This window comes from Emys orbicularis, chromosome 6, assembly GCF_028017835.1.
Source record: "Emys orbicularis isolate rEmyOrb1 chromosome 6, rEmyOrb1.hap1, whole genome shotgun sequence".
In the NCBI taxonomy this organism is placed as follows: domain Eukaryota; kingdom Metazoa; phylum Chordata; order Testudines; family Emydidae; genus Emys; species Emys orbicularis.
In genome coordinates, this window is record NC_088688.1 from 115,397,620 (window position 1) to 115,514,217 (window position 116,598).

The 116,598-nt window shown below is 42.1% G+C and overlaps 3 protein-coding genes across 4 annotated transcripts; 1 reads left to right on the top strand and 2 right to left on the bottom strand.

The window, feature by feature from the left end:
• Window positions 1-8,315: 8,315 nt before the first annotated feature.
• PLAA (phospholipase A2 activating protein) lies at window positions 8,316-37,025 on the bottom strand. Its single transcript, XM_065406215.1, has 14 exons — window positions 36,679-37,025; window positions 30,775-30,968; window positions 27,562-27,662; window positions 27,342-27,462; window positions 26,835-27,002; window positions 25,458-25,593; window positions 24,786-24,955; window positions 23,872-24,029; window positions 22,692-22,911; window positions 20,998-21,066; window positions 20,139-20,213; window positions 18,986-19,087; window positions 15,232-15,396; window positions 8,316-9,042 (listed from the first exon to the last, which is right to left on the bottom strand). The coding sequence occupies exons 1-14, from the start codon at window positions 37,023-37,025 to the stop codon at window positions 8,477-8,479; spliced, it is 2,592 nt and encodes an 863-aa protein (XP_065262287.1). The 3' UTR covers window positions 8,316-8,476.
• Window positions 37,026-40,642: 3,617 nt separating this feature from the next.
• On the top strand, window positions 40,643-101,485 carry IFT74 (intraflagellar transport 74). 2 transcript variants are annotated; one of them, XM_065406480.1, is made up of 20 exons: window positions 40,643-40,762; window positions 42,094-42,229; window positions 45,542-45,590; window positions 46,392-46,490; window positions 46,683-46,743; window positions 51,303-51,362; window positions 52,800-52,861; window positions 63,490-63,628; window positions 64,541-64,603; window positions 66,391-66,534; window positions 67,278-67,318; window positions 73,117-73,196; window positions 74,664-74,666; window positions 78,314-78,367; window positions 81,114-81,211; window positions 88,730-88,856; window positions 92,851-93,014; window positions 94,067-94,192; window positions 98,245-98,305; window positions 101,370-101,485. In XM_065406480.1, exons 1-20 carry the CDS (start codon window positions 40,643-40,645, stop codon window positions 101,483-101,485), a joined length of 1,803 nt encoding a protein of 600 aa, XP_065262552.1. The 2 variants fall into 2 exon arrangements, with proteins under 2 accessions (XP_065262552.1, XP_065262551.1); XM_065406479.1 differs by lacking the exon at window positions 74,664-74,666.
• On the bottom strand, window positions 54,671-61,649 carry LRRC19 (leucine rich repeat containing 19). The gene is made up of 5 exons (XM_065406997.1): window positions 61,629-61,649; window positions 59,233-59,325; window positions 56,924-57,428; window positions 56,443-56,658; window positions 54,671-54,999 (listed from the first exon to the last, which is right to left on the bottom strand). Exons 1-5 carry the CDS (start codon window positions 61,647-61,649, stop codon window positions 54,671-54,673), a joined length of 1,164 nt encoding a protein of 387 aa, XP_065263069.1.
• Window positions 101,486-116,598: the final 15,113 nt, after the last annotated feature.

Genomic DNA, 116,598 nt, shown 5'->3' on the forward strand with positions numbered 1-116,598 from the left:
ATGGGGGGAACTGACAGGCAAAGCCATGGTGCAGGGGCACACAGCCCTGGCTCCACCGGCCACAGCAGGGGAGGGATGCGCAGCTGCAGGGCAGGAGCACACAGTCCCGGCTCCAATCCCAGCCACAGGCGCACAGTCCTGAGCACAGGCAAAGGAGATGTATGGCCCTGGGAAGCTGCAAGGGGAGTGCACAGCCCCGGGGAACTACAGACCGGTCAGCCTCACCTCAGTCCCCAGAAAAATCAGGGAGCAGGTCCTCAAGGAATCCATTTTGAAGCACTTGGAAGAGAGGAAGGTGATCAGAAACAGTCAACATAGATTCACCAAGGGCAGCCACAGGGCAGGGGCATGCAGCCCCAGCTGCAGGGCAGAGCGCATGGTCCCAGCCATGACGCAGGGGCACGCAGCCCTGGCTCCAGGCCCAGCTGCAGGGCAGAGCGCATGGCCACAGCACACGGGCCCGCAGCCCCGGCTCCAGGCCCAGCTGCGGGGCAGGGGAGCACATGGTCCCGGCCACAACGCAGGGGCACACAGCCCCGGCTGGGCAGTGGCACAAAGTCCTGCCTCCAGCCCTGGCATCAGCCGCTGACAGCTGAAGCCAAAGAAATCATGGAGGTCGGATAAAGTCACGGAATCTGTGACTAAATCTTATCCTTACTCATAGTATGCAGCAATATATAGGATGAAGCTGTATTGACTGAATCGATGAGATGACACTAACAAAGAGAGAGAGGCCTGGTGACATTTAGTGAGGCTCAATGCAGTTGGAGCCAATATGCAGTAGCTTGCTCAAAATGTTTACAGCAGAGATCCTTACAGATTACCTTATCAAATTATTATGGTTTAGAGAAGAGATAGCACCTGTACAATTATTCTGTTATGAAAAGGGATTCTATAGAATAACACTGCAAAGTTCCCATCAAGGTTTGTCTCTAAGTTTAGATTTCCCTCTCTTTCAACCTAAACAGCATGACTGACTGGTTTATCCAGCATCTGGTTGAGATTGGCATGGATGAGAGTCAGCGGTCTCATAACAGGTTTCAGAGGGTTAGCCGTGTTAGTCTGTATCAGCAAAAACGAGGACTCCTTAGGGCACCTTAGAAACTAACATTTATTTGGGCACAAGCTTTCGTGGGCTATAACCCACTTCATCAGATGCATGGAGTGAAAGAAAATACAGTAGGCAGGTATAAATATACAGCACCATGAAAAGATGGGAGTTGCCTTACCACGTGGGGGGGTCAGTGCTAACTAGGCCAATTCAATCAGGGTGGATGTGGCCCATTCCCAACAGTTGACAAGAAGGGGTAAATATCAACAGAGGGGAAATTACTTTTTGTGGTGCTAACGAGGCCAATTCAATGAGGGTGGTTGTGGCCCATTCCCAACAGGCTTTTCCAACACCACCTTGTCAAGTGTTGGGAATAGGCCACATCCACCTTGACTGAATTGGCCTTGTTAGCACTGACCCCCCAGTTGGTAAGGCAACGCCCATCTTTTCATGTGCTGTATATTTATATCTGCCTACTGTATTTTCCACTCCATGCACCTGATGAAGTGGGTTATGCCCAAATAAATTTGTTAGGCTCTAAGGTGCCACAAGGACTCCTTGTTGTCTCATAATACTTAGCTCTACATAACCCCTTTTCGTTTTAAGATCTCAGAGGATACCATTATCCCTATTTTACATACAGAGAAAGTGAGAGAGGGGTTAGGGCCCAGATCGTCAGAGGTATTTAGGCACCCAGCTCCTACTGAAATCAATGGGCGCTAGGCACCTACATACCTGAGGATCTGGGCATAAGTGACTTTCTTAAGGTCTCACATCAAGTCAGCTAGCAACTCAGTGCTGCTTGACCCAAACCACCTGGTAGCACAGCTGCTGGATAGGAAGAGAGTCCAGTGGTTAGGGCACTAGCCTAGGAGTTAGGAGACCCATGTTCACTTTCGTGCTCTACCACAGACTTCCTGAGAGCTTGGACAAGTCATGTATCTTCTCTGTACCCGAGTTTCCCATCTGTAAAATAGGGATAACAACAGTGCCCTAATACTGAGTGGTGGTGTGAGGATAACTACATTAAAGACTGTGTGGCAATCAGAAAATGCTCTGATGGGGACCATATAAAATACCTAAAACAGATACCAGGCCTGTTTCTATAATCCTTATCCCTCTCCGTCTACCCAATTCTGCAAATGTTGTGCTCAAACACAGCAAGAGAGTCTGTCCTGAAGAGCTTAAAGTTTAAGGCTAGGATTTTCAAAAAGAGGTGGTAGGAGGCAACCAAATCCTATGGAAATTCAATGGTATCTGGGCACTTAACCTCTGAAGCTCTTTGAAAACCCCAGTTTAAGGCCTTGGCTACACTTGCGCATTATAGCGCAATAAAGCTGCCAAGAGCACTCTACCTCACTCCCCATCCATACTGGCAAGGAACGTAGAGCGCTCTGACTCCGCAGCTGGAGCGCTCCTGGTACTCCACCTCCCCGAGAGGAATAACGTTTGTTGCGCTCTCGCTGGAGCGCCGCAGCGCCAGTGTGGACACCTAATGCGCTCTGATTGGCCTCTGGAAGTGTCCCACAATGCCTGTGTTCTAGCCACTCTGGTCATCACTTTTGAACTCTGCTGCCCTGTCCTCAGGTGACCAAGCATCAGACCCGCCCTTTAAATTCTCTGGGAATTTTGAAAATCCCCTTCCTGTTTGCTCAGCCAGGCATGGAGTGCTCTCAGCACATCTTTCCAGGTGGCCATGCCTCCACGCGCCAGGCAATCCCCAGTATGGAGCAATGGCGAGGTGCTGGACCTCATCAGCGTTTGGGGGGAGAAAGCAATGCAGTCCCAGCTGCGCTCCAGCCGTAGGAATTACGATATCTTCGGGAACATATCAAGGGCCATGCCTGGGATGCGGTGCAGTGTCGGGTTAAAGCGAAGGAACTGCGGAATGCCTACCGCAAAGCCCGCGAGGCAAATGGCCGCTCCGGTGCTGCCCCCACGACCTGCAAATTCTACAAAGAGCTGGACGCGATACTTGGGGGCGATCCCACCTCCACTGCAACAACCACCATGGACACTTCTGAACCCAGCACAGCAAGGGGAGAGGGAGGAGGAGGAGGAGGAAAGCGCGAGTGATGGTGCTGAGGCAGGAGGAGACACCCCGGAATCCCTAGATGCATGCAGCCAGGAGCTCTTCTCGAGCCAGGAGGAAGGCAGCCAGTTGCAGCATCCGGTGCTTGGGGAAGGACAAACAACAGAGGAGGTTCCTGGTAAGCGGCTTTCTTTTCGGGAAGGAAGTTTTTAGGTACGGGCTCTTTGGGCGAGGAGGGTAAGGACTGCATGCATGCCTAGATGCGGAATAGCTCATTGATGTGGTCTATCACATCGCGGTAATCGGCATCGGTGATCTCTTCAAAAGTCTCAGCCAGAATGTGGGCAATGCGCCTGCCCAGGTTTATTGGGAGAGCCAGCGTGGTTCTTGTCCCAGTCAGGCTACCGTGTCCGCACCACGGTGCTGTGAGGGATGGGGGGGACCATTGCTGCACACAGGCAAGCTGCGTATGGGCCAGGGCGGAAGCCGCATTGTAGGAGAAGACCCTCCCTTGCTTCCCTGATCACCCTCAGCAGCGAGATATCTTCCAGGACAAACTCCTGTGGAGAATGTTAGGACAGTGTTCAGTGTAGGTGCCCCCTGCAGCTATTGGCTCTCCCCAAGGCACAGAAACGCAGAGGGCAGTACAGCCATGAAACAATCAGTCCCCATGGACCCTGTGCTTACTCACCATTTCTGATGATCCCGTGGGTTATGTGCGCTCGCTTTGGGACAGGCAAAGTATGGTTTTTGTGATTGCCCTCCTTAAGTGTGGGGGAAATCATTGCTCTGTCTGGTGTGTACAATGCTGCCTCTGTTAAGTGTTGCATTTTGCCAGTCTAGGTGCAAGCTTGAGATCTCAGCCGTCATTCTTATCACTGGCCGACAGACTGAGAAGACTCCGGAAGAGGCTGCATAAAAGCAAAGACGACATGCTGCATGAAGTCATGCAGAAGTCTGTAAACGAGAATCGAAAGGCACAGAAGTGGAGGGAGAGCGAAAGGAGGATCCGCCAGGAAAATGTGACGCACTGGCAGCAAAGCACGGAACAGCTGATTAGCATAACGAAGCACCAAGCGGACTCTATCCAGGCGCTCGTCGCCATTCAGGCGGAGCACTACCGCGCTCGCCCCCCCGCAGCCCTTGTCCCAAAACTCTTCCCCTTGTGCCCCCATATCCCCTCCAACCCACTTTCCCCAACATCTGGGTTCTTACCGCCCCCAGCTGCCTCCTACACCCATAGCTTCACCACCCACCCACAAAAACTCCAACCCTTATCCACTGCACTCAACCCCCCTCAACGTGCCTTATAGCCATCCTGAAGTGCAGCACTTAATGCACAGCACTCCAGCCAGGATTCGAGAGTATGAAATCAGGACATACTCAAGCCTATGAGTGAACCGCTCCCCACCCCACCCTTTTGGTATTTGTGTTCCTTTTTTTTTCCCCCCCCAATAAATGAATTTTCTTTTCAATAAATGGAGTTTTTTACTTTGAAAACGTACTTTATTAGTGCATAAAGCAACATAGACCTTAGCCCAGGAAAGCAACAAGCACTGCAAGTCAGTGTACCAAACGCAGCCACTGCACTTAACTCCCGTGCAGAGCACCAGACATTACTGGTGGCTTTCAGCCTCAGATTGCTCCCTCAAGGCATCCCTCATCCTTGCAGCCCCACGCTGGGCCCCTCTAATAGCCCTGCTCTCTGGCTGTGCAAATTCAGCCTCCAGGTGTTGAACCTCCGAGGCCCATGCCTGAGTGAAGCTTTCACCCTTCACTTCACAAATATTATGGAGGGCACAGCACGCGGATATAACCGCGGGGATGCTGTCTTCGGCCAAGTCCAGCTTCCCATACAGAGATTGCCAGCGGCCCTTCAAACGGCCAAAAGCACACTCCACAGTCATTCGGCACTGGCTCAGCCTGTAGTTGAACTGTTCCTGGCTGCTGTCCAGGCTCCCTGTGTAGGGTTTCATGAGCCACGGCATTAAAGGATAAGCCCGGTCTCCAAGGATCACAATGGGAATTTCGACTTCCCCTACGGTAATCCTCTGGTCTGGGAAAAAAGTCCCGGCTTGCAGCTTCTTAAACAGGCCAGTGTTCCGAAAGATGCGTGCGTCATGCACCCTTCCAGGCCAGCCTGCGTTAATGTCAATGAAACGACCACGGTGATCCACAAGCGCCTGGAGAACCATGAATACCCCTTCCGATTAACGTATTCGGAGGCTAGGTGGGCTGGTGCCAGAATAGGAATATGCGTCCCATCTACTGCCCCTCCGCAGTTAGGGAAAACCATTTGTTCAAAGCCAGCCACAATGTCATGCACATTACCTGGAGTCACGGTTCTTCTGAGCAGGATGCGATTAATGGCCCTGCAAACTTGCATCAACACAATTCCAACCGTCGACTTTCCCACTCCAAACTGGTTAGCGACCGAAAGTTGCCAGCTTCCAGATTGCAGATGCCCTTCTCCATCGGCAGGGCAGCTCTCAATCTCGTGTCCTTGCGCCGCAGGGTGGAGGCGAGCTCAGCACACAGGCCCATGGAAGTGGCTTTTCTCATTCGAAAGTTCTGCAGCCACTGCTCGTCATCCCAGACTTGCAGGACGATGTGATCCCACCACTCATTGCTTGTTTCCCGAGCCCAAAAGCGGCGTTCCACGGTGGAGAGCATGTCCGTGAATAAGACAAGCAAATTTCGTGTCGTATGCGTTACGCGACTCGATATCATCGTCGGACTCCTCACTGTCAATTTGGATCTTAAGCAGTAACTTGACTGCCAAACGAGACGGGCTGGCGAGACTTGTCAGCATGTTCCGCAGCAGTTCGGGCTCCATTCCCGCAGACCGAAAGGGAAGACAAAGCGCGCTCTACACAGAAACCATTGAAAGATGGCGCCAAATGTGGACGGAAACATAGGGATTGCTGGGATGCGAAGTGATGCGTCACGGGGCGTTGGGACAGGATCCAGAATGCCCCACGCCCCCTTCCCACAACCCACAGCGCCAGAATGGGAAGAGGTGCTCTGTGGGATAGCTGCCCATAATGCACCGCTCCAAATGCCGCTTCAAGTGCCGCGAATGTGGCCACACCAGTGCGCTTGCAGCTGTCAGTGTGGACAGACTGGAGCGTTTTCCCTGGTGCGCTCTCTGAAGGCTGGTATAACCCAAAGCACTCTATATCTGCAAGTGTAGCCATGGCCTAAGAAAGCTGTTCTTGCTCCCAGTGTGCCTTGAGGGCAATTTTTCAAGACAATTTCCTTTAGCCTTTCACTGTTCCATTGTGTAATCTGTTGTGCAGAACCGTGTTCTGATGCCTAGAAAACCCCTCCCACTGTGACAGCCTCACACTGATTTTGACCCAGGACAGATGAAACACAAAGGGAAGAGCCTAGGGCAAAGATTTTCAGTAAAAGATTTTGAGCCAGGCTCCTACACTTGCAGCTGTAAAGCGCTGTGAGTTAAACCTGTCTTCGTACAGCTGAGTAGGGAAAGCGCTGCAGTCTGTCCACACTGACAGCTGACAGCACACTGTCGTGGCCACATTTGCAGCGGCATTGGGAGCAGTGCATTATGGGCAGCTATCCCAGCGTTCAAGTGGCTGCAATGTGCTTTTCAAAAGGGGTGGGGTGGAGTGTGACAGGGAGTGTGGGAGGAGAGAGAGTGGGTTTTTGGAGTGCCCACACTGTCAGCACTCTGCCTTGCAAGTTCCGATCCCCCTCCCTCCTCCACCCCCCTCTCACTCACTGAAAGCAAACAGCAGCTGTGTTTTTTTCTCACAGACCAGATAAGCAGCCGCTTGCCGAAACAGACTCCCTCCCCCCCTCCTTCAAGCAAACATCAGCTGTGGGCGTTCCAAAGGGAGCCCCCCTGCCTGCCTCTACTCATTCAAAGCTGTGTTTGTTTTTTTGATAAGCAGCTCCTGGAGCATCTGGAGTTCACAACAAAACAAAGAGAGGAATCACAACAAAACAAGGAGAGGAACAAGAGAGGAAGCTTCAGTTAAAAGGATTATGGGGAGTTTCCAGAGGTCAATCACTGCGTAATAAGGTTACTCCCCGTTTACACTGGAGCACCAGCATCTCAGCCACTCCGCAGCAGCTGTTAATCCTCTCGGAGAGGCGGAGTACCTGCAGCACTGTAGCCACGGAGATACAGCGCTGTACGTGCCTTGCCAATGTGGACGGGGAGTGAGTTACAGCGCTGTAACTCTCAAGTGTAGCCAAGGCCCTAAACTCATTTAGGAATCTGAAAAATTCAGCAGAATGTTGAGGACCCAACATCTTCGGCTCAGTACCAGGACAAGGAAACAGCATTTGAAGTGGCCAAGGAGCCTGCTTTGCAGACCTTATGAGTAGTGCTTCCCAGTCCTTGGAACAGTGAACTATGCAGGCAGGACAAGAAGCAGAGCCCAGTTCCCCAGCCGTTTTTATTTTTAATTGCATCACTCCACCTTAAAGTCTGGGTATATCATTTGCTATTTTATATTGCACTCTTATAATGAATATAGCGTCTTTCATTCTGAAGGATTCCACAGAGCTTCACAAACTTAGACCCTGATCCTAGAAAAAGACACTGCTGAACTTAATGCACAAGTAGTCAGTGGAGCTATTCCTGAGCACAGAATTAAGCACATGTAAGCCTTCGTAGCATCAGGGATTTAAACTGTTATACAAACATAACATGAAGGTGGTCTCTTGTATCACCAAATCACTCACAGTGAGTAAGCTCAAATGGCATTTAAAGACGTTTCCTGCCCCAAAAGAGCTTCCTCCTCACCTCACCGGGGTTAATGTGCTGCAGCTTTTAACCATGTACAGCAACACCACATTCAACAGTTTAAGGAAATGAAGAAAACTACAAGGGAAATTTAAGTAGGCAGAATGCAATTATTAAAGTTAATCTCAGGATTCTGGCCAAGTTCAGACCTCAACTCTGACGAGTACCATCGAATCTTTAACAGTCACATTTGATCAAAATCTTAGTTTTCTGTCTGTTTTGCCAATGCTTCCCAGCATCATGCTGAAGTACTATTTTCAGTGCTGATTCTAAAGAGACTGACATACTGAATCAACAACATTTCCTTGTTTTTTTCCTTCCTACGTTTTCCTTCCAAGTACTGACCTGGTTTGACCCTGTTTAGCTTGACAGATTTAATGAGCTCATCACTCAAGACAGTATAGTTCATACCAGCGTCTCATGTATCCCAGACAGTAAAACATAATTTACAATCAGTGCAAAAGTTTTTATTAGGTTGTTCCACTCATGACAAGTTAGATCTTCATCAAATTTGTAATTCTCCCACAGTATTTTTTCAGTTATATTCAGTCATGTAAAATATGAAAAAAAAAATTATTTCGCTACATATTCCTAGTTGCCCAAGTGCTAAAAAAAGTTACAGCAGATTAAGGACAAACCTACAGCATTCACTTACTTTAGCTGGTTCTGATACAGAGGCATATTTTTTAATTTGAGAGTCAACTCCTAGAGACTTGGCTAATTGCACAGCATTTGTATCGTCACTGATTAGCGTCCCAAGAGCCACAAGCAGTCTAAAAATGGCTTCAAGGTCTTGAACAACTTCTATGACTGTGCTGATTACTGACAGACACTGAGCTTTTCCCTCAATGTTATTAACTTTATGTAACCAAACAGCATAGTTCAATGTCAATGTGGCCAGTGCGATGTGAATGTTCTTATTGCCGCCCAATTTCAGTTCTATTGCATGGGACATTATTGTGTCCCTCTGTGACATCATGAGCCTCTGGCCTCCCTGGCTGACAAAACAATTGCAAAGAGTTCTAAGTGCCAGTAACTGGTTTGCCTGCTTTCCGTTACGACTCAGAAATTTTAGGAGATGGCTGCTGAATCGTATGATATCCTTTTCACTGCAGAAATTCTCATTCACGCTGGGATGCCTGATAGACAATCGAAGAATGTCTAATGCTGGAAAGACAATATCTAAGAGACAAGAAAAATATTTTAATGCATTACACAGATATTGCATTGTTTGTAAGAACTGGAGAGCTTTCCTTATATGTGCAGATCTGTACTCCTGCTTTTGAAATGAATACTATAAAAGGAACATACAGAGAACAATTAAGATTCAGAGACCCCAAGTGCCTAAACAACAAGTACTCAAATATTCAGAAATTCATATCAAAACCAAAATTGTGTACAGAGCCTCAATTGTACAAAAAGTTTCAGATGTCTACCAGAGAAACTTTGCTGCCATGGGTATTAACTTCAGATACAGCCATAGTGCTTCCAAGACACTTGTAAACTATCATGTCCAAAGAATTCAGTCTGACAACATTGAGAAGACAAGATACTTCACATGCAGCACAGTTGTTTCACAGGTGTTAACTTTTTTCAATGTAGCCCACATCTAAATAGCAAGCATATCATGGGCAACCTCCCATTCCAGATCTCATAATGTCTTTGTGACCACTACAGCAACTGTTTACATGGAAAAGGAAAATATTTAGTGTATTTTCAGCTGCCCACACTACGATATGTTTTTTATCCAATTTGAAAAAAAATGGAAAGGATGCCATGAACTTAAAACCTAGTCTGTATTTCTAAAGTAAGCTTAAAATATGAATAGTTTCAGGTACTACTCCTGCCTCCTAGCTCACATACAAATATTTGTGGCTATAGAACCACTTAAACAAAAAACAAAAACAGCAAACATTGAACAAGGGAAACGGACACTACCGAAACAGGCTATATACAAATGGCAGGCAAATATACAACTTTAAAAGGAGATTCCCCTCCCCCCCCTTGTAGGCTGTTAGGATAATTTTGGGTGTTATTTGTAACAGTTGGTGAAAGGTTTCAGGCAGAAATGTGATTTTTAAGTTAGCACAGTCCCTTTAATTGCACTGAGCTACTGATCTCCATTTTAATTTCCCCAAACCATCTATTCTGTTCCTTTTTCTCTCCTATACATGCTTTCTTGCCCCCAAATCTCCTCCTCTTCCCCAGACACTTCCCTGCACCCACACTCCCCTGAACAAGATATCTAAGGTGCTAAGAAGTCCAGGCAGTTAATTTTCTGGATATGCTGCCCAGTTCCATCTTCCCCTGGACATTCTTCCCTCTCTGGTGGCTGACAGCTCCTGTCCCACTGATGGATCCTGTTCTTTTCCTTTTTAGCAGCAGGGCTTTTTTACCATCAGCTGCACCTGATCCTCCTCCTCACATGCAGCTGTTTTTACAGGCATCCAGGCTCTTTGAAATGAAGAGACTGTACACCCGTAAAAGCACTAAAAACATGTAGGTGTCAGCCTATGTTATGTTTTACCTAACATAAAAAAATTCATATTAAATCTCTTAAATGTGATTTGTTTAAAAAAGTTAGTTTTCTACTTAAAATGTCACGTTAGCATTAGCTTGACATAAGGGTTAATTTTAAATTCAGTTTCCTGAGTTCAGAATACACAGTGCACCCAACTGATTTACACAGGCTATAGATTTCAACCTGACGCCACCATCCGCTACGGTGAGTGCTGCATTAGAGGGGTTGTGTTGCGAGCTGGTGCAGTGAATATCCGAGTGTCTGTCTGCTGTGACCATTTGTTTGACTTGTGCTAGTTGCAGGCACTGTTTGACCATGTGGTGATTTGTTTGAAAACTGTGAATTGGGAGTGATTTGTTGCAGGTGGGCCTTGAGTGGTTGATTGGAGGGAAGGCTTTGAGCCGGGGCAATTGCTTCGAGCCAGCAGCCTTATAGAAAAGCAGCCAATTGGGAACCGAATGAGCTGTGAATAGAGGAGAAGCAAACCGAGGCAGTTTGCTTGGGGAGATTTCCCACAGAGTTTTTGCCTTTCAGGCTTCTGTAAGCAGTAAATACAACATGTGAAGAGGCTCTTAGAAGGAAGACAATATGGATAGTGAGCGATCAGCTGTTGTGACCTGCAGAGGATGTGCCATGTTTGTCTTTCTCCCAGAGGATAGAAACGACTTTGTCTGTACAAGTACAAGCTGGTCTCCATATTGGAAGAGAAGGTTAAATGTCTAGAGACCCAAGTATCAACCCTGCGTTGCATCAGAGAAAATGAAGATTTTTCTGTATAGAAGTCAGTGTTTGGTACTGCAGGCACAGCATGCTGAGGAATCTGAGAGGGCAGTGCAGAACGGGGAAGAAAATTGGCAGCATGTGACCTCCAGAAGAAGAAAGAGGAGAACCCATGTACCCCCAATGCAGATAGAAGAAAGAAACCGTTTTCAGGCTCTCTGCACAGGTACTATGGCAAAGAATGGTTTGGAAGAGTCATCTGAGGGAAGGGATCAGAAGGAGACCCCATCGACCAGAAAGCATGGGTTGCATTGTCCTAGGGATGGGGGGGTTCCATGACCACCATTCCCAAGAGGAAGAAACAGGTGGTGGTGGTGGTCGGGGACTCCCTCATAAGGGGGATGGAGTTATCCATCTTCCGTCCAGACCGGGAAACTCTAAGTGTGCTGCTTGCCCGGAGCTAGAATTCAGGATGTGACCGAGTGTCTGCCAAGACTGATCAAGTCCTCGAACCGCTACCCCTTCCCACTTCTCCACACGGGTGCCAATGATACTGCCAAGAATGACCTTGAGCAGGTCACTGCAGACTATGTAGCTCTGGGAAGAAGGATAAAGGAGTTTGAGGCACAAGTCGTGTTCTCGTTCATCCTCCCTGTTGAAGGAAAAGGCCCAGGTAGGGACCATCGTATTGTGGAAGTAAATGCATGGTTAGGCAGGTGGTGTCGGAGAGAGGGCTTTGGATTCTTTGACCATGGGATGTTGTTCCAGGAAGAAGGATTGCTAGGAAGAGATGGGATCCACCTAACAAAGAGAGGGAAGAGCATCTTCGCAGGCAGACTTGCTAATCTAGTGAGGAGGGCTTTAAACTAGGTTTGCCAGGGGATGGAGACCTAAGCCCTGAGGTAAGTGGGAAAGTGGGATACTGGGAGGAAACACAAGGAGGAGGGTGCAACAGGGGAGGCCCCCTGATTCACACAGAGAAAGTAGGGCAATCGGCTAGTTATCTTAGGTGCCTGTACACGAATGCAAGAAGCCTGGGAAACAAGCAGGAAGAATTGGAAGTTCTGGCACAGTCAAGGAACTATGATGTGATTGGAATAACAGAGACTTGGTGGGGTAACTCACATGACTAGAGTACTGTCATGGATGGGTATAAACTGTTCAGGAAAGACAGGCGAGGGAGAAAAGCTGGAGGAGTTGCACTGTATGTAAAAGAGCAGTATGATTGCTCAGAGCTCCAGTATGAATCTGGAGAAAAATCTGTTGAGAGTCTTTGGGTTAAGTTTAGAGGCGAGAGCAACAAGAGTGATGTCATGGTGGGTGTCTGTTATAGACCACCAGACAAGGAGGTGGAGGTAGACAAGGCTTTCTTCGGACAACTAACAGAAGTTTCCAGATCACAGGCCCTGGTTCTCATGGGGGACTTCAATCACCCTGACATCTGCTGGGAAAGCAATACAGCAGTGCACAGACAATCCAGGAAGTTTTCGGAGAGTGTTGGGGACAACTTCCTGGGGCAAGTGCTGGAGGCACCAACTAGGGGCCGTGCTACTCTTGACCTGCTGCTCACAAACAGGGAAGAATTGGTAAAGAAAGTAGAAGTGGGTGGCAACCTGGGCAGCAGTGACCATGAGATGGTCGACTTCATAATCCTGACAAAAGGAAGAAAGGAGAGCAGCAGAATATGGACCCTGGACTTCAGAAAAGCAGACTTGGACTCCCTCAGGGAACTGATGGGCAGGATTCCCTGGGAGGCTAATATGAGGGGGAAAGGAGTCCAGGAGAGCTGGCTGTATTTTAAAGAGGCCTTATTAAGGGCACAGGAACAAACCATCCCGATGTGCAGAAAGAATAGCAAATATGGCGGGTGACCAGCTTGGCTTAACAGAAAAATCTTCGGTGAGCTTAAACACAAAAAGAAAGCTTATAAGAAGTGGAAACTTGGGACAGATGATTAAGGGGGAGTATCAAAATATTGCTCGAGCATGCAGGTGTGTAATCAGGAAGGCCAAAGCACAATTGGAGTTGCAGCTAGCAAGGGATGTGAAGGGTAACAAGAAGGGTTTCTACAGGTATGTTAGCAACAAGAAGGTGGGTCAGGGAAAGTGTGGGACCTTTACTGAATGGGGGAGGCAACCTAGCGACAGATGATGTGGAAAAAGCTGAAGTACTCAATGCTTTTTCTGCCTTGGTCTTCACAGACAAGGTCAGCTCCCAGACTGCTGCACTGGGAAGCACAGTATGGGGAGGAGGTGAGCTGCCCTCAGTGGTGAAAGAACAGGTTAAGGACTATTTAGAAAAGCTGGACATGCACAAGTCCATGGGGCCGGATGCAATGCATCCGAGGGTGCTGAGGGAGTTGGCCGATGTGATTGCAGAGCCATTGGCCTTTATCTTTGAAAACTCGTGGCGATCAGGGGAGGTCCCGGATGATTGGAAAAAGGCAAATATAGTGCCCATCTTTTAAAAAGGGAAGAAGGAGAATCCGGGGAACTACAGACCAGACAGCCTCACCTCAGTCCCCAGAAAAATCATGGAGCAGGTCCTCAAGGAATCCATTTTGAAGCACTTGGAAGAGAGGAAGGTGATCAGAAAGAGTCAACATGGATTCACTAAGGGCAAGTCATGCCTGACCAACCTGATTGCCTTCTATGATGAGATAACTGGCTCTGTGGATATGGGGAAAACAGTGGACGTGATATACCTTGATTTTATCAAAGCTTTTGATATGGTCTCCCACAGTATTCTTGCCAGCAAGTTAAAGTAGTATGGATTGGATGAATGGACTATAAGGTGGACAGAAAGCTGGCCAGATCGTTGGGCTCAACGGTAGTGATCAACGGCTCGATGTCTAGTTGGCAGCCAGTATCAAACGGAGTGCCCCAGGGGTCGGTCCTGGCTCCGGTTTTGTTCAACATCGTCATTAATGATCTGGATGATGGGATGGATTGCACCCTCAGCAAGTTCGTGGATGACACTAAGCTGGAGGGAGAGGTAGATACGCTGGAGGGTAGGGATAGGGTCCAGAGTGACCTAGACAAATTGGAGGATTGGCCAAAAGAAATCTAATGAGGTTCAACACGGACAAGTGCAGAGTCCTGCACTTAGGTCGGAAGAATCCCATGCACCGCTACAGGCTGGGGACCGACTGCATTAGTAGTGCTGCATTAGTAGGAGCATTGCCAGCAGATCAAGGGAAGTGATTATTCCCCTCTATTTGGCACTGGTGAGGCCACATCTGGAGTATTGCGTCCAGTTTTGGGCCCCCCATTAAAGAAAGGTTGTGGACAAATTGAAGAGAGTCCAGCGGCGGGCAACGAAAATTATTAGGGGGCTGGGGCACATGACTTATGGAGGAGAGGCTGAGGGAACTGGGCTTATTTAGTCTGCAGAAGAGAAGAGCGAGGGGGGATTAGATAGCAGCCTTCAACTACCTGAAGGGGGGTTCCAAAGAGGATGAAGCTCGGCTGTTCTCAGTGGTGGCAGATGACAGAACAAGGAGCAATGGTCTCAAGTTGCAGTGGGGGAGGTCTAGGTTGGATATTAGGAAAAACTATTTCACTAGGTGGGTGGTGGAGCACTGGAATGGGTTACTTAGGGAGGTGGTGGAATCTCCATCCTTAGAGGTTTTTAAGGCCCGTCTTGAAAAAGCCCTGGCTGGGATGATTTAGTTGGGGATTGGTCCTGCTTTGAGCAGGGGGTTGGACTAGATGACCTCCTGAGGTCTCTTCCAATCCTAATCTTCTATGATTTCCCAGCTGTAGGCAGAATACAACTGCAATACTTGAAAACTCAAATACTGGTACACTTAATCACTTCCAGTTGGCCAGTTTCAGCTTAGTCCAATGAGCTCCTGAGAAGATGCATTCAGTGCAGTTTTGGAGGTTTACAGAGTAGCTTTTGAACATCTGGGTTTAAACAATGCAGAACGACATACTTTTAAGTGAAGCAATCATGAAAAATCTAAGGCACCATAATGCAAAGTTAATTACTTCCCTTCCTCAAATAACTATGGATGAATATTTGGAGGGAACAGATACACTGTGGAGGAACAACTCGAAGGAAGGGATAGATGAAGAGGAGCTTCCCAATTATCTCCTGCCCATCCATATAATGTGTTTATTTCATACCTTCTGGCCAGTTAATTGCTTTCCACAAAGTTTGAAGTTGTTGTGCTGTTGGTGTTTCTAAAGAGGTATTACATGTTACAAAGAGTAACTTTTCTAGGAGTATCAAATCATCTTCAGTTAGCTTTTGTTCTTCAGGTGCGCTTCCATTAAGTTCCTTTAGTTTACCTGTGCAACCAAAAAACCCCAAAAGGTTAGTCTGTGCCATGAGATTTCACCACCTGAAAAATACTTACAAAGCACTTTCCAGAGAATCTCAAAGCATTTTAGAAACATCGAGCCCCCACTATTTTCACAACTTTTGTTCTGTAGATTTTTGCACAGAAATTGTTATTTTGCTTGACTTCACAACCTTTCAAATTCAGTTTTTCACAAGTGGCTATTTTTCACGATCGTCATTTCCAAGATCACCCAGCAAGTCAGCAGCAAAGCTGAGGTACAATCCCAAAATCTGGATCCTTGATTCCCTGCTCTAGCCACAACATTCCATGATCCACAGTATCTCTGGAAAACTCTTGACCCAGAGAAGCCTGGACTTCCTAAGCTTAAGTTATAAAAATACATCAATAATATTAGTTCATATTTTATCATTTTGCATTTCTCATTAAGAGACTTGGCATTACAGACTCAAGAATGTTCAAGAAAGAGCTGGTTACAGAAATAAGTAACACTGTTGCAAATTTTCAAAAGTAAATAAAGTGTTTTAAAATAGGGGAGGGGGAAAAGATTTTGAATTCACATCTTTATGATACTGAAACATGTCAGCTGAAGGTGGTAAAGGATCATATCACCACAAATTAGTTTTGAGTGTTTATAGCTGTTCTCCTCCCCCCCCTTACCTTTTGATTATCAGGGTAGCTAAGGTATGGGAAGGCTGGGTAATTCAAAGTTTAACTGAGTCAAGACGTGCTCGGAAATGATTGAAATTATCTTAATAGGCATACTTGCTTGTTAAGTGCCATGGAACATGTAATCACCTTATGATTCAAAAAGCCTTTGAAACTAAAATTAGTTTCAACTATGCTAATTTAAGGACAAAATATTTATTATATATAATATATTCCAAAATTTTAAAGTTTGCCACAAAGTTGATCCACTGATGCACATACGCCTACCAAAGGTCACAAATTCCAGTTCTATAGAAAAGTACAAGCAGGAGTACCACTTCAATTACTGCTACCCTTTCTTGTCAAATTTGTAGCGGATAATCAATGGGAAGTCCTGGAAGGACGGGTTGACGTTCTATCTTGAAAAAAAACCCTACATTAAATTTGTAGTTGGGGACTCTAGCCCCCGAGTTCCATAATCTTTATCATTTGAACAATTCACTCACACAGGGCCAGTAGGAAAAACTTTCCTGGGTGAGTGACATCAATGTTTGCAGAATCTAAGCATTCATTAAAAAAAAAAAAAAAAAAAATTCTAGCCCTTGTGGTTGCAAATTTCAGTACTCACAGCTATTACTGGAAACCCTATGGGCAGCAATTAAACCAGTAAAAATTAGTCAATTTCATTCTCCATCACAGGGAAAATCTAGGAGTAATAGCAGAGGTAGGACTAGAGCTATTTACTAGAGAGAACTCCCCACAAATGAAGGCATGGGATCAGCAGAGACCACCACTATACTCAAGCAACCAGCAGCTTATAGAGTTAGAGGAAGAATGTTCTCTCTCTACCATAGGCGCGTGAAGTAGCGGTGTGGGGGGTACTGCAGCACCCCCAGGTTTTATGCAGGGCAGCTGGCCCCGCACCCCGCTCCCCAGCCACTGATTCCGTGCATAAAACTGGGGTTGTTTCCCACGCCTATGCCCTGCTCCTGGCCTTCTGCCTGCACTCTGTTCCCCAACCCCTCATCTCACCTGAGGCTCGGGTCCTGGCTGCCAGCCCCAACCCTGCTCCCAGGCCTCCATGCCCGGGGCCCCACACCCAGTCAGGGCTCTGCTCTTGGCCCCGCACATGGGGTCCCAGCTGCCAGCCCCTGCCCAGGGCTCCGCTTCTGGCCCCACACCTCAGCCCCCTTATCCCATCCGGGTCCCCCGCTCCCAGAGAGACAGCCCTGCTCCCAGCCTCGGGGTGGGACGGGAGGGCAGACAGGGTTAAGGGGGCTGGCTTTCAGCACCCTCACTACTAAAAACGTTCCAGCGCCACTGCTCTCTACCCTCTAGCAGTCTGGGTTTGGAGTTCACATTGATCAGATATTTTCTAGTACTGAGTATAAAATATGGAACCCCAGGAGGTGGTCAAAGGAAAGCACCCTGGTAGTAATCCCAGCACTCTTCATTTTCCAAGCAGCTGGGGTAAGGTTGTGGGCATATTAGGACCCTTCATTTTAGTTCAGTCCTCTGGCTATTGGATATTTGGTACATTTTCAAGCCCCATAAGGTGGGAAGATGGGGAGAGGGTGATAGTGAAATGATGAATAAATGTGGGTGGGAAGGAGATTTTACGTTCATAAGCTCTTTAGGGTAGCACTATGTCATCCCGTAAATGTGTATAGCACCTATCTCATTTTGAATTACTATCATATCAAGTATAGTTTTATAGAACTCCCTAGGTACAGAAAATACAGACAAAAAAAGAAGGGTAAGAGATTTTGGGGACAGATGAGACACAGAAAACATAGGGGAGGAAACAGAACTAAATAGCAAATGATAAGGGGGGAGGGTCAAGGGAGAGTAAGAAAAGTAAAGTGACAGTGAAAACAAGCACTATGATCTACTACAGCAAAGAGAGAGTGGAGTCAAGGCAGAAACGGAAAAGTCTAACAAAAGCAAGGTACATTTACATGAATTCAATGGAAAGTTTGTTCACTGTAAATTACAATTAAATACTGTACACCAGTTGTTCTCAACCAGGGGCCCGAGGCCCACTGCGGGGCCATGTGCACGTTTCAGGAGGTCCTCCCAAGCAGGGCCAGTGTTAGACTCACTGGGGCTCCAGGCAGAAAGCAGAAGCCCTGCCACCTGGGGCTGAAGCCAAAGCCTGAGCAACTTAGCTTTGCGGGGGCCCCTGTGGCATTGGGCCCCATGCAACTGCCCTGCTTGCTACTCCCTAATGCTGGCCCTGGCTTTTATATGCAGAAAACCAGCTGTTGTGGCACAGGTGAGCCGTGGAGTTTTTATAGCATGTTGGGGGGGGCCTCAGAAAGAAAAAGGCTGAGAATCCCTGGTGTACACAACTGTTTTACTTCGTGTGTTACGCAGGATGTCAGGCTAGATGAGTATAATGTCCCTTTTGGACTTGGTCTAGGAAAGGGCAGGGGACATGACTGTGTAACACAGCACGGAGGACAAGACTACCCAGGATATTGGGTACATTTTTCAAGCCCTGGCTATACATTCCAAATCAAAGGATGTCCTCCTGAAGCCAGCAAGGGCTGGGAGCACCGTGGAGTTTTATCGCAACAGGGGGAGCAAGACTTGTATCACTCGGAATCACAAATTCAGTGAGCAAAATCCCCAAAAAGAGCACGAATAGACATGCAAGACTTGTATTACAGGGAGAACCAAGTAGATATTTTATATAAAAGAAAAATTAGTCCCTTGTGAAATTTAGTCTGGACTCCCAATCCCCCATGGTCTGGATTTTCAAATATCCTTCCATATTGTAGGTCTGGCTGGAGCTGTGACTGAAAGATATTAATTGTGCAGGACTAGAAGGCTGGAGATGTGGTAAAAATAATGTAGCTTCTTGGAGGGGTTGAGAAAGAATGGAGAATTAGTTTAACCAAAATTAGATATAGGAATAAAAAACTCACCCAATATTTGTGTGGGGTTGGCCTGGTCAAAAGTGACAGCTTCCTTCTTTGGAAAATAAATATTTTCAGCTTTAGCATCAGTTGCTTGATAAGCACCTCTTCCTACACAAGGTAAAGATATTAGAAATTCAACAGAATAGTGTTTGATAACAAGTAGTAACTTCCTTTCAGAAAGTTAAACTCGATGGCTATATATTTCTATATGTGTTGCTCCTGAAATTTGTAACTAGTTATGCCATTAGTACTTACAATAGTTACAAAACCAAAAGGCCATAATTATAAACAGAATTAATTCATAATTGGATTTTTTCCAAATGCTTTCCTACACAATAGCAAGTGCATAACTAGGATTTCATTGTAATCCAAACAAATATCTTTCAGTTTACAATCTTTTCATTGATTCAAATATTCCAAGATCAGAAGGGACAATTGTGAACATCTAGTCTGACTTCCTATGTAACACTAGCCACATATCTCCCCCAAAATAATACTTAGAATTGGAGAGTAGATATCATATTTGACACACAAGTATGGACAGTCCAAATTTTAATCCACAAAAAAACCCTTTATCTTCACTGTGTCATTTTCACAATAAAGAGGCAAATGATTTAGGTGGTCTGCATGGGCTACACCTACATTATTTGGAATTGAAGTTTGAGAGATTTCTTTGGAAAGGCAATTTCCCCTATCTTAGCAATGAATTATCAGATTTGACCTATTACCTGTGATCGATTTGCTAGAATTACATCTGAAAAGAATAAACTCAATTAGTAGAATTCACTTAGCTATTTAAAACTGAATATGCCAATTTCTCTGGCTGGTACTACTGACACCATCTGTATGAGCAGAAACCTATTTAACATACTAATAGAGTCACCCTTATATTCCTTTAAGGGCAGATTAAACACCACATACTTTGATGTTTCACTGTACAATTCCCACTGGAGCACAGAATAGAGATATACAAAAGATGAAAAATTTCTTCCATTTTTCCAATCATTTCAGAGGGTGAACAGGCTTCCTTTTACTACAGCTTTGAAAACAATTGAATTTAATATAAAAATCTCATCTCAAGCAGAATCTTATAGTGTTAAAAGAGAAACTGAAGTGAAAGATTAGTAATGCTTATTTATTTGCAAGATGAAGCCCTTACCAGTAAATGGATCAACTACTCCACTTAAAGGAGCTACCACATTAGATGCCGAACCAGGGACATAGCGACCAGCACCTAAAAGATGGCAATTGAGGGATTACATTATGTATACCACAGCAAGGAAAGTAAAAAGATAACTAGGTTTTTCTGCTATTGATGAAATTATATCACACAGTCACAATATCCGTATACCCCTTAAAGTAAAAATGTTATTTTTAATGAAATAAAAGTTATCCTCAGCATTTCACACAGTTTGAGGATTGTGCTACACGGTGGTATGTTTTCTATGCCCTGTTTCTTCTAGCACAAAACTAGAAATTAAAAAATACAAGCCAAACTGATCTTTCTCGAGTGCCAAGTGATTGTCTTATCCCCACACCAACAGTTGTGGTCACGATCCTGCTAATTTGAAAGTGTTCTATACTATTACATTAAGACAGTTTTCACTCAGATAAAACCAGAGTAGTAAGAAGATACTAACGTGTAAAATGCTACAGAAAAAACCCAACCCCTAGTTGGCCAAGTGACTTAACAAAAGTTTAGCAAATATGAGGGTTAAGCACCTTGTTTCCTCTGCAGCTGGAGTGGTGGTACACTGTAGAGGACAAACTGAACTGTGTGAGGTAGAAGAGGGAGCCTCATATCACTTCTCCTCACAGTGGATTATCACAGCAGAGGAGTCAGTCTGGTCAATCTGAGTCAAGAGGAGTCAATCTGATCAAGATTGTGGCCCCCAAAATGAAGGGATGGGTGGAAACTTAGTGCTCTTTGTTGGCCATTGATTGGGCCTGAACATGATAAAAACCCACCTTTTGATGCCTGCCAGAGGCATCAGAACAAAAATCAAGTTATGCAATACCTGTAAATGGATCTGGTGCAGGTACAGCATTGGACCCAGATGAAGAGCCCGGAACATAGCGACCACTGCCTGTGAAGTAGTAAGAAAAGGAAAGCCAGTTTATTTTCTTATGTTGATGATAATTTCTACTGAAACCCATTAGTCTCTGCACTGGTCACTCCTCAGATAGCAAAGTGGCTCAAAATGAGGCTGAATGCAGTTTGTGCCTGGGGTGATAAAAATGTTTTGCAGGGTTTTTTTTGTTTTGTTTCTAAAGAAAGTTATACATACACACATACCATACATATACCCACACTTTCTAGTCATCTAGCCAAGCCAACTGAGCACTTTTTTTTTTCATTTAAAAAAGGTATACATTCCTACACATTTGTTGTGACTGTCAGCCTCCTAGCAAGTTGCCAAATCAACCATCTATGTTGCAAAATTAAGGCACTCTTGGGTTAAAATCATTCCGTTTAGATTGAGACTTACCAGATTTGCAATGTATCTCCAAAAGGAAGATACTATTAAAAGTCTTGCATACAAAATTATGTCTGTTCACTGAGCTTGACTACTCTCAAGAAGTCAGCTCCACGTATTTAAAAAAAAAGGACAATGTTAAAAATGTACTTTATTTTTAAAATAAAATTTAAGAAAGTTTCCTTGCTACTACCACGTTATCAATAAAGGAGGAGTTCACTTTCCACCAGGTATGTAGTTTACTTTTTGTTCTTCAATGGGATTGGAAAATGCACATACTAGTCTATCCTATTTAGGTTCTTGCACCTTGTTCATTACCATTTGAGCACTTTCTAGACTTTCAAAAGACAAATTGGGTGAGGTAATGTCTTTTATTAGACTAACTTCTTTTGGTGAGAGACAAGCTTTAGTGCTTACAAAGAGCTTTTCTTCAGGTCTAAGTAAGCAGAAACACTATCTATCAAGTGGGGTTCCTCTCCATTCTTCCCCAAGGAATTAATTGCATGTGTATGTTCTTATTAGTCATTTCAACAGTTCATAATCAGTTGCATTTGATTTTCATAAACTAGCAAAATGCTGAAGTAACACATTGCAGGGTAATGTTTCAATCTCAACAGAACTTGTAACTGAAATATAAAAAAGTCTTAAAGTATTTCTATTCAGACTTTTTTTTTAAAAGCACTAAGCAACAACAACAACAACAACAAAATAATTGTACTAAGATTCCTGAGAGCTTTTTAATTTAAGGTTAAAAAAAAAAAAAAAGAAGTTATGCTGCTTTGAAAAGCTTTGTTCTTATTACTGATTATAAAAAGAAAATTGAAGAGTAAGTGACTAATTTTTTGTTGACAGTTCAGTTTAACAAAAAATGCAAACCCAACACAGCAGTTAAATTAGTAACAATTAAACAAAACACAGTGGAAGTCAATTTAAGTCAATCAGAAGCTAGATCAGGCAAAGCCCCACAGTAAATCAGTGTCTTGCTATACAAGTATTGGAAATGGAATTTGGAAGCTTAGTGGGCTCATATTTGCATGGTAATATACAGAATGCTTTCCCAGCATTCTGCTAAACTGATGTCCCAAATTTGTGAACATGCCAACTATATAAAAATATGTTGTACGCTGCAGACAGAAAAGAACACGCACCTTATAGTTTGCAGTTTTAATTCAGAAAGATATTAACATTTGAGATCTTAAAGAATGCATCAGTGATAATTAATTTTTTTCCTTTACCTGTAAAAGGATCTGAAAATCCAGTGTCTGTATTCCCCAGCGTTTGCCCTTTGGTGTTGTCTAGAATAAACTTAACCACCTGATCCAGAAACATGGCATTTAGATCATTCTTCTGCAGGAAATTGTATGCAGTCAGCCAGGGATCATCACTGATGTTATATGGCAATTTGTAGGAAGGCCCATTTTCATTCACATCAATCGTGAAAACATAATCATATTCCTTTAAGTGGAAATAAAAATGGAAATAAGTCAAAGAGGTGTCATCACATATTTATCTACAGATACATCAAATATGGACTGTAAGAACAGTACAGGCAAATGATGCTGGACTAAGATTTCTGGTTTTGAGAACATGAATATCCTTGTTATTAGATTTCATTAAACTGTAAAATATAGTACTCTCCTATGCTGACTGTTGTCTAAATATTTTATTTTAGAAAATACTGGACACAGTTAAAAAACAAGTGTGGGCTAGATTAGCAAGTTTTACCATGAATAGAAGTGATGGTTTCCCTTAGAGTGCAGAGATGTTCCTTTTTAAAGGGGCAAAGAATAGGAAAACTGAAATCACACTTCCGTGTGTGTGGCTTTTAGAGACAAACTAACACTAAAAATAATTAAGCAGATATATCACATCAATTCTCATGAACAAGTCTGGCCATCTACAGAGGCTGCAGAGGTTAGAATAGATCAGACACACTATAAAATGCAGTCTTGAATGTATGTATACATATGTAGCATGACAAACTAGTGACCTTTTCAGACATACAACTACAACTCCCATTGAAGTCAACAGAAATTGCAGGTACTGAAAAGCAGGCCACAGGATAATCAAAATATAATGAGGCATTAGCAATAAGCAATAAACGCGTAAGAACTCAATCCCGAATAGTAAATTAAACACTGTTTAGAGTTTATACAGTTTTCCACATCAGCTAGTTGACTCCAGCAAATGTATTTCAGAAATATTAAGGTATACACTGTAGACAAGTACAGTATCTAACATTTCTGCTTCTAAATAAGAGATGTTTGTTAGACCTAGGATCTATAATGAAGTAATGACAAGTACATAACTTGTTTAAAAGTTTATTCCAAACAATGACTGGAGTAATGTGGGGTTTTTTGTATGAAGAGTTACTAGAACATCAATACGATGATCTAAGAAAAAAACTTTACATACCTTTCCTTCAAATAAAACCCTTCCAGATGTTTGCTGTGTGGCTCCAGATGAGCCAACCACTTCACCAATCTTGATCCACCTCCCTTCACTAACACTCCACTGATAGGCTTCAACTTTCCCATTATCTCTAATTAGTCGTGTCTGCCCCTCTCTTGTTCCTTGAAATAAAAATAAATAAATAAATAAATAAATAAAAAAGACATTGCATAGCTAGAGAGAACTAAGTCAGTGAAGCAGCTTCCAATGAGAAATAAGACTGTTTCCAAGTTAAAAAAAAACCTTCAAATTTGGCTCAGGTTTTTACCTCCTGACTGGGGTGGGGGTGGGGTGTGTGTGTGTTGTGTGTACGCGCGTGTGCATACATCTTTCTGCTTAAGAGCTATCCAAATTATCATTGCTTCCTTTCATTTCACTTGGCTCCATTCTTTTCTTATAGGGAGCTTCATTCTGAAGTAAATTTAAGACTAAATTTTGATGCAATTAAGACAACATCAGTTCTATTTCAACATTCATAGTTTGAAAGTGTTAAGTTTGTTTTGTAACTATTTTTTTCTTTTTTAGGAAAACAATGCCATATCAAGTTGTCCCTTACTGAGTCACATTGCTAAACAAAAACTGCTGCACTGTTGCATAATAAAGCCATTAAAGGCGCATCATAAATGTAACCTGTTCTATTTCTACAAAGTGATATTCTTCTATCAGTTAAATCCTCAGAAACAAAATATTTTATTAGCGGCGTAACAGAGCCTCCATAACACCAGTGAACACAGAAGAATGAAATTTTTATTGTTAAAGAACACAATAAGTGATCAACAAAGCCTGCTCCATCCCCAGGAGAGATGAAGCTCCTGATGCTACAAAACCAAGGTTTATTATTGTTTGTTTTTTAATGCAATAGAAACTGAAGAATTTACCAGGTTCTTTCAGATGTTCTCTTCCAGGAAGATCATCAGCATTAATGTCTCCCAAATCACTAGTTTTGGGGTCAATAGTTGCCTGGGAAAGTTCATTTTCAAAAGCTTGAATCTCCTCAGCACTTGCTGTGCGCTCCAAAGACTCTGTAAATACTCTGATAATCCCATCACTGAATGCAGAGAAATACAACACATTTAAAAATGTAATCTCCATCATCTGATATGTCAAATTGGTTATGTTCCTGGTATGGAATAAAGTTATTTCTAATATGAATTTAACTTTAATAGGCTAAAAACCAGTATCTGCTATACAAAAGATTCGGTTCTCATGTTGTCATTTTATCACAAAAAAATAAGCAGACAGAGTAGAGGTGCCTTGAGGCAGAATACGCCTATCAAATGACTTTGGTACAGAGTAACTGCTAGCCTATCCACGGTACTGAACTTTAAAAACCAGCCACATTTCCAAGGTACTATTTCTTCTGACGCCCTCAGAATAGTAAAAATGTTCTACTGAAACTAAGAAAATATAAAACCTCCTCCAAAATAAGAAATTTTATCCTGGAGCAAGGCACTTCTCCCACACACAATGATGCATATAATCAGTTTGACAAAGTGTTTTGCAAATTTAGCTCACTACATATTTATACAGACAGAGTGAGGTCTGGATACCTTGCACCAACCACGATGTCACCATTGTCTAACACACAGCAGCTCCAAACAGACTGAGCTGGAAGTCTGATTATCTGAGCACATTCCCCTCGTTTCCAGATTCTAAGTGATCTGTCCTCTCCAGTGGTCACAAAATCTGAAAAGAGAGAACATATAGAAGTTTAATATAAAAACAAAGATAAAAAGGTACAAAGTAGCTTCCTGCAGGTAAATACTTTACAATTAAATGCTTCTTGTTTCTCCTTAAATAGGTCTACAGGGAAAGAAAGGGTAAAATAGTCATTACTCATCCTTCTTTCTGAAAAAAGTGCTCAACTGTGTAAACTGGTGGGCTGATCCACTAGCAGGGAAGGTGAAATTATACTCCAAACAACAGCACAGTTCCAGTTCCCTTCTCAGGGCTTTATTAACAAAGCTTAAAAAAACCAAAACAGTCTCACCATCATCAAGGCATTGTCTTCCCCGGGGTCTGCAAGGACTTCAGTCTTCACAACTCTCCCTAGTGGAGGCTTTCTGCCAGCTGGCTCCTGCAGGTGTCCCCTTTGAAGGCCTTACAGGTGCAAGAAAGACACCTCCTAGGTCCTTCCCGAACCCTCGGCCTCTCCCATCTGCCCCTCTGTCTAAGAGGCAGCAAACCTCATATGCTATTTACTGTTGAGTGCACAAACTAGGAGAAACATGTGACCTGCTACTACAGCTGCCAGTTTTAAAGGGTACAAGAACTGTAACAAGTGCACTGAGACATGTGCATGCACCCCCCGAGGCCCCGTGCTGTTACAGTGGTTTTGGAGCTTTAGTTTTCATCAAGTGTGCAAACATTCTATAAATCATATAAAGGTCTTATGATTAACACACAAACCTGAGAATCAACTTCTTCTGTAACCTTGGGCAAATCACAGTCCTGAGCCTCTGTTGTCACATCTAACTCTCAGATAGGTAGTGAAGATTACATAATTAACATTTGCAGCGTGCTCTGAGATCCTTCTGCAGAAGTTGCTATAGGAATATTAAGTATTGTCTCTACGACTATTGCTATGTATAAGTATCATTTTTGCACTATGCTATGGTACTGATAGGCAGATGGCAACCCGGGCTGAAATCCTGGCCCTGTTGAAGTCAATGGGAGTTCTGCCATTGACTTCAGCGGGGCAGGATTTCACCCGATTCCCAGGACCTTTTGGCTCATATCTATTTTCTGAGCAGTTTTGAACCCAGATGTTCAAGAACATTTCTCCTGCAGTGACATTTTCATTGTCCAAACAGAAAAATACAGAAAATAGAATGCCGATGAAAGAACTCAGATTATATAATGGTACCAGAACTGCCATTCATTTTGAAAAGCTATTTTGCTATTTTACTTTGGAAGTAAAGTCTTACCTTTACAATGAGGGAAGACAGATATGCTGTATATATAATTTGTATGTCCGTAATAAATTTGTAGACACTCGCCCGAGATCTGCCACCTTCGAATACTGGCATCATTAGCACAGGAAAGAAATTCTGTGTCACTTAAAATCGCTAAACCTCTCACACAATCTTCGTGTCCTTTATAAAGGAAAGGAAAAGGTTTTATGAACAACCAAATATTGCTTTCAGCAGCAGCAGCTTAACATATTAATATCTTATTTTGCAATCTCATTTCTTTATCCTAGAAACTGATGTTTAATAAAGACCCAGCTTTAAAAAAATTCCTTTGCTTAGCACTTTCTGAAAATCAGGCCTCTTTAACGTGTCTCAAGTTGGGTATCCAAAAATCACTAGCCACTTTTGAAAATCTTGGTCTAAATATTAAGTTACTTGAATCCATTAAATTTTCACAAACAGGAAGTTGATTTATAAAGATGTCAGATTAGAAAATACTCTCAATTTTACCCAAATACTTACCAGTGAATGTTCTCTCGCATCTGCCTGCTTTCCATAGTTTAATAGTTTTGTCAGCTGAACCAGTCAACATTAATCCCTGCTCAGGCAGTATCTTCACTGCCCATACTGCAGCTGTGTGACCCTGTGAACAAGAACAGTGTTAGAATAGCTAGAGAACAACTGAATTTACAAAGCTGTTCAATTATTCATTATTGGATATACTCATGAAGAACTACTATACCTGTAATGTCATCATGCATTTGTCATTCAACCAGACTTTAGCTGTGGTATCCCATGAGCCACTAAGCAATGTGCCAAATTTCCCAGATGAAAGGCTGCAAACTGGAACAAACATTCAAATCAGCATTGACACATTCCTATCCTCTGCCCCTTTCTTATTCCAGTAACATATGGAAGGAGATTTTTCTTATGCTAGCGGCATATATTCATGGAATGTAATTTTTTTAAAACTTATTTCCAGGGCAAGCTTTTGGTGCTTTCCTCTTCTATTTTGGAAAGGAAATTTAGCATAACTTCAGTCACAGTACTAATTAGAACTAAATTCTTCAGAGGACATCTCTGTGACCCAGAGGTCCATTGGAGCCAGCTGGCAAATGGTACACTGTTCTGTAGCAGCAACTCCTAGCAGGCCTGACTAACTCACTACACCTAGCACACAGCTTTCAGGGTATTTATCCATAAATGATGTAATGTAAGAGCTTAAATGAAAGTAAGCATCTCGCTGATCATTAATGTCATTGTGAAATATATGTATAATGAAAATATGTTCCTAAAGTCTGAATCTAGACAGGACTCACAAACAGGTTTCTGCCAGACAAAGGTTGTATATTCACCTGTCTCAGTTCACACATAAGTTAAGCATAGTAAGCCAATACAATGGAAACCCAATTTACATATGAAGTCAACAGGGAGGCAATACACTACAGACTGAACCACAGCAGGAAGTAAACGAACAACACATTTACATTCATGAAAACGGGATCCCAACCAAACTTGGTAGGAGACGCTGCAAAAGGACATGGGGGGGAGGGGAGGAGAGAGACAAAAAGGCTCTAGACAGGAGGTTAGTCTCTAAGTTTAGCATGTATTGATTTGATTTTATATGTAACCCTTCTGGTTTCATTATCCTTACTCACTAAAGTAGAACTGCAGCATTACGAATACCTCAAGAATGGAGGTTGTTCATAATTATGGTTGTTCTTTCAAAAGTTTACAACTGAAGATTGACTTAATACAGCTTTGAAACTTTACTATGCAGAAGAAAAATGGTGCTTCCCCCCCACCCCCTTTTTTTTTTTTTAGTAGTTTACATTTAAAACAGTACTGTATTTGGGGGGGGGGAAGTGGGGTTGGCACGGGGAGGGAAGGTCTCTGCTGCTGCCTGATTGTGTACTTCCGGTTCCAAATGAGGTGTGTGATTAACTGGTCAGTTTGTAACTCAGAGTTTCTACTGTATGTCTTAAATCTTGATTTTTTTATGATAAATTTATGATTGTTTTCACTATAAGTAGATCTCAGTGCTATGGTATTGTACAAGGAACTGATCCCAAGTCGAATCATTCAAGCTGATGTGTCTACTGTACCAGGTATGCTGTCCCCAAGGGTATTACCATGAGTGGATAAGGGGCTGAACACAACAGGGGAACGCTTCAAAGTCTTGGGTCTGGGGCAGGGGTGGGCAAACTTTTTGGCCCGAGGGCCACATCGGGGTTGTGCAACTGTATGGGGGGCCGGGTAAGGAAGGCTGTGCCTCCCCAAACAGCCTGGCCCCCGCCCCCTATCCGCCCCCTCCCACTTCCTGCCCCCCTCAGAACTCCCAACCCATCCAACCCCCCCTGCTCCTTGTCCCCTGACCGCCCCCCCCATCCAACCACCCTCTGCTCCTCGTCCCCTGACCACCTCCTCCCGGGACCCCCTGCCCCTAACTGTCCCCTGGAATCCCACCCCCTTATCCAACCTCCCCTGCTCCCTGTCCCGACTGCCCTTCCAACCCCTATCCACAGGCCCCCCGGGACTCCCACTCCCAACCCTCCCTGTTCCCCATCCCTGTCCGCCCCCCCAGAACCTCCGCCCCAGCCATCCGCCCCCTCAGGGCCGTAGCAACAAAGAACGTGGCCCCCTCCGAACGGTGGCCCCCTCCGAACATATGTCCGGGCGGGGCCCCTTACAATGCAGAAACTGGAATGCGGTATTTATTTTGCCACTTTTAGGGGCGCCCTTCCTTGCAGGGCCCCCTCCGGTCAGAGGGCGCTCGCTACGCCTCTGCGCCCCCTCCTCCCTGACTGCCCCCCAGGAGCCCCTGCTCCCTTACCCAACCTCCCCCTACCCCCCGCACCCTTACCAGCAGCAGGAGCTCACAGCTGCGACACCCGGCCAGAGCCAGCTGCGCTCCCCACGCTGCCCAGCGGGAGCGGCAGGCAAGAGTGTGGCCTGCGTGGCTGCGGGGGAGGGGGACAGCGGAGAAGGGGCCAGGCAGGACGGTCCCGCGGGCCGGATGTGGCCCGCGGGGCTGTAGTTTGCCCACATCTGGTGTGGGGTACACCTACTGTTATCCTCCAAGGCAACATAAGGGTTTGTATAGCCCAGAGATTGATTGGGTAGCTAACAGACTGGAGGTGTCAGGAAGCTGACTCCCAATTAAGCACAAACAAGTCTCTCTCACACTGGAGTCAGGGAGGATAACAAGGTGTCTCTCGGTGTATGTCTACACTGCAGCAAAACATGCCTGGCTGGCACTGCGAGGGGGTGGGTCCCCAAGCATCTACACTGAAATTTTATAGCCCTACAGCCCGAACCCTTCAAGCCCAAATCAGCTGACACAGGTCAGCCACGGGCATGAGGATATATCTACACTGCAATGTAAGCCCAGGGTTTGAACTTAGGCTCAAGCCCAACCCCCTTCCATCTACACACAAATCGCTCTAAGCCAGGGCTTGGACCCAGGAATCAAGCCCTAATGCTTTGCAGTGTAGACGCAGCCCCATTTGGCTCGTGCTCTGAGAGTCTCAAAAGTATTCCACAATCCAAGGGCCAACTTTCTTTGTCCCCGGGACAGTCAAGTTTGGAGGAGGGCTCGTGGTTTTTTAACAGCTCATAAAGTCCCAAGTGGGGCCCTACTTCAGCACTGAGGGTCCTAGGTGATACCACAACACAAATATTATTAATCCAAATAAATAATTATACATTATGATAGCTATGCCTTGCTCTGTTGAAAACATGAGAGTTACTGTGACTAGTTTACAGAGAATCTGGATTATACAAAACCTGCTGATAGCCATATTTGGAAGTAATTCATCATGGAAAAATACTAAAGAATTCTAAGTCTTAGAAAAGCCACATTTTATGAGCCATATTTTATTTTAACCAAGTTAAAGACAATTTGCATTAGTTCCAGTTTTCGCAAGGGGAATTACAAAACAAGACCTATACTTACCAGTGTTTTTGTGACCCTTAAGGACATAGAGTGGAGCTGTGTCGTCCAGTGTGAAGATGCAAATATTATGGTCATTTCCACCTGTTGCAATTAGCCCACGAGGATAGATGTCATTTGAAGGTATGATGCATACACAAGATACAAAATTGGAGTGGCCACTCATACAATGCATTTCAGTAAACCCCCTGTTAGGACTAAACAGATATACAGATCAATAAATTTACATTTACAGAATCATAAAAGAAAACATACATTAATTTAAGCTACAGCATGCAATTTATATTCAAAAACTCTTGGACTGATTTTATATATATATATATATATATATATATATATATATATATATATATATATATATATATATATATATATATATATATATATATTTTTTTTTAATTAAATATTGCTTACTATATATCTATATAGTAAACAATATTTAAGCCTGGGCATTTATTTACAAATAACCTAAAGGAGTCAAGAAGTAAAGCCACTACTTCTATTATATTACACGTAGAATAGAAGGATTTTTCTTGATAAAGATTTTTGAATGTCAAGTATTTTACTGAATCCCATTTATATTTTTGAAAAGTACTGAGAAGTGTTTGCACAAGCAGAAGATAAAATACTAAATGATTTAAATAGCTACAGAAATTGAGATTAATAAATTCAGAAATAAAGTTAACTTGATAATCATATTTCTTAAAATCTTACTGATTGCCACTTAAGACTGACAAATGTTTACAAGTTCCCTCCAAAATCAGCAGATTTTTTCTTCCATTCTATTTAATACTTATTAAGGCCCATGCTGCAAATGGGAATTTTACTACTTTCCAATAATTTGCGTTTCCCTTCCTACACATGCAGTTAGCTTTTCAATATTCATTTTGTAATATCCCCTTAATTTTTTTTACATCAGTTTCCTTTATTATAGTCAGAGTGTGGGTTGAAATTGTTTCCATAACCCATCTGGTTATGTTTAACAATAATATAGGCTTCCTGAAACAAGCCTAAGAACAGCAAATCTTTGATGTAATAATATAATCTATTAAATAATACAATATAATATTTTAATCTAGTAGCTAAGATACCTTGTGATCACAAGTCAAGATTTCTGTAATGCATCATACAACTTTTATGTTGTATTAATAGTTCTCTGTTTTGAATTTTCAAGTCTTATTTTTTTAAGAAAAGATCATTCTCTATAACTAAGAAGACACCAATCGGCAAATTATTTATGCTTGTGTCATTAGAAGACTTGTGCCAGCTGGCGAAAGGCTGTCTGTTACTACTGCAGACTAAGGCCCCAATCCTGTAATTGACTGTGCATGGGCAACAAACCTCCTCCTCTTTCTTGTTCCTTCCCCCCTCCCCAATGTGAAGTACAAGTGGCTTTAATGGGGGACTGCCTGCACAAAGTCTTTTGCTGGATCAAGGCCTAAGTATGCACTTTTATACTCATGCTTAAGCATGATTAGGTATATACCTTTATAAGCAGTGTGTATGAGCAAAGGTGAGGGCTTGAGGACTGCAAGAATTTTTAATGCATCTGTAAACTTAGGGGTTGTACCGTATGATTGGAGAATTGCTAACATAGTTCCTATTTTTAAGAAAGGGAAAAAAAGTGATCCAGGTAACTACTGGCCTGTTAGTTTGACATCTGTTGTATGCAAGGTCTTAGAAAAAAAATTTGAAGGAGAAAGTAGTTAAGGACATTGAGGTCAGTGGTAATTGGAAGAAAATACAACATGGTTTTACAAAAGGTAGATCGTGCCAAACCAACCTGATCTCCTTCTTTGAGAAGGTAACAGTTTTTTTAGACAAAGGAAACGCAGTGGATCTAATTTACCTCGATTTCAGTAAGGCATTTGATATGGTTCCACATGGGGAATTATTAGCTAAATTGGAAAATATGGGGATCAATATGAAAATTGAAAGGTGGATAAGGAACTGGCTAAAGGGTAGACTACAACGGGTCGTACTAAAGGGTGAACTGTCAGGCTGGAGGGAGGTTACTAGTGGAGTTCCTCAGGGATCAGTTTTGGGACCAATCTTATTTAATCTTTTTATTACTGACCTTGGCACAAAAAATGGGAAGTGCTAATAAAGTTTGTGGATGACACAAAGCTGGAAGATATTGCCAATACAGAGAAGATCTGTATGACCTTGTAAACTGGAGTAAAATAGTAATAGGATGAAATTTAATAGTGAAAAGTGCAAGGTCATGCATTTAGGGATTAATTACAAGAATGTTTGTTATAAGCTGGGGACGCATCAGTTGGAATTAATGGATTCCTACTAGGAGAAGGACCTCGGAGTATTGGTTGATCACAGGATGACTATGAGCCGCCAATGTTATATGGCCGTGAAAAAAGCTAATGTGGTCTTGGGATGCATCAGGCGAGGTATTTCCAGTAGAGATAAGGAGGTGTTAGTACCGTTATACAAGGCACTGGTGAGACCTCATCTGGAATACTGTGTGCAGTTCTGGTCTCCCATGTATAAGAAGGATGAATTCAAACTGGAACAGGTACAGAGAAAGGCTACTAGGATGATCCGAGGAATGGAAAACCTGTCTTATGAAAGACAGAAGGAAGGCTGAGGGGAGATATGATTGCTCTCTATAAATATATCAGAGGAATGAATACCAGGGAGGGAGAGGAATTATTTAAGCTCAGTACCAATGTGGACAGAAGAACAAATGGATATAAACTGGCCATCAGGAAGTTCAGACTTTCTCAGAAATTAGACAAAGGTTTCTAACCATCAGAGGAGTGAAGTTAGGGAACAGCCTTCCAAGGAGAGCAGTGGGGGCAAAAGACATATCTGGCTTCAAGACTAAGCTTGATAAGTTTATGGAGGGGATGGTATGATGGGATAGCCTGATTTTGGCAATTAATTGATCTTTGACTATTAGCAGTAAATATGCCCAATGGCCTGTGATGGGATGTTAGATGGGGTGGGATCTGAGGGCAGGTCCACACTGGGGCGGGGGATCGATCTAGGAAACGCAACTTCAGCTACGAGAATAGCGTAGCTGAAGTCAACGTTTCCTAGATCGAACTAAATTTACTTACTTCAGGGCCACGCGGCGCAGGCAGGCTCCCCCGTCGACAGCGCTTCCTCCTCTCGGCGAGCAGGAGTTCCGCAGTCGACGGGGGAGCGCTTCTGGGATCGATCTATCGCGTCCAGATGAGACGCGATAAATCGATCCCAGAAGATCGATCTCTACCCGCCGAATCAGGCGGGTAGTGTGGACCAGCCCTAAGTTACTACAGAGAATTCTTTCCTGGGTGTCTGGCTGGTGAATCTTGCCCGCATGGTCAGAGTTTAGCTGATCAGCATATTTGGGGTCAGGACAGATTGGCAGAGGGCCTGGGTTTTTTTTGGCCTTCCTCTGCAGCGTGGGGAACGGGTCACTTGCTGGAGGATTCTCTGCACCTTGAAGTCTTTAAACCACGATTTGAGGACTTCATTAGCTCAGACATAGGTTAGGGGTTTAATACAGGAGTGGGTGGGTGAGATTCTGTGGCCTGCGCTGTGCAGGAGGTGAGACTAGACAATCATAATGGTCCCTTCTGGCCTTAAAGTCTATGATTCTATAACCTGAAGAGCTAAAGAACAGATTTTTGAAGTTTTGAACAATTACAGGGTGGCAACTGTAAGCGTCTCAACCTACAAAGTGCCTGCTGTAATACTGTTTTTTTCCACATTCTGATTTGAGGTTTTTCACAGCTACATCATAATTGGACAAAAAACATTTACTTTGAAATATTCATATTTTAAAAGGAATGTCAACTAAAAATTCACACTTCTATCTAAAGGTTTTTTGTTTTTCTTTTTTAACCTATAAGACACACCTAATATTAAAATAAATTAGAGATTAGAGGAGAATAATATTTCTATTTTAGGTTTGTTTACACAATACTTGACCACTCTCTGTACACAGTTTCAAGGCTTCCTCTGAACAGTCAGTCTAGTTGAGAAAAACAGTAATTAAAAATATAAAAATCTGGCAAACTACAAAAGTTGGCAGGTACTGAACCTGAAACAACTTTAAACTCAACTTTCCAGGTATTGTATGCAGCTGTGTCTCTACTTCCTTGAATGTCTCAGATGCACAGGAATCAGTGAAAATGTTATTTAACCCCACACTCCAAAGGCTTTCTTGTAAAAATCATGATCTTCCCCCCACCCTTCCTTCAGCTTCTCAAATGCTACATGTAGGTGGAAGTCACAATAGTCAGCTAAAACCTCTCCTCCAGCAAAAAATAGAAGAACAAAGGGCTGTAGCAACCCCAGGTGCAGCCAAACATTTGTATAGGATAGCTTACGCATTGATCCCTTTCCGCTGTATCCCTATAATTTCCTAAAGTGGACATATAGCTATTACTCACATTGTGATCCCTAACATAGTGGTGGAGAACTAGAAAGAGCTGTTACATTCATTTGGAAGAGAGGACAAATCCCTCCTTTGTGATAAAGTTGTTAGGAAATTTTAAGAGTCTATCCCTCCAGTGACACAGGCTCTCTATACTTTCCCTCACCCAAATCACAGTTTTATATGACAGCCTCCTGGCAAAATATTCAGACAAACTTGTCAATTGCTTCTCTTTCCACTCTCTGTTAGAAAAAGTGCATACCCACTAAATCAAGGATATGGTTCATAATTTTAAACTATACACACAGCAGGAATTATGTTTTGCTGCTGCCCCAAGTATACACTACAATACTACATAGCAGTACATCTACTGATTATAACAAAAGACTGGGAATCAGCTCTCAGTTTCAATTCTTGACTTGCTCTCTTAGTTTCAATTCAATAACTCACAGTGTGACCCTGGCAAATCTACTTAGAAACAAAATTGTACAGTTGTTTGTAACACCTAAGATTTTTATAACTGAAAGCAGTCAACAAAAAGGTTTATCTTTATTTTTCAGTTTGTTTTGCGCATTGGACTGTACTTTGTGTACAAGTAGTGTCAGCGCATACAATATCTGTATATTCAGTTTCTAACTTGCTGAAGCGACCATTGTGAACATTAAACACAAATACCCTTTTAAAAGATCTGTGAAAATAATTTAAAAATTTTAGAACACTCTTTGACCTGTCAAAAACTTGAATGACTATTTTTAAAAACTAAGTTTACAGTATCACTTTTATCTCTTATTGCTTCAGTAATCCCATCTATAAACAGGATTCACACATTTATGGGAGCGATGGAAAAATGTAGCATCTGTAAAGCACTCTGAGCTATTGAGATAAAATGACCTATAAGAGCATCATTCCCTGAATTCCCCAGAAAGTAGACACAAGGACTACACTTTATGATCACTCACAGAGCAGCCAGCTCTGGAACAGACCCGAAAAAAAAACCCTGATAAAAAGCAACCACAAGTCTGCTCACTCCACAGTGTCGTTATTCAATCGAGAGAGTCACAAGTTGGTTAGAAAAAGCACAGTGCAAGCCATTAAGGCTGTAATCTATTTTTAAACAGACACAGACGTGTAAATAGCACCTAAGGCCAGCCATAGAAAGAACAGCGAGATTCTACTCCTTTGCACTAAGAGTCTGAACGCTTATGGCCAAATTCAGCTGCGAGACACGTCCCCCCAACTCCCAAAGTGAGGCGCCAGGGAAGAGTGTGGCTCTTAGAGCCAAGAAGGAAATATCAGAGCGATATCAGTGGGGCTGGCCTGGCGGAGGCACAAGTGCCCCATTACAGGGGAAGGCGGGGTCCCGCAGGCCTGCTGTCGGCGCAGCACAGGACTGGGGGGCGCGGGCCACAGGGAGCCCAAGCGGCTGCTTCTTCTGCTTCTAGGGGAAAGCGGAGCGCGGAGCACAACAGTGTGGGGCCCGGTCACCCCACATGCCCCCGAAGAGCCCGGTCCCCCCCAGCACTCACCCGTCGGGGGCCCACAGCCGGGTGGTTCGGTCCCGGGACACAGACACGAAGCCTCCCGGCGGGAACAGGCCCTGACTCAAGCCCCGCACGTCCAGCTCGTGTCCCACCACGGAGCAACGGAGCCGGTAAGTGCCGCCCGCGCTCGCCATGGCCGCGGCTCTCCCTGCAGCTGGAAACCTCGCCTCAGCCCGGGAAAGCCGGCGGGCAGCGGAGGTACCGTAAAGAGAGACCCTGACACAGCAACAACACCCCTCCCCTCCGCCGGAAACCGTCATCAACAAGTGCCGGGCCTCCGCCCCCAGAGGCATTGGGAACATTGAAGGAGTGGAGACTGCATATCCCAGCATGCGGAGCGCCAGATAGAGAGGAAAGACCAGGTCGGAGATGGCGCGATGTGTGCTGGGAGTTGTAGTCTCAGTAGACCACGGAAGTTAGAGCTGGCGCATAGCACGCTGGGATTGGTAGGCCCTTATACAGCCAGCGCGGAAAGCTTTGCAAGTTGGGACTTGCAAATTGCAATGTCCGAATGTCCTTTCCCAGCGCCTATCTGTGCTGAGGTTCCTGCGGGCCTTTCCCCCTCTCCCTTTAGTGGGGTAAACTGTGTATTCTCAGCGGGGGGGCGCTCGTTCTCCCTCCTGGCTGTTGGAGGCGGCGGGAGTTCAGAATCTCGCGAGAGCGGAAGGAGCGCGGTCGATGATTGGCTGCTGGGGCCGGTGGGGCGGGATTGGTCGGTTGCTGTGATACTGGCGTCGCGTGGGGACGGGGGACGGATCGGCTAGGAAGTAAATCGGCTCCAACTGGCCCTGGAGAGCGGCCGGCTCGGGTGAGACCGCGGGGCCGGGATTCCAACCGCTGCCCGCGCTGGGGGCCCTCCTCCCGATAGGGCGAGACCCCGCGCTCCTGCCTGGCGCTCAATCGCTCTGGGGAGAATCGGGGGCCGGATCCGACTCTTCCCGTGACCGTCCCGGGAGGAAGCCACCCCCCAGCGCCGCCCCTAGTGTCCGGCGCGCCGCCCCTAGTGCCCGCACCCACCAGCGCCGCCCCTAGTGCCCGCACCCACCAGCGCCGCCTCTAGTGCCCGGCGCGCAGCCTCTAGTGCCCGGCGCGCCGCCCCTAGTGCCCGCACCCACCAGCGCCGCCCCTAGTGCCCGCACCCACCAGCGCCGCCCCTAGTGCCCGGCGCGCCGCCCCTAGTGCCCCTGCGCCGCCATCCCTTGTGTCCCCCAGCGCTGCCCTAGTGCCCCCTCATCCACCAGCTCCATCCCTAGTGCCCCCTGCATCGCCCCTAGTGCCCCACCCACCAGCGCCACCCCTAGTGCCCGGTGCACAACCTCTAGTGCCCGGTGCGCAACCCCTAGTGCTCGCACCCCCCAGCGCCATCTCTAGTGCCTGGCGCGCAGCCTCTAGTGCCCGGTGCGCCGCCCCTAGTGCCCCACCCACCAGCGCCACCCCTAGTGCCCGGCGCGCAGCCTCTAGTGCCCGGTGCGCCGCCCCTAGTGCCCGCACCCACCAGCTGCCATCCCTAGTGCCCAGCGCTGCCATCCCTAGTGCCCCCAGCGCTGCCCCTAGTGCCCCTGCACCGCCCCTAGTGCTCGCACCCACCAGCGCTGCCCCTAGTGTCCCCCAGTGCCGCCCTAGTGCCCGCACCCACCAGCGCCATCCCTAGTGCCCCCCAGCACTACCTGTAGAAGCCCCTGTCCCTAGCCCCACTCTAGTACCTCCCAGTGCCACCCCTGGTGCTCCCTAACATTCTCCATAGCCCAACCACCTCTTGAACCCCTCCAGTGCCACCCCTAGTACTCCCCACAACTAGGGTTGCCAATTTTGGTCGGATAAGAACATAAGAACGGCCACACTGGGTCAGACCAAAGATCCATCAAGCCCAGTATCCTGTCCTCTGAGAGTGGCCAATGGCAAGTGCCCGAAAGGGAATGAACAGACAGGTTATCACCCAATCCTAGCTTCTGGCAAACAGAGGCTGGGGCACCATTCCTGCCCATCCTGGCTAATAGCCATTGATGGACCTATCTTCCATGAATCTATCTAGCTCCCCTTTGAACCCCGTTATAGTATTGGCCTTCACAACACCCTCTGGGCAAGGAGTTCTAGAGGTTGACAATGCGTTGCGTGAAAAAATACTTTCTTGTGTTTGTTTTAAACCTGCTACCTATTAATTTCATTTGGTGGCCCCTTGTTCTTGTATTATGAGAAGGGGTAAATAACACTTCCTTATTTACTTTCTCTATACAACTCATGATTGTATAGACCTCTATCATATTCCCCCTTAGTCACCTCTTTTCCAGGCTGAAAAGTCCCAGTCTTATTAATCTCTCCTCATACGGAAGCCGTTCTATACTCCTAATCATTTTTGTTGCCCTTTTCTGAACCTTTTCCAATTCTAATATGTCTTTTTTGAGATGGGCGACCACATCTGCACACAGTATTCAAGGTGTGGGCGTACCATAGATTTATATAGAGGGAATATGATATTTTCTGTCTTATTATCCATCCCTTTCTTGATGATTCCCAACATTCTGTTAGCTTTTTTGACTGCCGCTGCACATTGAGTGGATGATTTCAGAGAACTATCCACAATGACTTCAAGATCTCTTTCTTGACTGGTAACAGCTAATTTAGACCCCATCATTCCTAGATGTATTCCTGGAGATTTCGTCACATGATATAATCTTTAATTAAAGATTAATCTTTAATTCCTGGAGACTCCAGGCCAATCCTGGAGGGTGGGCCACCCTACCCACAGCCCCTGTGGCACTCCTAGTACTCCTTAACAATCCCCACTGACCCTAGTGCCACCCCAGTACCCCCAAAGCTCCCAGCACTACCCCAGTACCCCCTTGAATTCTCCCCACACTCCCAGTACCAGCCCATATTCTCCCCACAGCCTCAGTACCCCATCTTTCCCAGTGCCACCCCTAGTACCCCCCACAGCCCCTGTGTCACTCCTAGTACTTCTTAACAGTTCCTAATGCCACCCTAATGCCCCCAATACCACCTCAGTATCCCCAGTGCCACCTTATATTCCCCTCACACCTCCAGTGCCACCCCATATGCCTCCCAGAGCCCTAGTACCCCCATCTTCCCCAGTGCCACCCTAGTATCCCCTAACAGTTCCCATAGCCCAGGGATCGGCAACCTTTGGCACGCGGCCCACCAGGGTAAGCACCCTGGTGGGCTGGGCTGGTTTGTTCACCTGCCACGTCCGCAGGTTTGGCCGATCGCGGCTCCCCCTGGCCGCAGTTCGCCTCTTCAGGCCAATGTGGGTGGCAGGAGGCGGCGGCGGCCAGCACATCCCTCGGCCCTCACCGCTTCTCGCAGCCCGCGGCCAGTGGGAGCTGCGATCGGCCGAACCTGCGGACACGGCAGGTAAACAAACCCTGGCGGGCCCTGTGCCAAAGGTTGCTCATCCCTGCCATAGCCCATCCACACTTGTATTCCTCACAGCCCCCAGTGCCACCCTGTATTCCCCCACATACCGCAGTGCCACCTGTAAATCCCCCCACAACACTAGCACCCAATACCCCCATCCTCCCTGTGCCACCCTGGCTACCTACCCAGCCTCCTAATAGCCCCACTGTAATCCGCACAACCTACAGTGCCACCCCTTATACTTCCTTCTGCTCCCTGTATTCCCCCCACATTCCCTGTGCTGCACCTTATACTCCCCACCCACTCTAGTATTCCCACAGTACTCCCTATATACCCAGTACTCCCCCCAGCATCACCCATTATTTATACTCCCTATATACCCTAGTACCCTATATACCTTACATCCGCTACACGTTCCTCACACCCCTCAACTGTCCAACACCCTCCATTCCTCTCCCAACACACAACAGGCTCCCTTAGTAATGTAAAGGATCCGTACTAATAAAGGATCAGTTCTAATTAAAGGACATGAGCATCATTTGTTTCTTTCCAGAGAGAAGTTTAAAATAAATAGAAAATGGCAAGCAATCACAAGCCACCTACAGCTCGTCCTGCTTCAAGAGGAGGAGTTGGGCTCACAGCCAGGCCTTCTTCATCCTTGTTACGGACTCCATCAGCAGCCAGAATGGGAACAGGGGTGTGTTAAAGTGATTTAATATGTTTGTTTTGAATGTTTAGATTTTATCCTGATTTTTCTCTCCTGAAGAATTGGGTGCCAGCAGCAATTGTAATTGAAGGTAGCAGTTTGTATTCTTTTTTTGGTATTTCATATTTCTTTCTTTGTTCCTAGAAGATTTGTCTATTGTATGTTAAAAGGAGGTAGGTTGGAAACTGTTATTGCCATATACTGGATGAAATATATCTTTTAGAGTCACAAGTAGAAAAAGCAAAAAGATCTGGTTTGTTAGAGAGGTGTCAAGTCACCCTTCGTCGGTTGCCTTCCCCTATGATTTTGTTCATGTCATGGAAGTAATTTACACTGGGTCTTCAGATTGCCTCTGGTCCTTTTATTCTGGTATGGCATGCAAAGGCCAAGTAAAGGTCAAACCCACAGTACTTAAAAGATTACTGGATCTACAAGCTTAGTGCATCCCACACCTGATATCCTCAAAGGAGCAAAATGCATTTTGCAGAAGTCCTAAGGCATCTGCTGATGCACTTTGGGACTAGAATAAACGGGGTTGGACTTTCGCTTTCACAGTGCAATCCATGGTTAGAAAGACTTGGTTCTTCCCTAACAGTCTGTCCTCTCCAACCAAACTAGAGACATTTGTTTGGAAGAGCAACAAATTGTTCTTCCTTAATTTATGCACTTTTCGGTAGTCAGGAGGCTAGTTTTAGCCTACACCTCTGTTGAAGTAGGAGATTTTAATAAAGAGTAGGCGATTTCAATAAAGAGAAGCATTATATGTGAGGCCTGAGAATGAGACTTGTATGTTTTTCTCCACACATAAGTAGAAATCTGAGCTTTATGGAGATTTTGGACAGGAAAATCAATCGTGCTGTGCCTGACTATTAAAATAATAGTCTCACTGAATGGATTTTTTAAATCTAATGGGGGGGGGGGGGAAGGGTGTTATTGGAACTAACTGCTAAAAGATAACCACACAACATGATAAACAGAACAGTGGGAATTCAGTTTACACTACCATTTGGGTAGAGGTCAAACCTTAGGGAGAAAAAGAACATCAAGAATGCAAATAAAATAGCCTTGAGTCTCAAAAACAAATATAAAAAGATGTCTGTACTAGAGGTTTTGATTTGATAGTATAGTATTTAGATTTACTTCTAAAATTTTTGGTATAAATTATCACCTGCAAGAAAAATACTTCTAAAGATCTAATGTACTAAGTAAAATACATATGTTAGTTTCTAATTTTTAGAACAGTCCAGACAAGCTTTTAAATGTTCCTCTTAACAACTACATAAATATAACAACTGGTTTATTATTCTGATATCTTTGTCTAGATGCCCCCTGGTACATCAAGGCCTGGTACTCGTGGTGGTCTCCTAGGTACTGGAGGGGTGTTGTCATCTCAAATTAAAGTCGCAGACCGTCCAGTGACACAACAAGGGTTAAGTGGAATGAAAACTGGAGTGAAAGGTATTTTAATGTATGAAGAATTCTCATCTTAATACAGGAAAGTGTTTTTAACACTGTCAGTGAATCAATACAATTTGGGGAAACTGGATGGCAGAGGATCTTTTATGGCTCTAGTGCCTCTAGTTTGGGACAGAAACTTGAAATTTGGCACTGAGATAGTCACTAGGTCAGACATGTGCCTTTTATAGGTCCTTGGGCAGATTTGGCAGAATGTATAGGGATTTAAAAATATGGCTTGCACATATTTGAATAACAGCCTTACTATATTCTGTTCATATCATGCAAACATAAGTGAATTAGCTGAATATAATTTTCTGTCAGGGTGGATGTGTACGGAATCTTAGCCTTGTCTCATTCCATAAAAAGTTTGATGTTCGTGTGGAATTTAGAGCTTTGCCTTATCTATATGATCTACTAATGCACGTATTGAATGAGGCAAGGGGGCAAATGAACCAGCCTCCTGAATACACATCCTGTGCAAGACAGAGGGTCTTACAAATGTCTAGAAAATAGTTCCATGTTATTGAATGTCTATGCTTTATCGGTTTTTCTCTTAGCATAGTTTCTGTGTGGAATATCTGTAGGTTTTTAGAAAGAAAATTAAGGTTGCAAAGTGAAGCACTCAAAAGTCTGCTTCTTGTGCTAGTGCTTTATGATATGCTCTAATTATGCAAACGTGTATTTTGTGTATTGAATGAGGCAGGGTTACATAGTGAATGAATGGGTCATCATGTGATTCCATCTCTCTTTTTAGGAGAAATTCTTTTTTCAGTTACCACAGTGAAAATTCAGAGTGACTCATTAAGTGGACATACTCTAAATTTACATTGCTGTAATTGAGAACAAATTTTGGCCCTCAGGGTACAGGATGAATGGCATATAGTGATTATGGCCCTGGTCTGAGGACTTAGAAAATATATTGTATCTTGAGTTTGATTATACTTCCTTATTTACAACCGGAGAAAGATTTAGTTGATAAAGAACCTAACGCCTTTAACTCCAAAGAAAAAATTCTGATTGCAAAGTCAAAAGTTTCTTATCTGTGTATAAGTAGATTTTACAAGTTCAGAGAAAATACGTATCTTTAAAACAATCTTTAAGATCTCTTTTATAACTTCAGGTTATTTTTATGACTCTTTATGAATCATAACAATAAGAGTTCCCCAAATTTGTGAAGCGTCAGAATAAGGGACACAAGGTAACAATTTAAATGGGAATCCTAAAACATTTCAAAACATACAGAAGTGAGTCAAATGTCTAACCCAAATATTTGTGTAAGACTAACGCAAATTCATTAAATGATTTGGCGTCTTCAATGTTTTCTGTTAGTTTTAACATTCTAAAATTTCAGGATTTCATATTATTCTCTATAGTTTCCATTTTATGATTCCGTAGACTGTTATGTATACAAAGGAACTCCAGTAAGAGACTTTATACTTTCACCCTGATCTTGCAAAACGTTAATTTTATTATCCAGTTATTTTGTAGACTGTTCTACATTATCTACCCTCTTTTCTAATACCCCAATTTTAGAATGCACTAAATCACCACTAGCCTCAAATAAGTCACATTTTGACTCGAGGACATGGATCACAGGAAGTGTGGAAGTTAGTGAGGTATCTGAAATCTTTTTCAAGGAAGAGTAATAGGGAGATTTTTTTCCTCTCAGCTGAACAAATTGTGATGTAAGGGCCTACAGCTAATAGGGATTAGGGAGGGGAGTGGCAGACTAATGAGTCCGTCCTTCTACTATCTTTGCTTTTAGAAATCTCAGAGGTAGCAGACTTCTCTATGCCTGAACACTACTTACAGTATTCACATCTCTAGGGCGACATTTGAAAAAATTAATATTAAAGAAGAAGGCATAGATTGAGTCTCCTTCCAGCACTGCAGAACAATATTTAAATACTTTATATACAACAAATGTGTATACAGTTGTAATCACATTGATCTCACCCACAATTGGACTATGGTTTGATGTCAGAAATACAGCTCCAGGGCGAGGGGACTTCAGATGTCCTTCTTTGAGGTAGTGGGTTACAACTAGAACTGTTGCTTTTAATTCCAGGGTGTTCAGTTTAGGTCCCAAAATTCTTATCACGACTGTCCTCTCAAAGACTCCGATTTAGCTATGCCCACTAAGCGTTGGGAACAGCTGAGGGACAAGATGGGGGTGAATAGCAACTATTTGCAACTCATCATACCTAACGCTGGTTCTATACCAGCCCAGACCCCAGCATTGTTTAGAGGTCCTTTATACTATGTCATGTGGCTATGGCTCCCAGGAGGTTGGCACATCAACCAATGATTTCTTTGGCACAGCAGTGCTCTGACCATGTTACCAAAATATCCCCTATGTTGGAGGTGGCTTAGAGTTGGTGAAAGCCCCATTGGCTGGATCAGCTGTCTTTACACTCCATTTGCTGTTGGAATGGCACAAAGGGGCCACATTGTAGAAGAGAATCTGTCCTAGAATCACCACTGAGCAGGTGAAAAAGAAAGGGCAGATAAATAGCAGCTAGACTTACAGTAGATTGTCACCCAGAGAGAGCCCGCTGATTCATGTGTCACCTCTTTATGCTGTGCGGATAATCTGTTTCTTTATGTGCTGTGATGTTTAGCCTGTAGAACTGGGAGAGAGCATGTGATGCACCTCAAGGTGATTTCAGCTTTATACAAAGAGTGAAAAGAGATACAGCTCAGGGCAGGGAGAACCTGTGTTTTTAAAGGACTCATTCAGCCTGATAGTATGGCTGGGCCGGTACAAACTACAAGAAAAGTCAGTCAGAGCTTGGGAGGCTGGAGCAGCACAGAGGAACCAAATCTAAAGGATAGAGGAGACTATAACAGCATTGGAGCTGAACATGAAATTCTAAGCTTAGCTGAGGTGGAGAATGTAAGAAATCAAAGTGGGGTTGAAACTCTATCCCTGAATTAAGTGTTCCTATGATGCTTTTTAACTTGTATGTCTTTATTTTTAATATGTGCTTGGTTTTTGTAGAGAACACACATATTAGGGCAAGTTATAGCAAGTTTTCCTTAAATCCTCCTTATCTTTTTAGGATGAAGTCACCCTCGTGCAAGGTTCATCTCAGAAATTTTCAGTTGCTTAAGTAATCTAAATCCTCACCAAAGCCTAACATGCATCTCTGATTTCATCTGTATTGATTGAATAAAGGCTGTATGAGGACATTCTGAAGGTGCTGGTTCTCTGTTTGGAGTATAATTTCAGCTCGTCCTTTGTGAATTTAATTTGTGTCTCATTAAAATTCATTCTTTTCTAAGAAAATGTTTCTTGTTCTCCTTTGTTAGGTCCGCAGAGACAGATTATGGATAAATCCTATTATCTTGGACTACTTAGGTATGTTAGTGACAACACTTTCAAGCTGTAGCATAGTTAATGTCTTCTCCCTCCCCCCACCCATATCAAGGAATAAAATACAGCAGCATAAATGGATTAGGTTGGCTGTTCACTTATGATGAAATTATCCCCGTTATAAGGCTTTCCGGGATGAGGAGGGCCTTTGTAGATCCTCTAACCTGGGGTACTTTTCACCCTTAATTCCAAGAATAAATTTGCTAAATTAACATAATTTTTCATTATTGCCCTAAGTATCTTATAAAACACTTTGTCATGTTCAGTCAAATTTCTGTGTTGGATGGGCACTCCTAAATCATATCCTCTTACATAGAGAGGGTACCCATGTTGTGAAACTGTTGTGGGATAGGGTGACCAGATGTCCCGATTTTATAGGGACAGTCCCGATTTTGGGGTATTTTTCTTATATAGGCTCCTATTACCCCCTACCCCCTGTCCCAGTTTTTCACATTTGCTGTCTGGTCACCCTATATGGGATTGTTCTACTGGAACAACTGAACAATTCTACTTTACAGTTACGCCAAAGGGGAGAAAATACTCTTAATTTAAATAAAATGAACTTTTTATGCTATCCTCTTGTTTTATAACTGTTTAAGAGTTTATCCAAGATAGAACCCCCTTTTTTTATTTCTTTAGCTGATCCTAGAGCTGTTTGAGACAACCTGCAATATAAGAGAGATGCCTTGAATACATACGTTGATAATATAGTATTAGTTTTATCCTACAGTATTTTAATTGTACATTTTAAACATACAAGTAACTTTTTGTATTTCTTTTCTATAGAAGCAAAATAAGTGAACTCACAACAGAAATAAATAAGCTTCAGAAAGAAATAGAAATGTATAACCAGGAGAATTCTGTCTATCTGTCATATGAAAAGAGGTGAGTCATGTTGCAGTTAATGCAACGTTAGCATAGCCAAATGCCTTGTCAGGACCTTGTCTTTTGTTATATCAGACTTGAATATCTATACTGTGCAACCTACAGAACTATAAAAATGGATACTTGTTCTGATTTTGTTTTGTTGTATAAAACACTTAATCTCATAAACTTGAATTTTTGTTCTTTATCTAGGGCAGAGACTTTAGCTGGGGAAATCAAAGAATTTCAAGGTCAACTAGCGGACTACAATATGGTATGCTGTGGTTAGCTGTTTCACACTGGATTTCCCCCCCCCCATTGCTTTTGCATGGTGAACATACTGGTTTTAACCTTCAGTATTTTTTTTTTTATGACATTTCTCCATTAGAAAGATTTACTGTTTAAAACTGCTTTAATTCACTTACTAAAAAGGAAACAAATGCTTGCCTAGTTGTCCCATAAGAATATTTACGCCCACACCTACATTTTAGTGTTTTTATGGTTAGACGCAACTTCCTCTTACAATATCAGGATTTGATGGTTATTACAGTATGTCACTGGAAAAAATAATTTCCCTTCTCTTTTCAAGGAAGTCTCTGATTACTTGATCAATGACCTCAATGATAATTTGGGAGTTGTTAATATATCATCATAAGTACAGCCATACTGAATCAGACCAATTATCCATCTAGCCCAGTATCCTGTCTTCAGACAGTGGCCAGTGCCAGATGCTTCAGAAGGAATGAGCAGAACAGGGCAATTTCGAGTGATCCGTTCCCTGTCATCTAGTCCCAGCTTCTGGCATTTGGAGATTTATGGACACCTGGAACATGGGGTTCTGTCCATCACTATCTTGGCTAATAGCCATTGATGGACCTATCCTCCATTATCTATTCTTTTCGAACCCAGAAGTCTTCACAATATCTCCTGGCAACAAGTTTCACAGGTTGACTGTGTTGTTTGAAGAAATACTTCCTTTTGTTTGTTTTAAACCTGCTGCCTATTAATTTTATTGGGTGACCCCTAGTTCTTGTGTAATGTGAAGGGGTAAATAACACTTCCCTATTCACTTTCTCCACACTATTCATGATTTTATAGATCTCTCTCATATCTCCCCCTTAGTCATCTCTTTTCTAAGTTTAATAGTCCCAGTCTTTTTAATCTCTCCTCATATGGAAGCTGTTCTATACCTCTCATCATTTTTGTTGACCTTCTGTGTCCTTTTCAAATTCTAATATCTCTTTTATGAGATGGAGTGACCAGAACTACACACAATATTTAATGTGCAGGAGTACCATGGATTTATATAGTGTCATTATGATATTTTCTGTCTTATTATCTATCCCTTTCCTAATGGTTCCTAACATTCTGTTAGCTTTTTTTGACTGCTGCTTCACATTAAGCACATGTTTTCAGAGAACTGTTCATGATGACCCAAGATCTCTTTCTTGAGCGGTAACAGCTACTTTAGATCCCCTAATTTTGTATGTATAGTTGGGATTATGTTTTCCAATGTTCATTACTTTGCATTTATCAACATTGAATTTGATCTGCCATTTTGTTGCCCAGTCATTCAGTTTTGTAAGATCCCTTTGTAACTCTTCACAGTCTGATTTGGATTTAACTATCTTGAGTAATTTTGTATCATCTGTATATTATGCCATCTCATTGTTCACCCCCTTTTCCAGATTATTTATGAATATGTTGAACAGCACTGGTCCTGATACAGATCATTAGGGGACCCCGCTGTTTACCTCTTTCCATTGTGATAACTAACCATTTATTTGACCCTTTGTTTCCTGACTTTTAATTAGTTACTGATCCACAAGAAGACCTTTCTTATCCTATGCTTGCTTATTTTGCTTAAGAGCCTTTGGTGAGGAACCTTGTTAAAGACTTTCAGAAAGTTCTATTACACCCTTGTCCACATTCTTGTTGACACCCTTAAGAGTTCTATTAGATTTGTGGGACATGATTTCCCTTTCCAAAAGCCATGTTGGTTCTTCCCCAACATATCATGCTTCTTTTTCATCTGATAATTCTGAACTTTCATGTAGTTTCAACCAATTTGCCTGGTGCTGCAGTTAGGTTTACTGGCCTGTAATTGTCAGGATCACCTCTGGAGCCTTTTTTAAAAATTGGCATTACGTTAGCTATTCTCCAGTCATCTGATTCAGAGACTGATTTAAGTGATAGGTTACATACCACAGTTAGTAGTTCTACAGTTATATATTTGAGTTCCTTAGGAATTCTTGGGTGAATTCCATCTGAGTCTGGTGACTTATTACTGTTTAATTTATCAGTTTGTTCCAAAACTTTCTCTGTTGACACCTCAGTCTCGGACAGTTCCTCATATTTGTCAGTTGAAAGGAATAGCTCAGTTGTGGGACTCTCCCTCACATCCTCTGCAGTGAAGACTGATGCAAAGGATTCATTTACCTTCTCTTCAATGGCTGTGTTTTCCTTGAGTGCTCCTTCAGCACTTCAGTCGTCCAGTGGCCCCACTGGTTGTTTGAAGCTTCCTGCTTCTGATGTTTTGTTTTGTTTTTTTAATTGCTGGGTTTTTTTTTGTTTTTAGCTAGTGTCTCTTCAAATTCTTTCTTGGCCTGGCTTATACTTTTACACTTGACTTGCCAGAATTTATGCTCCTTTCTATTTTCCTCACTAGGATTTGACTTCCAATTTTTAAATGATGCCTTTTTGCCTCTAAATTCCCCTTTTATTCTGCTGTTTAACCATGGTGGCATTTTTTTGGTCCTCTGACAGTTTTTTTTATTTGGAGTATATATTTAGTTTAAGCCTTTATTATGGTGTTTTTAAATAGTCTCTGCAGTTTGCAGGCATTTCACTCTTGTGACTGTTCCTTTTAATTTTCCTCATTTTTGTTTAGTTCCCTTTTTTTAAGTTACATGCTACTGTCGTGCGTTTCTTTGTCTTTTTTGCCCAACAAGGATGTTAAATTTCATTACATTATGGTCATATTACCAAGCAGTTCAGCTATATTCCCCTGTTGCACCAGATCCTGTGCACTGCTTAAGACTAAATCACGAATTGCCTCTCCCCTTGTGGGATCCAGGACAAGTTGCTCCAAGAAACAGTAAGTTATGGTGTCTAGAAATTTTCTCTCTGCATCCCTTCCTGAGATGACATGTACCCAGTGAATATGGAGCTAGTTCCCCCACTACCTGTTTTGTCATTCCTATACATTTTGTACCCTGATTTTTAGGGTCCCATAGATTTTCTTCATTCCACCAAGTTCTTGTGATGCCTATTATATTAATAGCCTCATTTAATGCCAGGCACTCTAATTCACCCATCTTAGTATTTAGACTTCTCACATTTGTATATAAGCACTTGTACATTTTGTCAATATTCAGTTGCTTGCTTTTATCAGTTTGTCAATGTGTTATATTTAAATGGGGTCTCTTATGCTTTACTGTTCCTGACTAGCTTCTACCTGTACTTTACCAACTTCTTTTCTATCCTCTTTACTTGGATGGGGAGTTCCCCCTTTAATAAATTCATCCCTAAGGGATGTCTCTACCCAAACTATGTTCCTCTGCACCTGTCAGCTTTCCTCCAGCCCTTATTTAAAAACAAAATGTTAAATCTGTCGAATTTTACATGTCAACGGTCTGGTTCCTTACATCTGATCACCTCTACACTGATACCTCCACTACTAAATGTTACAGTGTTATCTCTTTCAGTACCTTTATATATCTACAAAAAAAACAGGAGTACTAACAAATTTATTTGAGCATAAGCGTTCATGGGCTACAGCCTACTTCATCGGCTGCATCTTATGCTCAAATAAATTTGTTAGTCTCTAAGGTGCCACAAGTACTCCTGTTCTTTTTGCGGATACAGACTAACACAGCTGCTACTCTGAAACCTTTATATATCTAGACATTTTTAGCGATACTCTACAACTTTATTGTACATGTGCATCACAATATTGTGACTTTAAAAGGATTCTGTCAAGTTGCCTAGACCTGAAATGTTAGTTACTTTAAAATCATTCCAATATGATGTAGAATGCCTTCTATATTCTAAGACTGCAGTCCTTAAAGCTGATCTGTGTGGGCAAAGAGGATGTGTTTTGAGGAATTGTATACTGTTTAATGCTCTAGTTTACTGTTTTAAAAAATCCCAAAGAATAACCTATGGTTGCATAGAATCATAAAAACAGTGTTTTCTATTGGTTGTGCAGTAGTAGTTGTCTAACTAACAAGCACTATTTTGAAGTGTGTTCATAGCCATAGTTAAGTTTAGTTAAGAGATTTAAGCTAATTTAAGTTTAGTTAAGAGATTTAAGCTAATTTAAGCTAACTGGACAGATACATTTTGTTAAGTTTAGTTAAGAGATTTAAGCTAATTGGACAGATACATTTTGTTTCAAATTTGAAGTGGAGTTGAAAATTAGCCTTTCTTTCTCTATGTCCATAGGAAAGGACAAAATCAGTAGAGAGAAAAAATATTTTGAGGCTTGTAAGAAGGAGAGGGAAACCAAGGAGAGTATTTAAAAAAAAAAGAAAATGTACTGATATTATAAGTAATCAACTTTGCTTTGGATGTGAGAAATCAATACCGCTTCTGTAATATTAATGTTATTTTGTACAGTTATACAGAACTTGTAAGAATTATGAAATATGAAGCTTACATGTAGTATATTAAAATTACTAATTTCAGATTTTTGTTTGCAATACCATATCAGTCATCTCTTTTGTAACATTTTCAAAGAGTGATTTAAGAGTTTTCTAACTTCTTGTATGTTTCTTTAATGTGATTAAAAAGAACAGAGCATTAACTGTTTGAACTTCTTTCTTGTTTCAGTTAGTGGATAAACTTAACACCAATACAGATATGGAAGAAGTGATGAGCGATTATAATATGGTAAGAGTTTGAGGATTTGCCTTGTTAATATAGCATTTACAATAAATATATTTATATACATTACAACTTCAGTACTTCAAATGTTTGTGCATATGCATGGTTTTGTTGACCTAAACAGTCTAATGACTGTAATGGGATTATTCAGGTGAGTAATACTAGGCAAGTATGTAAGAGTTTGCAGGGTTGAGACCCACATCCACTTCAGTGGAGCTGCCTGTGTGTGTTGTGTTAAGCACACGTGTAAGTGTTTGGAGGACTGAGGCCTTAGTTATAGGATTGTGACAGCATAAAACTCTCTTTTGTCTCAAAGTTTAGCAAACACTTTATAATTGTTTTCCAGAAACAGGATTGATAGTTTTAAAAAAATTAAATAGATGAAAAGTTTCTGTTATAAAAAACTCATTGAGATATTTCTTATATGTTTTCAGTGAATCCAGTTCTTTTTCTTGCTTCCCAAGGAAGTGCGTGTCTAAAATTTAGATCTTGAATATACCCTGAAAACACTGCATGGGATGTTAAATGTAGTATCCTGGCATCCCAGATTCATTGTGTTAAAATACTGTGGTTGACATCCTAAATCAACATCTGTAGAGCTACAGTTATTGAAAGACTGACTAAACCTTTTCATCCAGCTATTTTGACCCAAATGCTGAGGTATCTGTGTTGGTCAGTGACACAGTTACTCTTAAAATCATCCTCAAAGCCCATGATATTTCTCTATTTAAGATAAGAGTGGTATGTCTCCCAACCCAATGTACCAATATTCACATATATTACACATTATTTGGGTGGAAGGCGCAGAAAACTAATCAGCTGAGAGGCTGACCACATTCACCAGTCTTCCTTGTAAAATTCCCCAGGCTCTTGAGTTTTTCTTCATTCTCCTCCACGCTCTGCCCTTCAAGTGACTCCAAAGCAATAGTGCATTAGTGGGCCTATGGTGTGTTCAAAGCAAATACATATCAGCTGTGCTTTCCCTTGAAGTTCTTTCTTAATTTCATAAGTTTGCTGGAGGGTGCCTCCAGGCACCAAGACTGCGCCAGTGCTCACTGTGTTCATAGTCAGAAGGAACTTTTCTTTGAAAAGAGGCTTCCAGCAGCCTGAGAAGCCAGTGAAGCTATTTTTACCCTAAGTGATCCAACCTGATTATTAATAAAAACACTGATAGGCAGTTTCTGTGATTACAGCTCCCATTCAAATGCAGGCTTCCAATGGGAATTACAGTTACAGAATCCATCTCTGCAGCATCAGATAGGTCTTTGGGTAGGAAGCCTCTGCTATTCCTTCCCGTCTCCATTCTGGTCTTCCATTCCTCTCGTTCATTCAAATGTGTGTATAACCTTGGATGAATGGATAGTGTTTATATTTTCATTAGTGGCAAGTATCTTTTCATGCAAAAAACTGTTACTCACTGATTATTGATTTTTTTTTTTACAGCTAAAAACTCAAAATGACCGGGAAGCTCAGAGTATTGATATAATTTTTACAGAGAGACAAGCGTAAGTACCACAAATATCAGAAAATTGAATTTTAGCATAAAGTAGCTTATTAAAATGGGTAAGACTGAAGAAGTGATCTGATTGATCAGGGGATTTTTAACTCAGAAAAATATTGCCTAAGAGTTGAATGTATGCTCTACAAGCGTTACTGAATAAAGTTTGTAAGAAATAAAACTTCAGTCACTCAGTCAACTTTTTAAAGTACAGCATAGTCCTAAAGTACATTTAAAATATTGTTTCAATGCATTTTAATAAAGAAGTTGATTTCTAATTAGATGAAACACATAATGGGTTTGTTCTCTAAGTCAATCAGAAATTATCAGGTCAATAATCGTACAGGCTATACTGTCACTACTGCATCTGTGTTCATTAAATATTGCAATTAAATATGTCATTCAGTACAACAAAAGTGAAGCTATTTAAAAGAACATTATGTAAGAATCAATGTCTCCTTTAAAAACAAACACTTCGTTCTTTGACTGCTTTTTGTTTCTTCAAGATTGCTTTATAGTTAGTCTGACTTCCTGACTGAAACAAACAAATGTTATCATAGCTATCATGACACAATTAAAATGAGTTATTTAGTGATTTCTAAATACACTAAAAATGACCACATATCTGCTAACTGTTTTATAAATACACCACAAGTTTTTGTAGTATGTTTGTTTTTACAGTTGGTGCCAATTCTGTCCTCATACATGCCTAAATCAATAGCATTTATTCCAGTGGGTCTATTTGAGGATAGATTTGGGCCATTAATGTTTCAAATCTTGTTTTTTATACAATGTAAAGATCTTGTGACTTTAAAAGTTTAATAAAAATGATGAAAAATGTGGAGCATTTTGCTATCCACTGTATTTTATAAACACTTTTGTGAAATAATGCGAAATACATTTTTCTTCTAATATTAAAACAAATGTCTATTTTCTCATTTACCATAAATTATTCCTTAAATAAAATGATATTTTCCTATATCTCAACAACATATTTGAAAATCTTGAAGAGATTCATCTACCTGCAATTTAAAAACAGAAATGTCTCAGTGTTTTCTTTAAGTTGTTAAAAATATGTACTGCATTGGCAGTTTTCAGATATTCATAACATGTTAACAAAAAAGACATCAGGCAACAGTGGCAGAACATAAAAAGGTGGTTGGTATATAATAATGATAATTTGTCCTTGGATGCATTTAAGTGGTGGAGGTGAGACAGCATTTTTGTTTTACTTACTCAAACAAATACTTTTTGTTTAGGAATAAAGAAAACTGAGTTTGGCTTAGCTGGAAAATCCCAAGTGCTCTAATCAATGTTTTTAGTTTTGCCTAGTGGATAGAGCATTGAATTGAGACTCAGGAGAGCTGGGTTCAATTCCCACTTCTGCCAGTGGCCTCCTGGGTGACATGGGCATGTCACTTCCCCACTCTGTTCCTCGGTTCCTGGCTGTAAAACAGGGGTAATGATGCTACCTTTGTAAAGTGTTTTGAGATCTACTGATGAAAATACTATATAAGAAGTAGGTATTATTTTCCCCCATTATAATCAAACAGTGAGATTTTAGTGTCAGACATATGGAGTATATGCTTATGTACTTTGAAATATTTGTTACTGTGGTAATACATGCACATCACCAGATTTCTTACCTCTACAGTTAATACCACATGTGCCACACATTTGTCCAAAAGAGAGAGTTTGAGAGCTTTGAGTTCTATCTGTGATATATACTAGAAATATTTATATACAAGATTTTGAACGGATTGATCCTATATAATCAGCTATTGAAAAGCCAAATTATCATCCATTATATAAGAATTTAGACCTCTTCAGTTAATCCAGGGTCGTCTATATATTTGTCCTCAATAAATCCATCCTCGTCAAGTACAAATGTATGAGTTTGTTCAAATACTACAATGGAATCTTGCTCATTGGTATTTGATATTGATGAAGAAGTGCTCAGATCAGTTGTGAACTCCTTATCAAACATTTCTGGTTCATATTCTTTGAGACGACGGTGATTGTAGCTGATCAAGTAGCGGTACCACAGTGGGAATTTTATGGCAATAAAAATCAGTAGTGAAGAGCTTAGGACAAACACCAGAACACCGAGCAGAAAGACCCAAGTTTTGCCAAGAGGTGGAGAACCTTAAAGAATACAAAAGAAAGTAAAATCACATTAAATTAAATATCTTAAACCAAAATAACCAGCTCCTTGCATAATAACCAAAAGAACTATGATATTAATTGCTTCATGGCCCAATAAGGGACTCATGGAAACAAAGTGATAGAGAGAAGAATTCTTGAGACTCTTTGTACAGCATTAATAGAATACTAATGTTTGGGCAACCAAAATCTCTGCACTGAGAACAAACTTTTTACGTGCGTGTACCTAAGTCCATATTTTCACCCTCTAGATACTCAGAATGTGCTGTGTGGCCAAGTTTAAATAGGTAACTTCTTTTCAGGACTGAAGGTCTGTTGAAATGTTCTGGGTACATTCCTCGAATCATTATTTAGCTTTTAAGTGAACTTTAGATTCATCCCTGGAATAGGACAATAGAACGTGTAATTGACTTTCATTTTCAAGCTTCAAGCTGACATGATTGCCCTCTAGAACATCTACATCCAGATAGTCACTTTTTAATTTTCTTTCATTTTGCACATCTCTCCAGATATATTTCCTTTATTATGAAAATCCCAACAGATCATAGCTGCCAAGAATCTTTATTTGGAAATCTACCCTGTGTGTTCACAGTGCTGGCTAGTGTCCAGGGAATTATGGCAGCTGCTGCATCCTAAGGGATTTTGTGGCTGTGCTGGCCTCCTAGGTATAAAACGATCCAGAGATTGCCATCCCTTTCTCCCACTTCAGTCACTCATCGGTCCTATTGGTCTCTTTGTGCAGAGGAGAGAGAGTCTCAGGAGCAGGAAGCGGAGCTGCTACTCTGAGTGGGAAAAGGCAGGGGAGCAGAATCATTTGGCTGGAGGATGAAGTAGAGAATAAATTGTGGGTCAAAAGGGAGAGGAAGGGTATCAAGTGGGGGGTGGAGGTGGTTCAAAATGGGACACCGATGGTGGAGAAAGTGGTGTAAGTGCTCCTTCATGTTTCCAATAGGGGTAGCGTGGGAACAGTTATGGTGCCCTCCCACTGAACACACCAGAGGTTAGGGATAAGGGTATGGGTAAGTAAATCAGTAGACCTTGTTTACATACCAAGAAGAAAACTAAAAATAGGAAGGAGCCTATTTCAGGCATAGAAGATTGTGGGCGGTTTAACTGGGTGGCTTGATTGTAGTTCATTTAAAATACAAACACTTGGATGGTTATTTGAACCTCAAATCTTCTTCTCACATCATTAGTTTATAGATATTATTTTACAATATTCCATAATGGAGTTCTAATTCAGGTCAGTTTTGAGCTCCTGATAAAGTTAAACATAACATAAATTCCACATAATGTGAACACAATATTTCTGTGCCTAGGAGCACAGCAATCCCCATATCCCTAACTTATTTGGAGAAATGTCCCATAGCACTAGTATTGGACAGTGCTATTATAAAGTATTAAAATGAAACATCAATACATCACCTGGATGTGATGCATTGCTCCTAATATTGTTGTTTGAAGAGTTGAGAGAGGATGTTAAAATGGAAATGATTTTAGGACTGATGGCAGATGTGAAAGGTGTAGTGATTGCTATAGAACCTCTTCTTGAGTCACAATCAGATTTTTGGATAGGTGCTGTCTTGACAGAAGATTTGTTCCAGACATCTGGATATGCACACAGAGTGTCATTTTCATGTTCTGAAAGTATGAATAATAAAAAGGTAATGAAAGATTATATTTATAGGGTCTGTGCTGCAGTGTAAGTGAGATATTGTGATATATAAGTGAGGTTCATTATTAATTAACAGTATTAAATCATATTTTATACATGAGGGCAAGCTGGATGAGGCGCAACCAGGTAAGACCAAGATAATGCTGGTTGATTGGAGAGAAACAAACATTGCAGAGGGATTACTTTTGTAAATATTGTAATGTCCTGAATGCTGCTGTTGTCAAAACTTACCCATGGTCACATTTGAGGTATTCAACCATTTCTGTAAACTGAGCAGGCCACAGGAACAATTCCATGGATTTCCATTTAAGGTAATCAGTTTAAATGATGCTTTTACATCAAAGTAGTTCAACAAATTGTCCTGTAGACTCAAAATCATCAGGTTTTTTAGCGATGCAATTGTGTCAGAATCCAACTGGGATATTTTGTTATGATTTAGATACAATATGGATAGTTGATTTAGGCCTTTAAATGCAGCCTGTTCAATTGTACTGATATAATTACTACTAATATCTAGAATTGTGAGTTTTGACAGATTGCAGAAGGTATTATTATGTAGCACAGTAATGGCATTTTCATTCAGATAGAGTTCAGTCAAGTTAATAAATAGCTGCAGAACCTTTTTGTCAGTATCATTTAAAGTAATGTTGTTATTGCTAAGATACAGTTTAGTAACATTTTTACTTAGGGAGATAGGGATAGAAGAGTAATTCTTTGCAGATTCCTCACAAGTGACCTGTTGAAGGGAGAGAGAAAAACAATATAAACATAGAAAATTACAAATTATTTTCTAGTAGGGAGGGTTGATGGTGAAGGAGAGAGAAACAGTGACAAGCACCTGCAGTGCAAAAAACCCTTGTAACCAAGTGTACCAACTCTTTGAGGTCCAAAAGGAAAGCCGTCCTGGGCCTGTACTATCCTATTCCTGATTTTCTTAAAAATATACTTGTGGGATATACTGAGGTGGTGGAAATCATCTCAGGCCTTGTCTACACTACAGGGAAAAGTCAATCTAAGCTATGCAATTTGAGTTACGTGAATAGCATAACTCAAGTCGAAGTAGCTTAGATCTACTTACCGTGGGGTCCACACTACGTGATGTCGACGGGAGACGCTGTCCCGTCAGCTCCCCTTACTCTTCTTGATCCGATGGAGTACAGGAGTCGACAGGAGAGCAATCTGCGGTTGATTTAGCGGATCTTTACTAGACCCGCTAAATCGACCGATGATGCATCGATCACCACACATCAATTCCCCTGTAAGTGTAGACAAGCCCTTAGTGAAGCAATTTTGCAGTGTGGAATTCCAAGACAGGGAGATGAAACTCCCCTCTATGGTGAGGGGGTAGAGCTGGGAATTAATGACCAAGAGCAGTTAGGAATGTAATGTGAAGTTTTGGCCAGGCCTGATGGGAAGGGGGCTGAGTATAAAAAGAACTGCCTTCCTACATAACCAGAAGATCCCTGAAGAAAGGTGTAGTGACTGAATGAAAGGAAGAGGGCAAGAGTTTGAGAATTAACTCATTTTTGTTTTCTCTTTATTTTTTGTTCCCTATGTAAAGATATTTATTTTAATAAGATTTTCAGGCAGACCTTTTGGAGAAGGATTGAGTTCGCTAAAGGTTAAATCTTTATTGCAACCAAGACACTAATTTGTTTTTCTGGGTTGAAACTAACCTACCTGCAGTCATCTCAGCTCTGAGAGCCTACTGTACTGATTTTATTCTGCCTACCAATGAGTACACTGAGACCTGTTTTATTTTTACAAGATGGTGGATTTCTCGTGTGTGTGTATGTGTAATTTCCTCTCCCACAGCTTAGTGCAAAAGATAAATAGCAAAGTTAGTTCTAGACATGTAGGCAGTGAGTCACTTCCTTAATGTAAGCAGAGTAATCAATATAACAGCAGTTTAATCACCTGACTATCCATCATGACACCCAAAATATAAGTACAAGAAGGAGGAAGCGATTCAATTAAAATTCTCTTTGGAAAGAGTGAGGTGAAAAATTAAATTCCATTCTCTTATTACTAGTATTGTTTTCAAAAGCTGTGGGGCTGACTTTGTGAAGTGCTGAACTCCATCAGCACTCTTGGCTGAGGGTGTCCAGCAGCCTGCAGTTTTTTGAGCTTGCTCCAAAACTGAATGAAGTCAGGGAAAAGACCGTTGACGTCAGTGGGTTTTGGATCAAGATCTAAACATATCAAACATGTTTGCGATTCAATAAATTACAAAGTGCAGCCTTGACATAATGATTTGCATTGGTTTATTGTGCAATTAAAAGAAAGCCATGTTGTTTATTCCATTTCTACATGCTTCCACCATCAGGTTGTTGAATCTCTCTCTCTTTCTCTCTCTCCAGCTATAGCTATATATAGGCTTTGTATATATACACCATAAGGTATTGAGGTGGTTGAAGATGGGACTATTGTTAAAATACCTAATGTCTTTGATCTACAAGGCATCTCCTGTAATTTCGAAGGATCTTCTACAAAAATGAGCAAAAATTAAACAGATTAGTTTATATGGTTATAAAACTTACAGAAAGAGAAGTAATATTGCAGTCAGTCGTAACTGGATTGGAAAATAGTGCTCCAATCCAGATCATTAGCCAAGGGATTTTCATGTTCAAAATCTAGAAGAGAGAATATTTTTGCATGTTAGGGCCAAAATTTAAGTTGCTGTATTAGTAGTTTAAAGGCATGCTCCTGGTGAAGATGGTTTTAGTAATGTAAACAAAAGTGTTGATTTATAGTTGAAACAAATGATTCATCATAACTTACTGTGTTTTTGTCTTACGTAAATATTGCCAAGAGCCTAAATAAGACTCTAATTGGAGAGAAAGATGTGTTTTAGCCAAAATAGCTGCAGCTTTTATTGAACTGAGCCAAACCTGAAACCAACCAGGCAGCTTTTGTGCAATCGATCAGTATATGTGGTGACCAGCACAGTCAATGGAACTCATAAGCTGTCTATTATTCGTGTCATAGGATAGCCCCCTATGCACCGACCTATTCATCTATGCTTTGGAGCTAGGTAACCCTGGTGCTCAAAATGCTGTGTTGGGGTCTTTGAACAGGGATACACCCTATCTATTGGAAATCATTAGTGCTTTCCTTACAGAGGATATTAATTTTAAGATTAACCTACCTCAGAAATTGTGCAAATGACACCTGGTCCATCTGCTCCTTTGAATCAGGGTTTATTGGCAAGATAAACCCATCAAGTAATAAAGTAAAAGTGAATGCAAACCATGTAAGCTGTATTAAAGGATACATGCATGCAGCATCTTTGGATTTTCAAGAAAGGCAAAAATCCTGTGAGGCAAAATCACCAGAGATGGAGAAATAGAATTCGGCAGGAAAACCAGAGTTTGGAAAAATTTACTTTATCACCCCTTAAGGAAGTTGAATCTAGGCTCCTTCAGACATGTGCAGTGCAAATTTAGGGACTGTATTCTAAATAGGCACTAGGAGTGATCAGGTTAATTACAGACCAGTAAACCTTACATCTCTACCTGGCAAACTGGTTGAAACAATAATTAAAAATAGAATAATAAAACATCTGGAAGATCATGATATAATGGGGTGTAACCAGCATGGTTTCTGCAAAAGGAAAATGTGTCTCACTAACTATTCACAGTCTTCAAACTTGTTAGTAAAGTTGTGGATAAAGGAGAATGATATGAGATAATTTATTTAGACTTTCAAAAGGTCTTTGACATGGTCCCACACAAGAGGCTGATAAAAAAACCCTAAGTAGTCATGGGTCAAAAGCTAGCTAGGAGACAGAAAACAAAGAGCAGGATTAAATGGCCAATATCCATCATGGTTAAAGATTCACAGCAGGTCCTCTGTTTAATATATTTATAAATGGGCTGGAAAAGGGGAGTGAGTGGCAAGGTAGCAAAGTCTGCAGATGACATAAAGTTATTTAGGTTAATCAAGACCAAAGATGACTGTATGAGTACCTTCAGAGAGACTTAACCAAGCTAGGTGAATGGGCAACACAATTGCACCTGAATTTTAATGTTGGTAAGTGTAAGGTAATGCACAGTGGAGGAGAAAAAGTTAAAAACTCAGACACCTTACAGGGTTCTTCCATGTTAACTGTATAAACCCTGAAAAAAGACCTAGACTCAACTGTGGATGGCTCAGTGAAGACATCTGGTCAATGTGCAGCTGCGATCAAAAAAGCAAACAAAATGTTAGGATGAATAAAGAGACTTTCCAGCATCAAAATTATTTCTTAAAGCTAGGTCTCAATTCTTCTCAAAGCTAGTTAAAGGAAGCCTTAGCCAATCTCGTACCATGATAGCAGGCCTAGCCATTGGCAAACTTGTTTGCTGGGCACATTGGCTTATAGCTCTTTATCTCAAATAGTACTTATGATCTCTTTTACAGGTGTGGGCTGCTGACCCAACCTAGCTAGTTGCTTGTCTGCCCCCTTAGGAAGATGGGGATTGCTCTAGCCAGTTGTGTATCTCCACTGTTGTTGGAAATGTACATCTGCTAGATTCACTCCACATGCTCTATAGCAAGGGTTCTCAACCATTTTCTTTCTGAGGCCGCCCCAACATGCTATAAAAACTCCACGTCCCAACTATGCCACAACTGTTTTTCTGCATATAAAAGCCAGGGCCGGCGTTAGGGGGCAGCAAGCAGGGCAATTGCCTGGGGCCGCACACAACAGGGAGCCCCCGCGAAGCTAAGTTGCTTAGGCTTCAGCTTCAGCCCCAGGTGGCAGGGCTCGGGGCCCTGGGCTACAGTCTTGTGCAGCAGGGCTTTGGCTTTCTGCCTTAACGAGTCTAATGTTGGTCATACTTGATGGATCACCTAAAACCTGCTCACAGCCCTGCAGGAGGCCCCGGACCATCTGGTTGAGAACCACTGCTGTATAGAAACTTTCAGATATCATAAGAATATAAGAACGGCATACTAGGTCAGACCCAAGGTCCATCTAGTCCAGTATCCTGTCTTCCGACAGTGGTCAATGCCAGGTGCTTCAGAGGGTCTGAACAGAACAGGTAATCATCAGGTGATCCATCCCCTGTCGCCCATCACTGCAGCATACCTGAGATTTGTGGGTTTCTCTGCACACCTAGGGAGGGCAGGCTATTAAAGCAATCCTGACTCAGAATATTATTGCAATTTGAAAAGGGGAAACAAATCTTTACAAGTTGCTAAATGGTGAAAATTATCAAAGTTGTTCACTACATCTGAATTAAAGGGACACTGTAAACTCAATAAATCCATTTCTGTCTAAAAATTTTCCTTTTATAGTCAGTCAGTTTCTTTTGCAATGAAAAGACCCATATAAACATCAACGTAAGAGCAGAAAGATAAAGGATTATAAAAAAATTCAACATATACTATTTGAAGGATGATCTATTGGGAAATAGATTTTTTTAAATTAGTCATTTTGCAAAAAACTCAGGCTGGCAGCACATCATTAATATCTTGACATTCTCCTATGATCTGAGCCCATAGGTGCTTTCTTTGAAAATGTTTCATAAATGGCGTTTTAGGATTTTTCATTTCATAGGGATGTGTTCCTTTACACTTCCTATATTAGTTAAAAACAATAAAATATGCAGTTTTCAAGAATAAATTGGGAAGAAATGTAGTTTGTAAAATCAGAAAATCTTTCCTTTCCAAAAGACAACGGTTGTTTTCTAATCTTCTAACAAAGCATAACGCAGTAGCTTGGCTTGTGAAAGGTTCATATTGATTGAGGAACCCAAAGCGTCTTTAATGTATGATCTATTTCCAATCTGACAGCCAAATTATATAAACAAAGTATTTTCCCACACACTTAAGATATTAAGTTGGTTTCGTAAAAAAATTCTATAAAGTATCTTACCTTTCTATTTTTTCTGAGAGAGCATATGTATAGTTGTGTGTTTCCTGGGCATTAAAAGAAGTGATGTGTTGCAACAGCACTTTACTTTGTTTTCAACCTTTGTACTCCGTGAACGAGCAGGTAGCTAAAAATAAATAAATAAAAGACTAGAACTTCCTTAGCAAAAGATTGACTAGGTTGCGCAATTTCTTATAGTCACTTAGATTTATTTGGATGTACAGCCAATAAGGAAGTCTGGTAATGATATGCTTAGGCCTCATAATTTCTGATCACATAGGAGAAATCAAGTTAAAATATTGCAGGAGTTTACACAATGGATGAGTTGTGGTCAATTAAAGATATTTATAAGAGAAGCGGTTTATTTTGTAAGTGGAATCTAGTCATCAGATAAGTAAAATCTTCAGATCTTTACAGATGTGCACATTTTTAAATGATCATTCATGGTTTGCAAGCCTCATCTTTTTAGTTTGCTAATTTGTATATAATGATGATGTAATTGAAGCAACTATCTCTAGTAGTAGCTTAAATCTGTCACATATTCCCTCTTTATTTAGGGGGAACATTGCATGGTATGTCAACATTCAAAAAATTACTTTATGATAGGTTTGATCCTAAAGTTGTTTTGTGTTCAAAATTCACATTGATTTCAGTGAGTTAAACTTGTGTAAGGACAGAAGAATCAAGTCCAGTGTTATACAATGTGTATCATATATATTTCAAGCAAAAAATCTACGGTAATGGTGCACTTATTTTATCAGCTGGAATATATTTATTTTATTCTGGGGAAAGAAGTTAGTTGTATATTTTTTGTGTGAAATTAGATTGTTTCAGGGGGTACAAAGCATGGAATGAGCATCTCTTTGTTTTATAAATAAAAAGTATAATTAGTACCTAGTACAAGTTACAAAAATACTCTTACTTTCCTCTGTTATTACAGCAAAGAAAAGTTAATTCAAGCAGTGGAAGAAGATATTGAGCATGAAAAACAAGTAGCTGATGACATAATAAAAAATATGTCTCAGGAAAATCAAGCTAAATACATGGAGATGAAGGCTACAAATGAAAAACTGTTGCAGGTGGGTTTTGTCATATTGTTTGTCTAAGATGTATGTGAAATTAGCTCGATGATTTCCACTGTATAGTTTGCAATACTGAAGAATTTAAGATCTGATTAATTTAAAAGGAAACTTTCAGGTAGCATTATCCCCAACATTTCAACTTTGTGCTAATGCATGAAAATCAGAAAATGAAATTGACTAGAAACAAATAATACTTAGCACTTTCCACCTGTAGATATCAATGTGGTTTACAAAGGATAAATCATCCTCATTCTCCTCCATCATTATTCTCATTTTACAGATGGGGGAAATAAAGGTGTAGAGGTTAAGGCCCTGATCCTGCAAACAGTTACATGCTTAACTTTAAGCACATGAGTAAAATTAAGAACAATTATAAACTATGCAGGATCCAGACCTAAATGACCTACCCAAGGTCACATTGCAAGTCAGTGATAGAGCTGGGAGCAAAACCCAAGATTTCTAATTCCTTATCCACTACAATAACTGCCTGACATTCACATAAATGAAAATGACTGCAAAAATTAAACTTAGATTTTTAAAATTCTTTCAGTTTCAGTTAGCTAAAGTTTAACAAAAGAGATGAGGATATTTTTAAAATATATATTATTTTTTCAACGGACACTTTCCCTTTAAAAAAAAATTGATGAAAGGGGACAATGGTTCATAATTATAGCCAAAATACAAGTAACAATGATATGAATGTTATTCACAAAGACTCCAGTACTGCAAAGTCAGTGAAGCTCAGCCTGGAGCTGTTTAGAGGATGGGGTCTTAACCTATTCACATATATATCTAACAAATCAACTAAATGTTCTACAGCATTTGCAAGTATAAAATGTGTAGAATAGGGAAGTAAATCCTCCTCCAGTGGTAATTGTTACCTAAACTATTCATGCTTGTTTTCTTTAGGAATTAGATGCTCAACAGCAGGAGTTGGATGGACTAAATATAAAGGAAGACACTCTAGGAGCTGTATGTATGAAGATAAATAACTGATCTATTTATATGTGTAAATGCAAAAAAAAAAATTCTTACATCAACAAAGTAATCACAGTATATTTTTGTCTGTAACTCTTTAATGGCTTGATCCTGCAGCCATTGAAGATAAAGGCAAAGCTCGCATCTATTTTAGTCGTGTGGACTCAGGCCATTAATTTGTATAATTTTATTTTTATCAGGTAGGGCCAAAACCCCACCAATTATGATTTATTACTTATTTTTGCTAGGTGTCAGGTAATCAGATAACTGTATTTCACAGCTAGTATATCATACATGTGAAATATAGCTTAGTGATTACATCATAGATGTAAACTAGCACTTTTGAAAGAATTAAGAAAGTCACTCTCTTTTTATGCTAATAGAGTAATTGTTTTTTGTGTGGATCCAAACAAACGTCCGGGAGAATAGAATTCCATCAACAAGCAAGATCAGGGCTGTAACACTGTCCTTCTGTGGCCACTTTTCTCGCCTATGTGCTGGAACACCAGATGCAGTCCTTCCAAACCCCAACATAGGGGCTCCTTGTTATTGTACATATGTGTATGAGCCCAAATCAGTGGTCCCCTCCACAGTCACTTATTTTGATCTAGTATCGGTGCTCCACTGAAGGTCATCTTGCATGGTAATTTCTCCCACTCCCATCCTTGCAGAGGCAACATAGTGCTTAAGTAGCATGCAGGGGCTTGCTTGTACTCCCTAGCCTGAGCTAAATTTTGCCCATGGTGAATATATACTGTGCTGTCACTTAAGTGTGTAGTAGGCATGTGGCTTTCCTCCATGTTTTCCACTGCCTTGGATTTGCTCCTCAGAAAGAAAACAGAACATATTTTACCACTAGACACTCTAGCATTCAGGATAGCAAACTCATATAGCTATGGTGAAGTTTCCTTTCTAAACTCTATTTTTCAGTTACCCTTAACAGTGTCAGATGTATTCTTTTGTGACATTAGAAATCAGAGAACTACTTTTAATTTTTCTCTGAATATATACATCAGATCACTCAAACTCTTCTCCCCGGACAGTTGAGAGGTTTGCAATTTCTCTGTACGACTCAGGCTTCTTTAATATGTGCGTGAGTGACTTCACCTCCCACTTTGAAAGAACTGGCCTAAATTCCATAGCAGGGGTTGTGCTACACACATACAAACCAATAGGTTTAATCCACTGAAGTTGAAGATTGCCTGCATTGGTCTCACAGAGGAACATGCGCCCAAAAGTGTGGATAAGATGTAGTATGTATCCTCAGAAAACAACAGTTACAGTGAAGTAATTTCCTCTTCTCTTACTTTCACAGGTCAGTGGCATAGATATTTTGACAACCCCTTCAAATATTAGATCTTTTGATGTGTGCATGTGGCTTGATATCATAGTGAAAATGTCTTGACCATGCAAGGCCTTTCTGCCCCTTCCCCCATAAAAGTTCCTCAACAGAGATTATCTTCCAGCAAAGAAGGAGCAGAAATGTACTTGGTAAATTTGGAGCTCCGTTAGGGTAGACCCTCATAGCAAGACATAGCCTAATAAAGCACCCAGATAGCACTGAGATGCTCAGAAACTGTGCTTAAGGGCAAGATCCTAGACAGCTAGATTATATGGGTGGTCCTTTGTACAGACTTCACTGTACAGTTGCCAAATAAACTTGTTTTATTAAATATGTGAACTTTGCTAAATAAAAATACAAGCACTGCAACAATTTCTTACCTACTAGAAATGCGTCTAACCAGTAAGTGTTTGTTTGTTTGTTTGTTTGTTATACTCAGGAAATAGCACATTCCCAGGTAAAACAAGAGGCAGTGCAGCTGTATGAAAAACTTCATGGGCTCGAGGAACATCGGGATCAAATGATTGCTGAGGACAAGAGTATGGGATCTCCACAGGAAGAAAGAGAGCGATTACTGAAACAGGCAGGAAAACAAAATGATTATTACATCTTTTGTTTACAAGGCTTTTTTAATTCAGTGTTTTTTAAAGAATGAAAATGTTAAAATACTGGGCTGGATTCTCTGCCTTGATTCTGGCCCTTTTTGCTCTTTGAGCAACACAAAGGGGCTGGAACCTGGATTAAGAATTATCTGGTGGGGTGGAGCTCTCAGCTAATGTAAAACTGTCAGAGGCAGCTCCTGTTCTAGTCACTTTCATACCAGGTTTTCAGGATGGAAAGGGAGCACTCGGGTGGGAAAATTGACTTCATTTTCTTTAACATCTTTCTAACTCAAGACTAAAAAGTTTGGGAAAGATGAGCTGTCTTATTCATTAAGGACCTGGTCTTGCAATCTTTTCTGGTGTGAGTAATTCCTACTAACATAAGTAGTCTGATTAATTTAAATGAAGCTGTTTGCATGCATAAGAAGTATTCATGTGAGTAAGTGTAGCAGAGCATTAAAGTTTAAAATAGGTATTGGGAAAGAAGAGAAGCACGGGGAGGTAGCTGAAATGATGACACCACTAAATGATAATATTGCATCTTTTATTCAGCAAAGCAACCATTGTAGAAAAATGATTTCCAAGCAGATCTTTGGCAGGCTGAGCCTTCATTCCTAACATAACTGAGTTAATCATTTGGTTTTGTGCATCTTTTAGATTGTCTCTCTTTTTTGTCTTTGAATTTATTCCCCGTATTGAAACATTTGTTATTCATTTTTTATAGGTTAAAGAAGATAACCAGGAAATAGCAAGTATGGAAAGACAGTGAGTACTTATGTTATATTGCTCTTATAAGCCCCGCTCCTGCCAGTGGGTCCGCACATTATAAGAGAAGTGTCTGAGCACAGGATTAGGAGCCAAACATTACTTTTTGTTCTCACACAAACTTCCTCTGTGAAGTTGAGCAAGTCATTTATCCTGTTTGTTATCCTGCTGTGAGAATTAGTTAATATTTATAAAATAATAGATAAGTGTTGCTTGTAGCTGTTGTTATTAATAATCTACAGTAAAATTTAATTAAATTAAGTTACTAAAGCATTCTATACGTATTATGCTTATACTCACTAAAACTACTGTATTTGAGGATCTCTTGGTGTTTACTTTAGAAACTCAGCTGTTTTTAAAAAAAGTCTCTGAGTTTAAATTTAGCTAGCAATCTCAACCTGGAGACCGTTTAAAAATTGTTTTAAATTATTTTTTAAAAGTTTTTCCAAAGTTTAAAACATTTGACTGGCTTGCTGCTGTGTTGATATGTGCTGTATAAATCAAATGTCCATGAGACTAAAAAAATAATTTATATGCTTGCTTCCATAATTTAAAACTGATATCATAACTTGTTTGAATACAAATATTTATTGATACAATTAAGCCCTACAACACAAGTTAAATATTGTCTAATCCATATTTATGCAGTAGGTAAACTGTTTAAAGTAGGGCTGTCAAGAGATTTAAAAAATTAATCGCGATTAATAGGCACTGGGCAGCATTATCGCCTGCAAATGTAAACACACTTGTCTGTCTTAGCGATTGGCTGAACAAGAAATCAGGACCGCTGACTTGTAGGCTCCTCTGCTTTGGTACCACAGAAGATGGCACCGTGTCTGCTGGCACCAACAGCATCGACTCTTGCAGTGTCGGCGATACTGGCACCAACAGGGTCAGGCGGTCCCTGGCAGCCGCAAACGTGCATAGGAGCTCCTGATTGCAGTCCTCTGGGCTCCCACAGGAGGTCTAACAGATTGTGCAGGAACTTCCCTTTGAAGGATCCTTGCTCTTTTAGGAGCAGACACACTAAGCCCGTGGGTTAAAAGACTTGAGGGCAACATTAAAGTCCCTGGGGTTGTACACCCTAGCCCTTTTCAGGAAGCACTTCATGCCTCAGCAGCCCCTCCAATATTCTGCTTCAGCTGTCCAACAGGACCTGCAGAGACTGAAGACTAGAGGCTATAGGTGTAGACCACCTCCTCTTTCTACCTCCGCTTCAGTGCCTATCCCAGCTAGACATCCAGGGAGTTGTAAGCAGGCATTTTGATGGGAAGCTCGAGGACATCGTACCAGTTCCCAGGATGCCAGACACAATTTTTCATTTGTTTGCAAACTGCCTTGCCCATTTCATCAGCGCTTGGTCTCATAGCACTATGACCTGTGGGTGCTGAGCACTGTAGAAGTGGGATATACCTTCCAATGTATTTCCTTCCCACCTTCACTCTCCATCCCTCTGCAGGGACCCCTCTCACAAAGAACTTCTGGTCCAGGAGGTTCAATCTCTTCTTCAGGTAGGAGCCATAAAGGAAGTTCCACAGAATTTAAGAAGGAAAGATTTCTACTCCCATTATTTTCTAATCCCAAAAGCCAGGGGAGATCTCAGGCCTATTTTAGGCCTGCATCAGCTCAACAACTATCTCAAGAAGATTACGTTTCGCATGGTCACCCTGGCATCCATTATTCCCTCTCTGGATCCAAGAGACTGATATGCCGCCCTCGATTTAAGAGATGCCTACTTTCATGTGTCGATATACCAAGGGCACAGAAAGTTTCTCAGACTCGTAGTGGAGTACTCATATTACCAGTTCATGGTGCTTCTATCTGCAGCTCCTTGGGTGTCTGGCTGTGGTAGCAGCGTTCCTCAGAAGATTAGGAGTGCAGGTCTACCCTTACCTGGATGACTGGCTAATCAAGGGCCAGTCCCAAGCTTAGGTGATATCCAGTGGTGCAAGTAAAATCCATGTCTTGCCAGTGGGGGGGGGGGGCCCACTAGCTAAGGGGGGCACGTGACCCTCCATGTGACCCTCAATGTGAATCCTCACCACCCCTGGGGTCCCCACGCTCTCCGCGTCCCCTCCCCATATCTATCCCGTGTTTCCCGGGGCAGGGGGGGCGGGCGGCTCTATCCTCCTCCTGATGCGCCAGAGACAGGGCTGGCAGGGGCAAGGCTGGGGACCGGCGATACAGCCGCCGGAGGAGCTGCCAGCATTCTGCTCCTTTCCCTGCTGCTGCGCCTCCCAGCAGGGAAAGGAGCAGAACTCCCAGCCCCGCCCCCTGCCCTTCCAGGCATGGAGCTGTGTCTCCATCCTTCCTTGTACTACAGCAACAGCCCTGCCGGAGACTGGGTTGGGGGGCAGGCTTAGGGGTGGTACAGCCACCAGTGGAGCTGTCAGCATGTCAGCAGTCTGCTCCTTTCCCCGCTGCCTCTCCCAGTGGGGAAAGGAGCAGAACCCCCAGCCCTCCTGCTTCTGTGTCTTTCCGGTACGCTGTACCAGCTATAAATCGCTTGCTAGTATGGCATACCGGAGCATACCAGCCTACTTGTACTGCTGGTTATATCCAGCGTTCATCTTATTCAGTCAGCCTTCAAGGCCTTAGGACTACTGATCAATGCAGACGAATCTATCCTTTGCCCATTGCAGAGGATAGGGTTTATAGGGGCTTTGTTGGACTCTACCCAGGCCAGAGCTGTCCTCCCAGAGTCGAGAATCCAATCTATTTGATCTCTCGTGACAGTACTCAAGATTCATCCAATCACAACAGTCCAAAACTGTATGAGACTCCTAGAGCACATGGCCTGATGCACATATGTAGTACAGCATGCCAGGCTGCACTTCAAATCCCTTCAAACATGGCTGGCCCCAGTGTACTTGCCAAACCATCTGCATTTGGACACTGTGCTCATGGTACCTTCACAGGTTCTAATTTTGCTGAATTGGTGGTTGAATCCTATCAACATTTGCGTGGGTGCTTCCTGCGCCCTCAACCATCAATGACTCTGGTCTCAGGATCTAGGATAGCTCTAGGATGGGGAGCTCACCTGGAGCTCTGAACTCAGGGTCTTTGGTCCTTGACAGAGCTCGCTCTTCATATAAATGTCAGCGAGATCAGGGCAATTCGTCTTGCCTGTCAGGCTTTCCTACCTCATATCAGGGGAAGAAACCTGCTTGTCCTTCCGGACAACATTGCAGCAATGTTTTACCTGAACAGATAGGGAGGTGCTCATTCGTCCCTCCTACGTCAGGAAGCAGTTCACCTATGGATATTTTGCATAGCCCATCCAATCAACTTCAAGGCCACCTGTCTTCCAGGGGTGTAGAATAAGCTAAAAGATCTCCTGAGCAAGTCTTTCTCCAGTCACCATGAGTGGTCTCTTCACTCGACGTAGCCAGAGGCATTTTCCAGTAGTAGGGGACTCCCCAAATAGACCTATTTGCAAACAACAGAAAATGTCACCAATCCTGCACTCTACAAAGCCACAGTCCAGGTTCCATCACAGACACCTTCCTGCTACCCTGGATGGGAAAGCTTTCTTATGCTTTTCCCCCAGTCCCTCTCCTACACAGAGTGCCACTAAAGAGCAAGCAGAGTCACACCTGGGTTATATTAATAGTCCCAGCATGGCCCCACCAACCCTGGTTCTCCACTCTACTGGACCTTTCAGCGGCAACTCCAATCTCGCTCCCGTTGCACCCAGTTGGCTGCTTCTCCCAAACCTGTGAACCCTTTTTTTAACAGCCTGAAAGCTCCATGGTTAAATCCCAAAGAGCAGGCTTGCTCGCAGCAAGTTCGCCAGGTAGCAGAAAGCTCTCCACCAGAGCCACTTGTCTGTCAAAATGGATGTTTCTCTATCTGGGCTTGTCAAACCAGAGTTTCACCGATTCATTCCTCCATCCACCAAATACTTGCCTATCTCCTGCACCTGAAACAGCAAGGCTTAGCGATTTCCTCTGTTCACCTGGCAGCAGTATCAGCTTTCCACCCTCACGTGGATAACTGTTGTGTTTTTTCTAATGACATGACAATTAGATTCCTTAAAGGCTTGGAAAGATTGTACTCTCAACTAAGGGAGCCAATTTCCCCTTGGGAAGTGAACTTAGTTTTGGCTAAATTCATGAGACCGCCATTGAGTCTCTTCCTAGAGGTTATATGTGCTGCTTATACTACTCCTTTCCTGGAAGGTGATCTTCCGAATTGCTATCACTTCTGCCAGAAGGGTCTCTAAACTACGCACCCTCACATCCAAACCACCATACACAGTCTTCTTTAAAGATAAGGTGTACTTATGCCCTCATCTAAGGTTTTTGTCTAAAGTAGTTTCAAATTTTCATATCAGTCAATTTACTTGCCTGCATTTTACTGCGAACCACATGCAAATAGGGATGAGCAATGGCTACACACATTAGACAAGCACTGGCATTCTACATAGGACCAAACCATTCTGGCAATCCACCTAACTGTTCGTGGCCATAGCGGACAGAATGAAAGGTCTTTCGATCTCTGCTCAGAGAATTTCATCTTGCATAACTTCTTGTATCTGCACGTGTTATGATCTGGCAGGCATCTCTCCTCCAGACAAGCTGACTGCCCACTCTACAAGATTGCAAATATCCTCAACAGCATTCCTGTTGCAGATGCCTATCCTGGACATTTGCATAGCACCAATCTGGTCATTGGTACACACTTTCTTCTCCCCTTCTCTACCATCACTCAGTATTCAAAAGATGATGCCAGATTTGGTCGCTTTGTATTGTCTGTGCATACATAAACTCTGATCCGTCTGCCTATTTAACTGCTTGGGAATCACCAAGAGCAGAATGCACATGTGCAATCACTTGAAGAAGAAAAAATGGTTACTAACTTTTCATAGCTATTGTTCTTCAAGATGTGTTGCACATGTCCTTTCCACGACCCACCCTTCTACCACTCTGCATTGGAGTTTCTGGAAGGAAGGAACTGAGGGGCTCAAGGTCAGCTGGGCCCATCACCAGAGGGTGCTCAAGCCATTCCGGCAGGTACCATTGAGGGAAAAAGTTTCTGGCGACTCTGCGTGGGGTACGCACACACCAAGAGTGGAAAGGACATGTGCAACACATCTCAAAGAACAACAGTTATGAGAGGTTAGTAACCTTTTTTTCTTTAAATCTCCTAGAAACTATGGTGTACAATTTTATTTAAATATTCACAGTCACAGGCATTTTGTGGATTTCTTTTTAAACTGGGTAACCAACATTTGATTGGCTAGTAAGTTGCTTAAACAGAATTCTTGGTAACTAAGAAAAATTATAATTGATAAAGAATTATAGCTGAAGATTTACAGAAGAATTTCTGAATGTAATGTAATTACTTAATCCATTTGATTATAGTCTACAGTGTTTTACATTTCTTAATTAATATTGTTATACAGAGAATTTTATTTAAATAAAAATCACTATTTCCTGCTGCGTTACGCCATTTGTTGTCTCTCTGTAAAGCTGTGTAACAACCAACAGAGGGACCCATATAGTAACACAAACTGAATAAGAACTGAATAATTGTAGTGATTATGTTTGTTTCACAAAGACAAAAGGTTTTTAGTCCAAAATGAGGCAGAAACAATGTGTTTAGTACATTGAGAGACCATGGTGAGGGGTGCCATACAAATGCTAGTTATAATGACAATGACCTTACTATTCTGTTATATTTGTATTAGTAATACAGTCTGTTTACTATTTGTATTCTGATCCTTCATAGTGCCTCTTAAAAGCTAACCATTTAATAGCACAGTTTTAGCTACAAATTTTATTATTTATTATTAGGCTGACAGAAATAAAAGAAAAAATCAACCATTTTAATGATGTCATTCGACGACTTGATATGGATCTGGAGGAGCATCAAGGTAATAGCACCAAATTCAAAATAGAATCTAAAGAGCCAAATTTACAAAAGTTGTCTTTAAGTTTGCATGTGGTTTGCAATTTGGGGTGTCCTAAAACTCTGATTTGCATCTGCATTTGCGTAGCCTGATCTGGAAGGGCACAAACTCCAGTTTGTAGATATCCAAAATGGTGAGTTCCTTAAATTGGCTTGAGGCCGGAAGTGTGGTTCTGGTCAGTAAAATAACTGTATAAAAATAGCACTTAGTGTACCTGTCTGCTTCTTCTGTGTTGCCCCAATCATATCTGCATGGCTTCTTGAGAAAAAACAAGCCTTTATTACTGGCACCACTGTAAAAGTAGTATATCACCAGAAAAACAAAATACTGTATTTTTTTGTTGTCTTTGATCTCCGAAATATTGTCAGTTAATTTGGATTTTGGAATGTTTATTGCTTGTAATGAACAATGTGTAATGTGAAACATGAAAATGGAGCTGAATTCTTCCTTTGAAGCGTCAGATGTTTTAGCCCCGGCCAAGTAGCAGAATAACAACTTGATTGACCAATGCTTTGATCAAGCATGTCAGATCATACATTTTCTGTCCCTGACAGTCTACACAGTAGCTCATTCCCTGTTCCATAGCAACTGGAGGCAGTTTGACTTTGAGCTAACAGTGGTCCATCTCTGAGTGATTGCTTATTGACTGGAGCTTAGTGGTAGTGGGCTTAATGAGTTACTAAGCTCACCCTAGCTTTAAAAGGGTCTTTCTAGCCTGATTTAGAAAGAGTCGTACCCCAGCGTTGGAAGACTTAGTGTAGGACTGAAATTGGCTTCAGAGCCTGGCTTGGGCAGAGGCCTGTGCCAATTATGAGAGATTCAGTTTAGCCTAGGAGTCTAATCAAGGCTTGTGTAGCTTAGTCCAGCTGGGGAAGCTTAGTTTAGGCAGATGCCCATACCAGCCCTGACAAAATTCTGTTCACCCTGGAAACTCAGCCCAGGGAAAGCCTTGTTCTAATTCTGGTGGCTCTTACTTTGACTGGGAGCTGCATTATTACGATGCTGCTGCAGGAGTCTCTGTAACAGAAGTTATTTTGTTTCCTATGAGACCTTTAAATTAAAATGTGTGTGTAAATAAATCTAATATTTTTAACTCTCCTGAGTATTTTTTCCTCTTGAGAGGAGGCTTAGCACACAATCTGACCTCTAGTTTCTTCGAAACGACAATAATTATACTGTGATTGAGCTTAGCTTAATCAATTGCATAATACTTGTTGTTTCTCTTTTCGATGTCTTCTATGACATTTCATTTCCTATTACTGAAATGTAGCATTTTCATTGTTTCCCAGAGAAATAGCTTGTTATTGAAAACATTTATTTATTATTAATTTCCCTTTTCCAGATAGCAGTAAGAGCTTTACTATTTTGCTTTTATTTTTCTTTTCATTTGGTTTCCAACACTGTTTTCTTTGTATCCTTGGATGAGTATAGAAGGTAAGGAGTGAATTGCTTCTTAGTTTATAGTTTAGCAACTGCATAGCAACCAGTCCTTTTGTTGCTGGTCCTCCATTGCACTTGCTCTGCTGCCATCATTTGTTTTCTAAAGGCCTTTGTTTAAAAGAAGTGTATGAAGTACATTTAGTAGAACTGCTGATACCCTGATACCTGGAATGGTCAGTAGAAGATAAGTATTACAGGCTGAATGAGACTACCTTATATATTTATCTGATAGCCAATAATGTTTCCTACAATCTATATTGAATCAGGAATGTATTGGGCACTGACCTTGTTCGTGCACTGTGGGGACAGAGCCCACCTGGTCTAAATTGTCATAGCTCCATGGACAGACAACAGTTTACACCAGCTGAGAATCTGCCCCCATGAAATTTATTTACCATATTTTTCCCTCATCAGCTTTTTATCTGTTTAAAACATCACTGCATGACTACTGTATTTTTGAGCAGGAAAGTAGTGATTACATAACTTGTCCTCACAAACTCTGCTTAACCTGGTCCTTGTCCGTAAGTTGTACTCATTTGAAACTTTTGTCACCCACACTTTTACAAGGTAGACTAGAGGCTTGTAGCACTTGAAGTTAAGCACATGCATATGTGCTTTGCTGAATACGCATGAATTTAAGCATGTGCTTAAATTCTTTGGTGAATCAGTGCCAACTTTCTAATTATTGTTAACAGGAACAGCAGCTGGATAGCACAAAAAGAAATTTCCGAAACAGTAGCTGAAATAGTCATTCTCTCTCATTGTGCTCTGGACTGCTGCTGACTTCTTCTGCCCATTTCTTGTGTGAATGTTGAGAGCCAAGGTGTTTCTTGCAAAAGCCTCTGATTAGAGGTTTTTAGTGGGACCTACAATGGATTTGAAAAGTAAAGCAGTGCTGTCCAGAGGTGGGTCAAGTTTATGGGAGAATTGCTCAGTAGTGAATTAGAGCACTTGGCAAACTGATTCAAACACAATAGGAAGAAATTAGAGCCAATAATATTATTAATGGTTAGGCTGTAATTTTTTCAATGTATTTCTGTTATTGGCGCTCAGTACACAAACTATCAGTGCAACTGGGACTACGTTAACTTATATTTGGCCCCAAATTTAAATTTTATATAAATAAGCTTTTTATAACGCCTCAGTTCAATAGCAACATTTCAAAAAATGAAAATGAAAATGTCAAGTGAAAACAGTTGATTTTATACATCTAAAAATTCCTTTGCAGCATTTGAAATCCAAATATTTCACGGCTAAAAACATGAAAGTAAAACTGACTTCATTGATTTTTATTGTCCAAGCAGAAAAGCAAGTAATTAGGATTTTTAAAATTTTTACTTTTAATCATCTAAAATAATATAGGTTTAAAAAAAAAAAAAAAAAAAAAAAAAGTCCACTTACATGTGACTTGTAAGTTGGCGATGACATTTAAGTGACCAGTCACAAGCTCCTAATAAATCAGATTTCTGGAATGTAGTCTGCAAATGAAGTTTAAAGTATGTTATTGGTAAAATAATTCAAACTTTTGAGCTAAACTTATTTATACACTACGGACATTTTAAAACTAGTGCTATAATTCTTTAAACTCTTTTAGATTGCTTACAGTGAGCCTTAACATGCTAACCATGTAGAGTGATGCACAGTCTTCTTGCAAGTGGAATGGACTTCATGTTGCTAATTTACCCTGTATCATGAAAGGGAGAGTCAGCAAGAAACAAGGCCACAGCTGCAAGGAAACTCAAGCAAAATCACTGTCCCTCAGAGGCCACTGGTTATGCTTATTGTTTATATGCACTAGATAAAAAGGAAAGCAGAGAGGATGTAGATGTAAAAGACTTGGGGGGAAATGTGCTTGCTCAGTTAAATCTATATCCAGCTTTTCCTTTCCTTCTGTGCTTTTTAAATGCTCCGACATATGTTGAAATTAGTGATAAGACTGAATTTCAAACCAGGCACTTATTAAGTGAAGGCTGCCACAACATGATGAACTTGCCCCATCTTCTTGAAATTTTGCAGCATATATAGTAAGAGTCTGCCCCCGTTCTGAGACTCCTTAATTGAAGACTTCTTGTAACCCAGTATTTAGGTACAAAGGTGGCTTGAGGTAAGGCCATCATGGTATATGTACTGATACTGTCACTGTTAAAAACATTCTAACGGTCTTACCTTAGCATTATTTTAAACACTTTTTTTTTACATTTTGTTCCCATGCTGAAGTGAATTGTGGTACCTAAACCCTGTTCACGTTGGACTAAATTATGGCTTGCCACAAGCCCTGAATGAAGGGAAGCGCATAGCTGAACTACTTTAAGAGCAGACTAGTAACTAGACTGTGATTCAGAATCACAATCTGATCTCCAATTTCCCCTTCCTCCAGCAGGGTGAGTAATCTGCACCAGCCCTAAACTCTGCTGTTATTATTATTATTTATTTGAATTATTGCCAGCACAGCTATTGTGGCTGGCACATTGAGTGTGGAGTCAAAGCTCCCCACTAATTGCTTGTTTACTCAGCCTACTTGAGCAAGAGAAGTCAGCCTCATAAAAGCTGCTTTTCCCCCGTGTGGCTACTTGCTATATGAGTAGTGAATGCAAGGAGTGCTTTCTTGCACCCCGGCACAGGTTAACAGTGAAAGTTACAATCTGATCCAAATGGTTTAAATAAGAGGTGTACACAATGAATTTGACCCTCTGAATAAACATTTATATAATCTAGAGCGTGTTAAAAATATTTTAAAAAAATAAAGTTTAATTAATGTACACAAATTTGTCAGGAAGGATACATTTCCTAACTTATGCATTCAAATTCTCAGCTTAATCTTGTCCTAACATAGCTTTCCCAACCACCACCAGTAAATTGCTACACTGTAGAAAGCTAAATGTATATATTATGCTTTCTACTGGATATTCATTTTCTTCCCTGTGACTAACGCAGTTGAAATCCAAATTAGGGATGAAGCAGAACCATGAGTTCGTTATTTAAGACCATCCTAATGCGTGACAATATAGATGATGTGGGATTTTTTGTTTTATCTTATTTAATTGAAGATTGCTACCTTATTAATATCCAGAAAGCACATCACAAAGTAATCTTGACTGCTGAAAGCCAGAGAAACTGGCATCACTTCCCAAATCTTAAAAAAGAATTGCAGAATGACTTAGTTTGCCAGTTGACATGGCCCAATTGCACAAATGTGATTTTCCAACACTAGAAAGTGAAACAGACTAATATTTTAAAATGTACTTGCCCTTAATTTTAAAAAAATCTGCCAACTAATACAATTTAAAAAAAATATTTGGGGCACTGTCAAATTCTGAGGCACGTGACCTCTATCCCACTATGTATGTTTTAAAAAAAACCCTGAAGATTACACTGATGACATCTTGTTATGCTGCTTCCCTTTTTTTGAAATGTGTATAATTTGCTGTTGATTGACAATGATTATAGTGAGACATGTAAATAACATACAGTCCAATCCTTTTGTGCTTAAGTATGCCAAATTCACATTTTACATAATTGAAGTTTTGCCTACCTAAGCCTGCTACAGGACTGAGTTAATAAAAAAAGACCTATAAAAAACACAATGTAGAGTTCGGAGCAGTTGATGTTTTGGAGTTAAATCCATGTTACGTCTCTTGTAGGGGAGAAAAATCTGAAATACAAGGAGCTGAAGAAGAGAGAGGAAAGCATGGACAGTAAGTTGTTTAATACAGATTAGATTCCTGGACTGCCAAAGCACAAGGCTTTTTGGATTGTCAAAGCACAATTTATTTGAACCCCAAAACGGTTGACCTGCTGACCACTTGTCTTAAGACCCTGTTTACCTGATTCAGAGATGCCTCAGCACAAGGTAACTGATACTGCACATTTAGAGATGATTGGAGCACTTTTCCTGGCTCATAATCTGGCGTTTAAGATTTCAGGAACACGTTTTTACGAGGTAAAAGATAGAATAAAAAAGAATTTTTAAAAATATGCTAAAATGAAAGTTAAATAAAAATGTCATGGAGTGCCCACTGGTGTTCTGAATAAGAGCAAAACTTTGAAGTTGCTCTGAGAATCAGAAACTACAACTTTAGTACATTTTTACTTATTTTTCTAAGATGAGTACTACTAAAGCTTTCTGACTTTCCAATGAGGTTTCATGACATAGAAGCCTCAGCAGAGGCGGAGTGAGGGTGCAAAACATTTAGGGCAAAAATATATTTTAAAAGGTATCCTATTGTTAGAATGTTTATAGAGCATTATAAATATATACGGCTCTTTACAAAGCCAAACCAGGAACTTCCAAGAGCTTACCAGCAGATTTAGACATGTGCTATGTAGAAAACCAGTTTGCATGAAAGAAGGCACTGTTGGTGAGATCAGTATATATAGACTTTGCCAAAAGAAAAAATTGTTTAGGGAGCGTTTAGAATGAGAAGAGCGAGGATACACGGTACACAGGAAGAGTAGAATAGATTTTTTAACTTTTAGGAGAAAGCACTGTCCGTTAGGTTGAAAAAGTGGTCATCTTGTGAATCACTGTTAGGTTTTGGGTAATAATTCTCTAAATCCACAACTTGAGTCAAAATATTGTCAAATATTTATATCATACATATATGGACATCCATTGATGCCTTGGACTTTGTTCCTTTATAGAATTAGTATGGAAAAGCTTTACTGTATACATCTTTGTGTTGTAATGATCTCTAGGAACCCATTTAAAATGTTTCTTTCTAAAGGTAAGTTTATTTCATAAGTCCCATTTTTCTATTCCCTCTGCTTTGAACCAACTCAATATTTTATAAGTTTCAACTCTCTCTTTCTAAAATTGTGGAGAGAAAATATTTGTGAGGATTTTGTGGGGCAGAAGAGATTCCTGTCTGATATCCTGAATGACATTTACACATCTTCTTTGGAAACAAATTTGTGGCTCCAAATCTAGCAAGTAATACTTCAGTCTTCTTTTCTCTGATATGTAACATGCCTGGACACACATGCTTATAAGCTTTCCTGAGTCTGACCAGAGTCCAGGCACTGTTTCTAGGCACACTTGCAGGTTTCAGATTCCCTTTCTAACACCCCCTTCTGACGGTTGAGGCCCCCCGGTCCAGCTGCCTAGGCCATGAAACTATCAGCTATCACTTTCCCGGAGCTCCAAACTTGCAGATACTCTGGGCTATGTTTTACCTCTTCAGGGACCAGTGATAGTTCAAGCAAACGGACACAGGCTTTGCAAAGGGATCCAAAATAATTACTCTTTACTTTAGACAGCACAAAAATCAATCAAACAGCTATACATCATTCCCTGCCTCAGTTTCCTCACCTCTCTTGAGCATTCTTTGGGATTTTTTCAGAGTCCTCTAGGGTGTCAAGGGTTCCCCTCCTGCAATTTATGGCTTCTCCTTCAAAACATGAAGGCTGTCTAGCTGACCCCTGCAGTCACTATCCTTTAGCTCCAAATCCTGGCTGGATCACAGTGGAAAAAGATTCCCTCTACTACAAAAGCATGCCTCTTTGTTCCTCTCTTCTGCCTCAAGTTTCCTTTGTCTATCTGACCGACTCAGTCTCTGTATTAAATTAAATTTTATGGGAAAGGCATAAGAGAGGCACAGACGGGGCTTGAGGAGAGGCACAACATGGTCTAAGCAGTGGGCAAGAAAGAATTTTGCTCCTGTGTTCTGAAATATCTGTAGGGGAGTTAAATGGCAATTGAGGAGACTTAGAGTACTAAAAGCCTTTTCTCTTTGCCTCTCCTTAAGGATTTTCTAGTGAGCTTTCACTGCATTGTCTAAGTGCTAGACTTGTAATATGTTGAATATAAAGCTAATGAGTTTGCTTTGCAGAAATAGTTTTAGATGGATGGTAAATAGTAAAATGGAGACTCTCTAAAGTTATTTGTGTTGTCTCAGTCTCCACCCGTCTGTTGTCATCCTTATATTGTTCCTCTTTAATTTTATAGACTGTTAGCCGGAAGCATACATCTTGAGTGAATAATTGTATAAGTACCAAAAATGCCAAAAACATGCATTGATATGGCATCATTCTAAAAAAATGGAACTGGAAAACTGGGGGGGAAATCTCTTCCACTTAACTCAGCAAAGAAATGTCTTAAATAAGCAAGCTGTAATTGATTTTATTTTAAAAATGTGATTATTTCTCACTTGTTCCCATCTTTAAAATTTTAACAAAATGGTAAATAGTAAAATACAGATTAAAAAAATAAAACTGCAAAGCTTCTCAGACCCCAGCATTTATTAAGCATGAAATTACTTGATAGAGTATTTTATTTAATTTGAAGTATATTTATATCTTAGGTGTTATAAGATACAATTTTGTAAAACTACAGTGAGGTATTTTTATATTTGCTGTTGAATTCAGAGTAAGTACAGTCATAATGGAGAACCCAAAATGTTAATGTAAACAGCAGCCTCCCTTCTCTTATTTTTTGATCCATAGACTTTCTTGAGACTTTTGAAGAGATGAAGACCCAGGAACTGGAACGGAAGGCACAGATAGAGGCCAACATTGTTGCACTGTTAGAGCACTCAAGTAGGGTAAGTGCCTTTCTCTGTCTCTGATAAATTAGGCAGTCATAAATGGGAGCCTCATAAAAGACATTGAGGAGATTAAATAGAACAATGGTGATTAAATACTATTCAGCCCAATTATTGGTGTAATTATCTTCCAAACAATAAACTGATACCATGTGTTATTGTAAAAAAGTAAAATGTATTTAATTACTGTTGTATTCTCTGTCACTGTTTTGAGGGAAATTTTAAAATTAATAATTAATAAAATCAGATGATATTTGTGACCAGAACAAAAGAAAAGTCTTTAGCATTACTATAATCCATCAATATGAAACTTGCGAGAATACTAAAACTAAGAAATTTCATTGATTGCTAGTTTATCTAGACCAGGGGTGGGCAAACTTTTTGGCCTGAGGGACACATCTGGGTATGGAAATTGTATGGCGGGCCATGAATGCTCACGAAATTGATTGTTGGGGTGCGGGAGGGGGTGAGGGCTCTGGCTGGGGGTGTGGGCTCTGGGGTGGGGCCAGAAATGAGGAGTTCAGGGTGTGGGAGGGGGATCCAGGCTGGGGCGGGGGTTAGGGTGCGGGAGAGGGAGAGGTGAGGCTCCAGCTGAGGGTGCGGGTTCTGGGTGGGGCTGGAGATGAGGGGTAGGAGGTGCAGGAGGGTGCACCGGGCTGGGACTGAGGGGTTCGGAGGGCGGGAGGGGGATCAGGGCTGGGGCAGGGGGCTGGGGCGCGGGAGGGGGTCAGGGGTGCAGGCTCCGGGTGGCACTTACTTCAAGCAGCTCCCAGAAGCAGCGGCATGTCCCCCCTTCAGCTCCTTTTGCAGAGGTGTGGCCAGCTGGCTCTGCACGCTGCCCTGTCCGCAGTCGCCGCTCCCACAGCTCCCATTGGCCGCAGTTCCTGGCCAATGGGAGCTGCGGGGGCAGCTTGCAGAGCCCCCTGGCTGCCCCTACGTGTAGGAGCCGGAGGGGGGACATGCCGCTGCTTCCGGGACCCGTGCAGAGCAGGCCAAGCCCCTGACCCCGCTCCCTGGCTGCAGCGTCGGAGCAGGGCAAGGCCCAGACCCCACTCCCCGGCGGGAGCTTGGGGGCCGGGTTAAAACATCTGCAGGGCCGGATGCAGCCCTCGGGCTGTAGTTTGCCCACCCCTGATCCAGACCAAGTCTGAACATCATAAATGAAGGGGAGGATTCAGTCATCTCCCTTAGATTATTTTCCATATTCCAATTTATGTTATTTTTAGGAAATTTCTTCTACCTAACCTATTAAAAGTATTTCTGGAGTTCCCTTCTGTAGAGTTTCTAAATTATATGTGCTCCTGGTGTCCAGCTAGAATTTTCCCACTATCAATATCATACTATATTTTTTTCCAGTTCTCCCCAAAACAACTCTTCCATTTCTTTGATTTTGATTCCTTTGAACTATTTGTAGAGGATTGTCATAGGCATCTTTTAGCCAAGTATTATTTTGAATAAATAGTGTTTTACCAGCTCCTTGATACTGTTCTTCAACATGATGCCCCATGACTTCAAATTATTTTACTAGGAAGGTTGCTTAAGAGTTGATGTGCTGCAAGTCCCATGACACAGGGGAATTAAATTTTCCTTGTAGTTGTTGTGGAAAATTGACCACACGGTTGATTTTGGATCAGACAGCCTGAGGCTCCTTTATTGATCAATCAAACATGCATGCATGGGGGAGTCAGCCAAGGCAGCCGAACCCCCCCGACAGATAAAATGCGAGAGCTTATATAGGATAAAACCACAAAAATTACATATGCTTCCTTAAAATTTTACATCCATATAAGGAATAAAGCAAAGCAAGCCTTTTCTGTTTTACCTTACTTTTGCCCTTTGCAGTTTCTTGCTCTGTCACCTGGCAACTATTAATCATAAGTTATTACAAATGGTTAGTTCTGCTTTTATAGTTTCTACAGTTAGTTCTGCTTTTATGATTTCTCTTTTCCCTTATTTTTCTACCTTCCTCCCCCCACTTTTCTGCGTTCAGGCCATTCTATACAGACTGCTTAACCAAAGTTTAGGCCCTGACCATTTTCCCCCCACATAGTTAAGACCCTACTTGAATCACGGGATGATCGTCAAATAATTGTGGCTGGAAAATAGCAGAAAAGTAATAATTGACCTTTATTAATAGCCGTAATTTGGAAAAGCAGAGTAAAGGTATTTGTTTAAGAAAAATTTGCTGGAACAATATTATGTTATGCCTGCTAATTTTTTTGATAACCAGACATTTTGCTGCAACTATATTACATTCCCTTAAAAAAAAGTGACCGGTAGAATATAAAATTCAGAAGGCTAAAAGTCCTAACACAACTGCTGTAGAAATCGAGTTAAGTCATTTTAGCCTTTTACATTTTACAGGCATTGAATGTTAGTGCGGTACTAATTGCATACTCAGAATGTATGTAAAACTGTGGACTGCACAAAGTAAGGGTATGTCTACACTACGAGAGTAGTTCGATTTTACTTAAATCGAATTAGTGGAACCGATCTTACGAAGTCGAACGTGTGTATCCACACTAAGAACAGTAATTCGACTTTGTGAGTCCACACTAACGGGGCAAGCGTCGACATTGGAAGCGGTGCACTGTGGGCAGCTATCCCACAGTTCCCGCAGTCCCCGCTGCCCATTGGAATTCTGGGTCGAGCCCCCAATGCCTGCTGGGGCAAAAAATGTGTCGAGGGTGGTTTTGGGTAACTGTCGTCATTCAACCGTCACTCCCGCCCTCCCTCCCTGAAAGCGCCAGCGGGCAATCAGTTCGCGCACTTTTCTGGTGAGTGACAGCGCGGACGCCACAGCACTGCGAGCATGGAGCCTGCTGTGACCATCACTGCAGTTATGGTCGTTGTCAACACCTCGCACCTTATCGTCCACCTTTTCCAGAGGCAGATGCAGATAAATCGGGTGAGGAGGCTACGGCAGCGCGGTGAGGACATTAAGTCTGAGAGTGGCACAGACCTCTCGCAAAGCACGGGACCCCGCGCCGTGGATATCATGGTGGCAATAGGTCATGTTGATGCTGTGGAACAGCGATTCTGGGCTCGGGAAACAAGCACGGACTGGTGGGACCGCATAGTGCTGCAGGTCTGGGATGAATCACAGTGGCTGCGAAACTTTCGCATGCGTAAGGGAACTTTCCTTGAACTTTGTGAGCTGCTGTCCCCTGCCCTGAAGAGCAAGGACACCCGGATGCGAGCAGCCCTGACTGTCCAGAAGCGAGTGGCCATAGCCCTCTGGAAGCTTGCAACGCCAGACAGCTACCGGTCAGTCGCGAACCACTTTGGCGTGGGCAAATCTACCGTGGGGGTTGCTGTGATGCAAGTAGCCAATGCAATCGTTGAGCTACTGCTCTCAAAGGTAGTGACCCTGGGAAACGCGCAGGTCATCATAGATGGCTTCGCCGCGATGGGATTCCCAAACTGCGGTGGGGCTATAGATGGAACTCACATCCCTATCCTGGGACCGGAGCACCAGGCCAGCCAGTACATTAACAGAAAGGGCTACTTTTCAATGGTGCTGCAAGCACTGGTGGACCATAGGGGACGTTTTACCAACATCAACGTTGGATGGCCGGGCAAGGTTCATGACGCTCGTGTTTTCAGGAACTCTGGTCTGTTTAGACGGCTGCAGGAAGGTATTTACTTCCCGGACCACAAAATAACTGTTGGGGATGTGGAGATGCCTATAGTGAGCCTCGGGGACCCAGCCTACCCACTAATGCCCTGGCTCATGAAGCCCTATACAGGCGCCCTGGACAGTGAAAAAGAACTCTTCAACTACCGGCTGAGCAAGTGCAGAATGGTGGTGGAGTGTGCTTTTGGACGTCTCAAGGGGAGATGGAGAAGCTTACTGACTCGCTCTGATCTCAGCGAAACCAATATCCCCATTGTTATTGCAGCTTGCTGTGTGCTCCACAATCTCTGTGAGAGCAAGGGGGAGACGTTTATGGCGGGGTGGGAGGTTGAGGCACATCGCCTGGCTGCTGATTACACCCAGCCAGACAGCCGGGCAATTAGAAGAGCCCAGCGGGACGCGCTGTGCATCCGGGAGGCTTTGAAAGCTAGGTTCCAGAGTGAGCAGGGTAACCTGTGACTATTAAGTTTGTTTAAAGAGAAGCTGAACCTGCCCCCGTTTCTTTACCCAGTTAATGTTGACTATCCTCTCCAGTTACATACCCCCTTCACCCCGTTTCCCCCCTTCCAACACACCTTTAAAAATAAAATAAATGGAACTTTGTTCATTAACACCGTTTTCTTTATTAAGGGTTTCGTGGAAAAGGGTTGAAACTGGGACGCAGACTGTGGTGGGGAGCGGGTGTAGTGATGGAAAGGACGCTTCTAAACTCGAGGAATGACAGGCTCCTGCTCCTAGAGCGGTCCGCAGTGGTGGACTGGTTGTTTCAACGGAGCCTGCCACCCCTCCTTTTCGGGACTCTGTGTGTGGGGGCTATGTGACTTTGTGGCGGGGTAGGACGGTTACAGATCCCCTGCTGCGTGGCTCTGTCATCCAGGCTAAGGACCGCTGCATAAGATCTGTAACCGCCCTACCCCGCCACAAACTTACATAGCCCCCCCACACAGAACATGAAAACCACCTCCCAGACTGACCAGGGTGCCTAGTGACTGCAGTGTGTGTGTGACCTGCTGCTGAACCTGCCCCCGTGTCTGTACCCTGGTAAAGGTGACTGTCCTCTCCAATTACCAACCCCCTTTCCCCCCTTCAAACACACTGTCCTCTAAAAGAACATGACGGAAACAGTAATTAACAGAAACGTGTTTTTTATTAACAACTAGACAGTTAGGGGATGACACTGGGACGGGGGCTTGGGTGAGGTGCTTTTGGAGTGAAGGAAAGGACTTATCAAAACTTTGGGAATGAGAGCCGTCTGGTAATTGAGCAGTCTGCAGAGGTGGAGTGACTGTTTTCACGGCCCCTGCCGCCCCTCCTTCTTGGGACTTTGGGTGAGGGAGGGATGGGACTTTGTGGCGGGGGAGGGCGGTTAGAGATAGACTGCAGCGGGGCTCTGTCCTCCTGCCTCCGGTCCTGCAGAACATCTACAAGGCGCCGGAGCATGTCCGTTTGCTCCCTCATTAGTCCAAGCAGCGTTTGAGTCGCCTGCTGGTCTTCCTGCCGCCACCTGTCCTCCCGTTCGCTGTGTGATCGCTGGTATTGTGACATGTTCTCCCTCCACTGGGTCTGCTGTGCCGCCTTGGCTCGGGAGGGATGCCGGGGTAGGTCGGGAGACACTCGCAGCTGTGGGATGGGAAAAAGGGAGTGAATTCCTCACAAAGATACATTTTTGTGAACAATGAACATAGTCTTTCTCTGTGAACAAGACCATGCACAGCACCTATCACATGCGCATTCAGGACAAGGTCGAATTTTCGGCCTTCCCATTCAGTGCCTGGGGTCTTGGAGTACAGATCACACAAGCGGGGCAGGACAGCGGAATTCGGGTAGCAGGCGGACATGGTAAGCCGTAGACTTTTGGCTGCTGAAAGCTTAATTTATAGCAGTGCCCTCCTTTCACGTTCAAAGCAATGCCCCTAGCGTTGGCCAGTTCCTGCTGCCGGCAATCCCACCCCCCTCGCGGCTGTCCCCGGGAAAGATCCCTGTATGCTGCCCCTGTCCTGCCTCCACCGCGTGGCGGTAAACCGCCGGTTACAGTTATGTAAAGGAACAGGCAATCAGTCCCAATACTAACATTCCCCTAATTTAAAGCAGGTCACCATGAGTGATATCACTCTGATGAGGATTTCGGACACTGAGAAAGCCCGCATGCTGCGTGAATGCCAGCAAAAACCAGGGCCGTATGCGGCCATGCTGTGCGAGGCACTGATCCCAGAGTACTTGCTGCTAGCCTGGCGTGGAAAAGTTTCCTACCATGGAGGACACAATAAGGCCGCTCTCCCCAGGAACCTAATGCAAAGGCTTTCAAATTACCTCCAGGAGAGCTTCGTGGAGATGTCCCAGGAAGATTTCTGCTCTATCCCCGGACATATTGACAGAATTTTCCAGTAGCTGCACTGGCAAGGACTAAAAAGTAGTGCGCCTAGGGCAAAGTAATCATGAAAAACCCATTGTTAATATTCCATTCCTGTTCTGTTCAAAATAAATGTTTACATGTTTAAAACACTTACCGACTGATCCTTCCCCTGATTCAGAGTCACGGTTAACGCCTTGGGAGGGTTGGTAGGGGATCTCCGTGAGGGTGATGAAGAGATCCTGGCTGTCGGGGAAATCAGCGTTGTAAGCGCTGTCGACTGCCTCGTCCTCCTCATCTCCTTCCTCATCTTCCCCGTCCACGAACATCTCCGAGGAAGCGGCCGTCGACAATACCCCATCGTCAGAGTCCACGGTCAGTTGTGGGGTAGTGGTGGCGGCCGCACCTAGAATGCAATGCAGTGCCTCGTAGAAACGGCATGTCTGGGGCTGGGATCCGGAGCGTCCGTTTGCCGCTTTGGTCTTCTGGTAGCCTTGTCTCAGGTCCTTGATTTTCACGCGGCACTGCATTGCATCCCGGCTGTATCCTCTCTCTGTCATGGCTTTGGAGATCTTCTCGTAGATCTTCGCATTCCGTTTTTTCGATCGCCGCTCCGAAAGCACGGACTCGTCACCCCACACAGCGATCAGATCCAAGACTTCCCGATCAGTCCATGCTGGGGCCCTCTTTCTATTCTGCGATTGCATGGTCACCTCTGCTGGAGAGCTCTGCATCGTTGCCAGTGCTGCTGAGCTCGCCACGATGTCCAAACAGGAAGTGAGATTCAAACTGCCCAGACAGGAAAAGGAATTCAAATTTTCCTGGGGCATTTCCTGTGTGTCTGGTCAGAGCATCTGAGCTCGGACTGCTGTCCAGAGCGTCAACAGAGTCGTGCACTGTGGGATAGCTCCCGGAGCTATTAGCGTCGAATTCCATCCACACCTACCCAAATTCGACATGGCCATGTCGAATTTAGCGCTACTCCCCTCGTCGGGGAGGAGTACAGAAATCGATTTAAAGAGACCTCTATGTCGAACTAAATAGCTTCGTGGTGTGGACAGGTGCAGGGTTAATTCGATTTAACGCTGCTAAATTCGACATAACCTCCTAGTGTAGACCAGGCCTAAGCTAATTAAAATCAAAATTGTGGGGGAAGCCTAGTATTGCATGATCCACAATTTCTGCAATATCACAAATGAAGTAGGGCTTTACTTTATAGTACAATGACTCTACCACAAGTGAAATAATATCTAAGGCAATGTCATTTAAACATCCCTACTTCATCCTCAATGGTATATCAATACATCAGTTATAAAAGGGACACAGTTCAGGCTGGCAGACCTGAAATAGAAAATCATTATATTTAAATGGTCTCAAACTATTTAAAAATATTTTGTCCAAGAGTGTTGTAAAAGAGTTAAGTCATACGTGATGTATTAGCAGAGCTTTTTTCTTGCTTTCCGGTGAACACTCATAGCTGCAAAGATATCAGATGTTCTAATTTACTGTTCTTATTTCTGTAAATGAACAGAATGTCAATCGTATGAAACAAATCTCCTCTGTTACCAATCAAGAGCTGAAGATCATGCAGGAAGACCTCACTTTCAAATCAAATGAAATGCAAAAATCACAGAGCACCGCTAAAAATTTGAGTACAGGTGAGGCATATAATGTATGAATTTGCAAATTCCTTCCTTTTTAAAAATAAAATAACATGAGAGTCATAGAATACACGACAGAGTACAGGGTTGGTGATCTTGCATACCATGTATGCTAAAACACTGTAGCTAGGGCAGGGGTGGGCAAACTACGGCCCGTCAGGGCTTTGGATCTGGCCCATTGGATTGCCACCCCTGTGGCGCCACGGGCCCCGCGCCGCTGCTGGAAGCGGCCGGCACCACGTCCCTGCGGCCCCTGGGGGAGGAGGGACAGAGGGCTCTGTGCGCTGCCCTCCCCTGCGGATACCTCCCCCCGCATTGGCTGGGAGCGGGGAACCACGGCCAATGGAAGCTTCGGAGGAGGTACCCGCAAGGGAGTGCAGCGTGTGGAGCCCTCTGCCCCCCATCCGCCAGAGGCCGCAGGGACGTGGTGCCAGAGTAGCGCGGGGCTAGGGCACGCAGGGAGCCTGCCCTGGCCCTTGTGCGCGCCGCTGCCACCCTGGAGCTGCTCCAGGGAAGCGGCACCAGGCCAGAGCCCGCACCCCGAACCCCTCGTGGCCCTCGGGCCAAAAAGTTTGCCCACCCCTGAGCTAGGGTGTGAGGCAATGCAAATACTGAGGGATGTATCTTCTTTTGGTGCCTTTATATAATAACTCCTATTAGTGCTAACACAAATGATTTATAATTCATCATAAGAAGACTATTTCTCTGACTATTAGCAATAACTGATTTTCTTGCTTACTTGGTTTAGGACATATTAAGAGTGCATTTTAATATTGTGTATTGCACTTCCCATTGCATTAGTAGGCGTTTGCTTTATTTATTTATTTTGATTTATTAGCAACTGACTCAAACTCTAGGCTCTTCATAAATTTTAAAATAACATTTAATAGAAAGTAGTAGAGAGCCGTGCAGTGAAATAACCATGTATCAGTTTGAAAATGGACCCCATAATGTTGCTTATACTTACGTTTTGTTAGTGCTTTTCTAAGGGTATGTCTATGCAGCAAAGAAAAACCTGCGCTGGCCTGTGCTAACCAACTCGGGCTCATGGGGATGTTTCATTGCTGTGTAGACTTCAGGCTTGGGCTGGAACCTGAGCTCTGGGACCCTCATACCCTGCAAGGGTCCTAGAGCCCAGGCTGCAGCCCAAGCACAAAAGTCTACACAGCAATGAAGCAGCCCCATGGACTCGCGGGGCTTAGGCTGTAGCTCAGGGATCAGCAACCTCTGGCCCGCGGCCCGCCAGGGTAAGCACCCTGGCAGGCCGGGCCGGTTTGTTTACCTGCCACATCCGCAGGTTCGGCCGATCGTGGCTCCCACTGGCTGCGGTTCACCGTCCCAGGCTAATGGGGGCGGCGGGACGTGGCACAGGCCGAGGGATGTGCTGGCTGCCGCTCCCCCCACCCCCATTGGCCTGGAGCAGCGAATCGGCTGAACCTGCGGATGTGGCAGGTAAACAAACCAGCCCAGCCCGCCAGGGGGCTTACCCTGGGGGGCTGCGGGCCAAAGGTTGCCGATCCCTGCTCTAGCTGCTGTGTAGACATATCCCAAAGAGGATTCCTGGCAGCTATAATGTGGATGGCCCAACCTTGCCTTGTAAATCGTCAAGATCAAATTCTCAGGCATGCACATTCTTAACTTAAAACACAAAAATATTCCTGTTGACATCAGTGGGACTACTCATATGCATAAAGTTAAGACTGCATTCACATTAGATATGTGAGTAAAAGTTTGGGAATCAGGCCTATATTTTCTAAAAGCAGAGATTTTTTTTTCTTGTGGTTTAGTGATAGAGATCTCTATTTAATTCTTTATTTGTGCTGTTTATGGTGTTGTTATTGTCATAATCTAAACCTTTGCCAGTATCATTACTGATTGAGCAAAGTTTTCCTTGTTTGCTTACTGAAAGGAAGCTGCAATAATCATAAATCATTTTGTTTGGTGACTACCACAGCCTGTACTTGCTACCAGTTTTCAAAATAGGCTTCTGTGTTGTGACTGCAAAATATGTATCTGCAAAGAAGTAATTGCTGTACACAAAATATGATGTTAATTGCCTGTTTTCCATGTGCCTCTGGATATTTTGTAACAAATTAATTTGCAAATACATATTTTGCAGTCACAACATAGGTGTCTATTTTGAAAAATTAACCCTTGCACTATAGGGCAAGATATGAAATATATTTTTCTTATGAGCATTTTAACTAAGCATATTTATTATTTTTATTTTACATTACAGTAATACCCTAACAGTGCTAGATGTTGTAGGGACATTGTATGAAAACAACGTTTCTTTCTTGAAAAAGTTTAGAGTCTACAATTTAATCAGATAATTTAAACTATTTATAAAGAAAATTCCTGGAACTGGGAACCACAATAAAGGTTCCATAATAAACATAATAGGGGCTCTTTTAAAGTAAAATGATTGTACAATTCCCCCCCAGTTGGAGTGCTTCCCAAACCTTGAATTATAGTACAGTAATCTGCAAAATTCTTCCATTGGTATTAAAATGTGGATTTCCAGATTTTCTTGCCACCTCAAAGATATAAAAGGCCATCAGCAGAGTCCTTTTTTTAAAAACAAAAAAGGAAACTACAGAGAGTAAACAAATGTGCTGATGGCATAGTTTCCCAGAAACATTTTCCTGGGTCAAAGCAGTTTGGTCTCAGACTTTGCTACTGTGTACACACTGCCTGCTAAACTCTGCAACTTAATGGCATATCAGAAGGAACTGGGCTGCATCCTCTTCCTGTCTTTTCCCCTAGAGAAGTTTTTAGTTTCTTTTATATATATTTTATATATATATGAGCATAAATTTTACCTTCTCCAAACAGCTTCTTCCTTTTTCTCTAGAAAGTGTGCTTGGATAGGAATATTCCTTAGCTGTCTACTCCAGCATTATCAGCATACTGATATTGCATTACAGGAATCTTTTTCTAACATTTTTAGGATTTTTTGATTACTTTTATCCACCAAAAATGAATTTTAGTTGGTCCTGTATCTGTTTTATTTTTAATTAAAGGCAAAAAATCTTACATATGCATTTCAATTTTGAGAAAATTCAAAACTACTTCTACAGATATTTTCATCTAATTATTGTAAGCAGTTCACATTTTAAAGGTTTTTTATCATCATTTATAGCATTTAGTGCTAAGTATGTGATTAAGCAAGTTCCCAATCTACCTTCTCTACACCATTCATTATTTTGTATACCATTGTCATGTCCCCTCTTATTCATCTCCTCTCTAAAGTAAACAGTCCCTTACATCTCTCTTCATTTAAGACTTTTTCCATGGCTTTGATCCTTCTGATCATCCATATTTGAATCCCATCTAATTCTGTTTTATCGTTTTTGAGGTGTGGTGATCAGAATTGAACACAGTATTCCAGTGCATTATGATCTTTTCAGTTGTGACATATACCAATTCTTATTAATCTAAGGCTTTGGAATGGTTCCTCATTTATAAAGCCAGTGTCCAGGGCAAATTTGACCCTAAATTTAGTAGTATAAAAACAAGACTCTTTTAAAAATGAAAACAGAAATATTTATATGATTTAAAAAATTGAATGGAAACAGTTTAAAAATAAACAGATAGGCACCTGTATAGTTTGCAACCAACATTTTGTACTAATGTGCTGGTACAGTAAAACCTGAAATTGACAAGGAAGTAAATATTAACAAAAGCAGAATGGAATTACCACCCTGTAGTATCTCAGATCACCACTGCGTTTCCTTAGACTTAGACTCTCTAGTCTTCAGTATCTGTAATAATTGTATAATATCTTTTGACAAATGGCACTGTACGTTGGGCCAAATCCTGCTTACTTATTCTCATGAATAGTCCCAGGGGTGTCAATGTGAATAAGGCAAGCAGGATTTGGCTGGTGCACTGTGTAGTGGAAAATTGGGAGTTAAATCTTTGTGCATTGGCTAATACTATCATGAAGAAAAGTTACTGTTGCTTATAACATTTGTTCCTTGTGTTCCAGATAGTCAAAGACTGCGAATGGACCTGCAGAAAATGGAATTGTTGGAGGGTAAGATGGTCGATGAACAGGCTTCTCTCAAAGAAAAAATTGAACAGATGACAAAGGACTTGAAGATGTACAATAATTTGCCAGCTCTGAAAGCATCAGGAGAAGAGAAGAAAAAGGTAATAACAGCAGTATCTGTTAGCACTACCTAGATAGGGACAGTACTTGGTCCTGCTGTGAAGGCAGGGGACTGGACTTGATGACCTTTCAAGGTCCCTTCCAGTTCTATGAGATAGGTATATCTCCATATAATACTTACATTGTAAGTTCTTTGGGCAGAGAACACCTTTCTGTTCCGTGTTTGTACGGCACCTAGCACAATGGGACCCTAGGTCATGCCTGAGGCTCAATACAATACAAATAACAACAACAACATTGCCTGTGTTCAGAGCTCAGCCATTAATATTCTGAGACTGTATTTGTCATGCTATGTTCAGACAGAGTCTGGTTTATATCTTTGTTTTCAAAACAATGTTGGGAAGTAATTTGTTTGAAGGCTTGAAGCAAATGACACCAAATTCACCTCCATTATATTTGACATAGTAATAACAATAACAACACCTAGCTCTTATGTAGCTCTTTTCATCAATAGATCTCCAATTGCTTTACCAAAGAGGTTAGTATCGTTATCCCCAATTTACAGATGGGGAAATTGTGGCACAGAGAGTTGAAGTGACTAGTCCAAACTCACTGAACAGGCCATTGGCAGAATCAAGCCTAGAGCCCAGGTCTCCTGAGCGTCAGGGCTCTGTCCAGTCTCATTGCATGCTGTCATGACACGAAAGAGACTGTGGACACTTGTGCCTCATTTCACATCACCAAGTGTGCATTTTAACGGCTACATCTTGTGCACAGGTATTAAATGCAACTTCTCACGCTAAGTGTTGGTGTCGTTTTTGTGATATTTGTAGAACACGTTCTGAATTCTTTCTGTATACCTTCTTGTTTAGGGGGTGGAAAAAGAAAGTAGCTCCTGGAAAGTTAAATTGAAAACAATTGAACAGTTGGGACCACCAGTCCATAGTAAATTTGAATGGATTCCTGTGGGAAAGTAGGAGATCACTGTGGTGATGAGTATATTAGAAATTCTTAGATTCAAAGGAATTGGCAGGTTTAATGGAAGCACAGTACCTTAAGGCCAGTTTGATCCATTTTGCTTTTCTTCCTCTAGAAACTCCATGAGGAGAAAGAAAGGTTGATAAAACGTAGAGATGCCTTCAAGAAAATAATGGAACAACTGAACGCAGAGTATGAAACACTAAAGACACAACTTGAGGAAAATGAGACACATTCCCAGGTATAGTTCAAAATAGGTGTTTCTTCGATTGTTTCATTCCAGGTCTTGTGTTTCTCAAATACATGAAACTATATTTGAATGAATCAGTTAGGGTTTTTTAGAGGAATGCATAGACTCTGGAGTAAGTTTTCAAAGCTGTGTATCGGAATTCCATGCCCAAATCCTCTAGTTTGTTCAACTGAATGTTAACAAACCCCCCTTCCCTGATCAATGTATTGAAAGCCAACGATTTCAACTGTTGAGACCAGTCTTATGTCAAAAATTTGCAAGTCCCTTGTTAAATACTCATTTTAGTTTTGTTCAAAGTCCTCATTTTTCCTCTCCAGCCGTGCTGGTGCTGCTGCAGGAGCTCAGGGTCAGGCTTGACTTTTCTCAGGGCTGACTGGCTGGTGCAAAGAGGCCATGGCAATATGTTTTCTCCAGCCTATAAAATACTGAGCAATTTGGAGAGGGGCGATAAAAGTTCTTATAAGGGGCATCGTCCCCTATTTAGCGTATAGAAAATACCAAACTTTTGGAACAATTTATTGCACTCCAAAGGCAAAAACACTAAATCACACTTAAGAAATGTTTTTAGGATCCTAGGATAAACACTGTAATTGTTTAGCAGTACCAAGGATGAACCCCATCAGACATCATGGGACACGCTGTTTCTGAGAGCAAGTATCCTAGGAGCATTCAAGCCTAGGGAGAGGGCAAAGGCTCAGTTTTATGTAGTATCTTTTAGTTAATAAAAATAGACTCCAGGAAGGATGAATTTTTGATTTTGTAATAAGTACGTAGCTTGTGTTTGGACCTGAATTGAAACTCCACCAGTTTATGCCTTTCTTTAGTAAAATCCCTCTTACGACCAACTACTCCTGTGTAGTCTTTCATTGATAAACCACCAGAGAAAGAAGCATGTACTTCATACTATAAAACAACTGTACTTTGGCCAGTCTAGACCGTCATCCAGTCATCTTTTGCATTTATGTATTTGTACTGTGTGGGCTGCCTAATTAGAATGTAAGCTCTTGGGGCAGAGAACATGTTTGCTATGTGTTGTATGTTGGCAACATTTAAAATGTGCTGATAATCAGAAACATAATTATGTTAAAAAAAAAAAAGCACCTTTTTACTCAATAGATGTTCTCCTCACCTGTAGTCAGACTCACAATTTGTTATTTCTTTTTTCTTCTGTTAGCATTGTAGAGCCAACACAGATACGGCAGAATGATCTAGATTCCTCTCCACCTGCATTCCAAAGAGAAATTTTTATTTGGCACAAATATTGGGTCAAATCCTATGGTTCTTACTCAGATTATAATCTTGCCCTATTAAAGATTTTAGGATTAAAAATATTGTAATTAAAACCAAATTTGAACCCAGGATTATAAACACAAAAAAGTAGTGCATTAGAATAGTTTGCATTTCTTAAATTTTCCCATCTTTTTCTTTTTGGAGTGTGTTCTTGTATTATTTGGCTTGACCTGCCTTTTCAGAGGAATCTGAAGAATAGAGACATACAATGTTAGTTTATTTAAAGTCCTGTGATTCTTCTGACCTGTATTTCAGTGCAATATTGTATCTGTAGCTATCTAGTTGATTTAAAGCCTAATAAACACAGGCATAACATTATCACTAGAGGGTCGTTCCCACTTAATAGCTGTATCCTAGGCTGAATGAGCTCAAATGTTGAGAATAGAATAAGGTTATTACTATGTTCAGAAGGACCTTTTAAACAATCATCAGCATAACCATTCAGAATTTTTTTTATGAAACATTGTTTTTTAAATGAAAGTGGAGAAACTACAGAAACCAAACTGGCAAAAGGTAATTTTTTGCTTTTAAATGCAGTTTATAAGCCCTTCCTTCCCCTCCTCCCCTAACACTTTTCTTTCTCTTTTTGCTTTTCATTCCCCTTCCTACAGGCCAGCAAGGCTTCTTTCCCCCCCAATAACTTTCATATACATTTTTATTTACACTGTGTTTCAAAAGTGAATCAGGAGGGAAGAGGCTTTTAAACTCTCCACCACCTTGGAGTCTTCCAATATACATATTATATACAAATAGATTACTATCATTTTGGCAACAAGAGCTTTACCGACTGTAGAGATGGGAGGAAGGAGGAAAACAGATTGGCTTTAAGAAAAAGAGAGAGAGACAGAGAGAGGATGGGAACTGATTTCTCTTCCAGCCACATTCTTATTGTGTTTTGGGGTTGTTGTTGGTTTTTTTTTTTCCACTTTCATGTAAATTTTGGATTTTTTTCTACTTCAGCTTCAGGGAGTAAGAAGCTGACGTGTCATCTTTATTGTTGGGAAACAATTTAAATTCTGAATACATGAACTAATCAGAACAGAGATGGTTGAATATATAAAGTAGAAATAACCATTCAGTGATTATGCAAATCTACAAACTCTGTGTAGTGTCTGCCAACTAGTCAGAGCACTGGGCAGTATTCAAACTGAGCCACTTTAATAGGACTACTCCTGGGTGCTGTTGAGTAAGGCTATCAGATCTTGTCCATATTGATTATGTAATTTGCCCACTGACAGCCAGTCAGGGTTCAGACAGCTGTTTAACTGGGATAAAAATGTGCAGCCATCAGTAACTGTACAGCATCCCTTCACTTTGATTAGCTGCAACTCTTCTGTTTCAGCATTGTATATAAGAATGCTTATGTTCTCTTCCATAAATAAGAATTTCTCCTTCAACGTAATTATCATATTCTAAAAAGAGCTTAGCTTGAAGGAAAGTAAGATCCCAAGATGACTGATTAGCCATTTTGCCAGTCTGCATAGCTATTGATGTACAGCGTACATCCTTTTTATATATCAATCATACGGAAATGTAGACAGGCTTTATATGATTTGAGAGTTTACCCTTGATAAGATTGAAAACAGTGGCCTTAAAAGTATTTTACTATGTAGAGTGCATCATACAAGAAGCTATATAAAAAAGTGCTGATCATTTTCTTCAATCTCTATTATAATTATATTATATTATATACAATATTTCAAATTCAGTTGCCTTTACTATGTATATTGCATTTGGCAGCACCCATAGTGGATGTAGTATGTAATTGATCACAAATATCTTGTTTTATAACTTACACAAACAGCAGAATTCATGTTTGCTTTGAACTAGGGATAAAAAAAGGGATGGGGGTATATGGACAGATTTTTCATTATAAAGATAATTTTGGTACAGGGTAGGGAAAGCTGTAACACAGCATCTATTCTCAATCATTCAGCTTAAGAACTGATTTTCATCCTCAAACGTATCAATATTGGTGGCTCTCCTTTAACATTTGGTTTTAGAATGATGATTTTCAACCTTTATTTTTAAAAATACCTTTAAAGGGGTCTACATACCTTGAAATAAAAAACCTTGAATAGTAGCATCAGAAAAACAATTTAATACTATAAAATGTATTGTGAGAAATATAATATAATATCCACATTAGCTTCCTGTTGATGCTGAAAGAATTGAAGAAGTGCCAACATATAACCCACAGTCTTACAATCTTCTCACTACAGCTCTGCTCTTATCACAGCTTCTGGCATCAGACAGGAAATTCAGCTATGGAAATAAGGAAGTTTTTTCTGTACTGCTGTTGGGTCCAAGACAGTGCCAGGATATATTGTATCAGTGGTGATTTTGCAAACAGATCATCTTTCAGTGATATGAAAAGATAAGAATTTATATCTTCCTCCCATGTTCATCTTTTCTGTGATGCTGTTATGATTGTTCAGAGATGACAGAAATCTCAAATAATCATCCAGTTTTTCATGTTCCATACCAGTTATATTCAGTATTTTCATTTTTGTGCAAACAGCAGAGCAGTAGCTATGTGAGGGCTACATTTACATACATATATATTATGGGATATTTAAAAAATCCTTCCCAATTGTTTATCTTCTAGTTTTCTTGTGTTGTAACCATGGTCTTACAGTTTTGATAGAATGTGAGGTATCAATAAGACAAGTTGGGGGGCTTTTTTCGTATAAATGGTTGTGCGTCTGTTTTCATTTGTGGCGGTTCTTAACATTTTCTTTTTGTGTTTTCAGCTTACAAATTTGGAAAGGAAGTGGCAGCACCACGAGCAAAATAACTTTGTGATGAAAGAATGTATCCTTTTTTTAAAAAAATGCTGACAATTAATACAGTATAGTAATTGACTGAGAAAGCCTTTTCCTCCCAAAAGCAAAGTCAATCAGGACAGTTTTACAGCAGGGTGAAGAAGGGGGATAATGGGTCTTGCAAATGTTTGTTTGATGGATAGACCTTTATATACAATGAAACCTGAAACTCATTAGGCAACCTCCAGCATTAAATGGCTCCTTATAGTATTCCAAGCTTCCAGTATTTTTATTTGATCACTAAAAGACCAGCTGTACACTGCATATGCTTTCTCCTGTGCTCTTGCGTTTATCACCCATTGGTTTTCTTCAGTGATTATTCTTACGCCAGCCGATTCTTATACTTAGCTTTCCAGCAAAGGCAATGATTTTTTTAAATGTACATAGCTCCATAACTATGCATGACATTTTACAGTATGTAAAATACAGCAAACAAAACCCACAAAGGGCCAAATACTGCTTTCAGGTGTTTTTTCTCATTAAATGCAATGAGAGTTGCTTATGTGACAGCAGAATTAGACCCACACATATTGAGATAAAACTTTCCAAAAGCTAGTGGTAATGACACTTTCAAAGAACATTCATTGCAAAGGACTGCCATAAAATAGTTTTAAATGGGTTTTTAAACTAACAAAAGCATAGCCATTCTAAATGAGAGCTGACATTTTGTCCTTAACTTGCACTACTGTCCCTAGTTATTGCAGAGATATGAATAGTGCATAATCGTATATTAATTTTATTATCCAGGGACTAAAAAGTTACTAAAGTAAACTCCCTTCTTACAAAATGACCTAAAAACAGTAGCACTGAAGAATTAGAGACACAGTGAGATCACTGTTATACCATTACAGCTCAAAATATTGTAGGTACATAGAAACTTCAATACCCGATCAGACCAGTGGTCTAGTCCATTGTCCTGTCTCAGATGGTGGACAATACTAGATGTTTCAGAAGAAAGTACAAGAAAACCTGTAATGACAATTATGTAATAACCTGCCCACAGGAGAAATTCCTCCCTAACCCATGTCAGTTAGGACATGTCTACACTAGAAATGCTACAGCTGAGGCTGCGCTGCTGTAGCACTGTACTGTAGACACTTAATACTACAGCGATGGAATGGGGTTTTCCATTGTTGTAGTAAATTCACCTCTCTGAGAGGTGGTAGTAGCTCCACAAAGAATTCTTCTGTCGACCTAATGGTGTCTACACTTAGGCTGGCTTAATTACATTGCACAAGGCATGAAATTTTTCACAGTCCTGAACAACATAGTTAATTTAAGTCAACCTAACTTTGTAGAGTAGACCAGTCCTTTGTAGTTGACTTATGCCCCATTGCATGAAAGTTTATATTCCATTTAAAACAAAAATTATCCTATCTATTGTAATAGTTCTCTTTAGTCAGCTAAGTGTCTAGTCCTTTTATTTAAATCCTCCTCCTTGATCACAATTATACTTGGGGGCAATGAATTCCACAAACTGATTGTCGTGTTTAATTTTTTTAAAGTCCTTGCTATCAGTTTCAAATTATTGTGCGGAGAAAAATTGTGATTACCATTAAACTCAATTATTTTTTTAAAACCTGACATGCAGTAAAATATGATACCTCAGTGAACCATGTGCTTGCTTTCTGTCCTTGAATACAATCGATGAAGGATTAGTTTAAAATAAAATCTGATTCTCTTTCATATACAAGATCTATTACCTCTGCAGATGCCTACTATGAGATTCAGTACCCTACCATGTGGCAATGGGTCCTATTTTTGTTTGCCCCTGTGCTTCCTGTTATTCTTAGGAGTAGAATCAGGTATAACCAAGAAACCCCCAAACTCATAGAGGAGTGTCTGCTCTGCTCCTGGGCAAAGGATCTTATGACCTCCTGTACTGGCAGGTGAGAGAACTTCTGCTGGTGGGCTTAGACCCAGAAGAGCCTCCCAGCACCACATGACTGGTCATTCCCTGATCAGATCCTGGGACTTCTTTGGCTAAGATCCAGAAGAGCCTCCTGGCATTACATGATTGGGTTTGGGATCCTTTCCTCCACAGGGATATTTTGTCAAGACAAGAAATCTTAGACCCTGACATCTTTAACCATCTGCCATGGAAGAAAGAAGCTAACTATCAGGAAAAGTCCAAACACAAAATTAAAAAAAAAAACACCCAAACCTCTAACTATAACCTTACGCTAGAAACTACTTCTAAGTCAGACAGTATACCAAGTGTCCAAGCACAGATCCCAAAACAAAGAGGGGTTGAGTTTCACGTCTGCTTGGCCTGGCAGAAAGAGAAGGAACAGTTGTCAGGATAGGGGCTTTTATATCCTTGGTTCTAGAATGCTGGAACGCGGGGACATGCACACCCTCCCACAACAGGTAACTCCTTTGAAACGGATTCATTCGCCATGTGGCAGTGAGTATGGTCTCCCAACGTGGACCTGCAGAAGCAATGCATATAGAGAACAAAAGATACATCAGTAACTTTTCCAGCACATTTCGGATTTGTCTAAACAGTGCTCAAAAAGCTATGTAGATGTCCAGGATGGAGGGAGATGGGCTTCAGAGCCTGGGCTTCAACCTGAGCTGCAATATCTACACAGCTGTTTTTAGCACCATAGCATGAGCCCAAGTCTGTTGGTCTGGCCTCTGAGACTTGCTGCCGCTCACTGTGTAGATGCACCCTAAGTGGGTTGTGTGGACCCCGCTGGCATACACTGAAAGTTCCCTAGTGCGCATTAATGAAGTACTGTTTGGAACACTAGAGCCTAGAGGCTGCTGCTCACTGTGTAATGTACCCTTAATGCTCAATACACTAGTGGGCACTAGAATTTATACTCCTCTGGCGTGGGCCAACACACCTCATAGACAAGCCCTTAGTGTAATACAATGGCTAACCTGTTAAAGTGGTGTAGTTCTTTAGATACAATTAGTGCTTTTCCATTATCTGCAAGCCTTGACAATTTTTCTAGAAGGAGACTTCTTGTAGTATAAGTCCCTTATGATCTCTAATTAGGTTAGTATTTTTCTTGCCAGTTACTGTCCTTAACTCTTTTAATCAGTCATAGCAACAAAAAGTCAGGAGAGTGACTACCAGCCAGTAATGAAGAATGTGAGTAAGCAGATTGCAGAGTATAACAAAACTCTCATAGAGGCTTTACAGAACACCAGGAACTGAACCCAGGCGCTTCCTTCCTGCTCCAGTGGACCAACAATAGGAGATGTCCACAAGCACTGTAGGACTCTGAACTGCTGAGGTGAAAACTCAACAGCAGCACAGTAGGTGCATTCAAAAAATGCCTTCAAGTTCCTGAGAGATTCGTGGTTTCAGCAGTTTTCTTCATTTTAAATATAGGGACTATCTCTGAAAGCTTTAAAGCCAGAGAAGACATTTAAAGTGAGCCCACTGGATACACACTCTGGATATGAAAATATAGTTTGCTCTACATAGTTAACTATTTGGGGCCCAACCCTGCAATCCTTACTCAAGCAAAACCATTGGGGATCAGTACTGTAATCCTTACTCAGGCAAACCACACATAGAAGAGAATGGGAACTTTGCCTCAGTCAGGACTCAACATCTGGCCATTTGTTGTTGGTAAACAATTGTCTTAAACCTTATTAAGATAGCAAACCAGATCCTCAGCTGGTGTGAATCAGCATAGCTCTCTCATACCATCAGAGGATACAGCCCCATCTCCCTTCTGATCAGAAGCTCTTTATATATAAACGTTCACAGAGGGAAACAAAATGTAGAACTAATGCATTTTAAGGCTCTTTCATTGTATTTTCATTTCTGTAAAGGACAATATAATAATTACTGGAGCATCTCATTATTAAATGTGATATTTGGTAAGGTTATTACATAAGGAGAAATGTACAGTGGAGATTCTAATAAAAACTTAGCTAAGGAAAGTTTTTTTTTCTCCATGCTGACTTTGTGTAGTTTTATGTTTTTCACCAATAAAGAAATTAAAAACAAAAGTTATTCATAATTCTTCTTTTTTTGAAGATATCGTCTTGTAGGATTCTCTGTCTCAGGTTTCATGCCCCTGTGTCACGTCACAGCAACAAGCAGCTCCAATGTGATCAGAAGAATGTGTGAAATAGAGAATTCTACATGGCTAGATCTGTCAGTACTTTTTGAATCCTATTTTTACTGCTAAATTATTTATTCTGTATGGTTGGGACCAAAGGCATTCCAGGATCCCTTAAAATAACAGCAAAATTGCTGTTGTTACTTCCCCTTAGTTATTTTCTTCCTTTCCTACCTACAGTGTAATTATCTACTTCCTATTACCTTTCCTCCACCTGGGAGGTCAAGTTAGTAATGCCGTTTCCTGGCCAGCCAAAAGCAGGTACTGTAGCCTGCAGACAGGTAAATGTAGACAGGGCTCCCAGCCAGACTCAGCTGATATTTCATCAAAAACAGCAGAAGCAGGGTTGGTAGTTATTCTACTATCACAAAATAGTCTTACAAAGGAAGAGATAAAGACCCTGTCACTTGCACCTTATAAAACTAGCCTGGACAGAGAATTAGGAAATATGCCAGGGGCATGGCATGACCTAATTAGGTCTTTTCCATTTCTTAATGTCTCTGAATCTGTGACTAAGCATGTTATCTAGCATGAAGGAAAGTTACATGAAAAGATTCTTGGAAGGACCATGGTTTCCAAACTCAGCTCAGTAAATCTTCCCACTCTCTGTATTTATTATATATAATATTTAGACAACATGACGGAACAGGATTTCTATAAACCAAAATCTGTTATCTAGGGGAAATTTCCACTAATGTCTCTTCCTTCCTCTCAGAGTTTCAGCTATTCCAGTGAGAGTCCATTATTTGCTGAGATAAAGTTGGAGTCAAATATCCTCCCAGGTCAGATCTTCCTTAGCCAGTCACATTGCCTGCTGAATTCCTCTCAGGCTACAACACATTTTAATTAACAATGGAAAGAAGCCACAAACGGAATAAACATACGCCCTGAAATTCCCTTTCGCTCTGTGCCCGGGGATCCTTGTTATACCATGGCACTTATTTTGTTAAATAGGGTGGGAAAGTTCCCAGGCCTTTGTTTTGTCCTTCACATGACTTCTGTCAAAAACAAACACTGGCTCTAGCACTATATTCTTACTTTGTTTTCCATGAAGCTCTTCTGATTACTTGTCATCTCCTGAGGACCTCCCCTTCATACCTTCTTTTAACACTTTATCCTCAAGGCCCTGGCCTCCTTATTTTTGGCATATTGCTTCCATAACTAACCCCTGATGACTGAAGAAGAAAAGAATTGAACCTGTTGGCTCCCGCATGCAGGGGCAGAGCACTAACCATTAGGTCACGACTTCTCAATTCTTTTTATTTTTCCCAAGTGAGATTTTTAGATAAAGTATCAAATGCAGAAGCAGTGAGCAAACAGCACACCAAAACAATCCCGTTTAAACCATCAACATGTAATTTCAGCAGGACAGGGCTCTCACTGGGCCTGTCCAGAAAGGTCTGGTACTAAATTCAAATCTACCTTCATGCATGGCTTTCATAGTGAGAGCACATTAGGAAGCAGCAGATAACCAGGCAATGGAATTGACATTTTAAACCTTTTCTGCTTTTCCAAAAGACAGGCCATTACATTCTGGAGAAGTATGGGTATCTCAGATGTAAAAATACCGGCTGCTCAAAGGCAACATGGGCTTTGAAGATTTCACCACTGCTGTGGTACTATAGCTGTGATTCTGGCCTGTTCCCCTCCTGATTGACGCTGCTTAGCAGTGAAGCTGATGGTCCTCCCTTTGGCAACAATTCTGTGCCTGTACCATGCACAGAGATGGGTCCAGAAGGTCTTGCCCTGTTCATTCCTCAGTGTCTGTCCAATGCTGCATGCCCCTTGGTCTTGGGCTGTAATATTGTCTCCAGGGAAGCAATATTTCTGCTGCTGGAGTAAGGTCTTATTGGCCTGCTCCCTCTCGCTGCTGCTCATGGTGAGCACATGGTTTTGTTTTAAATCAGCTACTTTCTCTCCTGGCTCTCCCAACCTCAGGAAGACAATACATGTTGGCCTGATGAGCACTACCAACATAAACATGTAATCTTGGGAGACCAAGTACATCTGCACAAAACAAGTTCCTCTCTGAACGTTCCTGCAAACAAAAACTGCTCATACAAATGTTTGCAGAGCAGTGAACAAAAAAGGGTGCAAACAGGGCTGAATCAAAATGCATGCTAAAAGTTGCACATTGTTCAGGAATATATTTTCCTCCCTACTTACCCAATCTGTCTGGATTTGGACGAGTGGCAAAGACATAAAAGGCCCCATACTGTTACCCATCAGCCCCAACAGGATGCTATCTTTGTGTGAGTCTTTTGTTTAGTTCTAGTCACGTGTAACAATCATTCTGGTCAGAATACGGATTCCTTCTCATTTCTCCCTATTCTACCTGCCAGTGATTATTAAACAATCTAATAGCTTCTCAACTCATGTTTTTTAATGTTGGCATGCTTTGTTTTAAGGTCAATGAGATGGTTAATTTCTAGGGTAAAATCCCTTTTAATAAACTTCTGTGGTAAGATGCCTAAGAATAAAAAGTCCAAGTAATTAGATCTTAATTTTAAGAGAGGTCTAGATGAGGGAGACGGAGAAAGAAAAATAATCTCTTAGGGTACGTCTATACTTACTTCCAGGTTCGGCGGTAAGCAATCGATCTTCTGGGATCGATTTATCGCGTCTTGTCTAGACGCGATAAATCGATCCCGGAAGTGCTCGCTGTCGACACAGGTACTCCTGCTCCGCGAGAGGAGTACGCGGAGTCGACGGGGGAGCCTGCCTGCCGCGTGTGGACCCGTGGTAAGTACCTTGTAGTTCGAACTAAGATACTTCGACTTCAGCTACGTTATTCACGTAGCTGAAGTTGCGTAACTTAGTTCGAACTGGGGGGGTTAGTGTGGACCAGCCCTTAGTAGTTCATGTGGGAAGGACATCAAGGTGGCCACTTTAAAACAACAAACTAGCAACAACAACAAAACCACACACACATAATTGGAAATCCCTTTGTAAGAATCTGCTGTGAGTGGATTCCTTGGAAATATGTCTGCTTCTCGCTGATAAGCTATCAGTAGGAGGGTGGATGTTGCAATGGGTAGAAAAAGTTGGATTCAGAAATCAACAAATCAGAATGGACTTAATACAATACAGTCCAAAGACGATACTAGCCTTCTGCAGGCACTTCTCCCTAGATACAGAGATGTACGTTCTCTGAAATAGCTTCCTTTCTCTTTCTTTCCCCATTTAGGTTTGTATGTGGATTTGGGACTTATGAAAGGACTGCCCTGGAGACAAGTGCTGTGTTATCCAGAGAACAGGTGCAGTGTCAGGTGTACAAGGTACTCAGCACAGTGCCAGATCAGGCCTTCAATGAGTAGTGTTATGTCAAAACCTGTTCATATGAAGGTTGTATTAACACACGTCATGAAACATTAAGTTGTTCACTGATTTTAAACTAATTTTACAGCCTCACTTTACACACACATGTATGGTGCTTGCTGGTGAATAAATTAGACACAAATTACATGTAAATCAATAGCAATCCCCAGTAGAGCCCGGTTTACAATTTTCATGTTTAGAAATTTTATCAATATTTTGAAATTAAAAATTTCAAAGGAATTGTGGGGAAAAATGTGATCCCTCCCTCCCAATCCCTTTTATCAGCCAGACCTAATGATCTGTTTAACACAGGGTATGTCGTTAGTGCAGAGTTAACTTGCTCTCTTACCCCAATCCCCTCCTGTCCACACACAAAAGCTGCTCACCCAAGTTTGGTAGTGCCTGCTACCCAAGCTAGCTAGCCTGAATGGGGGTTATAGGTTAATACTTAGGTGTCGCCTTCATTCGGGCTGGTAACCTGCCCACTTTGGAATGAGGACACAGGTCAAATAACTCTAGTGCTGATAGTCCTCCAGCGCCTTCCCACAATTCTCCCATGTGCCCAGAAGGACAGACAAGTTCTCCCAAAATACAATAGAAAAGAGTCATAGAGCAGCTCACCTTACTGCGGCACAAAGAGCCATGGGACATAGCCCCAGAAGTCCTACCGACCCACATGGAGAAGTGCGGCAACAACAGTGAGGACTTGGCAGTTCAGGTAAGTCTTTGCAGTTTGGTTGCTCACGCTCAGGCTAAACTAACTCGGGTGCCAGTCACTCAACTGTAGTGAAGAAATACCTATTTATCATGTAAGGTGAGACGGTGCTATCGAAGATGAAATAATCTTGCACCAGTAACAGAGTTATTTTACTTTATTTCATTCTCTCTTGATCTTAAGAGGTCCTGAGACCAACTGAAATCTATCAGCATGTGCAACAGCTGTAGCATAGATCAGTGCACTATTCAGTTTGGCTCTGTTCCCTCCAAGTCCACCAGTTTGCACACTCAAGACCAGATTCACTGAAACATTCTGGCTGCTTTGTGCCACTCTAGTGACACACAGCATCTGTAAGTCAGTTTAACTACCTCGCTAGATAGGTTTATGGCTTCTCTCCATCACTAGAACATATCACTGACTCTAGATGTTAGAGTTTATACAGGAAAGTGATGTCTGGAAATTTTTTTAAAAGTAAGAGAAAATACCAAATAAAAAAATGCCCCAAATCAAAACAGCAATTTCAGGTTTGAATCTGAGTTCAAAGCTCATACTTCTCTCCTTCAAAACATCCCTCCAAAAACACAAGGGCACAAAAGTTAGTCAGACATTTGTTAAATACACAGGTTTTAGAAGGTGGGGAAGGATTCTGAATCCTAGATATTCCTCTGTCATAAAAACATATGTAGGAGAAAAAATAATACAAAAATGTGATTCAGACACATTCTCCCCCTGATCTGCTGGACTACTGGGGTGGAGGAGCAGAAGGATGGTCCAAGAAAAGTAACAGAAGGCCTGGAGAAACCAAAGTCCTAATCTCCTGGAGCTCAGCCAACAGCACAGATGGACCTCTCTTCTCTGCTCTGTTTGCAATACATAGCAGCTTGGCCATGGACTGAGGAGGCTGCTAGTTGGGGGAATGTCATGTACCATTCTCAGTGTTGCCAAATTTCAGGATTTTATCATGAGTCTTACAATATTTGTTGTGTTTTCTTAAAGTCCCAGCTCTTGGAATCTTGTGAGTAAATGTGAATCTTAGTATATGTGGGTAGGGGTGTGGGGGTTTAAAATAAGTTTCTAGCCCTTGTCTGTGCAAGGGGCAGGGTGAAGCTTCTGTAAGATTCTCTGTCTGATGATGTGCTGGGGCTGGAGATTTTTTGACTGGCAAAATCAGAGATCTGCCACTATATGAATATGCCTGTCCTTACCCATTGCAAAGGGCAGTTTAGGGGTCGCTGTTCCAGCCATTGCCCAGCTATGTGGAGAAAAGATTAAAAATGTGACCCCTAAAGGCTGGGAAATCATTAGGCAAATTGAAAGAACCCTACATTTATTATTTTAAAAATCTCACGATTTTTAAATTCATCTCATATTTTTTCAGGCCTGACTCCTGACTCTTGAACATGTGGGCTCGGCAATATGTTTTCCCCATAGTCTTTGTTCCCTTCTGCACTGTGCAGGATTGTGTTTATCTAGGTTCAAAATACAGTACAGAGTTCTTCTGGCTGTGAACCAGGTGATTGCCATAGATGTCTAAATTACTTAGATTCAATTAACTGTGGATGCAAAACTGGAAGCTTGGTTAAAGCTAGGTGAAAAATTGTCCCTAACTTGACACCCTTTTCTAAGGTTCGCTAACCAAAACAAAAGGACTCAAAATTAGAGAGGGGCCAATTTTGGGGCTCACGTGTGTCTTGTATAATTCGACCATTTCAAGGGCAAACGCACTATTTATGTGGTTGGTGTTACACGAGTGCTCCATGTAAATACGTAAATACTTAATAGCTAAAGTGCCAGTAGATAGTACTCAAGAATATGCAGCATAGTTCCTGGGTTGCAGAGGGCCAATAAAACAGGTGCAGTGCAAATGACTTCCTCTGGTTGCTTGTTACATCAGTTCTTAACTGTTGGGTTTTCGTTCTCTTGTTAACAAACATATCACATCTGTACATTGAGGAATGGGGCTCTAATTTCAAGGCAATAGACACCATTCATGGATCAATTAGAGAAGCAGAATTCTTCTTTTACTAAGGTGGCAGTTTTACCTGTGAAATGTTTGGGAGCAGACAGACAATTTGGGGCAGAAGAAAGCTTTGTAAAGTCTCAAAACAAGTAAGCATTTGGTTGTAACCCCATTTTAAAAGAAGGTGTTCCCTCCTCAGGCTGAGGAGTAGGGCAAAATCTTCTCCCTACTCCCCAGCATAGGCGCCGACTTCCTCTCTACCCAGGTGCTCGACCCTGCCCTCCATGCCAGGCCCCACACCCACTCCACCCAAGCCACCATCCTGACCCCACCTCTTCCTGCCCCTAGCCCTCCTGCATAATAATAATATAATATATGGAGATATACCTATCTTATAGAACTGGAAGGGACCCTGAAAGGTCATCAAGTCCAGCCCCCTGCCTTCACTAGCAGGACCAAGTACTGATTTTGCCCCAGATCCCTATGTGGCCCCTCAAGGATTGAACTCACAACCCTGGGTTTAGCAGGCCAGTGCTCAAACCACTGAGCTATCCCTCCCCCCTTGCGGTAGAACAGCTGATTGCAGCAGGCGGGAGGCGCTGGGAGGGAGGGCGAGTTGCAGGGCCGGCACTTCCACTAGGCGACCCGAGGCAGTTGCCTAGGGCAGCAGGATTTGGGGGGGCGGCATTTTGCCGTCCCCGGCAGCAATTCAGCGGCGGGGATCCTTCCACTCTGCATCTTCGGGGCGCTTCGGCGGCGGGTCCTTCACTCGCTCCGGGACCCGCCGCTGAAGCACCCCGAAGATGTGGAGCAGAAGGACTCCCCGGCGCCGAATGCTCTGAGGAGGAGCGCTGCCGCCTAGGGCGGCAAAAACCCTGGTGCCGCTCCTGGCGAGTTGATCAGCGGGGTCGCCGGTGAGCGAGAGGTGCTGGGGGGAGAGGGGGGAGCTTGGCTGCTGGTGGATACTAAGCACCAGCTAATTTTTTTCATTGGTGTTCCAGCCCTGGCAGCATAGCTGGGCAATGGCTACTACTGCAGCCAAATGGTTGGAACAATGACCCCTAAGCTGCCCTTTGCAATGAGTAAGCGTGACGGGTTGGATCACAGAAACGCCCTTGGGAAGTGCCAACTGATGTGCCAAGACTACTTCTGCCCCTGCTTTCCCTGCCAGCTTGAGACTCCAGCACCCTGTCTTGTTGAGCCAAACATGCCAGTCTGCTCCAACACAGACCCAGGGTCTGAACCACATGCCCCAAAGCTGCAGACTTAGCTGAGAGCAGCTTACAGAAGTGTTCCTGTCTTTAACACTCAGATGCCCAACTCCCAATGGGGTCCAAACCCCAAATAAATCTGTTTTACCCTGTATAAAGCTTATACAGGGTAAACTCATAAGTTGTTCGCGCTCTATAACATGGATAGAGAGATATGCACAGCAGTTTGCCCTCCCCCCCAGGTATTAATACATACTCTCGGTTAATTAATAAATAAATAAATTAATAAGTAATAAGTAAATACAGAAAGTAGGATTTAAGTGGTTCCAAGTAACAGCAGACAGAACAAAGTGAATTACCAAGTAAAATAAAATAGAACGCGCCAGTCTATGTCTAAGAAAACTGAAAACAGATAAAACCTCACCAGTTCCAGTAAGCTTCCTTTTACAGACTAGTCTCCTTCTAGTCTGGGTCCAGCAATCACTCACACTCCCTGTAGTTACTGTCCTTTGTTCCAGTTTCTTTCAGGTATCCTTGGGGGTGGAGAGGCTATCTCCTGAGCCAGCTGAAGACAAAATGGAGGGGTCTCCCACAGGCTTAGATAGTCTTTCTCTTGTGGGTGGAGACCCCCCTCCTCTCTCCTATGTAAAGTCCAACTCCAAGATGGAGTTTTGGAGCCACATGGGCAAGTCACATGTCCATGCATGACTCAGTTTTTACAGGCAGCAGCCATGGCTTACCTGCTACCTTGAACATCTTCATGTAGACTTCTTATGTTGATTGGAGCCTCCCAAGATCCATTGTGCCTTAAATGTTTCTTGATTGGGCACTTAATTTGCACATTCCTTTCTCAAGAAGCTGACCAAATGCTTTACAAAGGCTACTTAAAAATCAAGCCAGTGCCCAGCCAATATTCATAACGTCGAATACAAAAATGATACATGCACACAAATAGGATTAATAGATTCAGTAGATCATAACCTTTACAGAGATATGTTACATGGCATATGTAGCATAAAACATATTCCAGTTATATCATATATACATTCATAAGCATATTCCCATGAAGCCTTATGGAGTACACCGTCACAGTAAGGACAAGCATACTCATATAGTGGCAGATCTCTGATCTTGTCAGTAAACAATGTCCACCCCCAGCACATCAGCAGACAGAGAATCCTATAGAAACTTTACCCCCACACACACCCTGCTGCCTCTGAACAGACAAGCCACACTGATTCTGCTGCAAGATAGCTTGTCACACCACAGAAGAGAGAGAAGGATTTTACTCCATCTGGACTGGGAAACAATCCATAGGCCATATAAGCCAGATCTTGAAGCCAACAGAACTACCTTGACTTGCAGCAGCTCAGGATCTGACCCTATATGTTATGCTGGTATAAGGGGGAAAGTACCGACTAGCACCAAAGCAATTTCTTTTAGGTTTAAGGTGGAAGACTGCTTAGTGAAAACAGCTTTCAACTGGAAGGACATGGTCATCCCACTCAGACTGAGATCTTTGTTACATCTGTTAAAAACAAGGGACGAGGTAATCTACTTTTACCTATGTAGACATTTTTGAAAGCTAATGTGAGTAATAAATGAAATTTGGGGATAAAAAAACATGCAAAAGTTATTTTGATGCATCCATGGCGATAAACAATGGGGCGACATGTATAATGCAATGTCATTAATGGCCTGATTCAGCAAAGCACTTAAGCACTTGCTTAACTTTGATTTCAATGGAACTTAAGCACATCAACAGACAGGATGTTTAAGTGCTTCTCTGAATAAGGATGGACTTAAACATGAACTCAAACACATGCATAAGTACTCTGCTGAATCAGGACTGATATCTGCAGTTATTTCAAAGAATAACTGTTCTTGTATTTAAAAAACTTAAACTGAAATATACCAGATTTACAGCTCAGAATGTTAGCACCAGTATGTTGGTTAGAGTCTAACTTGGCTAGTTACATTCTTTCCTGGCAGTTTCTGCTGGATGCAATATTCTTCACTTGCTGTTCTAAACTACCGAATAGTGTTGCTGTATGCTGTTAAGTAATTGACATGCTTCACCCCAGAGATAGTTACATTTCAGTGACAGAATGATCAGTGGGCATTACCTAATGCTTCAGAGGAAAGTGAATTACCCTCATAATGGACCTATCCAATTATGCATGCTGTATTATAATCATGATAATCATACTTAGCCCTTATGTAATACTTTATATCTACTAAGTGCCTTACAAATGGGGAGAGGATGGAATTCCCTCCTGATCTCTCCAGTGATCAGTTTATGCCCTGAAGAATGAGATTTGGTTATCTTACCTTGAAATAAGCTACAGACCAATGGTAACTTCAGTCAGGAGTCAGGACATGGGTTAAAACACTGAGCAAATTGATGAGCATTGGCCTGCTAAACCCAGGGTTGTGAGTTCAATCCTTGAGGGGGCCACTTAGGGATCTGGGGCAAAATCAGTACTTGGTCCTGCTAGTGAAGGCAGGGGGCTGTACTCAATGACTTTTCAGGGTCCCTTCCAGCTCTATGAGATAGGTAAATCTCCATATATTATTATTTTTATATCATTACCATATTACCATATCTCCTTGTAGCCATAGTTATGGACCATGACTCTGCCGTGCTAGATGCTGTACATACAAAGAACAAAACATGGTCCATGCCCCAAAGAGTTTACAATGTAAGTATGAGCCAACAGATGATAGATGACAGACAGGGGAATACAAGGAAACAGTGAGACAATAAATTAGGCAGAGTTCCTGCTAGTGATGAGTTCAATGCACAACATTTTGACTTGCAGCCAGACTTCAAAAACCCTAGAGTTCGAGGGTGTTTAGAGTTGGGATTTTGGATCAGCTTATTATAAACAGAAAGGCCTTTCGTAAATAGTGGATCTGGATTCGGACTTCAAACATTCACAGAGTTTGGTGGGTTTGGGTTTTGGTGTGAGCCCATCTTTGATTTTTTCCTCTTTAATAAGGAACTTTATCCTGAGAGAGCAGAATGAATTTTAATGCAGCGTGGGCCAAACATAATCAGCTGTATAAGGGATTTGGGGACTGAGGTATAGGCCAGTGTAAGGGGCTGTTAGTATTAGCTTACGAACTACCGGTCGGTGAAGGAAGTGAACTGATTCTATTGCATTTTGTAATGTTAAATAATCGGCAGGTGCTCAGAGCCTGGCCTGTGCACTTTTTATTATTCTAAATCAAAAGAAAATAAATAATTAAACAAATAACTTCCTTATACTGAGGATATTGAAACCAGGAATTCAAAGATTGGGGAGTGTTTGCTGGCTACTTGGTACTTCCGCAAAGTCTGACAAACAATTGGAGTCTGTGTGTGAACAAAAGGGATGCACTTCAGGTTTGTGAGTAAAGGGAATGATGCAATGTACCTCTGTGCCCATGCAGCACTGAAGGACCCTCAAAGATGGACTTTCATGGCACACAAGCCTCGTTCTGGGTCGCTGCACACAGGGAGTTGCACCTAGGTCTGTATTTATTGGTTTGATGGGGGAACGTAAATGATTCTAGGGGAACAACTGCTGAGCCAGCCCGCTGCAAGCTAAACCTGTGATGTGCGCAAATTCTGCCTACATTGCTAGACATCTGGGAACCTTTTGCAGAGCACATCCTGGGACCCAATCCTTCTCCCATTGAAATCAATGGGAATTTTCCTAATGTCTTCAGATGGAAGCAGAATCAGCCCCATAACTAACTTCCCAGAGGAGACTGAGAACTGATTTCTCTGTTCTCCTTGAAGTGTCATTCTGGGTGTTGGCATCTTGGCAAGACTACAGTGTGCGAGTGCATTGGATTGTCACAGACAGCCTATCAGGCTTGGGGAAGTGGGGGTTCTGGGTGCAGCTCTCACCCACCCAACTGAGCTAGCGGCGTCTGATGGGGGGCCGGTTAGCACAGAGCTGATACGATTAATTAAATGTATTGCATATGAGGTTGTTTCCACAGCACTACAGGCTGTACAAAGCGGAACAGGTCATGCAGATCTCAGGTGATTTCAGGAGCAACGGTAGACACACAGGTCAGGGATCGCCATCCACGAACCCAGACAAATTCTGTTCATGGTAGGGAACCTTGGCGTAGTCAGTGTGGTCCAGAGATCAGTGGCACCACGCATGTGGCACAGCTATGAGAAAAGTTTTCATGAATTCATACAAGTTCAGGAGCAGGAAGGCCAGTTGGCAATGTGGCCCATTACAGAGGAACAGGTGCTGCGGTAAATGCTGTCATTGGCAACCCATCCACTGGCGTCCTCCACAATCTCCAATCGCCTTTCGGCCATTACATTTGTCAGTAGGCTCAATGGCTACCCAGATCCGTGCGGAGGTTTCTTAGTTGGAAGTTTTTTGGCGGGATGGTCACGTAGCGGTGGACCCAGGGAGGATTCCCGTCGTCCCATCAGGGTTTCCGCGCTCAGGGACCTCCTTCACATCCTCGGTGTCATGTGTCATAGCACACAGGAGGTGTCCCTATTCAGGGCAGGATTCTTGACAGCATTTTTTGGTGCTTTCAGGATCAGTGAGCTAGTGCCTGGGTCCATCAGGGATTCTTCGGGAAAGGCTTTGGAATTTCATAAGCAGCCACAAGCATGCAGTGATATTACACTTGCGAAGGTCAAAGACTGATCAAGTCGGCCAGGGTGCATTCGTTACCCTATGGGAGGGTGGCAAGCCTGGGGTCTGCCCCGTTCGGGCGTTGAGGGCCTACATGGCAATATGGTGGAAGAGAGAAGCCCCCCTTTTTGTACATGGAGACCGGAGTCCCCTCACGGCATATCAATTGATTATCATGTTGAGATGGGGGCTAACGAGGTTGGGGCTGCCAGCCCATGAATTTGGTTCCCACTCATTCAGAATAGGAGTGGCTATGGCAGCAGCGCAGATAGGTATTGAAGCAGAGGCTATTCAGGCAATCGGGCGCTGGCAGTCTAATGCATACCGAACGTATGTGAGACCACAAGTGGAAAATCAACGTTAATTGGTTGTGTTCTCATTTCAGATATGGGACAACCGGCTACGCACACGAGAGTGTGGATCTGTGGGCACAGTATTGTGTTTTGGGTGCATAGGCACGCATCCAGGTTGCCCGAGGGCTCCCAGCTGGGATTCGGTGGCGAAGCATTACTCAGTTGGCACGCACGGAGGGGCATGTTATGGGATCAACTGATACCGCTGTTGTATGCTGTGAGGGCCCGTCAGCAGCCACCGGATATATTGGTGATACACCTGGGAGAAAATGATCTGGGAACACTTAAAGGGGTGGAGTTAATGCTTCGAACTAGGAGGGACCTGATGGAGATCCTGGCAATTTTTCCGGGCGTTAAAATTGTGTGGTCGGATATGCTTCAGCGCAGGGTCTGGCATGGAGCCATGAACCCCGCTAGGGTGGACAAAACCAGGAAGTATGTGAACAGGGAAGTTGCCAAATTCTTGTTGCCCTTGGGGAGGACAGTAACTTCACATCCTAGCATATTCTATGGGGCACCGGAGTTATTTCAGGAGGAACTCAGGTGCTGCCATATTTTTGGCTGATATAAAAGAGGGCATTGGGAGATGTCTGGGAACCCGGCTGGGTGTGGGGAGGAGGCAGCCAAGCTAATGGCTGGTGCCTCCTTGTGGCGGATGTTCCGTGCAGGTACTCCATAAATTAAGGCACAAAAGAACGGAAAAATGGCTTGGAAAAGGAATTAAGGAGAGGTGCTTGGTAACTGAGCGAGCTGGGGGCAGTTGGGGACTCCTATGATTGGTATAGCAAGGAGCCAACCCCCCCATCATTATAGTCCACCTTAACCCCTCCTACCAGGGGGCGTGGTCGGTAAGGTCCCAGCAAGGAAACGGGGGGAGGGATAGCTCAGTGGTTTGAGCATTGGCTTGCTAAACCCAGGGTTGTGAGTTCAATCCTTGAGGGGGCCACCTAGGGATCTGGGGCAAAATCAGTACTTGGTCCTGCTAGTGAAGGCAGGGGGCTGTACTCAATGATTTTTCAGGGTCCCTTCCAGCTCTATGAAATAGGTAAATCTCCATTAATTTTATTATTAAATTGCTGGAGGGACCTGGATAAATGGCGGGGGGGGGGGCAGCTGTGGAAGCCCACCTCCCCCCCAAAAAATTGGCTGGAATTGGAGGGTCCCGGCAGTGGATCTGCTGGAGGGACATAAATTTTGCACCTGCACTGCACATTTTATCCGCCAGGTTAGTCCCAGACATCTATCTAATAATAAAGTTGTGGCCTGATTAAACTTAATGTCTCCTGTCATTCTTTCACTATAGCCAGACAGTCAGCCCCGTAACTCACTTTCCAGAGGAGACTGAGAACTGATTTCTCTGTTCTCCTTGAAGTGTCATTCTGGGTGTTGGCATCTTAGCAAGACTACAGTGTCTTCTAATACAATAGTCTGGGTTTATTTTTAGTCAAGTGGTTGTAAATAGGATTGCCCTTTATTTGCAATTATATTGATTTGTCTGAGTGCTACCTCTCCACTTGTATGATTAATTTTCCTTTATTCATGTGGTTTTACTTTCTAGGTTTTTATCTTGTTTATTTTTGTGCTGTTAACTTTGCTCCCGGGCCCCTCGAGTGCTGTGGCATTTAGGTTCCACTGAAGTCAAAACAAATCTTGTTGTGATTTATTATTACATCAAATTTCTGAGCCTGTTTCCAGTCTTGGAATGAAAAAATAATAATTTCCAGTAAAATACATGAAGTGGTTTGCTGGAGAGCTCTAGGCTTTGGTCTTTATCGGATTTGACATGTTGTTTTGTTAGGGTTCTCCTTAATGTTTGTATTGTAGATGCCTTGCAGTAAGCACCTTCTGAGTGGATTAAATAAATAAATGAAAAGATTATTGCCTCCTGAAAGCCCTTCACTGAAGTGCTGAAGCATAAAGTGACCTCTGGAGCAATTAGCAGACCTGTAGTTTGAGCAGAGGATGGGATGACAATT

Coding starts and splice junctions, on each gene's coding strand:
- PLAA (XM_065406215.1), bottom strand. CDS start 37,025: ATGCTGGGATATGCAGTCTCCACTCCTTCAATGTTCCCAATGCCTCTG. Junction 27,463..27,561: donor AATGCATGATGACATTACAG/GTATAGTAGTTC, acceptor TCTTGTTCACAG/GGTCACACAGCTGCAGTATG. Junction 27,003..27,341: donor ATGCGAGAGAACATTCACTG/GTAAGTATTTGG, acceptor TCCTTTATAAAG/GACACGAAGATTGTGTGAGA.
- IFT74 (XM_065406480.1), top strand. CDS start 40,643: ATGGCAAGCAATCACAAGCCACCTACAGCTCGTCCTGCTTCAAGAGGA. Junction 45,591..46,391: donor TATTATCTTGGACTACTTAG/GTATGTTAGTGA, acceptor TCTTTTCTATAG/AAGCAAAATAAGTGAACTCA. Junction 51,363..52,799: donor TGATGAGCGATTATAATATG/GTAAGAGTTTGA, acceptor TTTTTTTTACAG/CTAAAAACTCAAAATGACCG.
- LRRC19 (XM_065406997.1), bottom strand. CDS start 61,649: ATGGACCTTGGGTCTGACCTA. Junction 59,326..61,628: donor TGGACCTTGGGTCTGACCTA/GTATGCCGTTCT, acceptor TCTCTCTTCTAG/ATTTTGAACATGAAAATCCC. Junction 57,429..59,232: donor GCAATATTACTTCTCTTTCT/GTAAGTTTTATA, acceptor TCCCTTCAACAG/GTCACTTGTGAGGAATCTGC.